The sequence below is a fragment of the Arachis ipaensis genome, chromosome B3, assembly GCF_059453495.1.
Source record: "Arachis ipaensis isolate K30076 ecotype BB chromosome B3, ASM5945349v1, whole genome shotgun sequence".
In the NCBI taxonomy this organism is placed as follows: domain Eukaryota; kingdom Viridiplantae; phylum Streptophyta; class Magnoliopsida; order Fabales; family Fabaceae; genus Arachis; species Arachis ipaensis.
In genome coordinates this window covers 15,768,057-15,912,235 of record NC_142438.1, presented here as the reverse complement: position 1 = coordinate 15,912,235, position 144,179 = coordinate 15,768,057, and the positions used below count along the sequence as shown (strand labels likewise).

Here is a 144,179-nt window from a genome sequence, read left to right as displayed (position 1 = left end):
GCTATCAAGATTATGAATGAATATTTTTTTGATAAACGGTTAAGAATGAATATTTATGATATGCTTGCAATTGGGACAGTCAAAAGAAAAAGCGGAAGAAATCAATGCATAATTTTATAAGAAAAGAACTTGACGAGAGGTATGTTAATAAGTTTAAATTAAATATGCATAAAAAATAAAAATAAAGTCTAAATTAAATTTCTATTTAAACATTTAAGATATATCAAATTATTGAAACAAAATTATATTACAGTATCAACAAAAAATAAATAAAACATTTGAACTTCATTATTTATCCCCTTTTTTTTGGTGACTATTATTTATGCCCTTTAGGATTCTCTTATCCTTTTCTCATTTTGAAGAGTGAAGAAAGAAAAACATAAAAAAAAAAAAAAAAACTATTTTTCATTAAAAAAAAATCAGTGAATGATACATTTCAGATTAAAAAGCTGAAAATCCAATTTTGATGACCTTTTAAAAAGATAAATAAAACAAAATTAACTCACTAGCCGATGAATGCGGTTATTTGCCATCATTAATAAATGTGAGCTTTCATAATCGAATACATCAGATGTATATTTTTCATGATATTGATAGATGAATGAGGATCCAATCTCTGTATATTCAAAATATCATAAAATAAAAATAAAAAAAATAGGGGGCCAAAAACTATATATATAATCAATAAAGAAGATCCTGACTGCTGTTCAAGGAGAAAATAAGTTAACAAAAAAAATTTATTTTCGTAATAACTGTTAGAGAAATTAATTTATAAATATTTTAGTAAAAAATCAATAACAATAGTTTTATTATTCTACTATCACAATATGCATTAGTATTATAAAAATCATATAATTAAGTTTTAGTTTCTTAAAATAAACATCACAATTTTTCTCATTGTTAATATATATATATTGATTCTCTTAATAATATAATGGTGATAACTTTAAGATTCTACATTAGATTGTACAAATATAGATAATAGAATCAAAGTGAAGTTCATGAATTAATTTTATATTATTATTCATGAATTTCTATTATATTAAAATACTCATTAGATCAGATGTGTAACTATAAGTAAATAATATTTGGTGAAAGATAAAATAATAAACATAAAAGGACTGAATTATAACCTAATTATTTTTATGTAGGAGATGTATTAGAGGTAAAATACATATATGTAAACGGTATATATTTCCATAGTCGATAAATGAATAAGTTTAAATGTGATTACACAGGTTGACACATATTGAGAATTATTCTCCTAATCATGATATTCTCCAAGGGTAAATTAGTGAATCCGATAGCATTTTCCTTTTAAAAGTTTTAGGTGAAATCACATTACCTGCCCCCTTGTGGTTTATTAACTAAATAATAATAATAGAGGATAGAATATGCCAAAATTAGCGAGTTTGAGAAAAAGGAAACAAAGCTTCAGGCTTGGATGTTTCAAAAGAGGGTGGAAGCTTTTATTGGGAAAGATATTATCCAAATGATCAAGGAAGATGAATATAGAAGATGCATCATTTATATTTTGAGGTTAGTGATTCTGCGGATATATATAATATCAATCCCGTTACGTTACTACCAGCATATCTGCCAACTTCTGCTAATTCTTATTTATAACTGTGTTTAATAGAAGTGTCTTTATAGATATGTCTAATAAAAATGTATTTTTTATGGTTGTGTTTAATAGAAGTGTCTTTATAGATATATTTTCTGGATATATCTCTTTATATATGTGTTTAAAATATAATAATTAATTATTATTGACAATAAATTAGCAGATAATATGTTGGTAACCTATACTTTTTTATATAATATAATGAGACATTTTTTAGTATCCCAAATGCAAAGTCAATGAAGGTGGTGATCTTAGATAATAATGAATTAATCTTCGCATAGATTTTTTTTTATAACAAAAAATCAAGACTTACTAACATACACACTTCCAACTTGTATAGTTAACTTAAACGATTAGAAGATGCAACTTGATTAGTTTGTTAGAATAATTATTAATTATGTTAACTTACTAATTATGGGAAGTAGTTAGCTTAGAGTTAGTTTAGCAGCTGAGCTCTCTTATTATATAAATAGAACTATGTATATATAGGTGTGATTCCTCACTCCAACTTTTCTAATAGAGTAGTAAGCACTCTTCATATTTCTTTCTCTCTTTTCTTCCCAACAATTCACACTCCCTGCCACCTCTCCACACCTTCAATAAAAACCACATATTCTAAAAATATATGTAATATGATAGGATAAAATGATGCATATAAATAATTATATTTTTATTAAACTAATGTTGAGATTTTTTTTTTCTGCATATATACTGTAATAAGTGTTCTATTCGATCGTTTAAATGTTTAGTCCTCATTTTTGAATTATTTGAATTATACATTATATATAGCTTTGGTTGCTTTCAGGAGTAGGTTTATTTTTCCTAGTGATACAGTGTCTTAGTTCGTTTTGTATGCCTCCTATTTCCTTAATTAATTTAACCAATAATTAATAATATTGCATTCATGTAGGATGGGACTTCATTTTTGGATTAACGAATCTATTATTAGAACGCGCGCATATAGGGAACGAATAATTATAGGGAAAGTTTTCATGGCAAGTTAACTATATGATATTTCTTTATATATATATATATAGGAGTCACTCAGATAAAGATGCTGAAAATGTCTTTTTATAAAGATATTTTTTAATTATTAAAATTTAACATATATAATTGATTAAATCATGTTATTTTTATCAAAATTAGACTAAACAAATTAATTTAACTAAAAAATGGTGAATCAAATTTTAAATTAGTCTAAATTAATATTATTTTTTTATAAAAAATTACTACAATACCCTATTATTTTATTAATACATCAACACACGATTAATTATTTGTATAAAATTCTTACATATCGAGTCATCGATAGTGCATGAAAAATTGATTTATATATGTATATAAGTCCATATGGAGTATAGTTTGTTCACATTTGTTTGCAACAGCAAACTACTGTTGTTTCATTATTTAGGGTTTATATAATGGACCTACACATATATACACCTAACAATTGCATATATATACATGATGAACATACAGATAAGTTGGAAGTCTTTAATTTGAGTCATAAATTTGATTTGAAATGAAGTATATACATATATGACTAGTCCTTTTCGTGAAAAAAACTTCACTTACCATACTATGTTTTCAAATATGAAGCTGAATAATTGAAAATGATGGTTAAGTAGTCATCACAAATTATTGGTATATAGTTGGCCTAGTGTTTAATTACAAGATGTTAACCTCTTCCTCTCTCTATTATTAAATTGTGACCTGCCTTTTTTATGCGTGTGTCTGGTTTCATTTCTTCTTAAAGATTGAACAAGACTATGTATTGAAATTGAGTTTCACTTCGATACATTTATATATATATGATGAAATTAAACTAGTTTATTTCCTTCACCACCTTTTCTCTTGTACCTTTTTATAGTAAAAGAAGCTTATAGCTATAATAGTTGTAGCTAGAAATTATCTTATAAACTTTACTTCATCTTTATATTATACCACTAGTAAAGAAAATGAAGCTGTACTCCATTGACATTTTCACCTTTTTTTAACCACTTGGATATATACTCAAGTGGCAGCAGTATCTAACTTTTTTTTTTACTTCATATTTTGATGTATGGATAATGCTATATTATGCATGCATTAATTAAATTTAATTAACGTGTTAAAATATTCTAAATAATATAATAATTCTAGTCTATTAAAAATAATTAATATAAAATCTACAATAATAAATTAAATTATTGTAATAAGATATGAATGATTAAATTTAAGTAGATACATTTAAATAATTATTCCTTTTGTAATGTTTCCCCAACCTTCGATTTTATGCACTCACAAAACTTGTGGGCTACTTGCAATGTGTAACAACATCCACACACGTCTAAACTCCACCATTATTTTCATCTTTTTGTCGCATAGCACCATGCTATATTATTATATTATTTTTATTATTAAAGTAATTAATTAAGGATCGATGTCAATATTCCTAGCTTTAACTTTGTCGCCTTATTATAAAAGTTCCAAACCACTCTCGTAATCAGAAATTTCTTTGTACTCTCACCGTACAAAATTAAGCACTAACACACGTTTATTTTATCCTCGTTCACATTAGGGTATTGGTTACTCTTAAAAGAAATCACAATTAGGTCAAAAGATTTATAAATTATAGAAATTAAAGATATAATTATTTATTTATTTTTATTTAAATTTTTGAATAAATATTCATAATAATATGATACCAGAATTTATATGACTTAAAAATTTAAAATTTAATTCTTATTAACTTTTCAAAAAAAAATAATTTATACAAAATAAATAAAAAAATTTAATATATATGTAAAAAATTTATGCAAACTCAAAAGAGGTTTTTATGCGTCTTTATTTTTTTTATCTAAAATTAGGAGTAAGATTAAATCGCGATTTTTAGATGAGTATAAAAGACCATGTCATTTGAGGTATAGCCGAATGGTTGATGCGTCTTTATTTTTCATTCCAAAAGCAGCCAAGATTTTATAAGGGTATGATGGTAATTTTAATAAAATATTATTCTCGAAATCTTGGGGCAGGTGGTGTCTCATGCTGCCATTTTCTCTATATATAGACATTGAAGGGGAGCTCTAAGATACAACAAAGTGAGGCTAAGCCTAAGTCACACATTTGAGTAGCATATAGCATATAGCATATCATATCACATCATATGGCAGGAAATGCAAAAGCTGAGGGAGGAATTGGTGAAGCATGGGAAAAGGTGAAGGGGATGCCAAAATCAATTATGGAGAAGGTGATGAACATTTGTGTGATGACAAAGGAAATAGCACAAGATGATCCTAGAAAAGTGATTCATTCACTCAAAGTTGGTCTTTCAATATCTCTCGTCTCTCTTTTCTATTTCTATCAGCCTCTCTATGAGAATTTTGGACTCTCTGCAATGTGGGCTGTTATGACTGTAGTTGTGGTTTTTGAGTTCACTGTTGGTAAGTTTATATAATTAATTATATCTTCATCTTTTAACTTTTAATTAATCCATCATAATAATAACTTTATATAACATGTTTAATAACTTTGATTGATTATTTTGTATGACTAATATAATAGTAACTTTATATATAACTATTTTTATTTTTTTAATAATAGGAGCTACTCTTGGAAAAGGTTTGAATAGGACACTAGCCACTTTGACAGCTGGTGCTCTTGGTGTTGGTGCTCATTACTTGGCTAGCCTTGCCGGAGAGACTGCAGAACCCATTTTGATTGGTTTCTTTGTCTTCCTTCAAGGTAATATTTCTGTTACAAATATAATCATTAGTGTTACATTTTTCTATCAACTTAAACTTTTGGAATGAGTGATTTCATAACATGGTATAAGAACTCTATATCCAAAAAGTCAAAAGTTCTATCCTTAACATGATAAAACTTGTTATATTAACAATTTAGCCTAAACAAAAGAAAATAATAAAAAAATGTAAACTAACATACATCATATTATATAACATGAATCTAATTAAATTTTTTTTTGGGGGGTGCAGCTGCAATAGTATCATTCATAAGGTTCTTCCCAAAAATGAAGGCAAGATATGATTATGGATTGCTGATATTTATTTTGACATTCTCATTGATATCTGTATCCGGGTTCCGTGACGATGAAGTATTGGAAATGGCACATAAGAGGCTTTCAACCATTGTCATTGGAGGCACAGCTTGTGTCATGATCTCCATTTTTGTGTGTCCTGTTTGGGCTGGTGAAGAACTCCATTATTCTATTGCTCTCAACTTGGACAACCTTGCTCATTCCTTACAAGGTTTCATTCAATCTATTTTATCAATAATTCATGCACTTATATGAGTTACTTGTTGTATATATAAATAAATTCTTAAATTAATGGAAAAAAATGGGAATGAAGTAATATTTTCTTTTTAGTTGAGCAAATTCTGACTATTTAGTGACGGTTTTGAGAGCATTTAGCAGCAGTTTTGTTAATTAGACCTATTTTTTTAATATTAAAAATGATAAATTTGTTTTCAGATATTAACAAAAGTATTAATTAATTTTTTTTATGAAATATTTGTGCACACAAGAGAATTATTATATAAAACTTTTCAAATATAAAAGAAAATAAATTTGTCTAGTAAAATAATATATAGTATAAAAAAAATGTGCTTCTATTATTAGTTATTAAGAGATAAGTTTTTTTTTTTCAGAAAAAAATAATTATCTCTCTTTTTGTTATGGCTTAGGACATCACAAAATTAATTTTGTTATTTTTTTTTATAGAATTTATAAATAAGCATTTCAAGGCATCAGAGGAAGGAGATTCTAATAAAGATAACAAGTCTTTTATGGAAGGTTACAAAAGCGTTCTCAATTCCAAAAGTAGCGAAGATTCTCTGGTGAGTAAAACTTGATAGTTGACACTTACTAATACATATAATTAAATAATATTATACCATCAAATGAAGTTTAGTCATCTCTCTATGTCATTAAGGTCAAGGATTATTTAAGCAGAAAAATTAATCATTATACATGCACTAGATTAGAAAATCTATATTAGGATAAAGTTTGTTTTTTGTTTTTAATATTTAATTTTATTTTTAATATTTTTTATTTGGGTCAATTATTACAAAACGTTAATTCCATCTACAACGTCATAGATAAAATTAAATGAATAAAAAATATTAAAAATATTTTTTTTAAAAGTTACAAATATTAAAGATAAAAAATACCATCTACTCTTGATATTATATCCAACTCTGGTTGATACTTTGTATTGAAGTGTACTTTATTAATTTTCTAATATTTTGGAAATTATAATTGTTGTAGGCGAATTTTGCAAGATGGGAACCAGGTCATGGGAAGTTCAAATTTCGTCACCCGTGGGACCAATATCTTAAGATTGGTGCTCTTTCTCGTCAATGTGCTTATCGAATTGAAGCTCTCATAAATGGACACCTCAATACTCCACATATCCAAGTATATACATCATACATAATTTACTAGTCCCTATCGATAAAACATCTTCATTTACTAGGGCCAATAATTCTTTTTGTTCTTCGTCACTACACCAATAATTATTTAACTCAAATATATAGTTACAAGTTTCGCGCTTTTTATCGTCTTTTCTCCTATACAACGTTTTTTAGAGAACTTCTCTTGGGTGCCAAGTAACTATAAATAATTAATATAATCTTGGACATATTTAAAGTGGTTAGTACTATTGAAAATAATAGACCTTACACATATATATTAAGGATATATAATTCACAAGATATATTGACAAATAAACTACAATATAGCTGAATTAATACTTAAATGCATACACTACTCTTCATTAACAATCGATGAGTGTTAGGAGTCAGCAATTTTTGTGTTTTGTAACCATCAATTGGTTATTAATAGTATTTTTAACGGTATCTAATGGTGAAAAATCACTCACTTTTCTTTTGATGGTTAAGTGCTGGCCACAAAACACAAAAATTGCTGGCCCATAGACTTTCTCTTTACAATCATCGTATATCAACATGAAAAAAATGTTATATTTATTTAACCTTATAATATTTATGAAAAATAAAAGAAATAATAACGGTTCAAATTTATTTTATTTAATATTTATTTATTATAGAATTCATTAAATAAAGTTAAAAGTAATAAGTTTTGATATTTTTTTGGCTATTAAATATTTTTTGAAATATATATAGTTATAATTTTTCACAATTTGCAGGGATCATCAACAGCATCATCTGAAATTGTTGGTACGATTGAAGAAGCATGCATAGAAATGAGTGGGGAATCCAGCAAAGCCTTGAAGGAACTTGGATTATCCATAAAGAACATGATGAGCCTTCCATCTTCTAATAACCACATTTCTGAATCAAAAGCTGCAAGCAAGAGGCTCAAGGCATTGCTCCAATCAAGTTTAAAGGAACAAGACACTGATCTTTTATCTCTCATACCGGCTGCCACTGCAGCTTCATTGCTAATTGACATCGTTGATTGCGTCCAGGAAATAGCCGATTCTGTTAACAATCTCGCCGCGCTCGCCGATTTTGAAGAGGGTGATAAATCTCCTAAACCACCATCGTCGCAATCACAGGCCCTACATTGTGAATGTGCTGAACCAGTTCCAAAGATTGATAGCATAGTTTGAATAATCTGCTGCGGATCGAAGTTCTATTAAGGATTTGCCGCGGAGAATTAATTGGTGCATGCACAAGCTAAAACGTTCGTATGCTTATTTATATGAGTATAATATAAAGATGACTTCGATGATGCTCTTTGCTCTCTTCCTGACAGATGAAGAGAAACGGAAAGTGCGGACTAGAAGTCGTAACTTTGATAATTACTAATAAACAAAAATTAATAATATTTTCAATGTGTTTATGTATATATTATTATTCCCGCGTTAAATTAGGTATTCATTGGACTACATGTGGTCTTCACTTCAATTTTGTTATTTTTGTATTTTGAAATTTGAGATGAATATAAATCAAGGTTCAGAAAATTGGACTGGTTATCAAATCGTTCTAGTCTTTGGTTCATTGATTTATTGGTTTAATCGGTCCAATCGGTAGTTCAATCGGATAAACCGTTTTAGAATAGGGATAAATAAATTATAAGGTGCTTTATACAAGTAAGTTTATTAGAAATATGCAAAACTCAAAAGATGAGAAAGTACCGGTTGAAAACTTTCAATTACAATTGTTACCAAATATATATGTCCTTTATATAAGGTTAAATTTGAATGGAAAAGCATCTTATGTGCAATACATCATAGAGGTCACATTCAATAATTTTATTGACTTGAAACTCATTAAAAAAACAAATAAAAATTAAAACTCCTTGATTCTTTGGCAACCAAATAATTGAAAAGATAAGTGAACATAGACCAAATATGCAGGGGTTGAGCACTAACATTTCAGAAATTAGCAATACTCAACATCTAAAACAGAAAGAAAAACAATTGTACAAAAATAGATATTAACAGTTTATAATTTGTAGAAGCATTGACATTTGCTTATGCTATTGCTGTGAAACATGACCATTAATAAACTTCAATACATGGAATTCATGTAAGTTGTTTATGTTACTGGTTATTAACTGTCTATATATTTTGCATAACTCATGATATTTGCTTATGTTTTTTTGTGGAAATTAACTTAATATTCTATAGTTTCTTTCTTTTCCTTTTAGTTTCTTTTTTTCAATGGAAACAAGATTTAACAACAAAAATTCAACAATAAAAATTCCATCATTCATTTTAATCAGTTCAAAACAAAATACAACTTAGCGAAATTTAACTAAAAATTTTAATAAATAAATTCAGTTCAATAAACAGAGAAGACTTAATCATTTAGATAAAAGCTTGCTTTAGTATCATTTTAACAAAGTGATTACATTGAACAAATAAAAGGTCACACCTCACCATAATTTTAACAAAGATTAGTAACATTTTCAGCAGACAGCAGATTGATCAAAATTTTAACATAAATTAACAAAGAATTATCAAAGTTTAAGCATAATTTTTTTCAATACAGCATAAAAAAATAAAAACAGAGTACAGCCCAGCAATAGCAGCAGAGTTAATCATCCAACAATAGCATTAACAGTAGTAAAATCCTAAACCCTTCATTCTCACTTCTGAACAGAGCATAAAAAAAGAAGAACAAGCACTGGCAATGTGCACCGACCTTCGATCTGAGCAGTTGAGCGCAACGGCGAGCAGGACGGCCAACAGACGACAACCACTATTATTCCTTCTTCTCCACTTCACCACTTCCTCAGAAATTAAAAATAGCAGCAGAAGAGTAACAAATCCATTTTTAACAACACAAAATCAACAATTTAATTTCAATCCACATTCAGAAATCAGTAAATCACTAAACAGAACATAAAAGCAAGACCTGAAGAAGTGAAAAGCCTTGTAAACCTGTAAGCAGTGCCACTAACCTCCGACGAAGAGCAGAGCGACGAACAGACGACGGCGACGAACAGACGGCAAGTAGCTCCAACCCTCAACCAGAGACGTGCCGAGCTACAAGAGAGTGGCTGGGTTCGAGACAGGGAGAAAGAGGAGGCCGCGAGGCGCCGAGAACAACGGACGGCGCGGCAGGACCGAGAACCCTAATTTTTGAACTTGCAAGCTTAATTTGCTTTTCAATTTTAAGTTTTACTTAGGGGGTGTTGGGGGAAAGGGGATGGGTGAGAGTAAGCGTTTACGCTTTGGTTTCCTTTTTTTTTAAAAAAAGAAAAAGCTCAAAAGTTGAAGGACAACTCGAAATTTGTCTTTAAACTTTTCAAAAGTTGAGGCTATCAAGGATTTGTTTAATTAGAAGATTAGCAATTTGATCTGTTTCTAGAATATAAACTGCATGGAACTAATGCTTGTTGATCTTGTCTCTGACCAGTTGCTCAGTTTCTATTGAGCTTCTCATGGATTGTAGATTATTTTTAGCTTCAAGTTATACATAATAACTAGATACATACCTTTTAAATTATTGATCTGCTGTCCAATCTGAGTCCGATAAGCCATACAGCCTCATGCCAATGCTTTTGTGCAACATCAAACCATGATGTTTCATGCCTTTAGCGTTTGTTTTGAGGTATTGGGACGAAGACGAAAAAATTGGATTCAATATAATATTTGTTGATCCAGAAATTAATATTAAATTTTCAGTTTTTATTTTTAAAATTTTAGTAATTTCAAAAAGTGGGAACACAAAAAACTGAAATTTTAATAATATTTTATACCTAAAATACTTTCATTTTAATTAATTAATTCTAATTTTATTTTTTGTGCAAATTAAATTAGACCTTCATTTTTATTTCAGTCTCTGTTTCTCATTTTATACCAAACACAATACTAAAACTTATTTCAATCTCTATCTTTCAGTCTCAATTTTTTAGATTTTATCTCTCCTCCAAAAATTACCTTAAAAGTATCTCAACGCTCTTTTAGCAGCTTTCCAATGTACTTTTGCCACTGCAAAAACAAGATCAAGCCTTCAAGTATTGAAGAGATCCAACTATTGTCCTATATAATTTGGGATCTTCAAATTATTCAAACTCTATAGATAACATTGGAGAAAAAAAAACGATAGGTGTAGGCATTGAGCTAGCATTAGCTAGCCGTGCCCAATTTTAAAAACAAATCTGATATATATTTGGTCTGTGACAAGTGTAATTGTCCTTATGCAATTTTATATATCTCTACACCTAAGAAATAATTTAATTCACCTAAGTCTTTTAAGAGAGAAAATAGCATCCATCAATTTCTTAATCATATCATTTACTTGCATAGCATTATCATCAGTGATAATTATATCATCTACATATAGCAATATATAAATAATAGAACCTGGTTGTTTCATGATAAAAAGAGAAATATCAGATTGTGTATTTTGAAAACAAAAAAAAATGTAGAATTGCACTCAGCTTCAAAAACCATTCTCATGGAACTTGTTTCGAGTCATAAAAAGATTTATTAAGCATGCACACATGTATTTTAGCTCTATCTTTAAATTCAATAAATTGAGACATATAAGTCACTTGATACAAATTTTCATTCAAAAAAGCATTGTTAAAATAAAATTTCCTTATCACCCAATTTCTTTAGAGAATCAAACTCAAAATTAATCTAATTATTGTAAGCCTAATAGCAAAATCAAAGACATATTCAAAGTCAAATCCTTCTTCTTATGAAATCCTTGTGCCACTAATCTATATCACATTGTTAATTGAATAATATCACATTCTTATTGTTAATTAATTAATTATATTTTTTATATGAAATTTGCATAAAGTTAGGTTTTTTATTTATTTTATACTGAATTTTTTTTAATTAAAAAATCGAATTATTGACTTTCAAATCAAAGAAATTCTAACACTATGTTGTAATATTATTTAATTTCTACCAAAAATTTAAATAAATAAAAAATATATAAATAATTATATCTCTAATAAATATAAAAAAAAAGTAGATACACGTTTTTGTCCAGTTATCATAATTAGCCACTTGTTTATATTTCAATAAATAACTTATCATCATCGCTCAATCCGCATATATAAGGATATTGCATTGTATATACATAACGCTTTTTTATTTTTGTTTTTTTTCCTTCAAGATTACAGTTTCAAGTTAGGAAAATCATCTTATATATGTATTTGTCAAAAATTACAAGATTACCTACGTTATATTTATTTAAAAGCATGTGTTTTTTAATAGGTTTAATTATTACACTACTTTTCATTTTACTAAATTTTCAATTAGGTTCTTATACGTTTTTTTTTCTTTTCAATTGGATCTTTATTACACTATTTTTAATTTTATAATTAGGCCCTTTTTAGTGTAAAAAATATTAGAATTAACTGAATATTTTTTTGCAAATTAAAAGTATTTAAAATTAAAAATCTAACTAGATATTTGATCGCATATATTTTGGGAGAAATATTCTATTAATTTTAACGTTTTTAATATGAAAAAAAATTAATTATAAAATTAAAAATAATATAAAAACTCAATTAAAGAAAATATATATATATATATAGACTTAATTAAAAATTTAATAAAATTATAAATACCAACAGATTAATTAAATCTTCTTAATATTAACCCAAATTGCTTATGCATATATCGAATTACCCTTTTGTAAGACTGATTATTTAATTCTGCATATACGACACATCTCTCATTTCAATGAGTATGGCACATGTTCTAACATTTTTTAGTGATTAAAGAATGAAATCAAAGTGGATTATTAAATATTAATGCATAACTACTAACCCATTAATGAAATAAAAATGCGATTTACTTTTCTGCCTTTACTTTAGCCACTCTATAGTCATAAGCATTATACACTATTACTACTACATGGTGGTGTCATCAAATCTTCTCTTCTCTTGTCTTGCACTTTTTTTTATATATACTTTTAAGTTTAATTATTGTGTATTGGTAATTATAAAAAAAATAATATTATTTAATTATATGTTGATGGTATCTCTGCTCTCAAGGCCTCATTTCACCGTACCTTTGAGATGAAAGATCTTGGTTCTCTTAGCTATTTTCTTGGTCTCGAGGTCATCTCCACCGATGATGGCATCTATCTCTCTCAGGCTAAGTATGCTTCAGATCTTCTTGCTCGTGCTGGGATTACAGATAGTCGCACTGAGTCTACTCCTCTTGAGCCTAATGTTCGATTTACCTCTATGGATGGCACTATTTTGGATAATCCGACTCTCTATCGACAGTTAGTTGGCGGTCTGGTCTACTTGACTGTCACCCGACCGGACATCGCCTATCCGGTTCATGTACTTAGCCAGTTCTTGTCAGCTCCTCGTACTACTCACCATGCGGCAGTTTTACGCATTCTTCGCTACATCAAAGGCACTCTCTTTCATGGTCTTTATTTTTCTGCCCATTCCTCTTTGTCTCTTCAGGCTTACTCCGATGCTGATTGGGCTGGTGATCCCACTGATCGTCGTTCTACTACTGGTTACTGTTTGTTTCTTGGCGACGCTCTCATTTCTTGGCGTGCTAAGAAGCAAACGTTCACTGCTCGCTCAAGCACAGAAGCTGAGTACCGTGCCCTCGCTGACACCACTGCTGAAGTTGTCTCGGTTCGTTGGCTTCTCGAAGATTTGGGTGCTCCTCAGTCGTCCCCTACTGATGTTTTTTGTGATAACCGCAGTGCTATTCAAATATGTCTTTCATGAACGCACCAAACACATTGAGCTTGATTGTCACTTTGTTCGGCAACGTATCCTTATTGATGCTATTCGTCTCATTGCTGTTGGAACACTAGATCAGACTGCTGATATCTTCACGAAAGCTTATCACCCGACTCGTTTCCGGACTTTGTTATCCAAACTCAAGTTGGTATCCTTGGCTCCCACTTGAGTTTGAGGGGGGATGTTAGAGAATCATTAGCATCAATTAGAATCAATTAGTATCGTCTATATTTATGTATATTAATTATAGGATTCTATGCCTTTATTACTCTGATTCATTTAGCACCTATAAATAGCTCTTGTATATTGTATTTTTCATACAACTCAATAATACACCTTTCAGATTACTCTCTCAGTCTCTTGTTTCTAACAATATGTATATAGTTCAGTTATGATTAATTAGAATTAAATTTAAAAATAAAATTAAAAAGGTACTAATTTTTTTGTAAAAAAATAAGAAGAGAAAAAAAAATCATCACATGAAAAGATGAACTCAAACAAGTTAAAGAAAGAGGGGGTGCCCCAATGATTATTATTTCATGAGTGCACTAACATATATAAGAAAATGGATCGGAACATTATTTTTACTATTTTAACCGTGTTTAATAATAAAAATTCTAAATTTGACATCACACAAAAAAGAGACTTAACTAAAAGTATAAATTTAAAACACCAAAAGAAAATTACAAGAAACAGGAAAATAGCAGCAACAATTTCAAATTGTGGCAAAATGATTTTATTGCGTTTGGTAGACCGTTGACCTTTAACACGCAGGAAAAAATATTCGCAGCATTTTTTACTGTTGGCATAACTGCGGTTATATTAGAACATTGTGTCAATTTACTTTTGCAGTGATTCGAAACTGCCACAATATATAAAATTAAAATTCGTTGCTCTATGTGGCGGTTTTAAACCACCACTATCAAAAGACATAAAACTTTCATTCTTTTGGTTATCTGCCTTTAAAACTGTCACAAAAATCAAATTAAAAATAAATTTTCATTATAATTAGTATTAATTAACTTGGCCCAATTTTTTTATCCAAAATAAAAAGTTTTTTCTTGAGGAGAAAAAAATCCGTATATTCCTCCGAGTAATGTGTGAAGTTTTAGTGATGACAAATTTTTCATTACAAGAATTGTTGTATGCATTATATATCCAAGCTAAAAATTAGATATATAATTATTTATATAAAATATTTTATTAATTATGTACTCTTGTTGATTTTTAGTATATAGATATTTGTTAGAATTTTAACATAACATAAATAAAAAATTTATGCAAAATTTCATTTTTCAAACTAATTTTTTTTATAAAAAAATATATTAAATATATAATTATTTATATATTTTTATCTAATAATTTAAGTTTTCTAAATAAATGATTTTATTGCATAGCCGCATGAAGAGAAATGAAATAAAATATCTAGATACTAGAGTATTCAAAAATATCTGCTTGCAGCAAATAAGAAGTTCGAAACCAACAAAACTGAAAACAAACAATAACAATAATTAGGATGGAGTATATTTTTTATTGTTGAAGTTTGTTAAAAATTTAAAAAATATTTTTAAATTTTATTTTGTTTTAATTTTATTTTAAAAGTTTTTGAATTGTATTAAATATATTTCTGATAGTTAATTTTAAAAAAAAATTAGGATCAATTCAGTAATAATTTTATAAGAATATTTAACATAAGTAAGTAAGACATAATTGACGTATATTATTATTGGATTGATCTTAAACTCTTTTAAAATTTAGTTGTTAGGGATATATTTTATGCAAATAAAAAATTTTAGAGACAAAATTAAAATAAAATAAAATATTTTTCTATTTTTAAAAGTTTGATAAATTTTAAAAATAAAAAATATATTTTATCTTAATAATTATTTAAATTTATATTTTTATAAATGTATTTGATTAAAGGATAAAGTACTGTTTTGGTCTCAAACATTTGGGATGAATTTTATTTTAGTCCCTAACATTTTAATCGTTCTATTTTTATTTCAAAATGTTTAAAATGACATCAATATTATTCCACCACCAAATTATTTATTAACACTTAACGAAATTAATGTACTATTAATAATACTTTTGTTAAAATTAAGTTGGCTTAATCTCCTTCTCTCATATTCACCTTCTCAACAAGTCCAAATTCTATTCTCCTACTTCTTTTTTTTTCTTTCTCAAACTTCTCTTGAAGAGTTAATAGTGTAAAAGAAAAAAAGAAGAGAGTAGATGAATGAAATTTTGTACTTGTTGAAAAAATAAAAGTAAGAGAAGAGTTAAGTAAACATAGCTTTAACAAAAATATTATTATCAGTACATCAATTTCTTTAATTGTTAGTAAAAAATTTGATGATAAAATAATATTGATGTTATTTTAAATTTTTATAAAATATTTTTACAGAATTAATTAACAAAAATATTATTATCAGTACATCAATTTCTTTAATTGTTAGTAAAAAATTTGATGATAAAATAATATTGATGTTATTTTAAATTTTTATAAAATATTTTTACAGAATTAATCGTGCGCATTTTGGGAAATTAAATATCTTGGTTCCTATCGAATATACTCTTATATTATATAGCCACACCTTCTCCGTACATTTTCCTTTCACTATCATCACAGAATGTGAATTCGTATGGCTCCCCTAAAAATGAAATTCATCACTATGTTTTTTTTATTTAAATAATCTCATCATAGCTTTTTGGAATAAAAGAAAAAAAAAGCTAGTCAATTAATAGGGGCTGTAGTTACTAGTTACTTTATAATGAACATTAGACAGCATTACATTATGTTTTGATTAATAATTTAATTTACAAATTATTAATTTTTTAACCCAAAGTGGGGGGTTCAGAATTTACAGCAACAGCCACGGATTTGATCATGCATTATAATAATAATAATAATAAGTGGGAGAAAAGCATAGAAGAAGTGTAAGACAATAAATATAATGGGATTTTGAGTTGGAGTCCACTAGGGCTTATACTTTCTTTAGAAAAATGGAGGAAAACAAATGAACCACTTTAGTTGCAACAAAGAAGCATAGGAAATGATGAGCTTCTTTGATTTGTTATAGCATATATCACTTTGTTCACAAATAATCAACCACACTTATCACATATAATACTATATAATCACTTTGACTTACTTACATGCAACATAGTGCGATAACCAACATACCTTTATAAGTCATTCATTTGATAAATAGTCTAAAGCACCAAATTAATTAGTCCCAAGTGGACAGAGAGAAGAATTTTATTCATTGGATAAGTACCGTGGATTGATGAAGAATTAATTAAATTCTTACAAATTGATGAAACAGAAGAATGCAAACAAAATACTTTCATGATCGATCATGAGGCCTTAATTCCAATCCCAACCTAGACTTTTTCTTCAAAAGTATTTGAAAAAATATATAAATACTATACTTCCGTTTGCAATTAGAAAAATGATAGTAATTGTATTAAGGTTATAGGTAAATAGTATAGTATAAACAAAAAAACATTGAATTCTGTTGTGACTTTAAAAAAATAAGTCTACTCATTCTTGAGCACATGCCTAAGGAGCAACTAGGCGCCGTATATCGCTTTCGAAGGGAAGTACAAAATGAACTAAAACCCTTTTCCAGGAGAAAATGGTTTACCACGTCATCGAATATAATAATAACTAATATTTTTCTTAAAGAAAAGATCAAAAGCTGAAACCACTATTAGAGTTAAAAAAAAGTGGGTGTATAATGATGATGTGATATCAAAGTTTGCATTGACATCTCATTTCTCTTACTAAATAATAATAAAAATGAAAAAAAAATTTATGCACAAGTTTATTTTTCTAAAATAACATACATATATATATATATATATATATATATATATATATATATATATAAACAAGCGAAAAAGACGGTCTTTGCCCGTGGTCGAATGAGGATTCCCATGGATGGAACCTTCGCTTTTATAACAGTCCTCTATTTTCTGTATCGGCCGGCATCTTTTTTCTCAACCAGTCCTATGGTCTATACCCCTATTTCATAGGGGACAAACGGGAGTTATAACACTATAGAGGGTAACCACATTAGGCGGACTACCAACTCCTGATACTCAGCGATGACTTGTCTCACTACTAGTTAGGAGAGAGAAAAACAATATCTGTTCCCACACCACCTTGCGTACTGGAGCCATCGAAATACATTTGACATGGAGTTGTGGTCATATATATATATATAAACAGTTTTGTTATTTTTAAGTTTTTTTTCGTACAAAAAGGATTTTACATACTGTTTATCAATATTTTTTTTTGGTCAGTGAGTTGCTTTAATCTTAGTTATTACATCATCACACATTTATTCATATTATACCATCACACTTTCTTAATTTTAATGAGGCTAGCTTTGGTGTATTCCATGGTTATTGGGGTCTGGCGTGCATTACATGGGTGTGGGGGCTGCGTAGGTGAAATCGGATGGTCCGATTTATATGGGGCATGTAATCGGACAGTCCGATTATTGGCGTGGAGGGTAAATAAATTGGACCGTCCGATTTGCGTACCACTGCCACGCGTCATGCATGCACCAACCAGCCAGTGAACCCCTTCTCACATTCGAGTAAAACCTCAGCCTTTCATCCAGTGTCGCACTTCGTTCTTCTCTCACTCTCAGACCCTTCTATCTCTTTCAAAACCCATTTTCTTTCTTCCATTGAAGCTCTAGCAGTAGCAAAAAAATTCAAGGAGGGAAACCAAGTTAAACAATGTCAAGGAGACGAAGAACAAAAGATGTTAATCGTTCAGAGTTATACATTATTAATTATTTTGATCATCCTAATTATGTAAGTTTATTTTACTAAATTAATTTTTTTTAATTTAAATAATAATAATTAGATTACATATTTAGTTAATGTATGCTGTTAGTTAGTTCAAGTGTTAGAATTGTGTAAGTATAATTAGTGAACTAAGTAACATAAATTTATTTTTCCCTGATCGATTATTATTATTATTATTATTAATTTTTTTTCTAGTGACCGTTAGTTTAGGTTTAGTTTACTAATTTAAACTAGTTTAGATAGTTAATTACTTTAGGAATAATGTGGTTAGTTAATAGAATAGATTATGTATGGTTGTTAATTTAATTTTTATATGTGCCCGTACAGTAATAATAATATGTAATGCTAGGTAGACAAAAAAAAAGTCAGAATTTACTTTATTTAGCATTAATTAATTATCGCAACAATTAATAAATGCTAAATAAGGCAAGTAATGGCTTTTTTGGCTGATTTTCTTTGGTTACCAAACATTTTCGTAATAATATATAACAAAAATGAGGAATCAGTTATATAAATATAAATTAGGTATTATTAATAGTTATTAATATAAACCAAATAGGATTTAGTTTAGATATTAGAATTAGAATATATATTTTTATATTACTGTCGAGTAATAATAATAATTATATTTAATTTTAAATTTATTTGAGTTTAACATTCTATTTATATTAAACGAATGGAAATCGTTATTAAGAAATAAATAGGATCTAGATATTAGAAAATATAGTTTTCATGGAAATAATAGTAATAAATAGATGTTTATTTTAGTTTCATTTAAGGTTTATTAATTATGTTATGTTGCTTATGTGATAATGAGAATGGTAGAATGTTAAATATGGTATGTTAATTAAGTATGGTTATATTTGATTAATATGATATACGGTTATGTTTTGTAGGGTTTACGGATGTTAATATGTGATCATTATTTGCCACCGGATCCATATAATCCAATTGTGGAGGGGCATTTGTGAGAGACTGGATTTTATCACGTTTCGCAGATCGGAGTTGTCCAATGTCAATCGGTATTGGTTAATGCTCTGATCGAAAGATGGCAGCCCGAGACTCGTACTTTCCATTTTCCAATTGGCGAGTGTTCCGTGACGTTGGAGGATGTGGCGGTAATTTTTGGCCTTCCGACAAATGGTATTCCAGTTACAGGACCGACTCTGAGTAGTTATGAGGCATTAGAGGTCGAATGTCTCCATCATTTTGGTGTTGCACCCAGGAAGACAGAATGTAGAGGAAGTTTTGTAAAGTTGACTTGGTTTTGGAGACTAAAAGATCATATAGTCTTAGATAATGATATTCAGATTCAGAGGTATGTAAAGTGCCACATAATGTTATTATTTGGGACGATTATGTTTGGGGACAAGTCTGGGGCAGGAGTGCACTGGAAATTTTTGCCATTGCTCCGTAACTTCGGCGAGATCAGAGAATTTAGTTGGGGTTCGGCATGTTTGGCGCACTTGTATAGAGCATTGTGCAGGGCTACTCGTGTCGACTGCAAGGAGATTGATGGACCGCTGACCCTTCTGCTTTGAATAAGTGCATCATCTTTTAATTGAGAGTTTTATCATAAGTTTTTTATAACGGGCTGTTTGATGTCATATGGCGTAATTGGGACCGTGATGAACGGCCTTATAGATATCATTCTCTGGCTCACTATATGAGGGTATTGGACGATCTGCAGGAAGGACAAGTATGTGATATTCAGTTGTTTTTATATTTTTGATTAGCCGTATTATTATATGGTGTGTAATACTCTGTTACCTTCAATGTGTTCAGTTTGTTTGGGAGGCTTATGCAGTTGATCGCATTGAGGCGGGTGTGATTCCGGCTGACATCCGCCACCACTCGGTTATTTGGAGTGCAACCATGTACACTGAGTTTCCATGTACACTGAAAACATATCTTGCATGCTCGCTTCATCGGTTACATATTTGGTTTGAAACTGAACGAACTCACCAAATACAGATATTGGGTTCCTGTACAAAATGCACGATATTCTCCTACATATTTGAGAATCCATCTTCTCACAAATTACACCTTTTAATTCTTCAAACGACAACGTAAATGGAATAACAATATCCAATGGATTTTCACACACAAATTTTATACCTTCAGCTGTTTGTAATAAAATCTGCCCATGATAATAAATCTTTAACAATACTCTATCATCCATTATGATATACTCACAGGAAACACTCTCAAACTTGGAAAAATAGGATCTTCAAACAATGAACATGAAAGCTGGTGCCAAAACAATGAAGAAGAAGAAGAAAGAACTAAAGGGGTTTTAGAAGAGAGATTTCAAAGACTAACAAATAATGGAGACTTCGGGTAATGTTGAGGTATATATAAAATCATAAATCAGACGGTCCGACCGCATTTCAACAGTTAACTTTTATTACGATCTGAAATCGGACCGTCCGATTTTGATCACATTCAAATTCAAAATTTTTAGCATGCAACAAATCGAACCATCCGATTTAAGTGAACTAATCCAAAAATTTCTCAGCCTCATGTAATCGGACGGTCCGATTACTATGTTCGATTTTTTCACTCACTCACAATTCGGACCGTCCGATTTGTGCACCCCTCTCTCCAACAAAGAAATTGGACGGTCCGATTTCTAGTCCCTATTCAGCTAACTAATGCCGTCATATTACTGTATTATCTCCTCAAACCATCATAACGTTGTTTAACACACGTTACTTTGTCATATGTAAATTAATGAGCCTATACAATCACACACAACACTTTTTAAGGTTTTTATTTAAATAAAAATATCATATTAACCTAAATAAATATAAAAATAAAAATATACCCTTTTTATTCCAATGTAAGTTCTTATAAAGCAATTAGGTCTTCGCCTACAAGAAAATATAAGCTGAATTATATTGTACTAATTTAATCAATAATTCAATATCATTTTTTTCTTATTTTTTTTTATGTTTACAAATTATACTTCTTATTGTAAACATTGTAGAAGAGAGTGAGGTTACATTACTAAGACAATTAAGAAGTAAGTTTTTTTGAAACGAACAATAAAAAAACATGATTTTTATTAAAGACTTCTAGTTGTTATGAATTGTATTTATATAGCGATATTATTGTTAATCAACTGTACTTAACTATCTTAAATGATTTTTTTATCTTAATACATTTTATAACTATTTTGGTTATACGAGATTGATATGGCTAATTTGGTTTGAATTCAACTAATGTAATACTAATTTTTATTGATTATTTTTTTAAAAATGATATTCACATATTTTTGTTAATATTTTCTATTGCTTTTGGAGCATATTAGAGTACATGTAAAAGCACATAGCATTTTTTTTTAATTTGATAAGGATATAGCACGCTCTAAAAGCATGACAATAGATAAAAGCGTGGCAAAAAATAAAGTGTGTCAATAGATTAACAAAAGCATGACGATAGAGCAACCGGCACGCTTGCGGATATGATACTTTTAAAAGTGTGCTGATAGCTCAAAAAGCGTAACGAAAAACTATTGCCATGCTTTTTTGCCTTTTTCGGTACGCTTTAATAGCGTGGCAAAAAACTGATTTTCTTGTAGTGGTGATAGTATTGCAACTAATTGACTACATATTATTTCCTAGCAAATTAGCGACTACTTCCTAACTTTGCTTTTTCATTTAGAATAGCTTTGATTTAGCGACAAAATTCCTACAAATGTGATTAAGATTTTTCAAAGATTGGCTATAGATTTGCTACAAAATGTGATAGATTTGCGATCATATTAGCGGACAACTTGTGACAAGTTAGGTTCGTAAAAATTCCTTGCTAATTAGCGTCAACTAAGCATTCTGATGGTTATCAGTGGCTAAGAGAAGGGGGGTTGAATCTTAGCCCCCTTTTTGCTTGATAATACTTGCTGGCCTTTGAAACCACTTCTGGAAACTTTTTGTCTTTTTATCTTATAACTAGTCACGAGACTTTTCTTTTTGTCTCGTCAGTCAGCACGAGATATTTTCAGTTTTATCTCTTGGACAGCAGAAACAAAAATGGAGTAGAAGAAAGAGAGAATTACACCAAGATATATCCTGGTTCAGCTGCTAAGTGCAAGGCAGCCTACATCCAGTATCCATCACAATAATGATGGAATTTTACTATAATCATCCTTGATTACAAGCACCAATTCTCCCTAGGAACTACCCTTCCTATCTAGAACAAGTCCAGAATCTAAACCCAAACTGAACTTGACTTGGTCGCAGCCAAGCTTTCAACTGTAAAGTGCTAACCCAACTTACAAGGGGATTCCCACATAATCATGAAACACAACACAGATGTACAAAGAAACTCTAAGGACATCTATGGCTTTTTCTTTTAATTTTTCACTCTCTGCCTTTTTCCGCTCTATGGCTTTTTTCATACAAACCTCACTGTTTGCCTTTTCCATGAGACTCAAGACATGACAAAATTAAACAGAAAAATTACAAAATGAGAACATTGAAGGAGAAGAAATTCTGTCAGCTTAGAGAACTACGAGAACCCTGTGCTTTTGCACTCTCACTCCTTAAATCAAACCCTGACTGTTCACCCATACTTATAGGGAGAAGCCTTCAAGGTTGAAACCAAAAAAACCAAGCCAATATTCTTCTTCTTCTTCAAGTTGAACCGGTTCGGCCAGAGAGAGAGAAGAGATAACCCATGCAAAACCCAACATGCAATTACCTCTAATCCTTCCTTGGTCACCACTCTTCATCAATCCGAGCCCTTCATCTCTTCCTTGCTCTCCAAGATGAACTTCTGGCCCTTGATGCTTCATGATGATGATAGCTTCATCTGCTCCAATCTCTGCCTCTTCCATCACGTAGCCACTCTAGCTACTTCCTGTGATAGTTGAGTAGAATCAGAAACAAGCCATCCTCCAAAGATCTTCTCCTCTGTTGGCCGAGATCTTCTCTTCTATTTTTGATATGGAGAAGCCAAGATCTCTTCACAAAATCTTACCACAAGTGAAAGAGGATCTTAGCCACAGCATACTTTTAGTTTGCTTTTTCTTGCCATCATTGTGATGGTCTTTGTTGCTTGTTCTTCCTTTCGGTGTCTAGTCATAGCCTCCATGCTTTCTCTGTAATGATATGACCGAAAGAGAAGAAGTGAAATGAGAGAGAAGAAAGAGAAATAATGAACAACAATTAATGAATTGAAGATAGATAGTAAAAGTGAATTAATTTCCCTTTCTCTTTGCTGAATAGCGTGTAGCTTTAGTGCTTGCAATTAAATCAATAGCTTTATTCTCTCTCATATTTTCAATGTAAGTATTAACTTCACTTTATAAAATTTGAATTCCACCAAAACTTGAGGTGGGATCCGTTGGAAACATAGAGCTTTGCTATCATTGCTTAATAAATTCGGACCAAGCCTTGGTCTATTTGGCAAAGATTATAATTGGGTCTTGTAGCAAAAACAATCCAAACTGGCCCATTCTCATAACAAAATATTCAGCCACAATGATGAAAAATAATTTTATATCAATGCTGAATATTTTTAATCAAATTGGGCTTACTGTATATTTCTTTTATTTTCGGCTCAATTAGCATCATAATTTCAGCCACCATAATCACAACAATTTAATACCAAGGCTGAATATATTTTTGATACAATTGAGCTTGTTATAATTTTCTTTTTTTTTCTTTTCGGCCCAATTGCAAAAATCTGCATAGCAAAATTATTTCAATTAGCACAAATGGATTAAAATTACATTAATAATTTTGCAACTAATTATTTTAATAATGTTTGATCATCATCAATTTAAATTAGAGTTTTCCAAACTCAACAATCTCCCCCTTCATGACAAATATTATTAAAATTGAAATGGAAAGAAATTAAAGATTGAAGTATAGAATACTCCCTTTGAATATTTAGATTTCTCCCCCTTTTTAATTGTCACATGGCTCCCCCTTAATGTATGCTTATTTTACCAAGGAAAGCTTTATACCTGTAACAATTTTTATCAAGCCTAAAGCAACAATGTTATTCAACATATTCATTATGTAATGTTGAATGGCTTGATTTATGAGCAGGGTTGAATGATAATCAAAACTCATTTGTTATCAATAATTTGATTTTCTGCTCAATCATACAAAAAACAAACAACGTGATGTTTCCTGAATATTTTCTAATCAAATCAAGGCAGATTGATCATAGCAAAAGAAAATTTTCTAATCATTCATGATCATCTCAAACCATAGTAAACTTCATATTTCTCATCTTAAAGGAACTGCCAAAAATAAATCCAAAACAGCAATCATTATATCAAGGTAAGACAAATGCATCATAATTATAATCAACCAAGCATTTTACCAAGATAAATATCAGGCATCAACAATCATGTTTACTAAAATAGAACAGATGCATTATCAAATATATTACCACAACAAAATATTGAATCAAGGGTGATCATGAATCCACAAAAGGATTTCATTCCTTGTCTTCAATCCACAAGGATTTCATCCCCTGTTTTCAATTTCAATTTTCAGCCATTTTCTCCCCCTTTTGGTATCAAGGGGCACTGCAAAATAAATGAAAATATCATACCAAACAGCAGAATATTTATTTTTTACCAAAATACAATGGTCCAGAGTATCCAAGTACAATACCAAAACAAGATAGCAAAAACTGTGTACAAGCTCCAAATGATTCCTAAAAGATGAAAATTTCAAGGATTTGGATCCTTTAAGACTGAATCATATTTTCACAAGAAAATATTTTTCAAACACCTTAATAAAATTCCATATCACACATGCATTTGAGAAAATAAATTTATCAATGACAATCAAATCTCAAGTCAAAATTATAAAGTGCTCAAAACAGGGCCAGATCAAAGCAAAACAAAATAGGACAACAAATCAATGAAACGTAACAAAGCAAAACATGGCAATAAATCAATGAAACATAACAAATGTGATTAACACAAAGATGAACTTAAAACAGGTCAGAGTAAGGTCAAAGAGATTTGGTGGGGCCCAAAAGAATTGAAGTCTGCGCAGTCTCCCCCTTGATTACAGCCCTTCCAACACTTTTATTTTTATCTCGTCCATTCCTACGAGACAAAACTTAGCAGAATCAATATTTCACAAGTTATCAATAGAACTTAAATCAAACATTCCCAAACTTTTTCTCAATGTGCAGAATCTGTCTTCACAGAGGGGTTTTGTAAAAATATCAGCAAGTTGGTTTTCACATTTTACAAATTGGATATCAATAGTACCCTTTTCCACATGTTCTCTAATGAAATGATATTTTATCTCAATGTGCTTGGTTCTTGAGTGCAAAATAGGATTTTTTGAAATGTTTATAGCACTCATATTATCACAAAATAAGGGTATACAATTGATCTTTAATTTGTAATCTTCCAACTGTGTTTTTAACCAAATTAATTGAGAACAACATGCAGATGCGAAAATGTATTCAGCTTCAGCTGTGGATAAAGCGACTGTGGCTTGCTTTTTTCTAGACCACATGTTGAGTGAGCTTCCAAGGAAGCAACACATGCCGGATGTACTTCGTCTATCCACTCTATCTCCCGCATAATCTGCATCACAAAACCATACTGCACAAAAGTCATCAGATTTAGGATACAACAAGCCATAATCACTAGTTCCCTTAATGTATCTAATGATGCGCTTAACGGCCGAAAGATGGGATTCTTTTGGGTGAGATTGAAACCTTGAGCATACACCCACACTTTGAACAATGTCCGGTCTAGAGGAAGTAAGGTACATAAGTGAACCTATCATCCCTCTATACCTTGTTTCATCCACATCTTTGCCATCATCATCCTTTTCAAGTTTTGTGTTTGGATGCATTGGTGTTCTCATTGGTTTGGAACTTTCCAAGCCAAACTTTTTGATAAGTTCTTTTGCATACTTTCTTTGGTAAATAAATGTACCACTAGGAGTTTGTTTAATTTGGAGGCCAAGAAAGAATGTAAGCTCTCCCATTAAACTCATCTCAAACTCACTAGTCATGAGTTTTCCAAACTTTTCACACAAGGACTCATTTGCCGATCCAAACACAATGTCATCAACATAAACTTGAACTAGGAGTATATCATCATTAGATGCTTTAATAAATAAAGTAGTATTGGTGGTACCCCTTTGAAATTGATTTTCCAACAAGAAGGCACTAAGCCTTTCATACCAAGCTCTTGGAGCTTGTCTAAGACTATAAAGAGCCTTAGAGAGTTTAAAAACATGATTTGGAAAATCTTTGTGTTCGAAACCGGAGGGTTGTACCACATACACTTCTCTATCAATAAAGCCATTAAGGAAAGTACATTTAACATCCATTTGAAACATTTTGAAACCCTTATGGGTAGCATAGGCAAGAAGCAACCTAATTGCTTCCATTCTAGCTACCGGAGCAAAAGACTCATCAAAATCTATACCCTCTTCTTGATCGTAACCTTAGGCCACTAATCTAGCCTTGTTACGAATAACTTGTCCATCCTCACCAAGTTTATTTTTAAATACCCATTTAGTACCCGTAACTTTCTTACCATCCGGATGAGGTACTAATGTCCAAACCTCATTCTTGTCGAATTGGGCAAGCTCTTCTTGCATTGCTTTGATCCATGAGGGATCTTCAAGAGCTTGCTTGACATTGTTGGGCTCCATTTGTGACAAGAATGCAAAATTACCTGGTTCGGATTGCCTTTTGGTTGAGGATATTGTTGTTACACCTTGAGAGGAATCACCAATTATAAAGTCATGAGGATAACCCCTCATAGACTTCCATTCTCTAGGCTTCCGGAGTGGTGTTGAGCTTTGATGAGTTTCTGGTAGTCTCACTGTTTCAGTTTCTCGTGTCTGCTCAGGAGACAAAATGGAAATGTCTCCTTCAATCTGACGAGACAAAATTGGACTGGCAGATTCTTCATTTTGAGCAGATTTGGGATTTTCTTTACTTGTTCCGGCTTCTTTATAATCTGAATCATTATCTATCATAGTACTGGGAATTAAATTAGAATCACAAAAAGTAACATGTATGGATTCCTCTATGGTTCTATGCTCTTTGAGATAAATTATATAGGCCTTGCTTGTGGTGGAATATCCAACAAACATTCCCTCATAGGATTTTGGATCAAACTTTCCAAGGTTTTCTTTATTGTTAAGTACAAAACATTTGCATCCAAAAATATGAAAGTACTTAAGATTTGGAAGGGTTCCTTTCCATAGCTCATAAGGATTTTTCTTCAACTCTTTTCTAATGATTGTCCTATTCAAAATGTAACAAGCCGTATTCACAGCTTCTGCCCATAAAAATTTAGGAATCTCATTCTCACAAAGCATGGCCCTAATCATCTCTTGAAGGCTTCTATTCCTTCTCTCAACCACCCCATTTTGTTGAGGTGTTCTAGGGCATGAAAAGTTATGAGAAATTCCTAAGTCATCACAGAATTTTTCAAAATCTTGGTTTTCAAATTCTCTTCCGTGATCACTTCTTAAATGGGCAATTTTTAAATCCTTTTCATTTTGAATTTTCTTGCAAAGGGTGGAGAAGGCATGGAAAGCATCATTTTTATGAGCAAGGAAAAGTACCCAACCAAATCTAGAGTAATCATCTACCACCACAAGACCATAGTGTTTACCTCCTAAGCTTTGAGTTCTTGTTGGACCAAAAAGATCAATATGCAACATCTCTAATGGCCTTTTGGTTGAAATTTCATCTTTTGGTTTAAAAGAGGATTTTACTTGTTTGCCCAATTAACAAGCATCACAAGTAAGATCCTTATCGAATTTGATATTTGGAATTCCTCTAACCAGATTTTTCTTAACTAGCTTAGAAATTTAGTACATGCTTGCATGACCCAACTTTCTATGCCATAGCCATTTTTCAGATTCAAGAGATGTAAAACATGTCACATTTTGTTCTTTCAAGTCCTCAAGAGTTAATCCATACACATTATTGCATCTTTTAGCTTCAAATAAAATATCTCCAGTTTTCTCACAAACAACTAAACAAACAAACTTTCTAAAAATAACCTCAAAGCCTAAATCACACAATTGACTAACACTAAGTAAATTATGTTTCAAACCATGTACAAGAAGGACATCATTTATACAAGATGAAAAATTTTTACCAACTTTCCCAACAGCCACTATTTTTCCTTTTGCATCATCACCGAAAGTGACAGGTCCTCCATCATATTCATCAAGCTTTATAAAGAAGGTTGTCTTTCCACTATCCATATACCACATATTTTTCTTTCGTTTGGATGCTAGGCAGACCTACAAAACAAGCTCAAGTGACCTTAGGTATCCAAATTTTCTTGGATCCTTTCACGTTAAACCATCTCTTATGTCCTAAGCCATTATAATAAAAAACAACCTTGTAAACTTTTTCACCTATCATCCTTTCACCAAAAAAAATTGTATGGGAAAGTGTCCATTTCGGTTGCATAGTCTACAAAATCTTGGAGTTGCTGTTTTGTTAAAGCTTCTTGGGTTTTGAAATCTTGTATCATTTAAAGATGAGGCAATATTTTCAAAATTAGATTTTTCAACAGATTTATGAAACCCCAATCCAGCTTTATCATAAAGAGGTTTTTGGCTAGCCAAAATTTGATTCAGATTTTCAGAACTTTGTGTAAACTTGGCTAAGTCTTCTTTAAGCCTTTTGACCTCTTTAAGCAAGTCTTCATTCCTTCTAAAACAATCAACATATGCAACGACCGAATGGTCACTTTCACAGCTCCTAAGTTGGGCTTTTAACTGCTTATTTTCTTCAACAAGATCACAAGCAGTTTCGGCCTCCCTTAGCTTTTCTTTTAAAAAACCATTTTCTGCTTTAAGGATGATAATTTGTTGTTCAAGTTCTTGATTATCCAGCAAAAAGCATCTTATTTTTTCAGAAAGATTATCTATCATAAGATGAAGAGATTCAGTGTCAGGGTTGGGAACAATTACCTGCTCAACAAGGTCAGCCATAAGGCATGGTTGGGACTTTGTTTTAGATTCCTCATCATCATCATTTGAGTCATTTTCCAAATCTTCCCATGAAGCCATCAGTCCCTTCTTCTTCCCTTTCTTTGGTTTTTCTTCCTTTTTCAACTTAGGACAGTCAGATTTGAAGTGCCCCGTTTCTTTACAGTTGTAGCAAGTTACCTTGCTGAAATCTCTCTTCTGTTTTCTTGAGCTGCCTCCTTTGCCTCTCTCCTTGAGCTTTACCATTTTCCTGAATTTTTTTGCAAACAACACAAATTTATTTTCAGATGAGTTATCACTGGATTCATCATCCAGAGGGTTAGTGACAGAAGAAAAAGCTATTCCTTTCTTTTTTGAATCTTTTTTCAAATAGGTGTTTTCAAAAGCAAGTAAATTTCCTCTCAAATCATCATAGGTCATAGAATCAAGACCACTACTTTCAGAAATAATTAACGCTTTCGTTTCCCACTCTTTTGTGAGACATCTCAACACTCTTCTCACTAGCACAGATTCAGGATACTTGATTCCCATAGCATCCAAGCCAACAATGATGGTGTTGAAGCGCTCAAACAGCTCATCAATGGATTCTCCTTCCTTCATTGCAAACATTTCGTACTCTCTGTTTAACGTATCTATCCTAGTCTTTTTTACAATGGTTGTTCCTTCATGAGTAACTAGGAGTTTGTCCCAGATTTCCTTTGCTGTTGTGCAACGTGATACCCGTCGGTAATCCTCAAAGTTGATAGCACAGTTAAGCAGATTGATAGCTTTGGCGTTGAGCTCCACCTTTTTTCTATCTTCATCCGTCCAACTTGCTTCTGGTTTAAGAGAGACAACTCCTTCGGCACTTGTAACAGTTGGATATTGAGGGCCTTCCAAGATGATCTTCCAATGTCTGTAATCCACTGCTTGTACAAATATCTTCATCCTCTCCTTCCAATAGGTATAGTTTTTTCCAATGAAAATAGGAGGTCTGTTGCTTGATTGTCCTTCAGTCAGATTGTAGGACACCACATTTGAGCCACTATTTTCTGCCATGAGGATCTTTAATCCAAGCTACAAAGCTTGATCTCTTTAAGACCAAGCTCTGATACCAATTGATGGTTATCAGTGGCTAAGAGAAGAGGGGTTGAATCTTAGCCCCCTTTTTGCTTGATAATACTTGCTGGCTTTTGAAACCACTTCTGGAAATTTTTTGTCTTTTTATCTCGTAACTAGTCACGAGACTTTTTCTTTTGTCTCGTCCCCAGCCACAAGACTTTTCTTTTTGTCTCGTCAGTCAGCACGAGATATTTTCAGTTTTATCTCCTGGGCAGCAGAAATAGAAATGGAGTAGAAGAAAGAGAGAATTACACCAAGATATATCCTGGTTCAGCTGCTAAGTGCAAGGCAGCCTACATCCAGTCTCCATCACAATAATGATGGAATTTCACTATAATCATCCTTGATTACAAGCACCAATTCTCCCTAGGAACTACCATTCCTATCTGGGACAAGTCCAGAATCTAAACCCAAACTGAACTTGACTTGGTCGCAGCCAAGCTTTCAACTGTAAAGTGCTAACCCAACTTACAAGGGGATTCCCACAGAATCATGAAACACAACACAGATGTACAAAGGAACTCTAAGGACATCTATGGCTTTTTCTTTTAATTTTGCACTCTCTGCCTTTTTTCGCTCTATGGCTTTTTCATACAAACCTCACTGTTTGCCTTTTCTATGAGACTCAAGACATGACAAAATTAAACAGAAAAATTACAAAATGAGAACATTGAAGGAGAAGAAATTCTGTCAGCTTAGAGAGCTATGAGAATCATGTGCTTTTGCACTCTCACTCCTTAAATCAAACCCTGACTGTTCACCCATACTTATAGGGAGAAGCCTTCAAGGTTGAAACTAAATAAACCAAGCCAATCTTCTTCTTCTTCAAGTTGAACCGGTTCGGCCAGAGAGAGAGAAGAGATAACCCATGCAAAACCCAACATGCAATTACCTCTAGTCCTTCCTTGGTCACCACTCTTCATCAATCCGAGCCCTTCATCTCTTCCTTGCTCTCCAAGATGAACTTCTGGCCCTTGATGCTTCATGATGATGATAGCTTCATCTGCTCCAATCTCTGCCTCTTCCATCACGTAGCCACTCTAGTTACTTCCTGTGATAGTTGAGCAGAATCAGAGACAAGCCATCCTCCAAAGATCTTCTCCTCTGTTGGCCGAGATCTTCTCTTCTATTTTTGGTATGGAGAAGCCAAGATCTCTTCACAAAATCTTACCACAAGTGAAAGAGGATCTTAGCCACAGCATACTTTTAGTTTGCTTTTTCTTGCCATCATTGTGATGGTCTTTGTTGCTTGTTCGTCCTTTCGGTATCTAGCCATAGCCTCCATGCTTTCTCTGTAATGATATGACCGAAAGAGAAGAAGTGAAATGAGAGAGAAGAAAGAGAAATAATGAACAACAATTAATGAATTGAAGATAGATAGTAAAAGTGAATTAATTTCCCTTTTCTCTTTGCTGAATAGCGTGTAGCTTTAGTGATTGCAATCAAATCAATAGCTTTATTCTCTCTTATGTTTTCAATGTAAGTATTAACTTCACTTTATGAAATTTGAATTTCACCAAAACTTGAGGTGGGATCCGTTAGAAACATAGAGCTTTGCTATCCTTGCTTAATGAATTCGGACCAAGCCTTGGTCTATTTGGCAAAGATTATAATTGGGTCTTGTAGAAAAAATAATCCAAACTGGCCCATTCTCATAACAAAATATTCAGCCACAATGATGAAAAATAATTTTATATCAATGCTGTATTTTTAATCAAATTGGGCTTGCTATATATTTCTTTTATTTTCGGCCCAATTAGCATCATAATTTCAGCCACCATAATCACAACAATTTAATACCAAGGCTGAATATATTTTTGATACAATTGGGCTTGTTATAATTTTTTTTTCTTTTCGGCCCCATTGAAAAAACCTGCATAGCAAAATTATTTCAATTAGCACAAATGGATTAAAATTACATTAATAATTTTACAACTAATTATTTTAATAATGTTTGATCATCATCAATTTAAATTAGAGTTTTCTAAATTCAACACATTCCATTTTGCCTATGAAGTTAGCTTCGATTTTTAGCAATGAGTCTGCTGCAGTAGAGGTTGTTGCTAATTAGCGACTACCTTTTAGTCCATTTGTTCTATGGAATTAGCCTATGATGATTTAGCAATGGATTTGTGACTATCTATTCGGTCACTAAAAATCTTTCCGATGAATTAGCGACTGCTGTGTTTCTGCAAATTGTAATTAGCGAGGAAAGCATTGATTGCTAGGTAGTAGCTAATCCATCACAAATTATATTTTGCGTCAGATTAACAATGATTTTTTGACTATTTTTGTAGTTGTTAATCGGCCTTATTCTTGTAGTTAAAAAAAATAATAAAATGGTGTATTTTTTTCACTTGGTGTCTGCAAAAATGAGAAAAAATTTCACTCGTTTTTGTGCTCCATTCCAGCAAAAATAAAGAAAAAAAGTTTCTCCCATTTTTTGGCTCGATGACAACAAAAGTAACTGCCTCTCTCTCTTTCGCTACTACTTTCACCATTCACTGTGAAACAAAGGTTCATCTATAGTGAAAAAACTAGAATCAAGTTCTTTAAGTCATAGTTATTAGAATTAGATTAGACGGCCGATTCGACCAAAAAATTGATGAATTGGTATCCTATTTGGTTTAGTTCACTATTAGGATCGGACTTACTTATAATTAACCCGGTCAATGGTGGTTAAAAAATTAGACGATTTTATTACAAATCGAATGTAGTCTAGGGCGTTCTACACGTAGACCAGTAGGATGTGGATCACTGTAGGAGTATCTTTTTGAAGCTCTTTCATAAAGTGACATGCGCGACAAATGAATCTTCATTGTATATATTTCTCCACATATAGACTGGATAAAAACCACATATGCCACTGCCACAAGTGAATCTTCATTGTATGTATTGCTTATATTATATATACCATATTAGAGAAGTGATTGCCACTAGCAGATTTTTTATTATATTTGTTGTTGTTAATGTCTTTGAAAACTATGAATATGTTGTTAATATCTTTGGAGATTATGAACATGATATTTGATATGTTTTTTTGTATTTTTTAATTTTTAAAAAATTTGCAAATATCCGTGGAGTCTCCGACCTCCACGGATACAAAATCTCCGTTACAGAGACATGAAATGAATATGGAGGCGGAGGGTGAGAGCAGGGGCATGTCCCGCCCCTGTGGGTACCCGTTGCCATGCCTAAGAATGGGTCTGGTGAATTCCATGTCGAAATCCTTAGCGTCATCGCTGAGAAAGTCTTCCTTATAATCTGAGCTCAAAGTAGGTCTATTAACTCTGTTTTGGAGCTTGTGGTCTGCAGTAGAGCTTTCAAGGGAAGAAGAAAAAAAGGAAAAAAGCGAAAAAAGAGAAAGAGAGTCAGATATAAGGAGAAAGGGAGAAGTTTGAGAAAGAGAAGATTAGTAAAATCTATAGAAGAAGAGAAAGAAGAGATAGATTTTGTGAAAAGAAAGGGATAAGATATTTTGGGTTTGGAAAGTGTCGAATGTGAAAAGAAATGAAGAAAAATAAGAGGGATATTTACGGAATCATTAATAAAAATTTAATAATTAGTTATTTTTGTCAAATAAAATTTATCTTATATGTGTATAACATTAGTTTCAATTTTTCATTGTGAGTTTTATCAATATTTGAATTTTTTATGATAAAAAATGACTATTTATTCAATATAAAATGAATAAAAATTTTGCTTTCTTTTTATAGGTTTCAAGTGTGAAAATGGACCATTTTATTTTTATTTTTTCAATAATGCTAGGGAACCAAGATGGTTCCAGCAAAAAATCAGTCAAATGTCTCTGGGTGAATTCAAAATCTCTACGTGGATGGTGTTTATGCTAGGTAGGGGTGTAATCGGTTCGGTTTGGTTCGGTTTTGGACCGAAAACCAACCGAACCGACCTGATCGGTCCTCTAATAATACCAACCAATCGGTTGGCTGCGGTTTGATCAACCGAACCGAACCAACTACGGTTTGGTTCGGTTGGTTTTTTCGGTTTTTTTTACACGTATTGATCAGAATTAAAATTATCATAAAATAAAGTTTAAAACCTTCAATAAACTAGAATAACAAGAGTATATCACATCCAAATTCAATACAAATTCAACTTAATTAAACATAAAATAAAGACAACTAAAAATGTCTAGCAAAACAACAAAAATAAACACACTTTAAAGTTTAAACTGAAACAGTCACTTTGTAACAAATAAAAACTAAACAGCCACCATACTTAATCTGAATCCACACCAGACTCATCATCATCTTCTCCGGTTGGTGCAATTTCTACAAAAATAAAACAAAAAAATCAATATAGATTATAAATTATAAACATAAACCATAAAAGGAACTACAAATTTCTTTTTTACATACCTAATTCAAGTTTCTCAAACTCTTCAATAAGCTCCTCAAAATCAGTTGTCATTGGAGAAGCACGAAGCCAATTTTGTGTGCATATCAATGCCTCAACTGTCTTTGGAGTTAAAGAACTCCTATAGTTGTTAAGCACTCTTCCACCAGTGCTAAAAGCGGATTCTGAAGCAATAGTCGAGACCGGCATTGCTAAGACATCTCTAGCTATTTGGGATAAAATAGGATACTTGCTAGAATTTACCTTCCACCAATTCAATATATCAAAAGTATTTTGATCATGAGGCTTCTCTAAACCATCCATCAAATACAAATCCACCTCATTTTTGTTGATGATCTCATGAAAATGCACCTCCTTGAAAAAATCACCAGCCATGTCGCCATCAGGTACTCCCACATCTGATGCACCATCCATTGTTGTTGAAGTAAAAGATCTACCCCCATTATTTGAATTCACATAGCATTCAAACATCTTGGAGAAGGTCTCTTTCACTTTTGCACCCAAAAAATCAGCATCATCCTTATCATATAGCTTTTCAAAGCTAAAGTTCACAAACTTCAACTTGTATCTAGGATCAAGAACCACAGCAATAAAAATCATCTTATTGACCTTTTTTATGTTACCCCAGTACTTGTCATACTTAAGCTTCATCCTCTCAGCCATACTCCCAAGTAATGGATCTCGACTACCACAAGAAGACTTAAACACTCGCAAGATCTTACAAAACTCATGAAAATATTGAGAAGAAGTCACAAGCAAACTACCAGACACACTCTTTATAACATCATGAAAAATTTTCAAGAATTCCATAAAATGTTTTGCATTGTCCCAATCAATATTCATCGGAATCCCACCTTGCATTAGAGCATATTCTGTATCTCTCTCTCCCCTAGCCTCTTGAACACCTTTTGAAACTTCAAACCACTTTCAAGCATGGTGGGGAACATCGAGTTGAACAGTACACTTGTCTTGTATCCTAGCTTCCTTAATGAAATTTTTGAACCTATTCATACGACTAGGGGAAGCACGCACATATCTAATAGCATTTCTTATCTTGCTAATAGATTCATCCATCTCTTTCAATCCATCATTAACAACAAGATTAAGAATATGTGCACAACACCTAACATGCAAATGCTCTCCTTTCAAAGGATGTAAATTCCAATCCTCCATTCTAGTTCTTAGATAAGATATTGCAGTATCATTAGAACTAGCGTTAACAACAGTAATTGTAAACACTCTAGATATCCCCCACCCCAAAAGACATCTCTCAATTTTTCTACCAATTGTTTCTCCCTTGTGGTTTTTAATAAGACAAAAATTGATAATCCTCTTTTGCAATTTCCAATCATGATCAATGTAATGAGTAGTGAGACACATATAATTCAGATTTTGCACAGAAGTCCAACAATCAGTAGTTAAACAAACAGATTGATTCTGTTGTTTGAACACAGTTTTCAACCTATTCTTCTCACTAATGTAAAGGTTCCAACAATCCTTAGCAACAGTAATCCTTCCCGGAAGTGGAAATCTAGGTTGCACAATACTCATATAGAATCTGAATCCCTCCCCCTCAACAAACTTGAACGGTAGCTCATCAACAATTATCATCCTAGCAAGGACTTTTCTACACATTTCAGCATCAAAAGTAACTGCAGTAAATACCCCTTCACCCTCTTTTTTTTGTTGGAAGGTAAGGATTGTTTGACTAGGGTCACCCGAGTCCCTAGGAAATTTTTTACATTGGTTCAACAAATGATAACGCATATTAGTTGTACCATTTCTATGAGAGTCACATGCATATGATGCACCACACCAATTACATTTAGCCCTAGGATATGATGGCTTGGACTTAGGATCCTTTGTAAAGTGTTCCCAAGTCCAAGATCTAGGTCTAGAAGGTTTTCTGTTACCTTCATTAGCTTCATCCTTGCCATCCTCTTCATCAGTTTCCATAGTGCTTGGAGCTGGATTTGTAGGAGTTGCTCCCGGAGTTGCACCCACATTAGTTGAATCAACCTTCCTCTTCTTTGATCTAGGATGGGGCGGGGGTTTGGTAAGCATGCCGCTGTCCGTTGAAGAACGCACCACGGACTCAACAATTTCACCCCCAACTTCAGGCGTCTGCTCATTGAGCACCTCATTGCTTGTTGGCTACATATATATAAACAGAACAAAGAAAAATTAGCATTTTTAACTCATGAATAGCACCAAACATGTAGCCATATTTCAAAGTCTTAAACTAAAATCAAAGGGGCAATTAGTGTAGAACCGGCACAAACATATACACTTATACACTATATTATAAATTGACCTTTGCAAAGTCAATTAAGCAATCCACTTCTATGTATTAGAGCATCAATTTCATAAGTAATCTGCAGAATCTAGCATCATGATCTTAACAAGTTCTCTAATCTGACTGCTCAAAGAATTGCATTTATTATTGGTTGCATATTTCACTGTCAGTGATTTTTGGTATCAATATTAGTGTGGAAATGAGATACAAGAACTTGATTTGATAAACATTCAACCAGAATTCGAGAGAAAATGAGATTAAGCACAATATCACTAAAAATCAAGCACAAATAGAATTTAAATCAAGCACAACATCAACAATTAATTATATATTAACAAAGAAAATAAATTTGGTTGATAACAATACTGAAGTCAAAGTAAGCATGTTCATTAATAAACAAAGATGAAACTAGACTTCTATGAAAAAGGTGCAGACAACCTCTATATAAAATAAACCAATACCTTCCACCAGAACAAGAATTTTCTATCCTAATTCCTGTCCAAGCATACAGTAAACACTGATATATTGAACATTGAATGGCCATCAGTTTGAATTATCATATGCATTTAGTGCAAAGCTTGTAAAGTAAGGCAAAACCAATTTGATTAATGGCTGTTGATGTCTGTACGGAATTAGATTTAATTGGCTTAGTACATGTGCATATTAAATTTCATGGTGTTTTATAGCTTAATTGTCCATATCCTTTCTCTGTGATTGGCTTCTGTTGACTTGTAAAGTTGAAATTCTTTTTATGGGATCCCTAGGAAGTTCAAAGTAGTAAAAAAATGCCCTAACCAGGGGATTGGAAGTATTTTTTATTAAAAAAATTGAGGATTCGAAGTAATTTTTGTGTTGTTCAACAAGGAGTTACTGTTACATAAATTTTTCTAAGGCTTCAGCAATGATCAGTATCACAAGAACAAGAAAGAGCAATCAAAGAGACTCATTAGTAATTAACAAAAACAACACAGCAACATTAACTAAAAAACAAAAGTTGCAAAGTTTTTTTCATATCTAACAACTCCAGAACTTCATTTTTTCTGTTCATTAACTACGTATATTTTAAATAAGTCTTCCAATTCACTTAACATACAATCAGAAACTCACATAACAGTACAAATATCACTGAAAATCCCACTAAATCAAGTATCAATATCACTGAAAATATTGCAGACTAGGATTTTGTTGACAATATATACATTAATTACTTAATTACTATAAAAAAAATTATAACCAAGCACAAAATCTAACATCCGACGAAGACATCGTTCTGTTGCGTTTTGGGTTTTTGCAGGAGAGGGACTGGTTGTTCGGCGGCTCGGCCACTGGAGTCTTGCTCGGCGACTGGATTGCTGCTCGGCGATGGACTGGTTGGACGTTGGAGTGCTGCTCGGCTTTGGCTTTGTTGCGGCGGCGACCCTGCGACGGCAACCCTTCGACGGCGATGAATGAACGATTTCGAGGCTTCGAGCGACGACTGCCGAGTTCTCTGTCTCCCTCAGCCTCTCCTTCTCTCAAGCATGGAGGTCGGAGGTGGAACCTTCTTCGAAGAATGGGAGAGAGGAGTGTGGGTGACTGGCAGACTGGGTACTGGGTAGTAGGTATAGGGTTCGCGGCGTAAAAGGGGAAGAAGAAAGCTAGGTTATGTGGCTGAGTTGCCCTTTTATACCTAGGTTAAAGGGCAACTTAGTAAAATCACACTCCACTGAACCCTCATTCTTCGGTTCGGTTCGGTTCGGTTCGGTTTTAGCAAAGACAACCGAAAACCGAACCGAACCGATCGGTTTAATTCGAAAAAACAAAAAAAACCGATTTTTTCGGTTTTTTTAATCGGTTGTTGTAGAATTCGGTTCGGTTCTGCGATAATTTTCGGTCCGATTCGGTAACTTACACCCCTAATGTTAGGCATTAGGATGTTTCTTTTCTTTGTAAATTGGATGGTTCTGAATCTATTTCTTGATTTATCATGTTTTAGGCATTTGGAGAGGGAAGGAGGGTGAAGAGACGGAAGCTAATTGAATCAGTTTCCGTAATTCATGTTGCAATGATAATGAACGTATCTCCTTCTAATTTGAATGTGATGAAATATTTAATAACCAATATTTTAAATCATAATAAATAAAATTAAGTACTATATTTATAATTAATTAAGTTGTTTTATTCTTGACTGATTTAAAATTAGTTCTATATACTTTTTATTATTTTTTTATTGCAAAAACACAACTAATTAAATGTACAAAATCATATAATTTCGTATCCATAATTATTTGAATAAATAAAAAAATTACTTAAATAATATAAAGAAGTTCGTATCCATTATTTGGTTTCAGTCAAATCTTAAATTCGAATGTGATTTTTCACTTAGACATACAATTAAATTGCCATGTGTCAATGCCTCGAGCAGAGCATCCGTCTAAACAAATATGGGTCAGGCTTCCCAACGTACCTTCAAGCTTTTGTTTTGTTTTTTTTTTTTTTGGAGAAAGAACAAAAACAATAGTTCAGAGTTAGAAGGCTCCCGAACTCTGTAGAGAAAAAGCCCACTTGAATATTATTGAAATTCTTTGTGGTACTTGCATTAAAACTAGGGATGTCAATGGGGCGAGGCGGGGTGGGGCGAGGCAGGGTGGGACGGGGAATGCCTCCCTGCTCCCTGTTCTCGTCCCCAGAATTAATCTCCATTTTTGTTTCGATTCTCGCCATGGGGGATAATTGTCCCCATCCCTGTTTCCCGCGTTTCCCGTATTTTTCGCGGAGCCCCATTCTCCATCTCCCTATGTTTAATATTTATATGAAAATTATAGTAAAAAATATCAAAAAAATCAAAAAATAAACTACAAAATACTATTACAAACACACAAACATATCTTATCCAAGATTATAAGTCCAGAAATACAACATAGCAAATTATAGTCCATAAAATAAAATCTTAAAATATGTGTTCCTTCCTCTTGTGTTCCTTGAACATGTGTTTCAATTGCTTGATCCTCATCATCTTGAGTTGGTTCTGTTGCATTATTATTTTCAATAAAAGTCGAGCTAAAACTATCCGTCCTATACAGTAAGATTACTAAAACACCCCCTATGTTAGTAATAAAGTAAGGGTATTTAAGTAAGTTCCAAAATTCGGGGAATTATCGGGGACGGGGCGGGGATCCCCGCTCGGGTCCCCACGCCTGTCTCGAGAGAATTTCGCTCCCCATCCCCATCCCCACGGAGAAAATTCTCCACCATTGGGGTCCCATTCAGGGCGGTCCCCGCGGAGATCCCTGCCTCTTGAAAATTTTTGACACCCCTAAATAAAACTAGTTATTTGCTTTTTCAATTAAATTTAGTTAGTATGTGTTTTACAATACATATTAAGAGTAAAAATCTAATTTAGTTTTTGTTCATTTTTACAAAAGATAAAATAATTTTTGTATAAAAAGACAAATATCTTAGTCTTTAATTTTTTTATTTTGGAAGAATATGATCATTTTATTAAAAAATTATTAAATAATAATAAAATTAATTTTGTAAAAATTTTATTTGTATTTTATAAGAGTTTAAATTTCACAATTTTTTTTAATAATATAATCAACTATCACTATTACTAATACAATGGGTTGCTGCATGTACAGGATAGGATTCGAAATTCCGACACTTGTTTAAACAGGCTACTGAGCTATAATTACTAGACCAACCCAACTTGATTTTTTCATTCTCATTTTTATCACTTTTAGTTCTATTATTTTTATTATGTAACCATACTTTATCAGCATCCTTATCTCCTTTATCGTCATCATCACTAATATTAATATCATCAACATTATTATTCTCTTCTTTTATTTCTTATTCAATGTTATTTTTTCTCTTTAAAAGACATTCGTATTGTAATTACTATTTTTCTTGTGACATCGTTTTCATCAATGATTTTTCTCTACATAACTATCATTGGTGAAAAAAAAATTTAAAAACAAACTTATTAATAGTTTGTAGGAATTTAAAATCCCACAAAATACAAATAAAATCTCTACAAAACTGTTAGTCAAAAAATATTTTCGATTAAGATGAGCTAATTCGAAGTGGAGGTGGATGTTGAAAAGGAGCACGTGCAGGCATTAGTCAAGAGTTATTCGACACGGATTTGATTTTTGGATGCTTTGTTCAAATCGAACAGGCTTAGTCAAATAGGTATTCGAGTGAAAAATTGAATAGTTGCTCGAAATTGTGAATCGAACGGTTACATAGGTGAAGTTGAGGACTTTCACCACGTGAGGAATTGATGGGTAACGTTTTATCAGCAAAAGAGCGGGAGCGATTACCAGAGAGTGTGCATACGAACAACACTGTGTAATTAGTGATTGGTTACAGAAATAGATTATAAATACTAGAAAGTTTTAGGGAATAAAGGTTGGAATTTGACTTCAGAAAACACTCAAGCACACTCACATCCCCAGCGAATTTTTGAGTCTGCAATCGAGTCTCTTTTCTGTAGGGTTCCTTCCATGTTTTTATCTTTTGAATTTACAATTTCTGCAAAAACTTTACTTTCAATGTTCAATTTATCTTTCAAGCAACTTTAATTTTCTTGTTAAATTTACATTTTAGCATATTTTAATTTCTATGTCGAAAGTCCTTTGATTCACTCGAAGGCATTTTATCACTTTGTTTAATTTTAATGCAATCTTTTCAATTCAAGTCAATTTACTTTTTCGAAAACTTTATTTTTAATTCATTATGTTCTTTTACAAATTTTAATTCAACTTTTATTTCGATACTCGTCTAATTCAAGGCGCTTTGATGCACTTATAGAAAATTGGTACCTGTAAAAGAAGAGTAAGTTTCGCTCCTAGACTATTAGAATCAAACCATCATCGATTTGCTAAAAATCGACAAAACAAAAACTAATTTTTGTTATTATTTAATAGATTTTTTAACAGAAATATTGTATTATTCCAAAATAAAAAAGTTGAAGATTAAAGTGCTTTTTTTTTTATTGAAATAATTTTGTCCTTTATAAAAATGGATAAATATCAAATTGAGTATTTACTTTACATATTAGTTAAAAAAGTTTGCTTGAAAAAAAATTTAGTATCTTATTTTATACGAAATATTTTAAAAGTATAATAATATTTTTTTTTATATTTTGATTTATCTAGTATATTGAAAATATAATATATTTTAAATATTTTTTTAGTAAAATAGATTTTTATAATGTTAACAAAATCTATTATAAAAATTAAATTTTAAAATTTCTGCTAATAATAATTTAACATGTACTGTTATGGTTTATATATACTAAATTCTTTGTGATTACTTTGATAAGTTAAACTTGTAATAAGTAGGGGATCCCTTGAACCCCTTTCATTTACGAATCTGAATGTGTGGCCACCTTGAAAGTTGAATTAGATGATTCTTTCGAACTCGGCATAAGAACATATAGAGGAAATTTTGAGAGAAATTAATAGATTAATATTCTATTAATAATCACATGTAGCTTTTTGTTCAGCATCCACACCAACTTCATGCGGAGACACCATTCATTTGGGTGTGGTTACTCAAGCACACTTGAACAACGCATCGTATGGGCCTCCACGCTATTTCAGTATAAAAAACATAATCCATTGAAAGATTTTAGTCCATTACCTTTGGGCTCTCTAGAGCCTATACTTTCATAAATTTATACGCCCAACATGTACCTTTAGTCCACACAGAAACTAAAAAAAAAAAAGCACAGTTCATGGCAAATATATATATATACACGTATGTATATAATATAATGTATATAATGTAATGTGTTTGAAATTTATAAAAATTAGAATTGATTTAACTTATCTAACTTGAGTTGGTCTAATAATTATCTCACTAATCTACTTAAATAAGTATTAGAAATTCGAATCTTAAACAAGTTCAATTCGTCATTACTGTTGCTTAGAGAAAGTTATAAGAAGCACATAAAAAAAGCGAATAAGAATAATTTGAGTTAAAAAAAAATGTGAAATTTTTTTATTATTAATATACCAAATCATTTCATAACTTAATTGTAAATTTATATTATTGATGGATTTAGATTCTCTAAAGTTTGAATTTCACTTTAGAGAGTAAAGTGTAATCTTTCACCATTTATTTTATAGGTAGGACCAAGAAAAAATATGAGAGGAAAATCATTCAAAAGTGAGAGATCATACTTTACTTTTTAAAGTGAAAATTTAAAATTTAGAGGATCCAAATTCTGATATTGACAAATCAAATCAATTCTTAATTTTTATTTATTCCAAACATATATTTAATTTAGAAATCAAATCAATTCCAATTTTTTAGAATTCCAAAGTCAAAACACATTTTTACTTGATTTCACTCCTCTTTCTTTCTCTTATAAAACCTTTCATAGACTTTGATAGACTCACATGTTGAACAAAAATTGGAAAAAGATGAAACGATACGCACACAACGGTGACACAGTTGGAGAAAGACAAAACGTGTGTATGCAAAATGATAAAAAGATAAATAAAGTAAGAATTGAAATTGAATAAAAAAAATAAATTGTAATTAAAATAAAAAAATAAGTTAAAATTGAATAAAAAAGAAATTATTTTATTTTTTATTTAATTTCTTGACACAATAAGAAAAGAACTCTTCAATCTAACTTGTCAATGCTATAGTTTAGGAATTGAATTAAACGGACTCCTCAATCTTCTATCCAATTTCTTGATACAACAAGAGAGACTTCTCAACTTCAATTGTCCATATTATGGTTTTATCACGAAACCAAAAAAGATTTTCAAAATCTTTAAATCATTCTATATTACTACTCTAGTTTATGAGGTATTTATAACCTTTTATTAGGTTAAAATATAGAAAATTTTGAGCCCACAAATATAAGGCTAATTTAGTAATTAAATTAACAAAATCAAAATACATCAAATTAAATTAAAACATTCTAAAAATATAAACTAATATATTCTAAATAACACTTGAATTTTTCATATCACGAATATTTGAAACACATATCATTCTCCTCATCTTCAAAAAAGATTCGTCCTCGAATTTTGTAGATGAAAAAATAGTATACGAAAAAAATAATAATTACAAAAAAGATAATTTTTTTTCTTTTCCTTTTTGTATATTTTTTTTTATTTTGCACCATATGCTTTTTTTTATTTTTTTTAAATAATAAAATCAACAATAATGATAAAACAATAATAAAACACAAATAAAAATAAGAACACAAGAATTAAAAAAAAAGATGCGATGGACTATTTTTTTTATGATAAAAGAAAAACAAATATAGATTAATAAGAATTAATCTAATACCTGAACCCTGTATCAAATGATAAAAAAAATAAAAGATAAACAAAAAAAATAAAGATTCAAATTGAATAAAAAAATATACATCGAAATTGAATAGAAACAAAAAGGATAGATTGAAATTGAGTACAAAGAGAATCACTATATTTTCTACTTAATTTCTTGACGCAACAAAAAGAAACTTTTCAATCTAACCTGTCAACACCATAGTTTGAAAATTGAATCAAAGAGACTCATCAACCTTCTACCTAATTTTCCGATGTAACAAGAGATGGACTTCTCAACCTTAATTGTCCGCACCATAATTTTATCACGAAACTAAAAAGAGGTTTTTAAACCTCTCAATTATTCTATATTATAACTACCTTAATTTATGAGATATTTATAATTTTTTATTAAATTAAAATATAAAAAATTATAAACTCATAAATATAAGACCCAATCTAATAATTAAATAAATAAAATTAAAATATATCAAATTAAATTAAAATATTTTAAAAATATAAACTTAAACTAATATCTTCTAAATAACATTTGAATTCTTTATATCACCAATATTCAACAAATATCATAAAACACGACCCAGATCGTGGTAGCTGAAAACGTTGAATAACTTCTGTTGTTAAGTAATTCTGGGCTTTTTTACTAAAATGCGCATGGAAAATTCTTTAATTTCCAATATACGCACGGTTTGATCTTCCTCCTCAAATACGCACGGCCATTTTGCTTGGGTCAGCCACGAAATGATTCTAGGCAGCAAGTCAAGAATAGTGAGTACGAAATAGTGCATTGGGTCTGACACGGGCCACATCTTTTGCAACAGACACAAAATGGGAGACCTCGCCTATGACACACAAGAAATGATAGAATTCGTGTATGAAGCACACAAAATGGACCAACTCAATGCAGGCACACACGAAATGGGCAAAGCAGTAAAATACTTTGCTGTACTCATGTTCTCAATTTTTATGTATTATTCAAGGGCTTTTTTACAATGCAAATTGTAATCATGTTTTACATTACCAATAGTTTAATATAGATTCCATTTTCTCTCAGAATTTAAAAGTACCATTCTTTTGATTTTGATCAACATTTATTTTTTTATTAGCTTACATGTTTTTCTTTTCATGATGCACTAGTTGATATTCTACTCTAAAACATGTTTAACTGGTTGTAGGAGCAACTTTGTGAAAAAGAACGTACAATTCATGAATTGAAAAGGAAAATGGAAGAGAAGGAAAGAGAACTGCATACCATTAAAATCTTTGCAGAAGAGAGCGTGATCATTCAGAAGCTGAAAGAGCTCAGCATATGAAACAAATACATGATCTTCAAGAACATATTCAAGAAAAAGACAGGCAGCTTATTGAGTTGCAGGAACAGGTAGGCTGCTTACATTGTGTGCTTTGTTTCTATGATAAAAGTTTATTAAAAAAACTGCTGCTTTACATTTCTCTGTGATTTCCAGCACAGAGTAGCTCAAGAGACCCTAATGTATAAAGATGAACAATTGAGAGAAGTCCCCGCTTGGATAAACCGTGTTCGTGATGGATGTTTTCCAATCAACAACAAACCAGTTATTGCAGGCTGGATTGCGAAAACGTACAGAGCAGTATAACCAGCTCTGCATGGGTTTCCATAGACAGGTTTATCAGCAATCCCATTGTTGCTTAAAATATTTTTGTTTTTGTGTTCCTTATTTCTTTTTTACCGACAAAATGTATTATTTTATATTTTTGTTTATTCAGATTGACATTGATGAGATGCATCACCACTGTCGTGCCCCCAATTCCTGTCTGTTGTCCCTGATTTGGTCTATCTATTTCGCTTCTGCCACGCTTGAAATGGGTTTCCATTTCGTGCCTGCACTAAGTGAAATGGTCCTCTCATTTCGTGCCCACAATCCTAGAAATGGCCTGCGCATTTTGAGAAATATTTTCACATATGCGCATTCTGGGAATTAAAGAATTTTCTATGGGCATTTCAGTAAAAAAGCCAGTAATTCTGACAAAGTAATTAGTTAACTAATTAATAAGGAGGTAAATGCTAAAATATAGAGTATAGTAAGTGGGTGTTATGATTCGAATGAATTGTCTTTATTGACCAGATTGATGTGAAATGACAAGCATAATCATCGCGTGTGATAGTCACTCACTTCAATCTTCATGTTATGTAGTAGAGAAAGTATAAATATAAAAGAGAGCCATGGAGCTTGTTTCTTCTTAGGGAGCAATGCATGCAATTTTTGCCACAAGCACAATGATATTCTTTTCGGTTTCAAATGCCCTTAACTTTTCAAATAAATAATAATAATAATAATAATAATAATAATAATAATAATAATAATAATAATAGCAATGTCCAATTTCGTCATTGAAATTTCTAGCGTACATCAAAATAATTTTATTTTTTATCAAAAATAATTTTGATATAAAAAAAAGTAATTAAGAACGATTTTTATTTCGACCCAAAATTAGAAGGACAAAAGGAGTTCTCCCTTATTTAAACAATTTCTTAATATATCAGAATAAAAAAAAGTAATAAATTAATAAAATTTTGATTCTTTACTCAAATTGAAATTGAAATAATTGCTCTTAATAATTTCAATGAAGAATAATTATATTGTGCCTTAGTAATATTGTAAAACAACTAAATAAATAAATAAGGAAGATATGTGATATATCGAAAACGTTAGCATGGTATATATCGAAATTGAAGAATATGAAGAGGTTGACCAAGAAATGGATTTATTCATTAATGAATTTCTATCCAAAATTGAACCACCTCCCATTAGGCAAGAAATCAAAGTTCTTGAAGACAACACCAAGCTATGTGATAAAAGGGGAAAGGTTGGAATCAAGGAAGCTCGCAAAGAGGTGGAAATACACAAAGAAGAGCACAAGGATTCATTGTCTAAGTGTGGGGAAGTCTCCCTTCCCAAGTTACCATCCAATACAACATTTAAGTGGGTAAAATCTCTATCTCTAAGCTTTAATCTCTCACTTGAATATGGTTTGCTTGAGAATGATGGTCAACTTAGAACTCTTTGTGGAATTAAACGTAAAAACGAGTTGTGTAGTAGTTGGAAAATAAGTGTTAAGCTTATCAAGGCCAAGGCCTCAAGGTATAGGGATGATGTTGGGACAAGAATTGCTTTATATGGATCTAGGAGGAAGCATTGGTGGAGTAAAGAGAATTCTATGTGTCAATTACCTTTATGTCAACCGCTCATCCGACAAAACCATGAAACTCAACTAACGGATGGGTGCGAAGATAAGATATGGGACCCCGGCTTGCTAGATGAAGACCAACTATGGGGACTCATATCTTGGGTTGAACTTTGCCCAAGCTTGGTGAAGACGGTTGGATATTCTGTCAACCAATTGAGAGGCAAAGATCCTTGGAGATTCAAGGATGAGTACAAACATAAGCCACCATGACAATGAGCCCCTCAAAATGTCCAACTTAAGGACTTAAACTAAAAGTGCTAGGTGGGAGACACCCCACCATGGTAACCTCTTTCCATTCTCTTTTGGTTTTGTATAATAAGTGATTTGAGTTGCCATTGTAGGTAGATTTTCATTTCATATTGATTTGTTTGTAAAGATTGGTTGTTAGTATGTTGTATTCATTAGTAGTAGATGAATAAATCCTAAAATCAAATTGCATTTTTGTGAATTGTTTGATATTTGATTGAATAAAGAAGAGTTTTAGACATTATAGGGAGCTATAAAAAAAAAAAAAAAAAAAGGGCCATCGGCGCGCTAGCACGCTGTGCGCGCGCGCGCACATTGCACTTCCGCAACTTCTGGTACAAAAACCAGAGAGTTGTGCGCGCGTTGTGCCAGCATTGTGCTGGGAGCACAAGCTCATCCACGCGTAAGCGCGCTATGTGCGCGCACGCGTGCGCGCGCGCGCGGATCGTTCCTGCTGCATCCGCGCGTAAGCGCGCTGTGCGCGCGCGCGCGGATTTGCTCCCTGCTTTTCTCCTTCCTCCTTTCTCCTTCTTTCCTCTTCTCTTCTTCTTTCTTTCTCATTTTTTTTTCCTTTCTTCTTCCTCTCTTGGAGATTTTTTTTTCTTTTCTCTTTTAATATAAAAAAAAAATTTAATAAAAAAAAATATAATAATAAATAAATAAATAATTAAACAAAATACTAAAAATATAAAAAATATAAAAAAAAAAACATAAAAAATTTTTTTTTCTTTTTTCTCTTCTTCCATTTTCTTTTGTCTATTACATTTGCATACTTTTATTCTTTGCATTTTAATTCTATTTGTTCTCATTTTATTTTCTAAATTTCTCATTTTAATAATGGTGTTGAATCCTCTCACTCAATTGTTTAGAATTTCTTGCATTTGTTTTGGTGCTTCATGACTTGTTACATTAATTGTAATATTTGTCAACACACAAGATTAGTGCTTTAGTCCTTCCTAATTCATTACCCTTTGTTTTTTTCTTGTACCGCTTCATCATTGAGTTAGGATAGAATCAAATGCTTTCATGCGTATCACTAATCTTGTTTGTATCAATTCTTATTTGATCTTGATGCTCAATATACTCTCCGTGCTTTAACTTTACTCTTGCATCAAGTATCAGTTGATATGTCTTTTGCTTATATTGACTTCTCACTCACATGTTGTAGCTACCATGCAGTAGAGAATCATACTCTTATTTGGCATTAGCCCCCGCCTACGTTCTATTTACTTTGATATCTTTGTTGTAGGCTTAATTTTCTTTCTTTTTCTCTCCTTTTAGGCTGGCCACCAAGAAAGGAGGAAACGGAAAAGCTTCTAAATGGGGCAACGAACAAGTCATCCGCACAACCTTTCGAAGAAGCTCATCAATTGTAGCAATCCATCCACCTTGCTCTCCTTTGCATGCACCGAGGACGGTGCATTCTTCAAGTGTGGGGAGGTCATTCGACCGATCTCCATGGGTAACAATTTCCTTTTCAACACCAATTTTTTTTTTATTTTTCTTTGTTAGATTAGCTATTGCATTACATGATAGGTTGCATGTTAGTTAGAATTTGTACATATTTTTACCACTTCTTTGTTATTAGGACTACTTGGTTAGGGTGATGATTTTCTTTCCAAGAAACCGTTTTAGGGTAACCTACCAATTTGAAAATTTTTGTTGAACTTGCTTGAAAGAATTTATTTTGGAACATGGTTTTGAGCTAAGAACACAAGCTTGTGAGATTTGAGCCTAATGGTGTGGTTACATCTTATAACCACTTATTTTCCTTCTTGCGTGTAATTGTTCTCTTTCTATGATTGTAATCTTTGATTTGTTTGAATCTATATGTCCCATTATTCCTTGTATTCATGCATTTATATGATTGAGGCCATTGTTTCATTAACTCACTTACCCAAATAGCCTTACCTCTTATCATCCATTGTTAGCCAATTTGAGCCTATGATTAACCCACTTGTTCTTATTTTAGCACATTACAAGCCTTAAAGCGGAAAACAATGAATGTCCTTTATTTGGATCTTTGATTGGTTTAGGCTAGTGAGTGTGAGTGTCATCCAAGAGTGGGAAAACTTTGGGACATTGGTTGGGATAAAAGGGTGTTTGTGTTTTGTATTTTTATATTGGGGAATTGGTACATACTCATGTATTGATTAAATGTATAGACCTTATGCATTAATGTTCTTGTATATAGTTTGAAAGAAAAAGAAAAAAATGAAAAGAAAAAGAAATAAAAGTGAAAAAGAAAAAAAAAGAAAAGAAAAGAAAAATGTATATAGAAAAAGAAAGAAAAAAAAAGAAGAGCAATAAAGGGGACAAAATGCCCCAAAGTGAAGCTCAATAAGAATCAATGCATAAGTGTTGTGAAATGAAAAGAAAATGCATGAGTATGTGAAAAAGTGAGGAATGGGTAGTTAGATTAGTACTTAATTGTATAGGCCATTATATAGGCTAAATGGGAAAGTTTAAGTTAATCAAAGATTCAAATCCTTAAGTCCACTAGCCATATATGATCCTACCTTGACCCTAACCCCATTACAACCTAAAGAAAAGACCTCATGATACATGTATGCATGCATTGAATAATTGTTGATTGTTAGAAGAAAAACAAATCTTGGAAAGCATGATTAAGGGAGAATTGAGGGAATCAACCCCAAACACCGAGCGACTAGAGTGCAAACACTTCCGGTGAGGGTTTGATGCTCAATTCCTTGATTCCCGGCTTTCATGAGCATTCTTCTCGCAAGTCTACTTGAACTTCATTTCGATATTCGAATTGGTAGGATTCATGAATCGTTATATGATCTTGGCCCTACTTGTGCACGTATGACTTGGAGGATTGATTTATTTTTAACCAAGTAGGTAAAACCATTTTGCATTTAGTTGCATATAGTTCATTTACATGGAATAAATGTTGATACCCTTTGTTTCTCTCTTGGCTTAAGCATGAGGACATGCTTGGTTTAAGTGTGGGGAGGTTGACAAACCCCATTTGTAGGGTTTATCTTGTATTGATTTTTGGGGATTTTATCAACTTTCACCCACATTTATTCAATGAAATAGCATGGTTTTATAACTTCTCCCTTAATTGTGCTTAAGAGTGAAAACATGCTTTTTAGGACTTAAAATAGCTAAATTTAATTCACCTTGATTCTATTAGATGCCTCGATATGTTTGTTAAGTGATTTAAGGTTTAGGAGGCAAAGATTGGATCAAGGGAATGAAGAAAGAAAGCATGAAAAGTTGGAGAACTCATGAAGAAATGAAAGAACCGGAAAGCTGTCAAGCCGACCTCTTTGCACTTAAACGACCATAACTTGAGCTACAGAGGTCCAATTGATGCGGTTCCAGTTGGGTTGGAAAGCTAACATCCGGGGCTTCGAAATGATATAAGATTTGCCATAGTTGCATTGCGCATATGGGCGCGCACGCGCACGGTACGCGGACGCGCCGTTGGTGGCACATGACTCACTTAATGCAACACGTGGCCAGCGATTTTAGAAGCTTTGTGGGCCCAATCCAACTCATTTCTGATGCTATTTAAGCCAAGGATTGAAGAGGAATCAATATATACTTTAATCATTAGTCATAGTTTAGTTTTAGAAGTAGTTAGAGTTAGAGAGAGAAGCTCTCTCTTCTCTCTAGAATTAGGATTAGGAATTAGGGTTAGATTAGGATCTCATAGTTCTAGGTTTAATTCAAGTCTCCTTCTACTTCTACCTTCAATTGATGATTGCTACACTTTGGTTCTTCTCTCTATCCCTATTCTCTTGTTGTAATTTCTCTTATTTTGTTTCTAGGTTTTGTAATTGAAATACTCTTGTTCTCTTTATTTTCTTTCAATAATGCAATTTGAGGTAATTCATGATAATTGTGATTTCCTTGATTGTTGTTGTTAATTCTTTACATTCAATTGTAGTTAGAATTCATTCTTGTTGTGATTGACTATACTTTTCTTTTGTGCCTTCCAAGTGTTTGATTAAATGCTTGGAAGAATGTTAGACTAGAATTTTATGTTCTTGGCTTGAGAAGGTAACTTAGGATTTCTTGAGTCACTAGTGTCCAATTGATTGATAGTTGATAGCCATTAACTCTAGCCTTCATTAATCCAATTAGTGGAAAGCTAGGACTTATGGACTAGGATTGATATAACTCACTTGACTTTCCTTTGTTAATCGATTTAAGGATGACTAAGTGGGATTAATCCTTGCAACTACCATACTTGTGGCTAGTGATAATGATGAAGACCCTTGACAACCAAACCTTGCCAAGACCATTTTGTGAATAAAGTTTTCCTACCATTTACTATTCACATTCCTCATCCAAAACCCCAAAATAAACAAGTCCATAACCAATAACAAGAACACTACCTTGCAAGTCCTTTGAGAGACGACCCGAGGTTTAAATACTTCGGTTTATAGATTTTAGGGGTTTGTACTTGTGACAAACAAATTTTTGCATGAAAGGATTATTGTTGGTTTAGAGACTATACTTCAACGAGATTTCATTTGTGAAATTCTAAACCGTCAAAAATCCATTCGTCAAAATGGCGCCGTTGCCGGGGATTTGCAATGGTGTTATGTTATTGGTTATTGTACATATGTGAATAGTGTAAATAGTTTATCTTTTGCTTGTTTACTAGATTTTGTTAGTTTTATTTTGTTTTTCCATAATGAATTCTCACTTTGGCTATGAGTTTAGCTCTAATTGTGTTGTAGGAAATGTGAACTTCAATGCTAACATGTACCAAGGATGGAACACTCCAAGATGGGAGGAGCCTCAAGGAATTGATCACTCCTATTGGCATCAACCTCCGGACACTTATAGGTATAATTCTCATCCTAATGCATGTCAATTCAATGGCTATGGTGACTCCTTTTATGACAATCAACCACCACCATATGCCTATGAATCTTATCCTCAACATGAACCTCAACCATACTCACAAGCCCCTTTCTACCAAGTACCTTTATGTGACCCTTATCCATCATATAACCAATCACCCATACCACATCCTTGTGATCATTATGAGCAAGAACCTTTAGAACCACCACAGCCTTATCAAGATTACTACCATGAACCACCTCAGCCCTCACCATCTCCATACCTTCACCAAGAAGAACCACCTTCCTACCATGAATCCTCCCTCCAAAATAATGAACCTTCCTATTCACCCCAAGCCCCAATAGACGATCCTCTCACTTTGTTACTCCAAGGACAAGAAGCCATGAAGCGGGATACACTTGAGTTTGTGACCAATTTGACCAAGGTGGTGCACACTTTAGCCCACCAATGCTTGAATACTCAAGGTACTTCCGTAACCACACGTGAAAAGTCAAAAGAAGAGCAAAGCATGAAGGAGAAATTGGATAATTCGGTGAAAAAGGAGGAGTCAAATTTTGTGTTGGAACAATTGGAGAAGCCTATGATCATTGAAGAAAGAGGAGAAGTGGTTGAAGATTTAGGAGATGTTGAAAGTCCATGGGAATGTAGCATCATGGAGAACTCTTCCAAGAAGCTTGATATTGATGTTAAGGAGGGTGCGCAACCCCCAAGGCATATCATCGTTGGAAACTTGGAAGCGGCTTATCAAGAGATGGATTCAATCATGAATGAATTTCTCTCTACAATGGAATCCTCTCCCATTGGACATGAAGTTGAAAGTATAAAAGAGTGTGCACAACCTCCCATACCCTTGGTGAGCAATGAGAAAGAGAGCTACCAAGAGGAAAACGTTAGCATGGTGTATATCGAAATTGAAGAATATGAAGAGGTTGACCAAGAAATGGATTTATTCATTAATGAATTTCTATCCAAAATTGAACCACCTCCCATTAGGCAAGAAATCAAAGTTCTTGAAGACAACACCAAACTATGTGATAAAAGGGGAAAGGTTGGAATCAAGGAAGCTCGCAAAGTGGTGGAAATACACAAAGAAGAGCACAAGGATTCATTGTCTAAGTGTGGGGAAGTCTCCCTTCCCAAGTTACCATCCAATACAACATTTAAGTGGGTAAAATCTCTATCTCTAAGCTTTAATCTCTCACTTGAATATGGTTTGCTTGAGAATGATGGTCAACTTAGAACTCTTTGTGGAATTAAACGTAAAAACGAGTTGTGTAGTGGTTGGAAAATAAGTGTTAAGCTTATCAAGGCCAAGGCCTCAAGGTATAGGGATGATGTTGGGACAAGAATTGCTTTATATGGATCTAGGAGGAAGCATTGGTGGAGTAAAGAGAATTCTATGTGTCAATTACCTTTATGTCAACCGCTCATCCGACAAAACCATGAAACTCAACTAACGGATGGGTGCGAAGATAAGATATGGGACCCCGGCTTGCTAGATGAAGACCAACTATAGGGACTCATATCTTGGGTTGAACTTTGCCCAAGCTTGGTGAAGACGGTTGGATATTCTGTCAACCAATTGAGAGGCAAAGATCCTTGGAGATTCAAGGATGAGTACAAACATAAGCCACCATGACAATGAGCCCCTCAAAATGTCCAACTTAAGGACTTAAACTAAAAGTGCTAGGTGGGAGACACCCCACCATGGTAACCTCTTTCCATTCTCTTTTGGTTTTGTATAATAAGTGATTTGAGTTGCCATTGTAGGTAGATTTTCATTTCATATTGATTTGTTTGTAAAGATTGGTTGTTAGTATGTTGTATTCATTAGTAGTAGATGAATAAATCCTAAAATCAAATTGCATTTTTGTGAATTGTTTGATATTTGATTGAATAAAGAAGAGTTTTAGACATTATAGGGAGCTATAAAAAAAAACAAAAAAAAGGGCCATCGGCGCGCTAGCACGCTGTGCGCGCGCGCGCACATTGCACTTCCGCAACTTCTGGTACAAAAACCAGAGAGTTGTGCGCGCGTTGTGCCAGCATTTTGCTGGGAGCACAAGCTCATCCACGCGTAAGCGCGCTGTGCGCGCGCGCGCGGATCGTCCCTGCTGCATCCACGCGTAAGCGCGCAGTGCGCGCGCGCGCGGATCGTTCCTGCTGCATCCGCGCGTAAGCGCGCTGTGCGCGCGCGCGCGGATTTGCTCCCTGCTTTTCTCCTTCCTCCTTTCTCCTTCTTTCCTCTTCTCTTCTTCTTTCTTTCTCATTTTTTTTTCCTTTCTTCTTCCTCTCTTGGAGATTTTTTTTTCTTTTCTCTTTTAATATAAAAAAAAAATTTAATAAAAAAAAAATATAATAATAAATAAATAAATAATTAAACAAAATACTAAAAATATAAAAAATATAAAAAAAAAAACATAAAAAAAAAATTTTTTTTTCTTTTTTCTCTTCTTCCATTTTCTTTTGTCTATTACATTTGCATACTTTTATTCTTTGCATTTTAATTCTATTTGTTCTCATTTTATTTTCTAAATTTCTCATTTTAATAATGGTGTTGAATCCTCTCACTCAATTGTTGAGAATTTCTTGCATTTGTTTTGGTGCTTCATGACTTGTTACATTAATTGTAATATTTGTCAACACACAAGATTAGTGCTTTAGTCCTTCCTAATTCATTACCCTTTGTTTTTTTCTTGTACCGCTTCATCATTGAGTTAGGATAGAATCAAATGCTTTCATGCGTATCACTAATCTTGTTTGTATCAATTCTTATTTGATCTTGATGCTCAATATACTCTCCGTGCTTTAACTTTACTCTTGCATCAAGTATCAGTTGATATGCCTTTTGCTTATATTGACTTCTCACTCACATGTTGTAGCTACCATGCAGTAGAGAATCATACTCTTATTTGGCATTAGCCCCCGCCTACGTTCTATTTACTTTGATATCTTTGTTGTAGGCTTAATTTTCTTTCTTTTTCTCTCCTTTTAGGCTGGCCACCAAGAAAGGAGGAAACGGAAAAGCTTCTAAATGGGGCAACGAACAAGTCATCCGCACAACCTTTCGAAGAAGCTCATCAATTGTAACAATCCATCCACCTTGCTCTCCTTTGCATGCACCGAGGACGGTGCATTCTTCAAGTGTGGGGAGGTCATTCGACCGATCTCCATGGGTAACAATTTCCTTTTCAACACCAATTTTTTTTTATTTTTCTTTGTTAGATTAGCTATTGCATTACATGATAGGTTGCATGTTAGTTAGAATTTGTACATATTTTTACCACTTCTTTGTTATTAGGACTACTTGGTTAGGGTGATGATTTTCTTTCCAAGAAACCGTTTTAGGGTAACCTACCAATTTGAAAATTTTTGTTGAACTTGCTTGAAAGAATTTATTTTGGAACATGGTTTTGAGCTAAGAACACAAGCTTGTGAGATTTGAGCCTAATGGTGTGGTTACATCTTATAACCACTTATTTTCCTTCTTGCGTGTAATTGTTCTCTTTCTATGATTGTAATCTTTGATTTGTTTGAATCTATATGTCCCATTATTCCTTGTATTCATGCATTTATATGATTGAGGCCATTGTTTCATTAACTCACTTACCCAAATAGCCTTACCTCTTATCATCCATTGTTAGCCAATTTGAGCCTATGATTAACCCACTTGTTCTTATTTTAGCACATTACAAGCCTTAAAGCGGAAAACAATGAATGTCCTTTATTTGGATCTTTGATTGGTTTAGGCTAGTGAGTGTGAGTGTCATCCAAGAGTGGGAAAACTTTGGGACATTGGTTGGGATAAAAGGGTGTTTGTGTTTTGTATTTTTATATTGGGGAATTGGTACATACTCATGTATTGATTAAATGTATAGACCTTATGCATTAATGTTCTTGTATATAGTTTGAAAGAAAAAGAAAAAAATGAAAAGAAAAAGAAATAAAAGTGAAAAAGAAAAAAAAAGAAAAGAAAAGAAAAATGTATATAGAAAAAGAAAGAAAAAAAAGAAGAGCAATAAAGGGGACAAAATGCCCCAAAGTGAAGCTCAATAAGAATCAATGCATAAGTGTTGTGAAATGAAAAGAAAATGCATGAGTATGTGAAAAAGTGAGGAATGGGTAGTTAGATTAGTACTTAATTGTATAGGCCATTATATAGGCTAAATGGGAAAGTTTAAGTTAATCAAAGATTCAAATCCTTAAGTCCACTAGCCATATATGATCCTACCTTGACCCTAACCCCATTACAACCTAAAGAAAAGACCTCATGATACATGTATGCATGCATTGAATAATTGTTGATTGTTAGAAGAAAAACAAATTTTGGAAAGCATGATTAAGGGAGAATTGAGGGAATCAACCCCAAACACCGAGCGACTAGAGTGCAAACACTTCCGGTGAGGGTTTGATGCTCAATTCCTTGATTCCCGGCTTTCATGAGCATTCTTCTCGCAAGTCTACTTGAACTTCATTTCGATATTCGAATTGGTAGGATTCATGAATCGTTATATGATCTTGGCCCTACTTGTGCACGTATGACTTGGAGGATTGGTTTATTTTTAACCAAGTAGGTAAAACCATTTTGCATTTAGTTGCATATAGTTCATTTACATGGAATAAATGTTGATACCCTTTGTTTCTCTCTTGGCTTAAGCATGAGGACATGCTTGGTTTAAGTGTGGGGAGGTTGACAAACCCCATTTGTAGGGTTTATCTTGTATTGATTTTTGGGGATTTTATCAACTTTCACCCACATTTATTCAATGAAATAGCATGGTTTTATAACTTCTCCCTTAATTGTGCTTAAGAGTGAAAACATGCTTTTTAGGACTTAAAATAGCTAAATTTAATTCACCTTGATTCTATTAGATGCCTCGATATGTTTGTTAAGTGATTTAAGGTTTAGGAGGCAAAGATTAGATCAAGGGAATGAAGAAAGAAAGCATGAAAAGTTGGAGAACTCATGAAGAAATGAAAGAACCGGAAAGCTGTCAAGCCGACCTCTTTGCACTTAAACGACCATAACTTGAGCTACAGAGGTCCAATTGATGCAGTTCCAGTTGGGTTGGAAAGCTAACATCCGGGGCTTCAAAATGATATAAGATTTGCCATAGTTGCATTGCGCATATGGGCGCGCACGCGCACGGTACGCGGACGCGCCGTTGGTGGCACATGACTCACTTAATGCAACACGTGGCCAGCGATTTTAGAAGCTTTGTGGGCCCAATCCAACTCATTTCTGATGCTATTTAAGCCAAGAATTGAAGAGGAATCAATATATACTTTAATCATTAGTCATAGTTTAGTTTTAGAAGTAGTTAGAGTTAGAAAGAGAAGCTCTCTCTTCTCTCTAGAATTAGGATTAGGAATTAGGGTTAGATTAGGATCTCATAGTTCTAGGTTTAATTCAAGTATCCTTCTACTTCTACCTTCAATTGATGATTGCTACACTTTGGTTCTTCTCTCTATCCCTATTCTCTTGTTGTAATTTCTCTTATTTTGTTTCTAGGTTTTGTAATTGAAATACTCTTGTTCTCTTTATTTTCTTTCAATAATGCAATTTGAGGTAATTCATGATAATTATGATTTCCTTGATTGTTGTTGTTAATTCTTTACATTCAATTGTAGTTAGAATTCATTCTTGTTGTGATTGACTATACTTTTCTTTTGTGCCTTCCAAGTGTTTGATTAAATGCTTGGAAGAATGTTAGACTAGAATTTTATGTTCTTGGCTTGAGAAGGTAACTTAGGATTTCTTGAGTCACTAGTGTCCAATTGATTGATAGTTGATAGCCATTAACTCTAGCCTTCATTAATCCAATTAGTGGAAAGCTAGGACTTATGGACTAGGATTGATATAACTCACTTGACTTTCCTTTGTTAATCGATTTAAGGATGACTAAGTGGGATTAATCCTTGCAACTACCATACTTGTGGCTAGTGATAATGATGAAGACCCTTGACAACCAAACCTTGCCAAGACCATTTTGTGAATAAAGTTTTCCTACCATTTACTATTCACATTCCTCATCCAAAACCCCAAAATAAACAAGTCCATAACCAATAACAAGAACACTACCCTGCAAGTCCTTTGAGAGACGACCCGAGGTTTAAATACTTCGGTTTATAGATTTTAGGGGTTTGTACTTGTGACAAACAAATTTTTGCATGAAAGGATTATTGTTGGTTTAGAGACTATACTTCAACGAGATTTCATTTGTGAAATTCTAAACCGTCAAAAATCCATTCGTCAGCTCGTCTCAAGACCATCATGAAGATGGCAAGAAAACATACTAAAATAAAAATGAGCTGTGGCTGAGATTTTCACCAAATATAGTTAGATTTGGTGAGGTAATCTTGAGCTCTTCATGCTAAAAAAGGAAGAAGAAGATTCGGCCAGCAAGGAGGAGATTCTTGGAGGCATGGCTTGTCTTTGATTCTGCTCAACCACCACAGGAAGTAGCTAGAGTGGCGAAGTGATGGTAGAGGCAGAGATTGAAGCAGATGAAGTCATCATCATCATGAAGCATCAAGGGCCAGAAATCCATCTTGGAGAGCAAGCCAAGGATGGAGAGCTCGGATTGATGAAGAGTGATGATCAAGAAAGGACTAGAGGTAATTGCATGTTGGATTTTGCATGGTTATCTCTTCTCTCTATGTGGCCGAACCGGTTCTGTTTTCTTGGAGAAGAAGAAGTTAAGCTTGGGTTTTTGGCTTCTAGTGTGGAGGCTTCTCTCTTCTATAAAAAGGGAGAACAGCCACTGTTTGGAGTAAGGAGTTAGAAGTAAGCAGTGAGAGTGCAAGGCACAGGATTCTCAGAGCTACCTAAGCTTACAGATTTTCTTCTCCTTCAATGTATTCTGTTTAGTATTTTTCTGTTTAATTTTGTCATGTCTTGAGTCTCATGGAAAAAGGCAAACAAGTGAGGTTTGTATGAAAAAGCCATAGAGCGGAAAAAGACAGAGAGTGCAAAATTAAAAGAAAAAGCCATAGATGTCCTTAGAGTTTCTTTGTTCATCTATGTTGCGTTTCATGATTCTGTGGGAATCCCCTTGTAAGTTGGGTTAGCACTTTACAGTTTGTAATCAGGTTGATTATAGTGAAATTCCATCATTGTTGTGATGAAGACTGGATGTAGGCTGCACTGCACTTAGCAGCTGAACCAGGATATATCTGGGTGTAATCTTCTTCTCTTCTCTACTCCATTTCTGTTTCTACTGCACAGGAGCAAAAACCAAAAATATCTCGTGCCAAGTGACGAGACAAAAAGAAAAGTCTCGTGGCTAGGGACGAGACAAAAGAAAAGGTCTCGTGTGAAGTGATGAGCTAAAAACAGAAAAGTCTCCTCTAAATCCAGCAAGTGTTAGCAAGCAAAAAGGGGGCTAAGATTCAACCCCCCTTCTCTTAGCCACTGAAACCATCAATTGGTATCAGAGCTTGGTCTCAAAGAGATCAAGCTTTGCAGCTTGGAGAAAAGATCCTTTTGGCAGAAAACAGTGGCGCAAATGTGGTGTCCTATAATCTGACTGAAGGTCAATCGAGCATCAGACCTCCTCTTTTCAATGGAAAAAATTATACCTATTGGAAGAAGAGGATGAAGATATTTGTACAAGCAGTGGATTACAGACTTTGGAAGATTATCCTGGAAAGGCCCCAATTTCCAACTACCACAAATGCTGAAGGAGTAGTCTCCCTCAAACCGGAAGCAAGATGGACCGAAGAAGATAGGAAGAAGGTAGAGTTAAATGCCAAGGCAATAAACCTGCTCAACTGTGCTATCAGCTTTGAAGAGTACCGACGGGTATCACGATGCACAACGGTAAAGGAAATCTGGGACAAGCTACAAATCACTCATGAAGGAACCACCATTGTAAAGAAGACTCGGACAGATATGTTGAACAGAGAATATGAAATGTTTGCAATGAAGGAAGGAGAGTCCATTGATGAACTGTTCGAACGGTTCAACGCCATCATTGTTGGCTTAGATGCTCTGGAAATTACACATTCTGAATCTGTGCTAGTGAGAAGAGTGTTGAGATGTCTTACAAAAGAGTGGGAAACAAAATCTTTAATTATTTCTGAGAGCAGTAGCTTAGATTCCATGACACTTGATGATTTGAGAGGAAATCTTCTTGCTTTTGAAAACACCTATTTGAAAAAAGATTCAAAAAAGAAAGGAATTGCTTTTTCTTCTATGACTAACCCTCTGGATGATGAATCCAGTGATAACTCTTCTGAAAATGAGTTTGTGTTGTTTGCAAAAAAATTCAGGAAAATGGTGAAGCTCAAAGGCAAAGGCAGCAGCTCAAGGAAGATGAAGAAAGACCTTAGCAAAGTAACTTGTTACAATTGCAAGGAAATGGGGCATTTCAAATCTGACTATCCCAAGTTAAAGAAGGAGGAGAAGCCGAAAAAGGGAAAGAAGAAGGGAATGATGGCCTCATGGGAAGATTTGGAAAATGACTCAGATGATGATGATAAAGAATCGGAGACCAAGTCACAACCGTGTCTCATGGCAGATCATGTAAATCAGGTAGTCTCTCATAACCCTAACACTGAAGATCTTCATCTTATGATAGACCACCTTTCTGAAAAAATTAAGATGTTTTCTATTGGAAAATCAAGAACTTGAACAACAAATCACCATTCTTAAAGCTGAAAACAGTTTTCTAAAAGAGAAAGTGAGAGAGGCCGAAACTGCTTGTGATCTTGTTGAAGAAAATAAGCAGTTAAGAGCCCAAATTAGAAGCTGTAAAAGTGACCATTCTGTCCTTGCATATGTAGACTGTTTTAAAAGAAATGAAGAGTTGCTTAAAGAGGTTAAAATGCTTAAGGAAGACTTAGCCAAGTTTACACAAAGTTCTGAAAATCTTAATCAAATTTTGGCTAGTCAAAAACCTCTTTATGATAAAGTTGGGTTGGGATTTTATAAATCTGAAAAGTCTCATTTTGAAAACATTGCTTCATCTTCAAATGATACAAGGTATCAAAACCCAACCTACTTTAACAAAATAGCAACTCCAAGATTTTGTAGGCTATGCAATCGAAATGGACACTTTTCTATTCAATGTTTCTTTGGTGAAAGAATGATTGGTGATAAAGTTTGTAAAGTTGTTTTTGATTATAATGGTTTAGGACATAGAAGATAGTTTAACGTAAAAGGATCCAAAAAGATTTGGATACCTAAAGTCTCTTAAGCTTGTTTTGTAGGTGTGCCTAGCATCCAAAAGGAAGGAGAATATGTGGTATATGGATAGCGGATGTTCTAGGCATATGACCGGAAAGACAACTTTCTTCATAAAGCTTGATGAGTATGATGGAGGACTTGTCACTTTTGGTGATGATGCAAAAGGAAAAATAGTGGCTGTTGGAAAAGTTGGTAAAAATTTTTCATCTTGTATAAATGATGTTCTTCTTGTAAATGGTTTGAAACATAACTTACTTAGTGTTAGTCAATTGTGTGATTTAGGTTTTGATGTTATTTTTAAGAAGTTTGTTTGTTTGGTTGTTTGTGAGAAAACTGGGGATATTTTATTTGAAGCCAAAAGATACAACAATGTGTATGGATTAACTCTTGAGGATTTAAAGGAACAAAATGTAACATGCTTTACATCTTTTGAATCTGAAAAATGGTTTTGGCATAGAAAGTTGGGACATGCTAGCATGTACCAAATTTCTAAGCTAGTTAAAAGGAATTTGGTTAGAGGAATTCCAAACATCAAATTTGATAAGGATCTTACTTGTGATGCTTGTCAATTGGGCAAACAAGTAAAATCCTCTTTTAAATCAAAAGATGGAATCTCAACCAAAAGGCCATTGGAGATGTTACATATTGATCTTTTTGGTCCTACTAGAACTCAAAGTTTAGGAGGTAAACACTATGGCTTTGTGGTGGTAGATGATTACTCTAGATTTGGTTAGGTACTTTTTCTTGCTCATAAGAATGATGCTTTTCATGCCTTTTCCACTCTTTGCAAGAAAATTCAAAACAAAAAGGATTTAAAAATTGCCTATTTGAGAAGTGATCATGGAAGAGAATTTAAAAATCAAGATTTTGAAAAATTCTGTGATGACTTAGGAATTTCTCATAATTTTTCATGTCCTAGAACCCCCCAACAAAATGGGGTGGTTGAAAGAAGGAATAGAAGCCTTCAAGAGATGACTAGGGCTATGCTATGTGAGAATGAGATTCCTAAATTTTTGTGGGCTGAAGCTGTGAACACAGCATGTTATATTTTGAATAGAACAATCATTAGAAAAGGGTTAAAGGAAACCCCTTATGAGCTATGGAAAGAAACCCCTCCAAATCTTAAGTACTTTCATATTTTTGGATGCAAATATTTTGTGCTTAATAATAAAGAAAATCTTGGAAAGTTTGATCCAAAATCCTATGAAGGAATATTTGTTGGATATTCCACCACAAGCAAGGCCTATAGAATTTATCTCAAGGAGCATAGGACTATAGAGGAATCCATACATGTTACTTTTTGTAATTCTAACTTAATTCCCAGTACTGTGATAGATAATGATTCAGATGATGAAGAAGCTGGAACAAGCAAAGAAAATCCCAAATCTGTTCAGAATGAAGAATCTGCCAGTCCAGTTTTGTCTCATCAGATTGGAAGAGACATTTCCATTTTGTCTCCTGAGCAGGCACGAGCAACTGAAACAGTAAGACCACCAGAAGTTCATCAAAGCTCTACACCTGTCCGAAAGCCTAGAGAATGGAAGTCCATGAGGGGTTATCCTCATGACTTCATCATTGGTGATCCCTCTCAAGGAGTAACAACAAAATCATCCACCAAAAGGCAAACTGAACCTAGCAATCTTGCTCTCTTGTCACAAATAGAGCCCAACAATGTCAAACAAGCTCTTGAGGACCCATCATGGGTTAAAGCAATGCAAGAAGAGCTTGCTCAATTCGACAAGAATGAGGTTTGGACACTAGTACCCCATCCGAATGGTAAGAAAGTTACCGGTACTAAGTGGGTATTTAAAAATAAACTTGGTGAGGATGGACAAGTTGTTTGTAACAAGGCTAGATTAGTGGCCCAAGGTTATGATCAAGAAGAGGGTATAGATTTTGATGAGTCTTTTGCTCCGGTAGCTAGATTGGAAGCAATTAGGTTGCTTCTTGCCTATGCCACCCATAAAGGTTTCAAAATGTTTCAAATGGATGTTAAGTGTGCTTTCCTTAATGGTTTTATTGATAGAGAAGTGTATGTGGCACAACCCCCCGATTTTGAGCATAAAGAGTTTCCAAATCATGTTTTCAAACTAACTAAGGCCCTTTATGGTCTTAGACAAGCTCCAAGAGCTTGGTATGAAAGGCTAAGTGCCTTCTTGTTGGAAAATCAATTTCAAAGGGGTACCACCGACACTACTTTATTCATTAAAGCGTCTAATGATGATATGCTCCTTGTTCAAGTTTATGTTGATGACATTGTATTTGGATCGGCCAACATTTTCTTGTGTGAAGAGTTTGGAAAACTCATGACTAGTGAGTTTGAGATGAGTTTAATGGGAGAGCTTACTTTCTTTCTTGGCCTCCAAATTAAACAAACTCCTAGTGGCACTTTTATTTACCAAGGAAAGTATGCTAAAGAGCTTATCAAAAAGTTTGGCCTAGAAAATTCCAAATCAATGGGAACCCCAATGCATCCTAATACAAAACTTGAAAAGGATGATGATGGCCAAGATGTGGATGAAACAAGGTATAGAGGAATGATAGGTTCACTTATGTATCTTACCTCCTCTAGACCGGACATTGTCCAAAGTGTGGGTGTATGTTCAAGGTTTCAATCTCACCCAAAAGAATCCCATCTTACAGCCGTTAAACGCATTATTAGATACATCAAGGGAACTTGTAATTATGGGCTATGGTATCCTAAATCTGATGACTTTTGTGCAGTAGGGTTTTGTGATGCAGATTATGCGGGAGATAGAGTGGATAGAAGGAGCACCTCCGGCATGTGTTGCTTCCTTGGAAGCTCACTCAACATGTGGTCAAGCAAGAAATAAGCCACAGTGGCTCTATCCACAGCTGAAGCTGAATATATTTCCGCATCTGCATGTTGTTCACAATTAATTTGGTTAAAAACACAATTGAAAGATTACAAATTAAAAATCAATAGTATACCCTTATTTTGTGATAATATGAGTGCTATAAACATTTCAAAAAATCCGGTTCTGCACTCAAGAACCAAGCACATTGAGATAAAATATCATTTTATTAGGAAACATGTGCAAAAGGGTACTATTGATATTCAATTTGTAAAATCTGAAGACCAAATTGCTGATATTTTTACAAAACCCCTCTGTGAAGACAGATTCTGTGCCCTGAGAAAAAGTTTGGGAATGTTTGATTTAAGTTTCATTGATAAATTGTGAAAAGTTGATTCTGTTCAGTTTTGTCTCGTAGGTTTGGACGAGATAAAATTAGAAGCGTTGGAAGGGCTGTGATCAAGGGGGAGACAGTGTCTAAAGTGAATTCTCATGGCCCCACCAAATTTTCTTGACCCCACTTTGCCGTTATGTTAGTTATCTCTCTATGCAAATAAGAATCCTCTTCCTTGTGTCATCATATCTTTTTGGAAGTGGTTATTGTCAAATCAAATCACTCTCTCCATCTAATCCCTTGATTTAAGGCAACAACTTTTCAGTTTTTGATTTTAAAAATAAAAAGGGAATCATTTTGGGTAATAACTACACCATAATGGTCATTAACCGTCCACTAATGGTCATTACCTCCACCAAAGTCTCTCTCTCCAATCCATATTTAATGTGTCATTCACCTTGCTTCTCCCTCACTCAATTCGGTTACTTCATCAACCTTTCATATTTCATTCTTCCATCACCATGAAAAAGAAAATCACGCCAAGAAAGAGTGAAAGAATCCTTCTCTCTCAAAAACCATCAACCCCTCAAACCCACACTCACATCCACATACATTCTACTTCTTCATCTTCTCCCTCACCCCAACCAAGCACACCGAAGCCATGAGGAAGAAAGTAATAGCACAGAAGAGTTCCGGAAGAAGAAGAAGAAGCGGGAAAAATAAGGAGCCCCGCATTGAGGAAGAGGAAGAATCTCATACCTCGCCCATTCGTTCACCACCACCTTCATCACCGAAGAGAACTACCCCCGGAAAAAGCTCACAGAAGACCAAGGGGTTTGCACTAAACGACACCACCGAACCTTCAAATTTGGAATCCCTGGAATTCAAAAACAAGTACAGCAAGACTCACTCTCATTATGATCCGAGCATATTCAACTCTTGTGCCTCATTTGAGTTTCACAATGAATTTATGGAAAAACGTCATTTGTGTGCAACCTACCTTGTCAACCTCGACACTCTCACTAACAAAGGCATCAACATCTCCTCTCTGTTTGAACTCCTCAACTGGAAGCCACTTCTTCTCATTCAGAAACCAGTCTATCCTGGCCTAGTTCGGGAGTTTTACGCCAATATGCGACTCATTGACGGCTCTCTTCATTCCTATGTCAAAAGGGTTCAAATAGCCCTTGATTCTGAGACCATTGGAGCGGCCCTGGGCTTCAAGGATGAAGGACCACGAGCGTACATGGCAGAAAAATGGGATACACAAGTCGGCGTTTCATACAAAACGGTTCTTCAGCACATTTGCAAGAATCTCTCTGGCTTACATGGAACGACTCCAACCCACAAAGCTCTAGGACCAGTCAACTCTCTGATTCACCGAATCATCACCCACGTTCTGACTCTCCAAAGCGGCTCACACAACCGAGTAACATTTTCTGACTGTCTCATATTATTTGCTTTGGTTTCCTCTACACCGATATCCTTTGGTTATATTATGATTAGGCATATGTGGGATTCTGTTAGAAGCACCAAAAAGGCTAACCTGCCTTATGGTATGTTTTTAACTAGAATTTTTGAATACTTTAAAGTTGATCTGTTGAATGAGGCTGTAGAAAACAAGGTGTCCTCAATCAAAGGAGGAGGAGTGACTAAGGGAACCAAAGGGCACAAATCTGTTGCATCCGATAGTGACTATGAGTACAGGCCAGAATCTTCCAAAACAGCCGAATTCATCAAACAGATTTTGGGTGAATTCTCAAACATGGCAGAAATGATGGTTCAATCTCACAAAGAGACCCGTAAGCTAGCTTATGAGAGCGAGAAAGCTTGGAAAAGATGCAAAGATAGGGTCGGGCTGATGCTAGAAAGTCTTAAGGAGGATCTGAGAGATGATAGTGAAGAAGGCACTGAGGAATCTGATCTTAATCTATCAGATGATTGATGACTGTTGTTTTATGTTATTTGATATTGGCATGATTAGGCTCAATCTTTCTTTTGTAAAAGCATGACTTGATACTCACTACTCCTTGACACTTTGACATATTTGGCATTTTATGAATATTTTGTTGTATTGCCAATGCTTTCTTGCTGCAGGTACATAATGCCCCTTGATGCCAAAAGGGGGAGGAAATTGATCCAAAATTGAAACTGAAAAACAGGGGATGAAATTCTCTTTGAGAGTTCATGATCACCCTTGTTGATGATGGATAATGCATTGTGAAAATGCATTAGGATTATGTTTGAGGATGTTTTGTTAATATAGCATTCGGTTCTACTTTAATTACTGCCATTACTTGATGATTATCTTGGTAAAATATGTGTTTGTAAGAAATTTGAATTACCTTGATAGAATGATTGATGATTGGATTTATTTTTGGCAGTTCCTTTAGTTTGAAATGATGAAAGTTGCTGTGTTTGGAAAGATTATATCATGTTGATGAAAAATATTTTTCCTACCATAACCATGATTGCTCTGATTTATTGAAAAAAATATTTGAACAGCAAAATCTTCCTTCAAAATAAATTGATTATGTAGTTTGAGCAGAAAATCAGTTTATGATATCAAATGAGTTTTGATTATCAATTTAAAATTGCTCATAAATCAAGCATTTAGCATCATATAATATGCTAAATAACATTGTTCATGAAGCTTATTAAAATGTTACAAGTTAGTGCTTCCCTTGGTAAAATAAGCATACATCAAGGGGGAGCCATGTGACATTTAGAAAGGGGGAGAAATTCAATCTTCAAAGGGAGTACTCATACTCAATTTTTTAAATTTCTTTCCATTTCAATTTTAATAATGTTTGTCATCAAGGGGGAGATTGATGAGTTTGGAAAACTCTAAATTAAATTGATGATGATCAAACATTATTAACAGCAAAATTATTAATCTAATTTTGATTGATATATTAATTAAATTAATTTTGCTGTGCAGGTTTTTAATTGGGCCGAAAATAAAATATAAATGATTACAAGCCCAAATGTGAATTTTTGCTTAGCATTGGTTCAAATATTAATCAATGAAGTTTGGCTGAATTATTGTTCTTGTGTTGGGCCAAACTTAATGCTTGTGGTTACAAGCCCAATTATAAATCTTTGCTAAGTGATCCAATACTTAGCCTGAATCAAAATATTATTAGGCCAAAATCAATATTGTTACTACCAAGCCCAATTTTGATTTTGATGAATGTTTCCATTGCTTGATCCGAAACAAAATTCATCAGGAAAACAAATGTTACCATTGCCTCACACCTTCAACGGATTTCATTTCTCTCTTTGATGGATTTCAAATTTAATTTAAGAATTGGGAACATAAGTAAGTGAGAGAAGATTGATTTGATTGCTATGATAGCTATGCACGCCTCTGATGGATTTCAAATTTAATTTAAGCATTGGGAACATAAGTAAGTGAGAGAAGATTGATTTGATTGCTATGATAGCTATGCACGCCTCTCAGCAAAGGGAAGTAAAAGCAACCTTTACTTGTGTAATGTATTGAATTGCTTTTTTCAAGTTGTTTATTCTCTCTCATCTCTTTCCTCTCTTCGGACATTAACCAGGAAATAATGGAAGCCATGGAAGCTACACCTACTCACCGAAAAGAAGATAGAGCTCGTCTCAAGACCATCATGAAGATGGCAAGAAAACATACTAAAATAAAAATGAGTTGTGGCTGAGATTTTCACCAAATATAGTTAGATTTGGTGAGGTAATATTGAGCTCTTCATGCTCAAAAAGGAAGAAGAAGATTCGGCCAGCAAGGAGGAGATTCTTGGAGGCATGGCTTGTCTTTGATTCTGCTCAACCACCACAGGAAGTAGCTAGAGTGGCGAAGTGATGGTAGAGGCAGAGATTGAAGCAGATGAAGTCATCATCATCATGAAGCATCAAGGGCCAGAAATCCATCTTGAAGAGCAAGCCAAGGATGGAGAGCTCGGATTGATAAAGAGTGATGATCAAGAAAGGACTAGAGGTAATTGCATGTTGGGTTTTGCATGGTTATCTCTTCTCTCTCTATGTGGCCGAACCGGTTCTGTTTTCTTGGAGAAGAAGAAGTTAAGCTTGGGTTTTTGGTTTCAAGTGTGGAGGCTTCTCTCTTCTATAAAAAGGGAGAACAGCCACTGTTTGGAGTAAGGAGTTAGAAGTAAGCAGTGAGAGTGCAAGACACAGGATTCTCAGAGCTACCTAAGCTTACAGATTTTCTTCTCCTTCAATGTATTCTGTTTAGTATTTTTCTGTTTAATTTTGTCATGTCTTGAGTCTCATGGAAAAAGGCAAACAAGTGAGGTTTGTATGAAAAAGCCATAGAGCGGAAAAAGGCAGAGAGTGCAAAATTAAAAGAAAAAGCCATAGATGTCCTTAGAGTTTCTTTGTTCATCTATGTTGCGTTTCATGATTCTGTGGGAATCCCCTTGTAAGTTGGGTTAGCACTTTACAGTTTGTAATCAGGTTGATTATAGTGAAATTCCATCATTGTTGTGATGGAGACTGGATGTAGGCTGCATTGCACTTAGCAGCTGAACCAGGATATATCTGGGTGTAATCTTCTTTTCTTCTCTACTCCATTTCTATTTCTACTGCACAGGAACAAAAACAAAAAATATCTCGTGCCAAGTGACGAGACAAAAAGAAAAGTCTCGTGGCTAGGGACGAGACAAAAGAAAAGGTCTCGTGTGAAGTGATAGCTAAAAACAGAAAAGTCTCCTCTAAGTCCAGCAAGTGTTAGCAAGCAAAAAGGGAGCTAAGATTCAACCCCCTCTTCTCTTAGCCACTAAAACCATCAAAAAGAGAATGATATTCTATTGCTTCTGTGTGTAATCAACGAAAACTTAACCTTCTATTTATATATGTACAAAGAGTTATTTTTTAAACTCTTATTAAATATATTCTTTCTTAAAAATGTTAAACCGCCCAACATAAATAAATATCCATCTTGTCATCCTTATCACAACAAGTAAATATACAAGGCCTGATGTCCTCTTATATGGCGCAAAAACAACTCTTTCATAACTCCATCTTAATTAATTATGTCTCTGTAGAACGTTTCCATTTTCTACTAGCAATTGCTGATCTATATATAATATATTCGGAGGATCAGAACCATTCACATTTTATTTAAAATTAAAACAAGCTTTTAAATAATAAATTGCAACAAGGCTCTGCATTAGTACTCTTGCATGAACATATGATGATTTATGCCATTAAATAAATAACATGCCACACTTATCACTTAATTAATTAGATTTTGACACACTGATGAAAGTTGGTACCTCTCCTCGATCAGGAAGATCTCGAATCGATCTGTATCGGATCTATATTCTATGGGTCCGTTTAAAAAACTTTAGAAGTAACATTTTTTAATTTTTAACTTATGAAAAGTAATAGTATTAATGTTCGATGTAATTTTTAAAATTAAATTGTAACTTTTTAAAAAGCTATTTAGGAGCTTATAGAGAAGTTAAAAAAAAATGAATTCTCTCATAATACTTCTACTTTTCATCACATTTCTATAAAATAAGTACTTCTAGAGTTAAAAATCCAAACACAAAATAACTTATTTATAAGTTACTTTTAATAGAATTATTTATTGTTTAAATTATTTTATCAAAAGAAGCTTAATTAAGTTGGTTACCCAAACTGGACCTATATCCTATAGACACATAAATGTCTACTAAAAAGAATTAAATATTAAAAATATATTATATTCATCATCATGAGCTGAGAATACATATTGCCAATGGAAATTAAAAAATTCATTCACCAATTAAATGGGTAACTTCCATGACCAAATTACTTTAATTTCATGTGACGGTGGATGGCACGCCCGTGCATGTATGAATTTATATACTGTCGAATTTAATGAAAATAAAAAGTGTCATGCATTATTACATTAACAATTTAGTTTAAAAATAATTTTACAAACAACAACAAAATCTTATTCTATTAGATGGAATCGACTACATAAATCAAACCATATTATTGCGTCCTATCATATATTATATCTACAATAAAAATATTTAAATATAAATCTCTTTTAATCATCATGTATGATCTTAAAAAAAAAAAATTCTACTATTTATCTCCTATTTATCTTTCATTTTATCCACCTTCAACCAAATATTTTGTCAATCTTCTTTCCACATGTTTATACCACTTGAGACAAAATTCTATCATCTCTCTACAATAAACGTGCTTTCAATTTTTTCTTTTATATTTTCGTTTCTTATTTTATCTATTCATATATAACTATTCATTCATCTGAGTATTTTCATCTCTATTCCCCGTAACTTATGTTCATGCTTATCTTATGTCGTCCAACAGTCTGTTCTGTATAACATAGCTTGTCTAATGGTAGTACGATAAATTTTTTTTTTTTTAATTTTAAAGATAATTTTTATTGATTGGATATAAGATCAGATATACTCTATCACTTTAACCAGTCTAATTGTATCGATTTTTTTTTACATTCTTCTCGATCTATCCATTATCTTATATAACATATTTAAAATGCTTAAAACACTTTACTTGTAATAAGATAATTTTTCTAATTTCACTTCTGTAATATTATTTCTGTTCGCCGAAAGAACTTATATTTTATATATGTGCAAAACATATTCTCTAAAACTTTTTTTCACAACTTTAGATTCTGATTTAAATCTTTCTTTGTTTCTCACATAAAGACAATATTATGGACAAAAAATATATACCATAGTATTGGTTGTGGATATTTTCAACAAGTACTTCTATTCAAAATTAATGTAAAAAAATATACTTAGAAATAATTCTTAATGTAATTTTATACTATAATTTTAACTAATAAAAACTCAATTTGATTTTAAGGTACAAAGTGAGCAATTTTTTCAAATAATTAAGTAAGTTTTATTTTTATTTTTTAGTGAGTATCAAATTTGAAAAAAATGATTAATATAGAACATAAATCCTCATTCATTTGTGATAATTTGTATTAGTTTATCTGTTAATTACTTAGCCATATCATTTGTAGTATAATGACGAAAGAATTAAATTGAATTACGATATCAAATTTTAAAAACTGAATTAAATTAATGGAATATTGAAGGATATGCATGTTTGTGTTAATTTCAACTTTTTTATTTATAAACAGAATCTTTGGTAATTATTTTTTTTCTCTTATGTTCTTCCTTCAACTTGTTCTCCAAAATTCGTATCACATTTTTCACTTTCAATCTAACAGTCAAGTAAATATCTTAGTGTTTAAGTCATTTTTTTTTTTATATTGTCTATCTTTGACTTCAACTCTCCTTGAACTTTACGCCTCTTACGGTCGACTTAGTTCGCAGTCGGGACTTATTAAGGAATCTATTTTTAGTATCCTTCAAGTAAATCAAATAAATGATTTATCATTCTAAACCTATAAAAACGTAAATCGAAGCTACCTGATTTAATTTACATGGAGGAAATACTTCTAACTACTTGTTTTGATATTTTGACATCATACTAAATTGAATCTTCTCAATATAGTTTACTTTGATTTGCTCTCTATCCTAATAAATCAAATGTAACTATTTCGATTTACATTTATTTTTGATAAAGTAAATTTAATTAATTCGATTTATATATAATTATTCAAAATAGAACGTATAACCATTTTTAGTTTAAGATATTTGTGTAATATTTATCTCTATTTATTTTAGCTATGTAAATTGTCCAATAAATAATGATAATCTTTTATATATAGGTAATTTTTTATTAAAATCTACAAAATCGAAAGCTAGAAAATTGTGAACACAATACAAATTTGAATTTAACAGGATAATTTCTGTAAAATATATAAATAAAAATGATTAATTTAAATTTATTTTAATTGGTAATATAAATATATTTGGGGTAAAATATATTTTTGTTTCACTCTTACCGTTTCCTAAAATTTTCGAATTTACTTCCCAATATTTATCATTTTATTTAAAATTAATATTTTAATGGTTTTAAAGGTTTTCAATTTTATCATTTATTTAAAATTTATATTTATTATAAATAACACAAAATTTTAAAATGTTATAGTCTTAAAACCTTATTGATATTCTTGTACAGCTGGCACACAAAATTTCATTTTTTGATCCAAGAATGAAAGACTACAATTATATTGGCACACAATAGCCACTCCCACGTAATGTTTAAGAATGACTTGGCTTAAAGCATAGCTCAGACAGAAATGTTCATTATTATTATTATTATTATTATTATTATTATTATTATTATTATTATTATTATTATTATTATCTAATGTCTAGTATTTATTTTCCTTTTCCAACTAAGGAAAACCGAAGACTCCAGTGATCATCTGGCCCAATACGTGTCATTGATATATTTTTTTTCTCAAAGTAGGAAAAAAAGACTGATATTATTATTTTTCTTTTTTTTTATACGTATTCTTCTCGATATAGATTAAGGTATATTATTATATAATATAATTATAATTTTATAATATAAATAATAAAATTCTATAAATACCAACAAGTTATATTTCAAATGACATAATTTTTTCGTACTTACATAAAAATTACAAATGTAAATCTCACTCTTAATTAAAAAAAAAAAAAAAAAACTGCAGACGAGCATATGCCTAAATATATAAAGGTGGATCCCACGTCTTTTTTATTTTCAATAAAAGACGATATAATTTAATAATTTTCATTATGTTTCCACTTCCATCCCCTTCCTCCCCTATCTTCTATTTTTGGCATTTTTCATCCAACCAAACAAAACTTGTGTTAGAACTTAGGAGATAGAACCTAAATGTTGGTGTTACAACATAATAAAAAAAATAAAAAAATAAAAAATAAATTATATGGGCCCTGAGAAAATGAAAGAGGCAGAAAGTTATTTAAGTATTAGCAGACTAGCAGTGATCGATAGTGAGAGACAATCATGTGAAAATGGACTCTCTGAAACAAAGAAGCTCTACCTTAATGCATTTTACGCGTTCTTCACTTCCTTATTCTCAATTTTACATTATTATCATCTATCATTACCATTATTATTTCTCGTTTTTTCTTTTATTTTTTGTGGTATTAATAAAATAACATGAATTAATATGTTTATTAACTCGCTCATTTTTTATTTCTATCATAGTTTAAAAATAATTAACCTCTATACTATACATAATGAAAATATAACAAGAATTAATGTCCAATTTTTTTCTAAAATATCTTTCATTTATATAATTTATAAAAAATATATATTTTTTAATTATTTTCAATATTTAAACTCAAGACCTCTTAAATTATAAATTACTTGTTATTTTAACTAATTTTATTTTTTTTAACTTTATACACAACAAATTAAAAAGTAAATTAATAGACACTTTAGTGAACGTATCTATTAATACAATAGTATATAATAAAGAAAATTTAATACTTGGAATTATTGGTCTTTTTTTTCTTTTCATGTTTTTTTCTCATACTTTAATCTCTCTTATTTAGCTTTTACTAAAAGAATTTGTTTTATTTCTAAGATTTAAACTAAAAATAATTAATTATAAAATTAAAAAAAAATTATCTTAATTAATTTCATATTGATTATTATTACATATATTTACTGTTTACGAAAAATGTACAATTTTTTTGGTGTCTAAAGAAATTTATTAATTGTCAAGATAAAATTGAATAAAAGAAAAAGATACATATATATCAGGTAAATTGTAATTAAATGTAAATATCTGTAATGTATCAATTATCAAATACGCAAAAAACTCGGCAAATTGCATTTATTTCTTAGCCATTGACTCTTCAATTCCCTCTCTGCATTATGCCTTCAATATTTTTTTATTTTTCATAATAAAAATTTCCCATTTTTTATGCACATTTCTCGGTAAATGCAAGACACACAAACTCAAACACACTGCTTTGTTTTTGTTGTTACTTCACCTCTTCCTTCTTTTTCTCTCTCTCTCTCTCACTCTCTGAACTTTTTTGTTTCGGTCTCAATTTCAGTCACAGGAGTCAGAATTTGATCTTTTCCCATTCATGGGGTTGTGAATTTACTCAAAAAGTGTCAAACTTTGATCACCGTTTCTCTCTAAAACCATGGTTGGTGTTCATCTTCATCAGATCAAAGCTTGCAACTTTCTCTCCTTCTTCTGCATGATGATGATGATCACAGTTTGTTACGGTGCTACAGACCCAAATGATCTCAAAATTCTGAATGATTTCAGAAAAGGATTGCAAAATCCCGAGCTTCTCAAATGGCCAGAGAATGGAGTAGGTGACCCATGTGGCAATCCTCCATGGCCTTATGTGTATTGCAATGGTGACAGGGTGACACAGATTCAGTCAAAGAATCTTGGTCTCAAAGGTTCACTCCCTCAGAATTTGAACCAGCTCACAGAACTCCAGAATTTGGGTCTCCAAAGGAACAACCTCAGTGGGGTTTTACCAAGTTTCAATGGATTGTCCAAATTGGAATATGCTTTCTTGGATTACAATGAATTTGACACAATCCCTTTTGATTTCTTCAAAGGACTCACAAACATAAGGATCTTGTCTTTGGAAATGAATCCTTCTTTGAATGCAACCACAGGGTGGTCTTTTCCTTTGGACTTGAAAGAATCATTGCAATTAACCAATCTCTCTTTTGTGCACTGTAATTTGGTTGGACCATTGCCTGAATTTCTAGGCACATTGCCTTCGCTTTTGAATCTGAGGCTCTCATACAACAGAATCTCTGGTGGAATCCCAAACAGTTTTGGCCAATCTTCAATTCAGGTTTTGTGGCTTAACAATCAAGAAGGTGGTGGCATGAGTGGTTCTATTGATGTTATTGCCTCAATGACTTTTCTTACACAGCTTTGGCTTAATGGAAACAAGTTCAATGGGGAAATTCCAAACAACATTGGGAATTTAACTTCCTTGAAGGAGATCAACCTCAATGGAAACCAACTTGTTGGTTTGATTCCGGAATCAATGGCAAACATGGACCTTGATCAAGTTGATTTAAGCAATAACATGTTAATGGGGCCAATACCAAAGTTTAAGGCTGCTACACAAGTATCTTATGGTTCAAATTTCTTTTGTCAGAGTAAGCCTGGGATTCAATGTGCACCTCAAGTTAATGCACTCATTGATTTTCTCCATGGTCTGAATTACCCTTCAATTCTGAGTTCTCAATGGTCTGGTAATGATCCTTGTGGAGGGAACTGGATTGGATTGAGCTGCAATCAGAACTCTGAGGTATCTCTTATCAATTTGCCTAGGAGAAATCTTAGTGGTACATTGAGTCCTTCAATTGCTAAGTTGAATTCACTTGTTAAGATTATGCTTGCACAAAATAACATAAGTGGCAAAGTCCCTAGTAATTTTACTGAATTGAAATCACTGAGTTTGTTGGATTTGAGTTATAATAATTTTGAGCCTCCATTGCCAAAGTTCAATGATGGTATGAAGGTTGTTATTGATGGCAACCCTCTTTTTGCTGATCAACACGGAAAGAGTCCCTCACCTATTAGTAGTCCACAACCTTCACCCCCGAATCCGGCATCACCACGGCCTCTGCTCTCTCTGCCACCAAAACCAAAACCAACACCCTCGCATATGCCGCCTTCCCATGCTCCGGTTCAAAGATCAAATGGCTCGAAAAGATCGAAATTGGTAGTATTACTTGTTGGTGTTGGAATCTTTACATTTGTGGCTGTTTTGCTTGTTTCTCTATTTGTATGTTGTTTGAAGAAGAAAAAGGCTCCTAGCAGTCTTAATCCTCACACTCATGATACATATAACCCAGAAACAATGTTGAAATTCGCAGTTTCGAGCTGTGATGCTGATACCAAGTCAACAAAGACAAGGTTAAGTTCTGTGAGTAACCTGAGTGGTGAAACAGAAAACACTCATATGAGTGATTCTCGAAACCTTGTGATATCAGTACAAGTTCTACGCGAGGTGACGAAGGATTTCGCAGCCGAAAATGAGCTAGGGCGAGGCGGGTTTGGAACGGTTTACAAGGGAGAGCTAGGAGATGGAACGAAGATAGCAGTGAAGAGAATGGAAAATGGAGCTATTAGGAGCAAGGGAGTGGACGAATTCCAGGCGGAAATAGGGGTTCTTTCGAAGGTGCGGCACCGGCATTTGGTGTCGCTTCTAGGCCACGCAATAGAAGGAAATGAAAAACTATTGGTTTATGAGTATATGCCTTTAGGTGCTCTAAGCAAGCATCTATTTGAATGGGAGAGATTGAAATTGGAGCCTCTGTGTTGGTCTCAGAGGCTTGTGATAGCACTTGATGTTGCAAGAGGAATGGAGTACCTTCATGGTTTTGCTCGCCATACCTTCATCCATCGTGATCTCAAGTCTTCCAACATTCTACTTGCTCATGATTTTCGGGCAAAGGTTTCTGATTTTGGTCTTGTCAAACTTGCCCCCGATGGGAACAAGTCTGTGGCTACCAAGCTTGCCGGAACCTTCGGATACCTCGCCCCTGAGTACGCGGGTATGCATTTTTTTTTTTTTCATTTTTAGTATTTTCTGTTTTTTAGATTTCCTAATAATCTTGTGCTTCTGCTGCGATTTACAGTGATGGGTAAAATCACGACGAAAGTGGACGTGTTCAGTTACGGTGTGGTGTTAATGGAACTTCTAACCGGACTAATGGCTCTGGACGAGAACCGGCCAGAGGAGAACCGGTACTTAGCCGAATGGTTCTGGCAAATCAAATCAAGCAAAGAAAAGCTTCTTGCCGCCATAGATCCTGCTCTCAAAGCCACCCAAGACATTTTCGACAGCATCTACATTGTGGCGGAGCTGGCCGGACACTGCACCGCCAGGGAAGCAAACCACCGGCCGGACATGAGCCATGCAGTGAACGTGCTGTCGGCATTGGTGGAGAAATGGCAACCGGTTGACGAAGAAGTCAACGGTGGGTCTGGCGACATTGACTACGGTCAACCGCTTTCGCAGATGTTGAAGGTTTGGAAGGAAGCGGAAGGGAAAGAATTGGGTTACACTAGTCTTGAAGATAGTAAGGGAAGTATTCCAGCTAAGCCTACTGGTTTTGCTGACTCCTTCACTTCTGCTGATGCTAGATGAAACATATCCATGCAATTTTATGCTTTTCTTGCTTTCTTTTTTTTATATCTGTAAATTTGACTTATTATAGATAGTTATACTTTGGTAAAGAGATTGTTTTTGTTTCAATTTCTTTAGTGCCTATATAGAAAAATTAAAATCTGGTTCAAAGTAATGATTCTGGGACTACAAGGTTAAGTCAAAATTCTATATTATTTACTTATTTTAGGATGGAAATTTAATCATTTTTATATGAAATTAATAGTTAAAAACAGTTAAATAATTTAATATATTTAATTAAATTATTATTTAATATATTTATATTACGATAATTGTATTATTAAAGTAATGCTTTTTTGTTATTAAATAATATTTTTAAAAGTATTATTCAAAATAATTACTAAAATATAAAAAAAATATAATTTTAATTTTAACAATATTTACATAATCATTATAACCACCTTACCATAATAATACTAAAACCTACTTATATATTACATGATATGGGATGGTTTAGCATTACATAGCTATCAAATTACAAATGTTAAAGAGAATTAAGAAATAATATATTCTAGCCAAAGGCCCATGGTTTTATGAAAACTTCTGTGCTACATTTATTTGACAAAATATGACCGTGATAGTTAGTTGAATGACTTTATGAGAGTCAACAAGCTAAGTAATTTGGCATTTTCCTTTATTTTTTATATTTAATTCGTCAAAATATAAAACAAGTAAACTAATACGGCGGAATGGAGTTATAACTTGTAACAGTAAAATCTTAAATTCGCCCTTGAAAAAATGTCACAGAACATTGAACATTCATTTGACTTTGGAAAGAGTTTGGGAATCAAATTGATACAAGAACTGTTTCAAGGGTCAACTCTTCCGAAGATTAGTGGAAAGTCAAACCTCAACATTTAAATGGCAGCAAAAATTGGCAGTTGAGAATAAAAAAGTGCAAAGCAATAAGAGAGCATGAATATTTCACATGCACACAGAGCCTTTTTAGTGCCAAATCTGTGAAGTGTGAAGTGTGCTCATCTTCTAAGTTCTAACGCTTTCCTTTACCTTCCATTGGACCACAATCTTTAACTTTAATTGCTTGGAAACTAGAAAGTACCCTCTGGTCAATTGTTTAGCATGAATAATTGAATGTAGATCTCTAAAGCATAGTAATTAAAACCGACTTGTCAATACACTCGGTCAATATATTAGATTAATAATTTAATCGGTGAATTATCAGTTAAATCGGTTAATTTAAAAGTTTTTAATTTAATTTATAATAAAATTAGGTAATCGAATTTTTTTTAATCAAGTTCCATCAAATATCACTTATTATATGCGTATTTTATGGTCGTAGTTTTTTTTTTTCTTTTTAGTCGTTATAATGTCTTATTTTAATTTTTTTACTCATTCTTTTATCTTCTTATTCTCTTTTATCATTGATATCATTGTTTTTTCTATATTTTTATATATGTTTAAAAAATTAGCACACAAAAATTTTAATTCACAATATAAAAAATTTGGTGCACAGTATAAAAATTTTAATATATAATACAAATTTATTTCAAAAATTATATGTCCAAAATATTGATACCAAACTAACAAAATATATACATCACATAAATTTTAATGTGTAACCATAAATTTTTAAAGAATCATATATCTAAAACATTGACTCACTCATGATCCAACCAATAGCAGTTAAAACTTATGTGTTATGTACAAAATTTTTTATACTATATCAATAAGTTTAAACTATATACAAAAAATTATATGCTATATTAATAAATTTGTGTATTTTTTAATAATTTTTTTATTGATTTATACCAATTTAATTAGACTTGATTACAATAACGTTTACACATATAATATCATTATTTAATTTAATATAAAAATATAATTTAATTACATCGATGTAATATAATTTATAAAAAAAACAATATACTTAGCAAAAAAATAAAACAGGCTTCTTGTTCCATTCCTTATAAGATTCCTTGATTACCCTATTCTAAATTTTCATAAGCCAATTTTTTCATAAATTTTGTAAGAATAAACACTTAAATTTGTTTCTAAAAATTTTTAAATTAATTGTTTTATATATTTGGTTTTTCATTAATAGTCTTTATAAATTTATAAAAATTATTTCATCAAACAGATATATATATTTTTTCGTTATTTTAAAGAGAATTAATTTGTCTAAAATAGCTAGTAATATTTTTTATTTAATTGTCTTGTAATAAAATTTGTTCGAAATTTATTGTTCAATACATGTATAAAAAATTTAATTAAAAATGACAGACGACATCACTCTTAAAAATTTATAATAAATTAAGTATCTAATCTATCTAAATTTTTTTAAAAAACACATGCTGACATCATCAAACTCATGCCTAGAGGATAACTAGAACTTGTTTGGCTTGTTATACGGATTTTCTATAATACTCTTTTAAAGTAAAATAATTTTTTTTTTTACTAAAGATAGAAAATTCGAAACCACAACCTCTTAATTGAGTATGAGGAGACTATGCCATTTGAACTATAATTTATTGGTAATGTAAAATAATTTTAAAATTGAAAAAACAAACTGTGTTATTGGAATCTACATATAGTACAAAAAATATTAAATTTAAATTATTTTATTATTTTTAATAAAATTTAAAAATAACTATTCTGATCTCTTATTTTAGTATTTTATAATTATTTTCATTTTTGAAGATTCAAATTGTCGGTGAAACTCTAGCAAATGGGGACCATTTGGATAGCATTGAAATTCATTTTCATCACCAAACTTTCAGGATCTTATTTAAGGTTGCTCCATCAATTAAAGGGACTTAGATCATTGAACCTATGTAGTAGTGGGGACCTATATGGAAGTTAGCTAAGAAATAAAACACCTCAACTTATAGGTATTCTCTTTTGGTGCAAACGATCTTCAACTCTCTCTCTCTCTCTCTCTCTCTCAAGTCATTTTCTATACTAAATACAAGGGTTTGAGATTGAATGTATTCACCAAAGGGAACAATAAAGTTCATACCTTATCACTAAGTACTCATGTAGAAACTCAATGAACTTGGAGACTTTCTAACTTATAAACTCAATCAAAGGTAAAGCCCTAATAATAGTAATGGTTATAAGACTTTGTGAATAGGATTGTTATTTTCACATAACTTAATTCATATTTCAGGCTAATATACCACCTTACATATGCTATTTGAGTCATAACCTAACTACGGAAGTAAATTATTTTGGTATTTGCAAATTAAATGAGTATGAACCAAGTTGATCTCTTAATAATGTGAATCTAATTGCTCCTTAAAAGAAAATTTCACATGGATAAAAGTGAATAGAATAAAGTATTCTTTTGGTTCTAATATTTGGGTCAAGAATTAATTTAGTCTCTAATATTTTAAACATCTTATTATAGTTTTGAAAAGTTTTAAATGTCTTATTTCAGTCCAAAAAAATTGTAAACAGATTTAATATTATTCCGTCATTAAATTTGATACGAACAATTAGCATATTAATCAATAACGTTTAATTTTAGTATGTAAATAAAATTAATTTATCAATAATCACCAACTTAAAAATTTTTCTTTGATTCTGGATTGTTGATAATTGATTGATAGAATTTTAGAATTTTTTTTATTAGATCGAGAAAAAAAAGTGTTACAAGAAGTTTTAGTTATATTTCTTTAACACAAGGAAGAAAATATAACTTAACAATAATATTGTTAATATCTATGTCATTTATTTGATTAATTATTTGTGTCAAATTTAACAGTAGAATAATATTAAATTCTAAAACAAAAATAAAATATTTAAAACATGAATAACTAAATTAAAATTTGATGTCAATGAGTTATAGTTCAAATAGCATAGTTTTTCCATATTCACCTAAGAAGTCGCGAATTCGAGTCTCCCTATTTTCGGTAAAAAAAAAATTAAGATTTGACAATAGTACTTTATCCAAGTGAATATTAATCTGAGATTTTTTTTTCTCTTGCTTTTGGTCAACTCATGCAAAATTTATCAAATTGGGTAGTGAATGTGAACTCTAAATACGACACATATGTTGACCCAAAAAAGAATGACGACACTGTTGACTTTTTCTTGGGCTCGAAAATTTTGGTTTGGTTAAACTTTCGGGCTTTCTAGTAATGTGTTTTCATTAAGCAGCATATGTAGGGTTACGTTTTTTTTTTTTGCCATTGGTGACATATGTTTGTCCTCTATCTGTTAAGAAATATAACAACCTGTACCTTTCGTTAACTTCTATAGCCCAATTTTCAAACTATCATACTAAATGCTAAATATAAATTTCTGGAACTGCAGAGATTTTCATGACTCCAATAGGAAACTCTTCTCTCAATAGGAGAGTACTCTAAGAATACTGGTTCTTTTTTAATAGAGAGTTTTTTTCAACTTATTTAACTTCACAAATCGTATGTTCACACTATTTTTTTTCATTTAATCTACCAAAATTACTGTGAAACTTGAAATATACAAAGACCAAAAGATTAACAACCAACAATATGAATAACATAGAAGAAAAAATCATTAAACTCAACAAGTCTGGAGAGTTGAGGTACAAGAAGGATTGCTTGAATGCGGTGGAAAAGATAATAAGTGATAAAGAGATGAGTTTTAAAACATGCAGAAATGCATAATTGGAAATGTGGGAAAAACCCACAAGGAGTTAAAGTTACTGACATTGGGCTGAAGAAGATGTTATTCAGCTTTAAAGATAGGAAGAGAGGGCTTCAGATTATTTAGAATGGTCCTTGGAATGTCAGAAAAAATCTGGTCAATCTCAGATTATGGATGGAGGATGAATTAGTTTTTGAGGTTGATCATGACTTCATGGAGTTATAGATTCAAGTTCATGGCATTCCACTTGATCACATGAATAAGGAGACCGGAATTCTTATAGGAGGAATGCTGGGAGTTTTGGCAGAGGTTGAAGACCCAAAAGTGGATAGCGTTCTTAAGAGATCCTTTTTAAGAATTAGAATTAGCATCAATATACCAAAACTCTGCCTACAGGTTTCTGGATAGAAAGAGAGGAGATGCCATCACTATGGATTTTCTTTAAGTATGAGAGGCTGCCAAACAGCTATTGCTTTAACTGTGAAATATTGGGACATGAGAAGAAAACATGCAAGAATCTAACAGCCATGGAATATTAGAATCCAACCAAGAAGAAGTACTCACCAGGGCTAGAAGTAAGCCAAGTTCGTCCAGTTTCAGCCATAGGAGGAGGAGGGTCAAAGCAACATGGATGGAGAGAAGAAGAGAAAGAGCAGGCGCTGACAACAAAACCTTGGAAGAGAGAGTGGGGAGGAACAAAGAACTGAAGAAAGTAGAATTAGGGCTGAACAAAATTTACAGTAGGAAATCAAGGAGAAAAGTGTATGAAAAACCAAACAAGAAGAGAGGATGTGATGGCTAAAGTGGGAGAGCAGTTGGGAGAAGTACAAGAAATTCTTGATTTTCAGGGGAATGAGAATATGTAGCTTGACCCTAAAGGGGATAAGAGAGAGGAACAATAAATGGGCTTACATCAAACAAGCCCAAAAGAGAGAAAACAGCAAAGATGTACAGTAAGTGAGTATATACGGGCCAAATAAGAATGTTGGACCTAATATTCTGGTAGATCAATTACAAGCTGGGATTGGAAGGGAGGATAAATACAAGATAGGTGAAAGGCCTGGAAAAAATACAAATTAGGAGATGGGCTGAATCTGTACACAATAGAAGAAGGAAAGGTGAACAACAACAAAAAAGAGGACTGGAAGGCTACCAAAGGAGATAAAGTAGAGCAGAAAACTATTGGCCAGGAACTAAAAAGGCTCATGACAGCTAAGAGGAAGGAAGATTACAAAATTGTTGAAAGAGGAACGATAAATGAGCATCAAGGAATGGTGAATAGAGGAATGGAAGAAAAATTCAGGAAGCTATCCATGGATGTACAGGGCAGAGAAAATGCATTAGGGAAGCAAAAGAAAGACTCAGGTGAGAACGTTTACTATGTAGAATTATTAAGCGAAGAAGATGAAGATGAAGAGGTGAGAAGGAAAGAGCCCGCTGAATGGGAAGCACAACTAGCAAAGAAGATAGAATTGGAGCTAAACTTGAAAAGAAAAAGAGAAAACAAACAGGTGCTAATGCTGACTAATGAGGAATAGAAGGGGGAACAAGAGGACAGGGTGCCTAAGAAATTAAAGGACAGCAATTTTGCTCTAGATACAGGAGAATATGACTTAACTCTGTATGCTTCTAATCAGTATAAAGGAATACTAATGGTTGAAGAGGCGGGCCATAACATGCCCCACCCTCAGCCATAAGTACAATTAGCTGGAATTGTCGGGGAATAGCGGCTGCCTCGACAATATCCGAGTTGTTTGATCTATGTAAAAAAGTAAAGCCGCTCATAGTATTTTTGATGGAAACTAAGGCTAAACAAGAAAAGATGTTTAGGATAAAAAGAAGGCTCCATTTTGATAATATGTTTTTTAGAATCCCGGAGCTTGTCCGATGGGCTATGTTTGTTATGGAAAGCTAATGCTAATATTAATGTTTATGAGTGGTGTGATAACTATATTAAGGCTAGTATTAATATTAATAATGGACTGAAATGGAAAAGTATTTTTGTGTATGAAAATCCGGTTTTTCAAAAGAGAAAGAAACTATGGCAGGAGCTAACAGTAAGTAATAAGAATAAGGAAGAACCTCAAGCTTATTTGGGTGACTTCAATGATATCTTAAGTTAAGAGAAAAAGGTTGGCATTCATCCACAGTCAAGGATTTATTTAGAAACTTTTAGAAGGTTTGTAGATGAGAATAGTTTAATGGATGTTGATCTCAAAGGTAACAAGTTTACGTGGTTCAGTAATCCAAGAAATAACTTTATCACTAAGAAAAAATTGGATAGGATGTTATCAAGATAAGAAGAAGGCTTAGGAGGAAGTAGAATTCCGAAGAAAGACTGTTGGCAGCAGGCGGAAGATCATTCATACATAGCATAGTCCAAGCGGACTGGTTGTGGGAAAGACTTTTTCAATTGCCATTCCCGATCGAAAAACTCTCGGGAATCCTGACTTGAGCTTTAAAAGAGCTATAAGACGAATCGATAGGATTCTATTCTGGCATAACCTGGGAAAAAAACCCAGAGCCTTACAGCTAGTAGAATCGGATACGGATCTTTTTCAGTCTCTTTCGCTGGGGCAAAGTTAAGCCAATAAGGTTGCACCTCTGTCCACCCTCTTTTTTTACTATGCATACGGATAAACTGCAAATGGATGCAAATTCCAAAACACTATTTTAAAAGCTTTTCCAGCTGTAAGTTTGGATCACTGCGCTTTAATTCTTGAAACACAGCCGCTGATTCGGACAAGAAAGGATTTTAGGTTTGAGACTTTTTGGGAGGAACATGAAGAATGCAAAGAGGTGATCAAGCAGAGTTGACTTTTGGATAACGGGAATGGAAATTGTTGGAATCAGTTCATAAGGAAGAGAAATAGATGCAAGATGGAGTTGATAGAGTGGAGTAGAAGGAAGTTTAAGAGAGCAGATAAAGAAATTGAAAGAAAAGAAATAGAGTTACAACACATTCAGAAATCTGATATGTCAGAAAGAGATCAAAGGAGAGAGTATGAACTGAAAAGACAAATCTCAAAACTATGGAAGCAAGAAGAGAAGTATTGGAAATAAAGATCAAGGCTAAAATGGCTAAAATGGGGAGATAAAAATACAGCTTTTTTTCATACAACAACAATTCAGAGAAGGAATAAGAATAGAATAGAAAAATTAAGAAATGAGTCAGGACAGTGGATACAATCAAAGAGAGGAAAATGTGATGAGGTTAGTGAAAAAATATTTTACCAAGTTGTTTACCTCTACTGGGGTCAGAAATTTGGAGGACTATGTAAGAGAAATACCCAAGAGAGTCACTAGAGAGATGAATGAGGAGCTTATGGCAAGATCAATGAGGAAGAAATTAAGAAAGCGACCTTTAGTATGGGCGGCTTAAAGGCTCTGGGTCCAGATAGATTAAATGGGTTATTTTTTCAGAAACACTAGGATATTTTGAGTAAGAAAGTGTATGAAATTGTTAAACAGTTTTTTAAAGAAGGCATCGTACTAGAAGATTTAGGTGAGACAACTGTTGTTTTGATTCCCAAAATTAGTCAACCGAAAAGCTTAAATCATCTTAGACCCATAAGCTGTTGTAATTTTGTGTACAAGATTATAACGAGAGTTTTGGTGGGGAGGTTAAAGAGAGTGCTAGATGCTATCATATCTCCGGTTCAAAGTGCTTTTGTAAAAGGAAGACTCATATAGGATAATATAGTAATAGTACAAGAAGTCTTTCACAAATTAAACAAAAAAGGAAGTCTTAGAAGCAATGACATAGCCATTAAATTATACATGAATAAAGCGTATGATAGACTGAAATGGAATTTTTTGGAAAGGGTTCTAGAAGAGTTCGGTTTTAGTAATGAGTGGGTGAAGTTGATGATGAGTTGTGTGAAAAGTGCTAGTTATAGGTTCAAAATAAATGGAAAGTTATCCAGCAAGATCAGTCCCCAAAGAGGACTTAGACAGGGAGATCCTCTATCACCCTATCTCTTTAGTTTGGCTGCTGAGAGCTTTACTATTCTCTTGAAAAAGGCGGCAAGGAATAATCTAATTTCGGGAATTAGATTAGCTCCCACAGTCCCAGTTATTACTCATTTATTATTTGCTGATGATTGTATTATTTTTGCAGGGGCGCAAGAATAGGAGGTTTATCAGCTCATTCAGATAATTAACAAATATACAGAGGCATCAAGTCAAAGAATCAACACTGAAAAATCCGGGCTGATTTTTGGAAGTCAAGTATCTATCCAGAGTAGGGTGAATATAGAAGAGATCACTGACATGGCAATGTGGGAGGATCTCGAAAGTTATCTAGGGTTGCCAGCGAGTTGGGGAAGATAAAAAAAAAAGAGCATTGGAGTGGATAGAGGAGAAAATACTTGACAAAATGAAAGGATGGAAGAAAAAAATTATTAAATCAAGCTGGAAAGGAGATATTGATAAAGGCAGTCATACAGGCGATTCCATTCTATGCTATGAATGTTATCAAATTTTCAAAATCTTTCTGCAAAAGAATCGAAGCAGCGATTGCCAGATTTTGGTGGTCAAATAATGGGAAGGAAAGAAGCATTCAGCAGAAGAGCTTGGCAAAAATGATAAGGAGTAAGAAGAGTGGAGGCTTGGGTTTTAAAGACCTAGAATGTCAAAATTTAGCACACTTTGCTAAACAAGCTTGGAGGCTACTAAAAGAGGAAGATGCTATATGGGTGTGAATTTTGAAGGCCATTTATTATTCTAATTGCAGCCTATGGGAGGCAACAAAAGGAAGAAACACATCATGGATATGGAAGAGTATGTTGGAGGGAAGAGACTTCGTCAAAAGGAAAGGCAGCTGGAGTGTAGGGAATGGAGTGGAGATAGAAATTTGAGAGGATAATTGGGTGGCGGAAAAAGGAAAACCAGAAAGGTGTAGAGATTGTAGATTTAGAAAGGTGAGCGATTTGATAAGAGATGGGGAGGGTTGGGATGCGGATAAAATTCATGATATATTTTCTGGTGACATAGCTGAATTAATACTCAAAACACTAATAAGTTTGATCAATAAAAGGAATCATTTTGGTTGGCCATATAGGAGTGATGGACAGTACTCAGTGAGAACGGGTTATCACTTTGCGAAAGAGGAGAAGGATGCCAGGGAGGAGAGAAATCTCAGCAAAGCCTCAACAAATCAGAACTTGAGGAAGGTTTGGAAAATGCTATGGAAGCTACCGGTGCCACAAAAGGTAAAATTGCTTCTATGGAAAGCAATGCAAGAAATTTTACTATTGAATGCAAACTTATATCAAAGGATGATAGCAAAAACACCCTCATGCAGCATATGCCAACAAGCGGATGAAACTATCGAACATGCTTTATTGTTGTGTTTGTGGACTAGAGCGATGTGATTCGGATCTAACCTACAAATTTTGCCTACGGTCTATAATGTGAGTTCTTTTGGGAGATGGATGATGGATACAACAGAAAAGATCAAGAGGGAGATCGGGACGGATCAATCAATAATTTTGTGTAAATTGGGATGTGTGTGCTGGTGCATATGGAAAGAAAAGAATCAACACATATTTTAGCAATCAAACATCAAACCACAAAAAGTAATAGTCAATTCAGAGCACCTAACAGCAGATTTCTATAATGCAACAGAAGGTGGTTCTAATGATAACAGATTAGAAGTAAGTAGGAGCGGTAAGAGAAAGAGAGTTACCTGGAGGCTTCCGCCCAAGGAGTGGTTGAAGGCGAATACAGATGCGGCTTTCCAAAAGGAAACAGGCACGGCAGCTGCAACAGTGGTAGTCAGAAATTGGCAAGAAAAAATTGTCACTGGGTCAACAATAATATTCAAGACAGTGTCAGCCTTAGCAGTAGAAGCTCAAGCATACAGAGAGGCTCTCATTCTTATTAAAAATCTTCAACTAATGAAATGCATAATTGAATTAGATTGCTTACCTTTAATTCAAGCAATTAAGGCAAAGGTACCAGTGGCAGAAGCAGATGCAATTATTAGAGACATTCTCCAATTGCCGGATGAGGCTCTGGATGTGGGAGCTACCTGGACTCCAAGAGACGACAACAATTTAGCTCACTAACTGGCAGCGATGGCAGCGGAGAATGGACTACAGAGGCAGTGGACAGTTAATCCGTCGGTTCAAATTATGAAAACAATCAGAATAGAAGCAGGATTCGCATCAATTTAGCAAAATCATAATATACAGAATCATAACAATTTAGGTTCAATTTCAACCAGCCAACCAAGACATCAAATAGAAGAGAATTTACTGGTAAGAGGGAAAGCGAAAACAGGGAATAGAGATGAAACTAAAGTTGAGACACAGGGTCATCCATTAGCAACGTAAGGGAGTATAATTGGGAATGATGAGGAGCCAAAAGAGGAAGGGAGGAGGGGCCATGGAGGCGGTCACCGAGAGCTTCAACGCATGCCAGAAAGCACCGCGAGAGGAGAGGATCGGGGCCGTCACAACACTCGAGTAGGATCTTCTTCAATGCACTAGCAAATGCGGTCCAAGAAGAATACAACCACATGCAAATGGGTGACAGGTCAGATTCAATTTGAGAAATCACAAGGGACATCCATTGAGAACGAAAAACAAGCTATTTAAATCGGGGGAGGACGGCAGCTGCGATCGGCAGCAACGGGAGACTTATATAGGCTATTTCATCAAACTCGGGTTTAGGCCATCGGCGAGAGTGAAGGAACTGGGTTTTAGCTCCATGCAACAATCTTCTTGAATCATGAGGATAAGCTTCGGTAGCATTGGTTTCTTTAGCGACTGAGCGTGGAAGAGAAGAATTGGGATCAAGGTAGGTTGGCGGGTTAATTTGAGAGTACAGATACAAGTTGGGTTCGATTTTGGTTGTGTGGGCTGGGTAGGCCAAGTCCAAAAAAAAAATCTTAGAACTGCACCGGGTTCAAATCCTCATGGAGGAATATAGAACCATGCTAATAGAATACTAGTAGAGATGGGTGTGTGAGTTGGTATGTGTTTTATAAGACAAAAAAAAAATTTCTTGACCAAAAACCTCAACTGCTAAATATAAATCATTCAACACGAAAAAAAAAGATATAAATTGATTTCATCACCAAAATTTAACAAATAGAACACCAAATTTTTTCCAATTATGCTATATTTTTTTTTCAAAGTCAGATAATTTTATTCATGAATTAAAAGAAACATATAGGTGTCAATATATGGGACAAATAAAAGAAATGGGAGACTTCCAACGTTCTACTATAGATGTAACATCATATAATAATCTAATAAGAGAAATAAAAAGCAAAGTGCTCATCAATTAGGAAGTGGAAATTTGTTGAAGCTCTTTCTGCAGCTTCAAAGTCGACGCCATTATCTCTTCCACATTAGTTGATACATTATCAAAGATAAACATGTTCCTAACCTTCCATAAGGACCAGCTCAAAATCACCATCATCATTCTCTGAGAGGAGCTATTGGGTTAGTTACGCAAGAACTCCCATTCTCAAGTTCCACCAAACATAGAAATCAGAGTCTTCAGTGCCTCTTCTAGTAGCTGGTAAGCCCATTTTGACTAAATTTTCTTTGATTTTACACAATGGAAGATGCAATGATTGATTGTTTCTGGAAATTGTAGGCATCTTCGGCAGGTAAGTTGAATCGATGGGATGCGATGATAAAACTTTTGCAGCACTAGAAGCTTTTCATGGAAGCCCCTCCAAAGAAAAATCTTAATCTTCGTTGGGATTTTCAGCTTCCACAGTTCTCGCCACAAATTTTATTGTCTCATAATCTCTGGACAAAATTCAATGGGAGGATGCGAGAACCCATAAGCCACACGGTACCCAGTACTCACTTCATACAAACCACTTTTATTAAGGGCCCAATAAATTTTATCTTCTCCACCCCCAATTATTGTTGCTAGCACACGCTGACTAGTGCCCGAAAAAATACTTCTAATTAGAGTTTGATTCTACTGACTATTAGAAAGTATTAAGTCTTTGACCATCAATAGTGGTTGATTTTGTAGATTGGAAGTTTCAGATGAAGAAACAACATAAGGATGTGGAGGTGCAAGCCAATGATCGCTGAAGATTCGGATATTGGACCCATCACCAACTCGCCAAACCAGCCCCTTTTCAACAACTTTACGCCCTTCCAATATGCTACGCCACCCCCCACGAAGGTATTGTTCCGATATCTGCATTCATTATAGAACTGTATCGAAAATATTTACCTTTGAGGGGTCTAGATAGGAGTGATTATGGCTGAGAGGCAATTTTCCAACATTATTTTTCTAATAGCACCAAATTCTGAGCCCCTAGATCTTAAAACCTAGTCCACCTTCTAGTTTCGGTCTTGTGATAGTATTCCAACTAACCCATGCTATTTTTCGCTCTGTACCTTTTTTACCCCACCAAAATTAGGAGAGTATGTTGTGAATCTCCCTAATTAAAGTGTTAGGAAGGCGAAAACATAATAATGAACAAATTGGGATAGCCTCTCCAATAGTTTTGATTAGAACATGCCTACCTGCAGAGGAGAGAAGTTTTCTTTTCCACCCTTGAACTCGCTTCCTCACCTTGTCCTTGATTTCTCCGAAGGTGGCGTTTTTTTATTTTTGAATTGTAGATGGAAGACCCAAATATTTATCTTGTGCACCAATATGAACAATTTTCAATTTCTGAGCCAATAGTGATCGAGCAGCGGGAGGAGTATTATTACTAAAGAATAGAGCTGATTTATGCAAATTAACTTTTTGGCCACTGAACCCCTCGTATGACTGGAGAAGATTGAGAATATTTTCAAAATTATTTTCTGACGCTTTGCAAAAAGGGATTGAGTCATTCGCAAACAATAAATGATTAACAATAGGACATCTTTGGTTGATCTGAATACCTTCAATAAGACTTTTTGCTCTACCTTGTTTAGCAAAAAGGATAATCCTTCTGCACAGAAAAAAAAGATAGGGAGATAGAGGGTCTCCTTGACGGATACCTCTATTTGGTTTAAAAAAAACCAAAAGGTTGACATTCAACAACGATAGAGTAAAAAATTGTAGTCACCACCTCCTGTATCCAACCAATCCACCTAGTTTCAAATCCCAGCTTCTCCAAAATGAACTAAAGAAAATGCCACTCAACACAATCATAGGATTTGCTCATATCCAATTTAATAGCCATTTCACTCGATAGGCTCCTCTTCTTTGTCTTTAGATAGTGCATAGATTCATGAGCGATTAGGACATTGTCTGAAATCAATCTACCCTTAATGAAGGCACTTTGACTAGGGGTGATCAGTGAAGTCATAAATTTCTGTAGCCGATAGACTAGTACTTTAGAAATAATCTTATACACAACTGAGGAAAGGCTAATGGGTCTAACCTGTGTCATATCCTTTGTATCAGGAATCTTAGGAATGAGACAGATTTGTGTATGGTTGAAACTCTTTAGTAGTCTACCACTGACAAAGAAACTGCGGACAATCTTAAAAACATCATCTCCTATTAAACTTCAATAGAATTGAAATAATTTAGCCGTAAATCCATCATCACCAGGGGCGCTCTGGAGGTGAACATTAAAGACCGCTCGTTTTACCTCATCAAAACTGATTAGTCTAGTTAATTTTCTGTTCATGGTTGCTGGAACTTTGGTTTCAAAATCTTCGAATGCATGTGCCGGATTAGCTTGGTTAATCGATGTGAAGATATCCTTGAAGTATGTTTCAGCTACTTGTGCAATTTTCTCACGGGTGGTAACATACGTACCATCATTCTTTTCCAGTTTCCAAATTTTATTTCTCCGGATTCTGGATTGAAATGATTGGTGAAAGAAACTTGTATTTTTGTCCCCTTCTTTTAACCACTTTACACGAGATTTCTCCCTCCAATAGCTTTCCTCCCGAATGTAAGCATGCTCAAGTTTATTTTCCAAGGCTTCAACCTGTTCTCCCCCTGTAATACCCTCCTCTCTGAGAATTTCAAGTTGAGATGTGAGTTCACCAATGTCCTTCTTCGAATTAGATTTGTTCTGTTGCTGTCATTGAACAATACGGTGCCTACAATGCTTCAATTTTTGAGCCAAAACAAACATTCCTGAGCCATCCACCCATTCCTTCCAAGTTTCAATATAATTATCTGAATTTCTTCAATACCATACTATCTCTCCTGAAACTTAAACCTCTGATTAGATTTTTTCATGACCGAATTTGTATCAAGGAGGATAGGCGCATGATCTGAACCATTTTCTGCGAGTCGAGACAGCGAGGCTGATGGAAAATAATCCATTCATTTACCGTTTGCAAGTGCACGGTCAAGCCGCTCCCTGATCTAGTCCTGCCCTCGTCGCCTATTAGTCCAGATGAACCTTCTCTCAATCATACCAAAATCCTTTAGTCCATCACAATCAATCAAATTCAAAAATTTAGAAATAGATGAAGCTGATTTTAACCCCCTCCTTTCTTTTCATCAAGGCTCACTATAGCATTAAAATCACCCATAATTACAACTTTTCCAAAGAAACGTTGTACAAAAGAGAAATGTTCTGTGTACTGGATAGACCGAATCCCATCCAAGCTATTTAAATGTACTCCAATTAGCCCCCTATAACAGTTCAAAGCATAATCAGTTACCTTGACAGCTATGAAAAACTCTTTTTCAGCAAGAATCTCAACCGTTGTGCCCTCCTTCCATGCTAAAGCCAATTCACCAACTGTACCCGTCGTCGAACTAACAATCCTCCAATCCGTAAAATGACAAGATCTCAACTTACTTTTTACCAGACGAGATTGATTTTTTGTTTCACATAGAAGCACAATCTCGAGAGAGTGGGATTGACACATTCCTTTTAAGGTTATGAACTGTCATGAGTCTTCTCAAACTGTGATAATTCTATGAAAGTCTCATGACAAATTAAAAGAAATAAATAAAAAAGAAAATAAAGAAAGGATTAAAGAAAGAAATAGATAAAAATTAAATATTGACCTAGATAGCACAAAAAATTTTATTTTAAAAAAAATCTTAACAGAGCAAGATGAAAGAGTACGTACTCGTAAAAAATTCTAGACGACACATATTTTTTGGAACTATCTAAAATGCATTCCAATTATGCTATATGAATATAAAGAAATAACTACCAATTATTTATGGTATAAAAGTAAATATTTAGTATTCATAAAAAGTTTACTACGTTATTACAAAAATTTGATTATTTTATTATGATAATTTAATTATCTTATATTTTTGAATAAAAAATATTTAATAAAAGAAAAAATCACTCTTGACCTTGACAATAGTATATATTGTATATGATGACAATCTTAAATGTAAAATATATATATATATTTATATTGTATGCTCTCACTCATGAAATATGAGTAACAGTGGCGGATGATATACATAGAACCCAATCATAGATAAGTTTAGGTACCAATCCTATAGAAAATATAAACTTTGGCAACTAATTATTTTGTTAAAATATAACATGTAAAATAATATATATATATATAATAACAGTATCAATGAGGCAATGATTAACCAAACTCATTAAAAGATCAGAGATACACATCTTTTAGACTTGAACAGTTGAACAAGATTCTCTTTTGTGGAGGAGGCCATGTTTATAGTCTTTATACTAAAATAAAAAGATAGAAAGTCAAACAAAAATTTCCAAATACAAAAAGGTGAAAATTATTATCCTTGGTGTATATTTGGCAAATTGGGTGGCCATGGATATTTTTCATTTCTCCAGCTTTACATTTCTTTGTCCCTATTTTCTCTAACGAGAAAAGTATTAAATATAGTGAGTTGTTGAAATCAATCCCAACATTTTCTTGATATCTTTGCTTAGTGATACCTCCCTCATTGTTTATTTTATTTTACTTTATTTATTTATTCTAAAAGATGGTTAACTTTTCAATTACCATTATTATGCTTGATATTAGATGGGAAAAAATGATTGAAAAAAAAAAAAGAATAAAAGTGATAAATTCTCTCCGGTCTTTGTTTATTTTCATTTATTATAAAAAATAATTATACATCAATTTTATATCATAAATAGTAAATAGAGATTAAAAATAATCTTTTTTTTTTCAATAAGAGAAACTAATTTTAGTTTTTATTGTGGTTTTACTTATTTAATTAATAAAAATAAAAATAAATTAATATAATTATTAAATTATTTTTATAATAATATTATTAAAATTTATAAATTAAAAACATATGAAAGAAATTTAATAACTTAATAAATAATAACAATAAAAAAAAACAAACATATTAGTAAATTTTTGCATGAGAAATTTGAAAAATATTAAAAAAATTGTGATAATAAAAATGCGTGTAATTAGTATTTATAAAATAAAAAATATTACTATTTTTTTTCCAATGTTCATTATTTAGTTTTTATTTATATTAATTTTTTTTAAATTTAATGAGATGAGGCCATTCTTTTATTTTTGATATTGAATTAACAACGGTGTCTTTTTTGAATTGTGAACTGTTGTGGTATTTTTTTAAATGTGAAACGAATTAATTTATAGAGTAAAAATTGAACCGTCTGATTTTTGAGAAGTACAAAAATTAGACCGTCCAATTTTTGGATACAGAAATCAAATCTTCTTATTTTTGTATTTAGATTTTTCGATTTGTGTTTAAAACAATTTTTTAGATATACAAATCAAAAAGTTTTATTTGTGTACCTCAAAATTTTTTAATATTTTTTAAATACAAATAGAAAGGTCTAATTTGTACATTTCTCACAATTTTAAAAAATACTATAAATTAAAATATTTAAGTATATCACGCATTCCACTCCTACCAACAAAAATTAGCTACACGAGGCAAGTATACATTGGTTATCCCTAGTCCGTACTCTGCTTCCTCGACTGAAATCAACTTTACCAATGGTAAAAAATGTCATAAAGAACCATACATGATGGAAAAAGGACTCTTAAATAGGCCCATTGGAAGTGCTTTAAGAATTCATTTAAAAAAAAAAAGTTAACTACTTAGCTGCTAATAACCCTAAAGCAAGGTAAATTAATCAAGAATAGCTCACAAGATTTCGTATGTAAGATTGAAGAAGGTTCTACCATATATAAATAAGATGCTTAATGGGAAAGAGAAATGTTATTTGTACACTAAAATCAGCCACTAAAATTATCTACTAATGTATTTGTATATAAATACATGTATGATTTAATTTATTTTCAATATGTATTTGTATTCCAGCATGTATTTTATACTGATGGTTGACTTTGGTAGCTGATTTTGGTGTATAGGTAGCATAATCCAATGGGAAAATGAGATGAAAAAACATATGTAAATAGATTTTTTAACAAAATCATAATAACATGAACATGTTTTGTTATCCAGATTTTGGATCCAATATTCAAAGTAACAACACTATACAACATCAAAATTATGAAAGAACAAGAAACACTACATGCACATTGGTATTAAGTGAATAATACAAATTAAAACACAAATATATAAACAAATGCATGACCCAACAACAACAACATGAAAAAATTCAAATTTTGAACAACAATAATAATAATATAATTATTAGGCTGCAAGTCCTAATTCCTTTCTTTTTTTACCAACAAACAAGTCCCCTGATTTGATCATGCCAGGGAACCTTCCAAGAATTGTCATGAATGGAAACTGAGCAACCCCATGTTTCCTTCCAAGTGAAACTATTGACATTGGTGCTTGTGCCTTGTATGTTCCCAATTTAGGTTCTTTGCCACTTCCTTCTATCAACACCTTCAAGTTCTTGGCAACTAATACACCATGAGCACTTGCAAACATCCCTTGTTTGATTTCCTGCAATTTCACATCAACACCACATTTCCATTCATTTGATTTTCTTACTCAAACAAACAAGTTGACAATGTAAAAGAGTTTATATTTGGCATCTCATTATATATTCTTGAGCAAAAAGTATAAACACAATATGACAAATACAAAGAGACAAAGATATATGCTTTCTGTTCCTAGTTTTAGAAAGTATAAAATGATGACTTACTTTGATATCTGTAATATCTCCAATTGCAAAAATGTTGGTCTTTCCCTTAACTCTCAAGTATTCATCAACTTTGATCCTTCCTTCATCATCCAAATGATCCTTCAATATAGTTTCTCTAAGCCATGCAGAACCAACAGGTTTCCCTATACACACAAAATGGGAATCTGCATCTATTGTCTCACCACCTGAAGTTTGATATGTCTTATTTCCTTCTGCAGAGTTGTTATCATTATCCAATTCCACAGATTGTTCCAATTTCACATCAACTTTCTTTGATTTGAGCCACTTCAGTGTCTTCCTTGAAGCTTTTGTACCAATGTATTCTAGCAACCTTGACCCTTTGTGGACTATGGTCACCTTCTTCTCTGGGAAATCGACGGCGATCTCGGCCGCCAGCTCCACCCCTGTTGGACCTCCACCAACAATCAAGATTGAGTTTGAGGACTTTATCTTTTCATTTCCTGCCAGTGGAGAAACAGCTTTAATCAATAAAATCAAATAGACATATACCTTGAAATAGCACTAGAGCAAGTTATTATATGCTTGAATTTTGATTAGAAATGAACACACCAATAAATAATAGTATTTGAAGTCTAATAAAATGAGAGGTAAGTTGTGTCTCAAAGTGTTACCTGCTTTGTATTGGTCAAGTCTTTGAGCCCTGGTTTTGGGGAGAGGTTCTGAGTGGCCAGTGGCAATAACAAGGTAGTCATAGGCAACATGGGTGCCATCTTGTGTGACAACTTGTGTTTCAGAAATTGAGGCAGCAGAGGACACAACAAGCTCACCTTTCTTGAAGTAATCTCTGTGGTTGATCAATATCCTCTCTGCAAATGATGGTTCCACCAATGCCCTCAACCCAGCCCATGGAATCTCAAAATACTCCTTTCTGTGTTAAAGTCAATGCAACCATTACATCAATTTAAATCTCTCCTTTCTTTCATTCTTTCACAACATACTCTTTTAGAGAATAACAAACAAATGTAAAAATAAAAACAAAAACACAATTTTTCTATTTAAGAATAAACACTCGAGTTGACGTTAAGAAAAATTTTAGATAAGATATTTTAGTACCCAACAAAATTTTATTCTTCAAAAGTCTTCGAAAATTACTTCCGTCAGATTGATCATTTTATCATTTTAAAAGGGATTAATTTGTCTTAGACGGTATTTTTTACTTAATTGTCTTATAATAAAATTAAGGAGAATTGTAGAGAGTTATAAGAATTTATTAGTTTTGGCCATCAGTAACTATCAATGTTTAAAAATATGGAATAAAGTATGTTGTTAGATTACTAAACTAAAAGAATTGCAAATAGTTAAGTGATGATAAAAAATAATAAATTTTAATGATCTACTAGCATTTTTCTAAAATTTATTAAGAGCTTATTTCTCCAACACGCATATTAAAAATTTGATTAAAAGTGATAAAAAAACTAATCTATCTGACAAAAATAATTTTAAAAAACTTGTAGAGAATAAAAAATTGTTAAGAAATTAAATGAGATCAATTTATGTGATTACTCTCTGATTTCTGTCAGCATCAACTTCCCAAACACTTTGTTCCTCCCAAGAGAAAGAGTAGAAACAGTAGGACAAGAGAGATCCATTCACAGTTCATGTTTCTAAATAACAAGACATCATTATTGATAAACAACAAAACAAAAAAAACACTTGATTAAACTACAAAGACAAGATGGATTTTGCAAGAACATATAAAAAGACAGAACTCACGGATCAATAAGAGTGACACTAGCTTGATGCTGAAGAGTATATGCAAGAATAGCACCAGCAACACCACCACCTACTATCACAACTTTCTTCTCAGCCATTTTTGTTTCAAAAGTTCAAAACTTTGTAATGATTGTTGTGTTCTTCTCTCAAAAGAGGATAAAGGGAACTAAATATATAGATGTCATGCGTCACTGCATCAATCATCAAAGTAAATTAAAAAGGGTGTCATGTTGAATTTGGACGTAAACAACTACCAAAGACAAAACAAATAAAACCATAGGGTCAACTTCCCACAACCTTATTGAGGTGTCTCCACTGAATGTTCTTAGAAGAAAAATAGCCCAATAATATAATATTCAAAAATCATGTTTCATGATCAAGATATATTTTCCTGTGGGAGAATTAAAAAAAAAAAAATAAATTAAGAGAAAATAGTCTATTTTGCCAGCCTGCATTGTAGCTTGTTATATAAGAATTCTTATACGAAAAAATATTATAATCAAATCATATTACATATGATATTTTTTCTCTCTTAAATTATTTGAATAGTAACTATTAACATGATAAGTTGATTAAAAATATTTTCTTTAAAGATGTATATTTTATACATAAAGATATTATTTTATTATATTAATTAAATTGTTAAACCTCAAAAGAAAATTTAAATCTCTAAGCCTCTGGTTTTTCCTAAACCAATTGGCTGGTTTAATTTTCAAACATTAAGTTTTTTTCTTTCTAATGGGACCTAAAATGTGGCATGATCCGATGTGAAAAGATAAACTAACATGCCTTTGAAACTATTCAATACGTGTTCTCTTATAATCATTCGTTTTCAATTATTAATAATATTAAGATAATAATTATATATATATAATTGTGATCGCATGCTGGCGTCAAGATTCTAGGATCATCTTAGTAGAACAGAAAACTTCTTTGGAAAGAAAAAGAAAAGGAATATCTCCATAAGTAAGCATGAAAGAAATAATTCATTTCCCACTTGTTAATATCCTATTTCAAACTCAGAATTATTTTATTTGGTTTGGTCTATATCCAATTTATTTAGGATAAGATTATAATCCATCACTTTCATTAGCATTTGACTACTAATAATAACGTGGAAAATTGACTTTTCTCCTCCATGAGGCCATTACAATTTTCAACTAGATAGGTTGTAATTGGTTTTATTATGAATCTTATCCCTTTGTCACTTTTATTATTGTTATTATTTTTTACCTCTATCCTCCAAATCATGTAGTAAAATTCTCTCTCTTTTTGCGGTATAAATATTCATTTGTGAACTAGTAACTACAGGATCAAAGCTAGTTTGTTTATTCTAAGTCTTTGTTCTGTTATTGATTATCTTAGTTTCTTAGCTGTAATCAAAGGAATATATGTTTAAATGTTTATTCTAATTCTTTGTTTGTTGATAATCTAAGTTTCTTAGCTGTAACCAAATGTAAAACGTTGAAGGGTCATCATGAAAATGTTAGCTGTAACCAAATGTCCGGCATAATATTAGTGACAAAGAGCTTTATGAAATCTTTTGTTCCTAAGAGCTTTCCAGATTCTTCTAGAACCAGACAGCAGGTCTGTTTAGTTTCATCTCCAATATTCTTTATTTTCTGAATTTTATATTATAAAAAATGAAATCAAGAAAATAAAAGAAAAAATATATATAGGGCAAGCTTGAACCGATAGTTGATAAAAGTGAGAGGTAAAAACTATAAATACCTGAAGTCCATAACCTTAAAAATACAAACGAATAAAAAATTCTCAACGTTTTTCCCTCTAACTAATGTATCATATGTTATTATAATCAATAGATTCCCTTTTCTTTCTTTTTTCTAAATATCTCTAATTCAAATATTCAATATAGCAGATTGAATCCTCCACGCCAAGTTAGAATTCATCAATCAAATTGATAAACAAATGGAACATGGAACATAGAAAATCCATTAAAAAAAAAAAGGGTACACATCCCACTATTAATATGAAGTTTGGTTAGGTTTGTGACATAAGCAAGTAAGATGAGACAAACATGACTGAATTCCCACCCAAATTATGCAGAAAAGAAATTGAGATATGTAAGAAGAGCATATAAGATATAAATATTTTGAACACAAAATCAACTAATACAAACAAAAAACAAATTAACTCCTTTACCAGTTAGGTGGGAGAGATACATCAAATAATAATCATGCAATCAATTCTATTCAAACATATAGTTTTGTCAATGATACAACAATTAAATAGTAAAATCCATATCCTGCTTCCAACTTACATAATTATACATCTCATGAAAGTTAAACATTGTTTGTATAAATATTTGGTACAATATGGTACAAATAAATTCTTATTTTCTATTGAGGAAATTACAAACTGAAAATATGTATATTGATTTTGTACACACAGCATGTTCATATAACATGAAGAACCATTATTTTAAGGATTGAGTCCCATCTGTTTTCTTGTTTTACCTACAAATAAGTCTCCAGACTTGATAATGCCAGGGATTCTTCCACTCATTGTCATGAAGGGAAGTTGTGCCACCGCTTCTTTCCGCCCAAGTGAGACGATTGCCAATGCCGAATGCGGCTTGTAAGTGTCCATCCTATTCATACATTCTGTTCCTGCCTCCATTGTTAGCTTCAAGTTCTTTGCTACCATTTCGGCCTGCTTATGTGCCAAAAACCCCTGCTTGATTTCCTGTTGTAAGATGGACATTAATGAACTTCCTATCAGATTGACTTGTAGTGAAATAAAAAATGCCGCATATCTTCAGCAACAGAAGTAATTTACTTGGGACAAAATCAAAGAGACTCTTACCTAAAGTAACACAAGTGCACAATCACATAAATCTATAGGTATGCAAAGATGTCCCTTTTCAAAATTCAATGTAAACAGTATGCTTGGTGTACATCAATACATTAATTTTAGTTACTAGTAGAAGAACTTCAAGTCTTCAACACTAGAGAAAATTCTGGCAATAAAGTATGATATCTCATCCTAACTTAAAGATGAATACAGAACATGAAAAGGAAAAGGAAAAGAAAGAGTAAGAATAAGTAAATTGTTGTGTTTGTTATCTTAGCGTGTGATTTAGAATATATGTAAAACTTTGGTAAGGTAAGCGCTTACCGGAACATCTGTAATATCCCCGATTGCAAAAATGTTGTCCTGACCCTTCACTCTCAGATGTTCATCTACCTTAATCCTTCCTTGATGATCCAAGTCATTTTTCAACACAGTTTCCCTAAGCCATGCTGTAGCAAGCGGTTTCCCTATGCATAAGAAATGACAATCTGCCTCAATGGTCTCTCCGAGAGAAGTTTGATAAATCCTGTGTTGTCCTCCATCCACAGCAGAGTTCAGATCAACTGATTGCTCAAGTTTTACCTCGACATTCTTCGATTTCAACCATTTGAGAGCCTTATCAGAAGCTTTTGCCCCTATAAATTCCATTAGCCTTGTTCCCTTATGCACTAGCGTAAGCTTCTTATCCGGAAAATCAACTGCTATCTCCCCTGCAAGTTCCACACCAGTGGGACCTCCTCCAACAATCAGAATGGAGCGAGCAGATTTTATCTTCTCATTTTCTGCCAGAGTAAAGGAACTTCATAAATCAACCACTAGCTACACCAAATCAATGAATCATCACATGGTTAAAACCCATTCTACAAGAACATTCACACAAGGCAAAATGACCTATAATCCTGTAACAGAGTTCCACCATGTTCCTTTTGTTCATTTGTTTATCATTTATTCATATCACACAATAAACCCCTTGTAGTTAATCCAAAGACAGTAGCCTAGAAACATGATGTTTGTCGTAGATGTAGACTCAGTTTTAAGTGCATAACTTCTTGATAAAGATATATAGTTCAAAAATTTACCTTTTGTGTACTCGTTAAGTCTTTCAGTCCTCGACTTAGGGACAGGATCTGAATGGCCAGTGGCAATAACAAGATAGTCATAGACAATCTGGTGGCCATCGGCAGTAAACACTTTCGTGTCAGTCACATTGACAGCACTGGATACAATAATTTTGGCATTGGTGAGGTACTCTGCATGGTTGATCAACGTCCTCTCCGCAAAGGGTGGCTCAACTATTGCCCTCAAGCATGCCCATGGAATCTCAAAATACTCCTTCCTGGATTCAATTCAATTGCACTCAATTCATGACAAAATAACAGCAACAAAAACTACAATGTCACAATGCGCATGTAAAGCCCAATTCAACCATATTGCAACAACAATAACAACACCCTAATTAGTATCATCTATCAACATCAAACTTGAAACTTTACAATCCGGGAAGTTCTTCTAGGAATGAATTACAAAGACATTGGAAGAAGATACATTTTTTTCCTATATTCTGTCCATACAAAATTGAAACCAAAGGGAACAATTCCTTTCCCCATGTCTTGTGTCTCATCATCACTGCATTTTGTGTCATAAGAAGAACACTTAGTTCGATGATAACACGTGACATCAATGAGGACCAACTTGATTCACTGATTTGAAATTTCTGATCTTTCGATACTAAACCAAACTTGACCTAAAAGGACAAAAAATGAAAAAGAAAAAGCACACATTGTAAAACCGCTAAACCCCGGTCTCTCTTGCATAAACCTAAAAAACCTTAAGAATCAAATGCGATTAAAGGAAGGAACTAGTGCAGCACTTAGCTAAAATCTGAAGAAACATAATTAAAGGGAGAGAAAAAAACAAGTAAGAAAAGGAATCAGAAAAAGTTGGAAGCAAGAATGTACGGATCAATGAGAGTGACATAGGCATGGAATTGGATGGATTTAGCGAGGAGGGAACCAGCAACGCCACCTCCGATGATGACCACTCTCTTTCCCGTTTCCATTTCGCTTCCGAGTTCAATCGATCAATCACAGCTCTAATTTATCTGCTACACCTCCCATGCCAATTTGCCAATTGTCCTCCCCAAACGCCAACTCATATATCATCATAATAATAAGAATTTAATTTTAAGTTTTTAACACATAACAAAACTGTTTTTTGTGCATTTAATTATGTAATATTATATTATTAAAAATAATTATTATTATAATAAATAAATAGTTAAATTAATTTTTAAAAAATTATTTATTTGTTAAATTGATTTTCAAGTCGTTATTTTAAATTAATTATAGAGTAAAGTATTATTTATGTCTCTAACGTTTGGGGTAAGTTTGAAATTTGTCCTTAACGTTTTAAACGTCTTATTTGTATTCCAAACGTTTCTAAATCGGATCAATGTTGTCCTACAGTCCAAATGACTAACATTTAGTTAACAGCGTTGCATACGTGGACGTTAAGTAAGTAAGCCCAAAGGTTAAGATATACATGTTTGCTTTTTCGCGCCCAATATACCGTTCACCGTAACAAATACAAAACGTTGAAGAATCAGAACAGCTCTACCCAATGTTTTCCATTCCAGTTCTCCTTACCACACACGTTTTACTCTTCTTCGAGGCTGATCGCAGGGAGGGGCTGCAAGGTAGTTGGCGGATCGTTGTTGGGTGTTTTGCATGAAAGCTTACACCTTTGTTCTGGTGACAGAGTGGTTTCGTTCGACAAAGTATGTACCAGAAAAAAATTTGTTTTTTGAGGTTTTGTTGAGTAGTTCCACGAAAAACGATGGCCATATATGAGATTGGGTGCATTTTTAAGGTTTAGTTGATTTTTATATTCCCAGAAAAATGTTTGTTGCTTATGTTAGTTAAGGAATGAATTTTACTTCTTTTGGTGATTGAATGTGTGCCTGCGGTTGATGTTGTTTCACTGTGTTTACTTGATGTAACATGATTTGTTGTTTAGGATGAGTTATTTTAGTGTCAAAGTTTATCACCAAGGTAGCTTCGAACTTCAAGGAGGGCCTTTGAAGTATTTGGGTGGGGAGACAACTGTCATAGACTACTGCAATGAAGATGAGTGGGGTCTGATTGAGGTTTATGACATAGTGAGCAGACAAGGATATTTGAAGAAAGATATTGCCGCAATGTGGTACAAATCACAGGATCAGAATACAGAAGAAGGCTTAAGGATGCTGCGAACTGACAAAGATGCAATGGATATGGCTAACATTGGGGTTAGGGAGGATATGGTGGAGCTGTATGTAGTTCACAAAACTAGTGATATCCATGAAGAGGTTGAGGATGTACACATGTTAGGGAGTACTGAAACTACCATGCAAGTGAAGGTTGGTGGATCTGATGGGCAAGGGCCAATGGTTACATTTAAGGCCCATGCAGTTGGATAGGTGAAGATAAATTCTGGCCAAATGTGGAGGAAGAAATTGTGGGTAAGAAAGATGGATCAGATGAACCAGATGAGGAAGAAGAGGGTAGTGATGGCAGTGAGGACGAGAACTATGAACCCAAGGGTGGTGAAGATGATAGTTGTGATTCATGGAGTTCTGATTCCATAAATGGTGATAGTTCAGAAGATAGTGCTACCGAAGTTGTGTTTGGTGATAGTGACGATGACAAGGAAGGGGCAGAGGGCTTAGTAGATGTCAACATCAGGGTAGGGGATAGATTCGAGGCTGCACCAACTGAAACCCAAACAGATGCAGCAAAAGATAGTAGGAGTGACAAAGGTAAGGAGAAGATCGTTGTAGGTTTAGGTGATGAGGAAGAAGGATATGAATCTGAAGATTTTCTGGATATGCCTATTATTGATGATGATGAGGATGATAATAGTGCTGCGAAGAAGTATCCGTTGCACAAGCAACTAAAGGACATGAGTGAGTATAAGTGGGAGGTTGGAACTCTTTATGTCTCAAGAGAGGAGTTTAAGGATTGTGCCACTGCCTATGCTGTACATACTAGGAGGGATTTGAGGTTTGATAAGGTTGACCTTCGGAGAGTGAAGGTTACTTGCGTGGAGGGCCGCAACTGGTTTACATACTGTGGGAAGATGAAGAATGAGCAAACATGGCAATTAACCAGCTGCCACAACAAGCATAGCTATTCTAGAGAGTTGAAAATTGGGATTATGCATGCAAAATGGTTGAGCAAGGTGTTTCTAAAAAAGATCGCTGAGAATCCAAAGATAAAGCTCTCCACACTAATGAAGAAAGCATACAGCAAGTGGAATGTAGAGCTTACTAAGTCTAAAGCTTCCCGGGTTAAACAGTTTGCACTTGATGAGTTACAAGGAACATATATAGAGCAGTATCAGAGACTCTATGACTATTGTCATGAATTGCTGAGGTCTAACCCAAGTTCTACAGTTAAGTTGCAAGTGGAGAGACCACTTGAGTTTGCTTCTGAGAGACCAAAATCGGATGTGAATTTAAGGCCAAAGTTTCAAAGACTCTATGTGTGCCTTGATGCATACAAGAAGAGTTTTGTAGTTTGCAGACCAATAATTTGTCTTGACGGGTGCTTCATTAGACACCATATGGAGGTAAACTTCTCACGACTATTGGCTAGGACCCGAACGACCAGATATTGCCAATAGCCTACGCAGTGGTTGAAGCAGAGACTAAGGACACATGGACTTGGTTTCTCACCAATCTATGTGATGACTTTGGGAGTGATAAGATAAGGAGATGTACCTTTATGTCTGACCAACAAAAGGTACTTATTTCTATACTCATTTAAACTGATAGCTACTTTATTGATCCTAGTATTAGTGTTAGACTTGCTGCCCTGGTGATCCTAATATTTGAATTGTATGAGTAGAGGTTTGAATTGTGCATGTCCAATAGAGTTACTTATTTAATTGTGCCTATCAAATATCATACTGATTTAATTACTGCTTCAACTGTGTATGATGGGTTTAGGGTTTAGTTTCAACCTTCGATGAGCTCATTTTCGAAGTGGATCATAGATTTTGTGTTAGACATCTTTACAGCAACTTCAGGAAGAGATTCCCAAGGCTGCAACTAAAACTGATGATGTGAAATGCTGCAAAAGCTACTTATTTACAAGAGTGGGAGAGAAGGATGGCTGAAATCCAAAAGGTTGATAATGGAGCCTACAACCACCTTATAGAGATATCGACCAGATATTGGTGCCGGCATAAGTTTGGGACTTGGTCTAAGTGTGATACCTTGGTAAATAACATGTGTGAAGTATTTAACTCTGTGATTGTGGATGCCAGAGAGAAAACTATAGTCAGCATGCTTGAAGACATCAGAGTATACATAATGAGGCGTTGGGTTGATAATAGGGATCGGATAATTGATTACCCAAGAGAGGTGTTGCCCTGTATCAGGATTGAGGTTGAAAAACAAGCTGATGCAAGTGGTAAGTGGGTGAGCACCTATGCTGGTCGTGACAAATATGAGGTAACTAGCATTCATGGAGGCAAAGAGAAGTTAGTGGTTGATTTGAAGACTCACGAGTGTTCGTGCAGGAAGTTTTAGTTGTCCGGAATTCCCTGTGCTCATGCAATGACCTGCATTAGGAAGATGTGCTTCAATGTGGACAACTTTGTTGCAAACTGTTACAAGAAAGCAACTTACTCTGAGTGCTACCAACATGTGGTATATCCTGTGAATGGCCCCAACCTGTGGGAGAAGACACAGTTTGATGACGTTTTTCCACCAATCTACAGAAAACCCATTGGAAGGCCTAAACTGAAACGAAATAAAGCTGCAGATAAGAACCCAACTAGGGGAGGAGTATCTCGTGAAGGGCAGAATCAAAAGTGCTCCTATTGTTTTTCTAGAGGCCACAACAAACGGACCTGTCCAAAGAAGCGCAAAGTAGCTGCCACTAGTTCAGTAAGTACTCTGCTTTTTTTTTTTCTGGTTCGGGCTTCATTTTTATTGATTGCATTCAAAGATTATAATGTCGTATTGTGGCTGTTAACTAGGCAAACAAAGTTGCTGGATCTACAAGAAGAGCTTCAAGAATCATCTCTAGCACTATCTCAAGCACTGTATCTAGTACTATCTCTAGTCAGGCTTCTAAGCAATCACAAGCTGCTTCAAAGAAGACCACGACGTCAAGGCCAAAGAGAAAATTCTCTGTCAATGATGTGAGTTTCCAATAATCTCAGGCTACGTCAAAGAAGGCTAAGTTGACCCGTCCAACAATAATTCTGGACAATAACTCAAGGGTGCTGCCAAGCACAACAATCTCAGGGTGCTGCCAAGCCATCCAAGCACGTCAGCATATCCCAACTCAAGTTCATGGCTAGGACACCTCTCAAAGCATGGAAAAAGATGTGATGATTATCATGTGTGCAGTTTTATGTTTTCTGGAAATTTTATTTTTTAGTAAAAGATTTCTCTTTAGTATCATTATAACGTGTGAAAACTAGTTTAAAGACTACAGTTTGTTATCTCAGACCGTTATTGTGGAGCAAAATGTGTAGCTCTTGTTTTGTTATTTTGCTGTGAATCTGTTGTGGTTGTAGCCAATGACAATGTTTATGGTTAATGATTAAGTAATATGTTAGAGTTCAGATTGTTGTTATGCTCATGACTTGCTTGATTTAAACAGGATGCAAAATATAACACTTTATTTCATTCAATTTATTTTCACAATTCAGATGAGTGCAATAAAACAACATTGCAGCTGCACAATCTATAATTGCATTTAATTACACATGCACAATATAGCCTTTCATCAAACTTAAATCAACAAAACATCGTTTCATTACAATTTCATTGAGTTCAACAAAACACCAACCATTTTAACATCACTGCTATTTCTAAGCCAAAATACAGAGCACAAGTTAGGGATCTAATAATTTTCTCCTAAATCTCATCATCTACAGCAACATCATTGTAGTAAAAGTCTCCCAAATTTGGTGGTGGTTGTTTTCTCACAAATCAATATTAGGACAACTGTCCATCCAACTAAAGCAACTCCCACTGCAACCATGAACCTGAACTCAACCTTATCCAATTTGCCCTTCAAATTTCTGACCTTCATTCTTAACCTTGAAACTTGTGGGGACTCTTCCTCTGATTCTTCCCATACAAAATAACAGCATTCTTCTCCAATCTAGACCAAATATGAAACAACCGAGTCACACCCACAAATTGTCAAAACATATAACTCAATAACAAAAAAACACATGGCTAAACCTCACCCCAAAGTTAACGCAACCCCAGAATCTCCGCCCGAAATTTTCTACCGTCGATGAGGTGGCGAGCACAGACCGTTCCCCACAGTAGCAAGTTGTCCTCCTTTGACGTGCGTGGTTTCTATTTCGTGTCTCCTGCTTGCTGCTGTGCGTCGCTTCAGATTGACATGCTTCATACTCCATCCTTTTTCAAGCAGAGGAAGTCGATCTTCAGAGAAGGTGCAGCATCAAGGAGGAGATAAGATTTTGCAATTAGGGTTTGGAAGATGACTATTCTTTGCTGTTTATCTATTTATTTTTTCTTTTATTTTTAATTCAATAATGGTCACACAAAAATGCCCTGCCACCGTGTACACTAACGTCCACGTATGCAACGCCGTTAACCAAATGTTAGTCATTTGGACGGTAGAACAACATTGAGTCGATTTAGAAACGTTTGGAATACAAATAGGACTTTTAAAACGTTAGAGACATATTTGAGACTTACCCCAAACGTTGGGGATATAAATGATACTTTACTCTTAATTATATTAGTCATTCTACCACTTTCATTGCTAATAGCGTTAGAATTTGTTGATACAGTACGTTAAGTAACATCACACCACATACTTAGTAGTCCTAATTAACTATTAACATAATTAGTTTATAAAATTATATCAAATTAATCTCAAATTGAGGAATTCCAATACCTTAAGTTTTCCTTTCAATTAAATTTTTATTTGTTCTAATTTCATAAACTTATTATATAAATAGTCAATTAAGACTTTCAGGTGTGTGTTGTGATGTCACTTAACGTGTCACATTCGTAAATTTTGACACCATCAACAAAAAAAGTGACGGAAAGACTAACATGATTAACTTAAAATTTTTAAACAACGAATTTGATTAAAAAATTCTTTCAATGACTAATTTGAAAAATGAGTAATCTTTTAGAGACAAATTTAACTATTTATTCTATTTTAATTGATAGTGTGAATAGTCATTAAAAAGACGAATATAATTACACAATTTTTTTACTAACAACGGAGCTTTAAAGCCCAAAGAAAAATACAATTGTAAACATTTTACATGAATAATATATTGATATATATGAATTTAATTTTAATACAATGTCAGTATAAAATAATTTTATATATGTATTTAATTATGTAATGACATTAAAATAACTACTAAAACCACAAATTTGGTATACAACTTTTGTTAATATATATTAATTTTAATATACTAATGGTATAAAACTGTTTTACATATATATTTAATTAAGTAATGTTATATTAACAAAAATAATTATTATTTATATTAACGGTATAAATATATATCCAAAATAATAAATATAATTCGACAAATATGTGAGATATATTCATATATATTTGTCATTTTAATTTATTAAATATACGTTATTATTAAACGAATTTAAAGAATAAAATAATATATGTATAAAATTAAAATAGAATAAATTATTAGTCCAACTCTCTCTAAAACTTTTGGTTGTTAATAGAATGGTTCTTAAGGAAAAAAAATGACATTATAATTTTTGAAAATTAATTTTATTTAAAAAATATATTGAATATAAAGATATATATTCTCTTAAAAAGGTTCTTTTTTCTATGAACGATGGCCAAAAATTGGGAAGGGGAATGGAAAAAAGTCAAGATTTTGAATTTTGTCTTAGTATGCCTGGATGTCATTAACTAATAAAAAAAAAAGGATCTTTTTGACAATCTTGTCACCTGAAATTGAATTTTTTAAAGGACAAAATAATAATTTAATATATAAAATATTTGTATACTTATGTATGAAAATTAAAATCCTAAACTATTTTCATATAAATCTCAGGAAAGATATTAGACTAAACTATGATCAAGCCATATAAATAGCTTTTTACCCTTGATATGATGAGATTTGCGTTGCATTTCATTTTCAGTTTAGAATTCTTTTCTAAATACCTTAGCTTTTAGAAACTAAATGGGATAATTATTTTTAGAGTAATTACTTAAATTAATTTCTAAGAATTTTAAAAGTATATATTTTAGTCTTTATAAAAAATTAATATATAAAAACATCTTTAAAATTTCACTCCACAGACAAATCAATCTCCAGTTTATTTTTCAATGAAGTAATTATCTAAATCAGCTCCCAAAATTTTAAAAGAAAATATTTTAGTTTTCAAGTAAAATTAATACACATATCAATTTTTAACGTTTTTTTTTTTGTCAGACATTATAATAGTCCCTCGTCCATTTTTCAACATAACTTACTAACAGAAAATATAAATTTAACACACTTTTTATTATTAATATAATTTTTACACACATCATAAATAAAAAAATAATATGTATGTGCCACATGGATATGTATGTATATTAAGTTAGTTTAATTATGAAGTAAAAATTCAATTAACTTTTTGAGTTAATTGATAATTTAGTGATCAAGTTGAGATTCAAGAAGTGAAAATAGAAAAATAACTTTGATTATACTTAATTCCTAGCTATCATGCCAAACTAAGTTATATTAAATATAAAAGATAGAGTAAAGTATCATTTTTATTCCCAATGTTTGGAGTAAGTCTTATTTGTGTCCCTAACGTTTAAATCGTTCTATTTGTATCCTTAACGTTTATAAAAGTGATTCAATGTTATCTTACTATCAATTATACTAACAAATCAGATTATATTTTTCAATTATTCTCACTTAGATGTATTCATTCTCAATTAAGTCTCACTTGGATGTGTTCGATTTTAATATTATATCCACTATTTGTGTTTAGATTCAATTATGTCCCTAGAAAAGTAAATTATGTAAATGTTGTAGGAATTAGTTTCAATATTTGATAAGCTATTTTTCGGAGTAGATCATCGATTCTATCACAGACATTTGTATTCTAACTTCAAGAAGAGATTTTTAAAACTCAAACTAAAGCGCTCATGATGTGTAATTGACGACAGGATAACATTGAATCACTTTTACAAACGTTAGGGATACAAATAGGACGATTTAAACGTTAGGGACACAAATAGGACGATTTAAACGTTAGGGACACAAATAGGATTTACCCCAAACGTTGGGGACAAAAACGATACTTTACTCAATATAAAAATATCAAATGATTTCAATCTTGAGTTTTTTTAAATTAATTTCTAATAATTTTATTTTTATTATTATTATTATTATTATTATTATTATTATTATTATTATTAACAACTACAACAATAATAATAATAACGTTGTTCAATAAAATTATTAAAAATTATTTAAAAAAAATTCAAGGTTGAAACTATTTAATATTTTTGTATTTAATTAATATAACTTAGCTTGGTATAATAATTAGGAATTAAGTATAATCAAAGTTATTCTTCTATTTTCACTTGAATCTCAACTTGATCACTAAATTATCAATTAACTCAAAAAATTAAATTTCTACTTCATAATTAGACTAATTACTTAACACATACATTTAGGTGGTACAGACATATTATTTTTCTTTGATTTATAATGTTTGCAAAAACCATGTTAACAAAAAAAAGTATTTTAAATTTGTATTTTTCATTAGTGAGTTACGTCGAAAAATAGATCGGGGACTGTTATATCTAACAGAGAAAAACGTTAAAGATTGATCTGTGTATTAATTTTTTTGGAGACTAAAATATTCACTTTAAAATATTTGGAGACTGATTTAGGTAATTATTCTTCTGAAAAATAGACTAAAGACTAATTTATCTGCCAAAATAAAACCTTAAAAATGTTTTTGTAGTGCATTAATTTTTTTAACACTAAAATATTCACTTTTAAAATTTTTAAAGACGGATTTAGATAATTATTTTTATTTTTAATCGTTCAAATTAATAACATAATATATGTAGTGTTGAATTTTGTAATCGCGTTATGATTTGGTAAATACTGTTTTTTTTAATGTGTAACTTTATTATCCCTCAATCGAAAAGTAACACAAATTTTATGCAAAGAGACTAAGTATTTTCTTTATTTCATTTTAATATAATAGTTGATATTGATATAATTAATTTTAAAACTAGACGGATGATGAGTGATGACAGATACTTAGTGGCTAAGATAAAAGAAATTTATTTGCCAAAATCATAATTTGGTTTTTGAAACAACATTGTCTAATTAAAGCAGATAACTTGGACATGCACACATGCATATATACTTAGAATAGCTGGCAGGACAAGAAAGTATAATAAAAAAACGATAACTTTTTAAATTTTTCCAACACACGCACCATATAAAAATAGAAAATTTTATGCTACACCTCCTCGTGGCTATTATTTTATTTTATTTTTTAGCAAACATTGATATTTCATTACAATAATAAATTAGTACAAAGAATTTCTCATTTGCTTTACTTCGACGTGCAAAAATGCCTAAAGGCAAAACAAGGTGGTACAATTGGAGAAGGATAGAAATATTCTGTCTCTATATTTTGTGTATGTTAGAACTTTTTTATTCGGTATATAGAAATATTCTGATACCACGGTGAAGACACAAATATTTATTATTATATATTATTAATAGTTATATTTTATATTTTGAGATATTTAATTTATCAAATAGAGTGTTTGAGAACTCTTCTAATAAGGCTAGATATATTAGTAGAAAAAATGTCACCAAGGTTTACATTTGTGTTCTCAGATATCTTGTCTTTCTTGAGAATCAGATTTTCTAGAGATAAAAAGACACTTGTTGAAGCTTCTAAAAGATCAATTTTGTATTGATAAATTAAAAATTTTAAACTTTAATGCATCTATTGATGAATAAAAAATTGTTAGTTTTATTTCCTTTGAAAATCCTACTAACCTAACCAATAAGAAAAATATCAAGGTAGATGTATGGAGGGGAAAAAAAAGTGAAAAATTGAGAAAAAAAATTGTAATAAATAATATATATACACTAAAATCAGTTATTAATATAAAATATATATATTAAAATATAAAATATATATTAAAAATAAATTAAATAATATATATTTATACATAAATATATAATAACTGATATTAATAATTAATTTTGATATATAAATAATAATGACGGATGAATGAAATTAAAAAACTTAAGTATAACATGTTGTAGAGTTTATGTATAATTGAGGGAGCTTAAAATAAAGGTGTTGTAAAATAACTAAATAAATAAGAAAAATATAAATATAAAATAGAAAAATATAAATATAGAATTTTAGTAGTAATATTTACCACAATTATTATCTTAATATTATCGAGATGATTATTATATTACTAATATATATAAACTTAAGATTTTCGGAGAGATAGAGAAAAGAGAGAATTATTATAATATATATGAAGAAAAAAAAGAGTGTTTTTATTATTATTGTGTATGTTTATTTATATGGATGCATCCTCTATTTATACACACAAAAATTTTTTGTTTTCAAACTCTCATTTAATTCATTCACTATTGAGAATGTTGGACCGCCCATCGTAAATGGGTATCTACCTTGTCATCCTTATCACAACACTCCCCTTGGATGACCATTTAGGATTATTGCCTCGTTAAAACCTTACTAAAGAAAAATCCAATGGGAAAAAACCTTAGTGAAGAAAAAAAAAAGTACAATATCCTTTAGTGATGGGACTGCCTCATTAAAAACTTTGTCAAAAAAAATCCAATAGAAAAAAACCTGACCAAGGAAAAAAGAGTACAGCCTCCCTCTTTCGTCGACATCATTTAATGTCTCGAAATCGGCGCATCCCAATCTCATGTACCAATCTTTCAAAGGAGGATTTTGGGAGTGACTTTGTAAATAAATCTGCCAGATTATCACTTGAGCGGATCTATTGGATATTAATTGTCCCTTGATTTTGAAGATCATGAGTGAAGAAAAATTTTGGAGAAATATGCTTTGTTCTATCACCTTTGATGTATCCGCCTTTAAATTGAGCAATGCATGCTGTATTATCTTCAAATAGGATAGTTGGAACTATCTTATGATCAATCAGTCCACATGATGATAGAATATATTGGATCAGACTCCTGAGCCAAAAACACTCGCGACTTGCTTCATGAATCGCTAGTATTTCGGCATGATTAGAGGATGTTGCAGTAATCGTCTGTTTCGTGGACCTCCATGATATAGCTGTTCCGCCATATGTAAACAGGTATTCTGTTTGAGATCTCCCTTTATGTGGATCAGACAAGTGGCCAGCATCTGCATAGCCAACTAGTTGTGACTTGGATCCATAAGGATAAAACAATCTCATATCAATCGTTCCATGAAGATATCGAAGATTTGCTTGATTCCACTCCAATGTCTTCTGGTTGGAGAGGAACTATACATTGCTAGTAAATTTACAGCAAATGATATATCGGGTCGTGTATTATTAGCAAGATACATTAGCGCTCCAATGGCACTAAGATATGGTACTTCAGAACCAAGGATATCTTCATTCTCTTCTTTAGGACGAAATTGATTCTTTTCCACATCTAAAGATCTTATGATCATTGGGGTACTCAAGGGATGTGACTTATCCATATAAAATCTTTTCAAGATCTTTTCTGTGTATGTTGTTTGATGAATAAAGATCCCATCTTTTATATGCTCGATCTGCAGGTCGAGACAAAATTTAGTCTTTCCAAGATCTTTCATCTCAAACTCTTCTTTTAGAGTTTTTATAATTGTTGGAATCTCTTCAGGAGTTCCAATGATATTTAAATCATCAACGTACACAGCAATTATAATGAACCTAGATGCAGATTTCTTTATGAAAATACATGGGTAGATATCATCATTCTTGAATCCATTTTTGGCCAGATACTCAGTAAGACGATTATACCACATTCGTCCAGATTGCTTCAGACCATATAAAGAGCTTTGCAATTTAACTGAGTATAATCCCTGTGAATATTCATTGGATGGTTTAGATATATTTAGTCCTTCAGGGACTTTCATATAGATATCACAATCTAATGAGCCGTATAAGTAGGCTGTTACCACATCCATTAAATGAATATGTAGTTTATGATATGCAGATAAATTGACCAAATAACGCAATGTTATCGCATCCACTACAGGGGAATACGTTTCTTCATAATCTATACCGGGACTTTGTGAAAAACCTTGTGCCACAAGTCGGGCTTTATAGCGCACAACTTCATTGTTCTCATTTCATTTTCTCACAAATACCCACCGGTATCCAACAGGTTTTACATCTTCTGGTGTACGGACTACAGGTCCAAAAACTTCACGTTTTGCAAGTGAGTCTAACTCAGCCTTCATGGCTTCTTTCCATTTTGGCCAATCATTCCTTTGTCGACATTCTTCGACTGATCTTGGCTCAAGATCCTTACTTTCATGCATGATATTTAATGCCACATTTTATGCAAATATTTCATTCACAATTGTCTTATTTCGGTCCCATTTCTCTCCTGTAAAGACATAATTTATCGAGATCTCGTCATTTTCACAAATTTCAGGTACCTGAACGTCTTCTGGCGTTAAAATTATATCAGAATTTTAGACAACTGCAAGTGTCTCTACTATGTCTTTTTCAACAGGAATCATATTTACCTCTTCTTTTTCGAGGATTTTTGTCTTTGGAACCGACAGGTCTGCCACGCTTCTGGTGTGTATTTGCTTCGGTGGCAATTTGTCCAACTGGGACATCAATTCGAATTGGGACATTTTCCACTGGTATATAAGACTTAGTTATCCTCTTTGTATCGAAAAATGCATCAGACAATTCATTTGCTATTCTTTGTAAATGTATAATCTTTTGAACTTCTAGTTCACATTGCTCTGATCGAGGATCTAAATGCATCAAGGATGATGCATTCCAATTAATTTCCTTTTCAGGAAGCTTATTCTCTCCCCCTAATGTTGGAAATTTTGATTCATTAAAATGACAATCCGCAAATCGGGCTTTAAATACATCCCTAGTTTGTATCTCAAGATACCTTATTATAGAGGGAGAATCATATACAACATATATCCCCAATTTTCTTTGGGGTCCCATTTTGATGCAATTAGGTGGTGCAATGGGAACATATATTGCACACCCGAATATTTTTAAATGGAAAACATTTGGCTGATGGCCAAAAGCTAATTGCATAGGAGAGAATTGATGGTAACTCGTTGGCCTCAAACGAATAAGTGCTGCGGCATGTAAAACAGCATGCCCCAAATCGAGGTTGGGAGATTTGTTCTCATAAGTAAGGGTCTAGCAATTAATTGGAGGCGTTTAATGAGTGATTCTGCTAACCCATTTTGTGTGTGAACATAAGCTACTGGATGTTCAACACTTATTCCATTAGCCATACAATAAGCATCAAAAGCTTGGGAAGTAAATTCACCAGCATTATCAAGACGAATTGCTTTGATTGGATTTTTTGGAAATTGTGCTTTTAATCGAATAATTTGAGCCAGAAATCTCGCAAACGCCAGGTTGCGAGAAGATAATAAGCACACATGTGACTATCTCGAAGATGCGTCTATTAGGACCATAAAATATCTAAAAGATCCACATGGTGGATGAATATATCCACATATATCACCTTGAATCCTTTCTAGGAATTCAGGGGACTCAAATCCAATCTTTACTGGTGATGACTTTAAAATTAACTTTCCTGAGAACATGCAGCACAACAAAATTCACCAGTTTTAAGAATCTTCTGGTTCTTTAGTGAATGTCCATGAGAGTTTTCAATAATTCTCCTCATCATGGTTGTTCCCGGATGACCCAATCTATCATGCCAAGTTATGAATTTATTTGGGCTAGTAAACTTCTGGTTTACAATGGCATGTGATTCAATTGCACTAATCTTGGTATAATACAACCCAGATGAAAGTGAGGGTAATTTTTCTAATATAACCTTTTTATTTAAATTATGAGTTGTGATACATAAATACTCATGATTTCCCTCATTCATTGTTTCAATATGATATCTATTTCGGCGAATATCTTTGAAACTCAATAAATTCCTCAGAGACTTGGTAGATAATAGTGCATTATTTATTATAAATTTTGTTCCTCCAGGAAACAAAATTATAGCTCTTTCGGAGCCTTCTATCACATTGCCTGAGCCAATAATAGTATTAACACATTCTTCTTTTGGCACAATATGGGTAAAATATATATCACTTTTGAGAATGGTGTGCGAACTTGCACTATCCGCAAGGCATACATCTTCATTATATATCCTTGTCATTTTCTTCAAAGATAAATAATAATAAAATGAGTAATAATACATGCACAGTCAAATTAAATTCTTGATTGGAATTATTTTTCTAAGAAACACTGCACATAATGTCATATATTAAAATTTTATCATTATCACTATTATTATTAAAACTTGACATATTTAATAATTTTAAAGCATAAACATTAATATTTCATTATTTATATACATCATATTTAAAACTTAAATACATAGAAAATAAAACTTAACAATAAGTTTCATACATGATTTATTTACATGAATACTTAACAATCTCATATATTAAACTATTCCATCATTGATCAAATGACCAATATTTTCTTCAGGATCCTCAAAGAAATCAGATACATCATAATGAATGGTAGAATTCTCAGCATCATTTGAAACAAAATTTGTTTCCTTTCCTTTGTCATCCTTTCTCAAAGATGCCTGGTAAAGATCGACTAGGTGCCTTGGGGTCCGACAAGTACGTGACCAATGGCCCTTTCAACCACAACAGACTTATCCTCTGTTAATTTATTTTGCCAAATATTTCTTTCTTTATCCCACTTCTGGTGAGATCCTCTCTTGTGAACATAATTCCTTTTCCTTCCATAATTTTTCTTGTTATTAAAAGCTTGCCATTTACCTCTTCTGAAGTAATTTGCCGCATTTACTTCAGGAAATGGGGCAGCGCCAGCTGGGCGCGCTTCATGATTCTTTAAAAGCAACTCGTTGTTGCGTTCAGCAACAAGAAAGCAAAAAATTAACTCAGAATATTTTTTAAATCCTTTTTCTCGATACTGCTGCTGCCGGAGCACATTCGAAGCATGGAAGGTTGAGAAAGTTTTCTCTAACATATCATTGTTAGTTATCTTTTTTCCACATAATTTCATTCGTGAGGTGATTCGAAACATTGCAGAATTATATTCATTTATGGATTTAAAATCTTGCAGACGCAAATGCGTCCATTCATATCAGGCTTGAGGAAGTATCACCGTTTTTTTATGATTGTACCTTTCTTCAAGGTCTTTCCAAAGATCTGCAGGATCTTTTAATGTAAGATATTCATTTTTCAATCCTTCGTCAAGATGACGACAAAGAAAAATCATGGCTTTGGATTTATTCTTCTGAGATGCATTATTTTCAGCCTTAATGGTATCTCCAAAATCCATTGAATCAAGATGGATTTCAGCATCTAATATCCATGATAAATAATTATTTCCAGATATATTAAGAGCATTGAATTCAAGATGAAAGAGTTTTGACATAATGAAAATTTGTTACCTGAGTCTTCCTAAAAAATTGATTAGAGTCTCGTGCTAATAACGTGTTGTAAAACAACTAAATAAAGAAAGAAAATGTAAATACAAAATAGGAAAATATAAATATAGAACTTTAGTAGTAATATTCACCATAATTATTATCTTAATATAATCGAGATAATTATTATATTACTAATATATATAAATTTAAGAGCTTTGAATAGATAGAGAAAAGAGAGAATTATTATAATATATGAAGAAAAGAAAGAGTATTTTTATTATTATTGTGTGTGTTTATTAAGATGGATGTATTTTTTATTTATACACACAAAAATTTTTTGTTTTTAAACTCTTATTTAATTCATTCACTATTAAAAATGTTAGACCTTCTATCATAAATAAACATTCACCTTGTCATCTTTATCACAACAGTTTAGTCACTTATTAATACATGAAAGGGCGGTAAATAAATAATTGCTGTTAACATCAACAGTGTTCCAACATCCAAGAGAAGCTAAACATAAATGTCACTTGGATGGGGTAATCAGTGTTAGCTTACTACTATAGTCTACAAGTCTACAAGATAAGACTATATAACCATTAACCAATGCATTTTTAACTTTTGCTGCCAAATTTAATACTTAATAGTAGCTATAATTAATGGTGTTTGTTACTACTTACTATACATATTGCAAGCCTAAAGAGAGAGAGAGAGAAATCAGAAAAGTTAATATGCGGGTTTTTTTTTCAATAAATATTCTCTATATTTTATGTGTTTTTCATAAGTAATATTTGTATATGATAATTAGGTTCTGTTCGAAAAATTTTAAACGTAATTTTTTAAAATTTTTGACTTATAAAAAGTAGTAGTATTAATATTTAGTGCAATTTTAAAAATTAAATTGTAACTTTTTAAGAAGCTATTTAAGAACTTATAAAGAAATTAAAAAAATGACTTTTCTCATAATACTACTATTTTTTATCATATTTCTATAAAATAAATACTTTTAGAGCTAAAAACTCAAACACAAAATAACTTATATATAAATTAAATTATTTTTAATATAGTCATTTATTATTTAACCTATCTTGTTAGAAAGAATTTAATTAAACTATTTAATTTACCCAAACTATTTATAAGTAGTAATAATAATAAGAGTTTAGTTAATATATGTCTTGAAATAATAAGTTAAAATTGTTAGTAATAGAAATTTTAAATAATTTATTTTAATAAATACAAAACAAATATATTAAGAATTTAAACTTTACATTTTTTTATAAAAATTTTTTTAATTGATAATTTTATCATGTGCTTTTGGCTAAACCCTAACAACAATAATAAAAATAAAAAATATATGTTTAGATGCCATCCGATCAGAAATTATTTTATATATTGCTTTCACTTTGGTGATGTACAGCTGTGTGGGCGAGACAGGGGTTGGATTCATTGGTGGTGACGAAGACTTTTCAGACATGGCGAGATACTGACAGCTCTTTCTCGGTGATGGCGAGATGCTGGGGTGGTGACACGCGTCCAAGGCCTGTGTAAGATTCAGAATTTTTGAAAAAATATTATTATGAGTTAATTTTAATTTATTTATTCATTAAAGATTTTATTTTTAAAAATTATTTTATTAAAAAAAATTAAATCAAGTTTTGATAATTAAATTAAAAATTTTACTTAATTTTATAATTACTGAATAATTTTTTATATTTAAATTATAAATCTTAATAGTTTTAAAAGAATAAGAATTTTATACGATTTAGTTTAAATAATTGAGATTTTAGAATTTAATACTTTATTTTTATAAACAAATAAAATAAATTATATTATCTCTAATTTTAAATTAGAATACTTGATTAAAAACTAATTAACAAATTAATAATTAAATAATATTTTTCAAATAAATTTAAGAGATTAAATTAGATTTTTAATTAATACTCTATACCTCTAATTTTGTTAAAATTGTCTAAACTACCCAAACCCTAACCCCTCACCGTCACTCACACTCACCGCCTCACCCACCGACATCCCACCCCTTTTTCCCTCTCAGTCGCAACTTACATACACAAAATAAACAAAAAAAGAGAGTGAGATCTGAGAGACATAAGAGGAGAAGAAGATCGAGCCGAGGAAGGAGAGGGAGTCGCCGTCACACCGCCACCGTCGCTGGTGCGCTGCGCTGCCAAGGTCGTCGCGTCGCCGATGAAGGGGGAGAGAGAGAGAGAGAGAGAGAGAGAGAGAGAGAGAGAGAGAGAGAGAGAGAGAGAGAGAGAGAGAGAGAGAGAGAGAGAGAGAGAGAGAACGCGAGGAGCGTTCCTTGTCGCCTCGCTGTTTCGCCGTCGCCCTCACCGAGAATTGCCGCCGTCGAGCTGCGTCCTGCGCCGCTGTGCTTCGTCGCCGAAGATCCGCCGCAAAACTGTCGCCATCATCGATCCCGAGACGAAGACAAGAGAGCGCTCATCGATGAGTGGGAAGGGATGGAGGCTGGATTTTGTCGTTGTTCTACCCCATTGCTACCTCTGGCCTGCCCTATCGAAGCTTCTGGAGCCGCTGCCGTCATTACTGGGGTTGGCTGGAGTTCGTCGCGAAAAAAGATAGACTAGTGTCGGCATCGTTTTTCCTGGTAAGAACCCATAACTGCTGCTGCTCTTGCTTTGTGCTGCTTTATTCTGCCCTCTGCTTCGTGGCTGTTCCTGGTGCCTTTCTGTCCGCCAGAGCTGCTGTCGTCGAAGTCTGAGCCAACCTCTTCCTGCTCGCAATCCGTTCTTCCTAACACCCACTGCCACTGTTTCACTTTGTCGTTGAGTTCAATTCCTACTAATTACGTCAAAAGTGAGGAAAGAGATTTATTTTAAAAATTACTGTTTCTAATATATGAATGTTTGAAATAAAAGTGCATAAGAGTTGGTTTTGGCTGAGGTTTTGCGGCGTTATTTGCCATAGGATTGAGTATCGGTACTTGCATGTCGTGTTTGAGGTCACTGTTGTTGCCTCAGAAATGGTTTGAAGCTGTGGTTGTGGTGGGCCGCGAGGAAAAAGGGGCTTTGACGCGTTTGGTTATGGGTTCGACTATCCGAGGTAGGGGCGTTTTCTTAAATTCATTTTACTCAGGAGTTGTTACAAGTTGATACTAATGCGAAAAGTATAGTTTTGTGATTTCGTAAGTCTTATGGATTAAATTGAGTTGTTTTGAATGAATGAAATTGTTTGATTGATTGATTGATCGACTGAAAAAGTTGAATGTTTTGAAATGGTTGGCTGATGTTGTTGAATCGATTTTCCTTGAATTATTGGAAGAGATTTAATGTTGGAATTTAGTTTAATTTTGGAAATGATTTGATTTTAGAAAAGATTCAAAATTGAAATTGATTAGGCTTGAAAAAAATTTAATATTAAAAATTGGGTTGACATCAAACGTGACTTGATATCGAAATTGGTTTAAAAATTAGAAAGGATTTGATATTTGATAATTGTTTGATATTGAAGCTGGTTGAGAACGGGTTAGAAAATGTGATTTTGATGAGATCCGTAAGAAAGGCATAGTTCGAATTTTAGAGGAGATGCTGCTCAAATTTTTATAAAAATTTGGAGATTTCTTTTAAAGTGGTTATTTAGAAAGATTGAGATTTAATGATTATATGACTTATTTTTGAGTTATTAAGAAAAAAATTATGTTTTGAGTTTGAATTCTTAATAAACGGAATGGAAAGAATGATGAGGATTGAATTTGAATGAAGAATGATGAGATTTGATTTTAAAAGTATGATTTTTGAATGAATTTAATGATAATGAGAAATAGATTTGAAAATGAAATTGAATTTGATTAAGAGTTGAGACCCCGGGTAAGAGGCAGTGGCGCTGTCCACTTGCTCCGGAAAAGAGATGAGGAAGAAGAATGAAGAAAGCTGAGTTAGTTTGATTATAAAATTGAATGAATATGATAAATGAGACATGGTGTTGAGGATGATTAATGACAAGTATGTCTGTATTTTCTCTCTAGTTGTAAGGATGACAGGACACCTATTCCTTCTAATAGTGACATGACACATAATCTCTCTAATGGTGACAGCGAACATAATCCCTCTAATGGTGATAAGGTACGTATTCCCTCTACTGGTATTAATGCGCAACAGAGAGATAGTGTCCAGGTTAGCTACCGGACATGTCGGGTTTAACTATATAACTGACAATTGAGCTCATTAATCATAGGGCAACATGCATTATATGTATTTGCATGCTTTGTTTGAGTTTGAATTTGTTTTAATTTGTCTAATTGTTTAACTGGTATTAACTGCTATCTGAGTTACTTGCTGTAACTGCTATCTATACCTGTATTTTTTTGTCTGTTTTGTCTGTGTTTGTTTCGATGTGGTACTTTTGAGATTGAGTGTTGGGTGTTGAATTAATGATAAATGCTGATTGATTGCGTGAATGGGCATGAGGCTGTGATTGATTTTTGATTGAGGGTTAGTTAAGTATGAAAAATCAAGTTGGTTTAGCATAGACTTGATGAACCTATGCTTAGAACAGATTAGTCATTCATACAGTTTAAGAAACTTTTAAAGATTTTTCTTATACGAAAAGGAAAATTTTGGATTTGAATAATTAACTGATTTCTTTTAAAAAAAAGTTTTGAATTTTTAGATGGTTAAACCGTCGATTTTTAAAAGATTCATAAGACAACGATAATCACTGAGCTTGAAAACCGTTTCCTTATTAAATATCTTCTTATGACAACTCTAAAACTCCGTGGTGAGATTGTGTGGTTAGGTTTTCACCCCCTATAGTTTTATCTTTTCAGGAGACGGACGAAGAGGCTTATGAAGAGTTTAATTTCGTTTTGTTTATATGATTTTGTTATATTAGTTTAATTGTTATTTATTTTTCTCTCATCATCACTATTGTATTTTGCAAGAGTGATAGGAATTGTATGTTGTGTATGCATATTATATTCATAAGTTACTTATGTAAGAAATTTCATATATATGCTTGTTTGTTTTTAAGATAAAGTATTTTTTCGATTTTTCAAAAAAAACAGCGATACAGTTTCGAAGTAAAAGCTCTTATTTTATTATTAAGTATATGAAATTTTTGTAATACTTCTTGCTATCAGAATAGCACAGCAAAAAACGTGACATTCTGATAGTGAAAGTGTTACTGCCTGGTTTCAACGTTGCTCTCCTACAACTTTGCCTCTCGTAGACAGCGAGAAAGAGAGAGCATGGCACGCGTCCTCCATGCATGGAATGTAGCTATCCACCACCTGGTCATCCTCTATAAAATTCATTCCTTCTCTTTTTCATGGTCTTCGAAAACACTGAAGATAGAATAGTGATAAAGCACTGAAAATAGAGTAGATAGTGGTTTATAGTAGTTGTAGTAGTGGAGTGAGATCAAAATTAGAGTCATTATAAGTGAAAACTGAACAAAAAGAGTGAGTGTCCATAAATTATTTAAAAAAATGGTACGAAATTTAACTCTTCAAAAAAATATATTGTTGCACATCTAAATTATCTTTAATATGTAATTTATTATTTTTTAATTTATTTATATGAATATATTTATTTTATTGTTAGTGTTGTCTTTTTTAAGTTATTAATATTCTTATCAGTTTAAATGTTAATGTTAAGACAATTTAATTGGTAATATTAATTAAGATAATGTCTAAATGTTAATATTAGAATGTAAAATACAAAAAATATATATTAGTCATGTAAAAATTATTTTTTTAGTAGGTAAATATTTTTTAATATTTTTTATTGTTAACTGTTATCTTTAGTAATATAAATATGTGTAATAATTTGAGAATTGCATATTATTATTGAATTTAAAAAAATTTAACATATCTTATGTAATAATCTAAAAATTATAGAGATTATTATTAGTTTAAAAAATATGATATTAATATTAAGTTAACGAATGTTGAATGTTAGTATATATTTTAAATCAATATTATATAGATATTTATATTCATATTTATATTTTTAATTGTACCTAATCACTATTATCGAATATAAAAATTATTGTTTGTAGGATATTATTGTATTAATGCTAAATATTATATATTAATGCTAAGCATATGTTGTTAAAGAAAATATGTAGGGTACATAAATAAATATATTATTAATAAATATAATATTATAATATAATAAGCTTAATACACTACAAGAAAATAGAGTTATTTTAACACTTTATTTTTTAACACCATAATTAAATGTCAAAATTAATATATATTTTTGACAAATATCACAAATGTCAAATTTTCTATGTTTTTTTTATGAATAATTGACCGTAGAAAATTACTCCTCAATTTTGATACTCATTTGTTTTCAATTTACTCCACTATTTTTCTTTTTCTTTGGGCTCTGTTAATTTTGACATCACACTGCTCTCAGTTTAGGATTATACTACTCATTCTTTATCTTCAAAATCTCAATTTATTCTTTAGTTTCAAGATCTCATTTCATTCTTTGTTAAAAATTTTTGTTGAAAATATTTTATAGTCAATAAGTGTCAAAATAAATAGTATTTTTTACAATTAATAAGTATCACAGAAAATATATTCTCAAAATTTTCTAACAAATTATTTTTGACAGCCAATATTTATCAAACAAAATTTAAATTTTTTTCACAATCACTTATATGTTAAAAATACTATTTTTGACAAAATTTTTATTAACATATTTTTATAGTTAAAATAGTGTTAAAATTTGTTTTTTTGACAAATTTTAATTTTTTTTACACATTATAACCCTAAAAAATAATCTATATTGTTGTAGTAACATTAATAATATATAATTAATATTACGAATAGAAGTTCTGTAAATTTCGTTACATGTTAATCTAATTATTTTTATCTTTATTTAATTCGTTCAGACGGTGAGAGTTTTAAAATTGAAAAAGTTAGTCTTACTAAAATGATATAAGATGTGTTTGATAAATACGTTAAGAAAGACAAAAATGCGTTTGAGTCTTTTGAATATTTCATTTATATGTTTGACAAATTTTTTTATCATCTTAATACAGAAATAATTTTACTCTTTAAATTCTGTTTATCAAAAACTACAAACTTTTGCTTTTGTATTTACTTTTTTACGTTAGACTGAAAAAATTTTTTATGTATCAATTGTATCCTTCATTATTCATATATTTATTATTTATTTTATAATATTTTTTTTCAATACTCTCCATGCATATTATTATTTTTTATAAAATTTTTATTATTTTTTTTTATATAAATTTTTTAACTGTTATTTTTTTGTATGAAATATTTTTTTTATTTTGTATTATGATTCTATTAATCCTATTAGAGTAAAAAATACTGAGAATACTAAAAAAATATTAAATTTTATTTAAATATCTAAAATAAAATTATAAAATAACGTAAAATAATTATTTAAATTCATATCTTTTTTTGTAATTTTTCATCTAAAATTGATTTTAAATAATGTAATCTAAATAATATTTAGTTTACTATAATCCGTTTTGAATGAAAATTACCAAACATAAACCATTAATACCAACTCACTTTTAATCAAAATCAATTTTACAAACTTAATTTTATACAAATCTCCGTTTATAAACGGTAATTCAAACACACACATAATCACTTGGTAACCGATGCATTACGAAAAATTGGACATATATTTCATCTTTTAATAAGTGAATGCACAATCACATTAAAAAATATGGTACACATCTATGGTCTCATGAGCGATGGTCATGCCGTAAGTGGCACAATATTCTAGTTTTTATCTTGACACACGACAATCAAAAGAGCTCCCTTGTATCGTTCATACAAATATGTGTCATCAATCTACACAAGTGGTTTACAGTGTTGAAACGTCTTAATGCATGGATGGAAGTTCCAAAACACTCGGCGCATTATCTTGACACCTTCCTCCACTTCAGATTCACGATATGCTGGTATAGTATAAGCCTGAACCACATAATCTGGGTTCTGCACACACATTGCCACATACCAGGCCGGCAAGTACTCGTAGGAGGCTTTTCAATCTCTAAAAATTTTTGCAATCGACTTTTGCTTTACCAACTATGCTTTACGATTGGTCGATAGCTTATCGTATAGTTGAATTTCGATTGAATATCTGCAATCACGACTGACCCTTGGTAAATGGTCGGCTTCATCAACTAGTGGCCTTATAGCATCTACAATTGTATTAGAATCCAGTTTCAAATGGTCTTGAGAAATTGTATCTATAGTACAAGTATGACTTCCATTGTATCGTCTAATTTTTCAACATCATTTTCTCTAAATCAAACTTGCCCGAATCAGTCAATTACAACCTCTATCATATTGCAGGCATTTTGCATAAAATGTCAAAGGCTCATATGCAAATATCTTGTAATAAACCCCCTTATAAATGGTGTAATTCCTAATTGTTGTGATTACAGCTTTCCTGAAACTGAATTCCATTCCAATAGCAAACTCACCATCTTGCACAGAAGGAAGTCAGAGAACACCTGTGTATGAAGAATATCAATTTTTAAGTTCTATAAAAATATATTTAGTTGTATTTAACTGGTACCTTAACTAAATTCATAAAAGATGTACTTTCAACAAATACATTTTAAATATATTTTAACATCTAAAATTAGAAGTAAAATTGTCATGACAAAAAATAAAACAATGACATACCTGAGTTTGCCAATTCAAAAAATTCTGTGCGTTCATAACTTCGAGATCCAAAGTACGCATAAAAGATGGCACACCAAAAGGATGTTGGCTTGCTACCGTATTTATTACAGTGTGAACTTCTGTGTCCATGCTCTCGTTTCTTTCATTGTTTCCTTTCAACATGTCATTATTGGTTAAGAATTCCTTTTCACTATTGTTTTCTTTTTTCCAGTATGTGTTGTCCTTTTCATTTACGAAGGATTCGTCCACTTTATGACTAATAACCAACTTTTTGAATTCAATATACAATTCGATCATCGACACATGAGTTTGATTATATTGATAGATCATTAATATCTCTAGCATGATAGCTTCATCGATCACATTCATAATTTGAAATTGTATTACACCACTGAAAATTAATATGGGCTGTCAATATAAAATACTACTGAATCTGTTTGGAAAATCACCGTGTATATATTAATATAATACACTTTGTAATTCTACAAATCGTGCAAGAAATAATAAAAAATGATGGACTCATACAAATAAATTTTTCATCCTGATTTATACATGGTATAATATTACCATAAAAATATACTAACAAACACACATTAACTTCCATTACTTCTAAAAAAACTTTACATCTCTAATATAATCACATTCTAAAACCTTAAGAAAAATTAGAAATAAGAGCACAAGTAAAAAATACAAGCAAAAATAGAGAGGATGGAAGAAAGAATGAATATTCTCAAACTCAAAGAGAATTCACAAAAATATAGAAGTAAAAAAAAGAGTGAATGAGTGTGAAACTCACTTCTGAGAGGCTAACTTATTTATACTGAAATAAAAATTAATTTTTTATTTTTTCACAAAATAGTAAGATTTTATTTGAAATAATATTAAATTATTAATATTTTACACTAAACTTGAGACTAAGTAAATTTAATCTGATAAAAATAACTTCTCACAATATACGAAGGACTAAAATGTCTAATATTGAATTTAGAAAAAATAAAAACCTTCTCGCTATTCACAAAATTGTTTTTAAAATTAAAAAAAAAATTCTAAAATGCTTCTCTAATGAGAATTCTTTTCCAAATTTTTTAAAAAACAAAAAATATTCTCGCATAATGCAAGATGCTTTTTAACATTAAAAAAAAAAAAATTCAATATCTCATAGTATACGAGAAGAGTAAGCAGTAATTAAGTCTACCACCTTTCGGTCCAACATTCCATGTTCTCATCTTTGAAAATAACACCAAAAATAAATTCATAATCAAATTTTTTGGCCCCATTTGATTGTAAAAGAAAAATTTTTTTAATACAAAAATGTTTTTATAAAAAGGTTTAGTATGTTTGATAAATTTTTTAAATAAAAATAAATGTACTAAAAAATATTTTTAAAATATTTTTAAATATCTTTTAAAAAATTATAATTTTTATATTTTTAAAAATGATCTTCTTTATTTTAAAAAAATTAACATAAAAAATAAAAAATTATTTTTATATTAATATACTCAAACATAATTGATAAATAAAAAATATTTTTATATAGAATATTCAAATATCAAATTATTTTTGCTTTCCCAAAAAATATTTAAAAAAAATTAAGTGACCTTTTTAAAAAAAATTTACTCAAACAAATTTTTAATTTTTATTTTATTTCTTTGTTTATCTTAATATTAATAATATATTATGATAAATTTGTAAAATAATGAGTATAAGGAAAAAGGAAAAAATTATATTTATTACTTTATAAAATATTTAGACCGCATAATAAATTTTTTAATTTATAATATGAATTTAATTTTAATATTTTACGATATATTTTAATATGACAGACTAAAAATTAATCTACTGTAAATTATAATTTTATTTAAAAATTTATCACTAGTTAATGAGTTGTTATTTAATATAAAATAATTTTTTAATAAAAATAATTTATTTTTAAAACTAAACTCTTTAAAAAAAACTGAAATTATCTTTTTTTTTTTCGGGCCAATGGCTCAAGAAAAGAAAAACTACACTCTAATGGTTCTTTTGGGCCAAAAGACCCTAACAGCATCACCTAGCAAATAATGACCAAGACTCATAGGTGGAGAGTTCCAGTATTTGATAGTATAGTCCTGTTCAAAACTATAATTTGCTAACCAGTCTACACAAGAGTTAGCCTCATAGAAGGTGTGATTGATAAGGACTCGCCAATTTCTAGACAGAAAATTTTGTATTCTGCTATACAAGACTGAGCCTGATTTTGTGCTATCTTCCCCTTTTTTATGCTATCTGTAACTGATTTGGAGTCACACTCCAAGTATACATTTTTGAACCCCAAGATCCAAGCAGTTTTTAGTTCGATGCATAATCTCCAGAAGTCTGCCATAAACACAGAGCATTCACCCAAATTCTTGGTGAACCCTATAATCCACTGACCTTGACTATTTCTCAGCAGTCCCCACACCTTGTCTTTCTACAGTTCTTTTTAGTAGCACCATCAGTATTAATTTTAATCCAGTCCTCTGGTGGTGGGTACCATTTTATGTTTATTTTGTCAGCCATTGTGAAGACTCTGTTTTTGTTTTTGGTAGCAAAAATTTTTTGAATGAATTTGGCGCAATCATGAATGATTCTATCTGCTGTGGGAGGTCTTTGAAAAGCAGGTTGAAAGATTTCCAAGTTCCTCCATTGTCACAATTTCCAACACGTTACTGCAAAGATGTATCTCCATTGAGTCTACCCAGGTCTCCCCAAGTTCAACTCTAGACAAGTGTATATCCAATCTTTGACAGGTTGGTTGTAAAACAGATTCATTGCATTCGGCTTAACCAGCTTATCCCATATCGATTTCGGCCCTCGGCAATTCCGGAGGACATGAATAGTATTCTCAGTGTGGTTTTGACAGTGTTGGCACATAGGTGAGACCCCATACCATCTGTGTCTCTTATCATTTGTGAGCAGTCTATCATATGTGGCTTGCCATATGAAAAATTTTATTTTTTTCGGATCTTTCCAAGACCAGATTTTCTGCCAAACCTTCTCGTGACCGGCATGGTGTTGAGAGAGATTTTGATAAGTTGACTTTATAGAAAATCAACCATCCGGAGAATGCTTCCAAGCTATACTATCGGGAGGATCCGTTCTCCTAGGAGCAGGCATAGCAACAATTTGAAGAAAACTTTCTTCTGTTACTAAATTTTTAAGCTCGTCATATCTCCATTCACCTGTATCATCCACAAGATCACTCACCAGGGCATTGATTCCATCAATATTAGTGTTTGGATCCTTGTAATCAAGAAGGCAACCATCCATATGGAGCCAGGAATCAGTCCAAAACTTTGTGTTTTGGCCATTTCCTATTCTATGGATTACTCCTTTCTGTATTTGAGGCCAAAGTTTTTGCAAGGCTTTCCAGAGGTTTGAACTACCACCTGAAATACTTTCTCTCATATTTTCATATTTTTTCCAAAGAATCTTGGCCCATAGAGAATTTGGATTATTAATCAGGCCCCAACACAGCTTCATCAGAAATGCCGAGTTCATCAAATCCAGTCTTTTGAAGCCTAAGTCTTCAGCTTTTTTTGGTAAACAAATAGTACTCCAACTGACAAGGTGAACCTTTTTTTTGTTGCTCATTCGATCCCCAGATAAAGCATCACTGAAATTTTTCTATTTTATTGCAAATATCCTTTGAAATTCTGCTATGTTGCATCGTGAAATATGGTATAGGAGTAATGGCAGATTGTGCAAGTACTACTCGCCCAGCCATTGAAAGACATTTTTGCTTCCATCCCTTCAATTTGTTCTGAACTTTTTCTAGGATATGCCCATACTTCCTCTTGCTATCTCGACCTTCCATTATATATGCCCCAAGGTATCTTCCTATTTCCTTTGTTTCCGCAAACCCTGCAAGCTGAATTATCTCTTTCCAGGTGCTTTCAGGAACTTTTCTGGAGAAATATACCTGAATTTTTTGAGAATTGACAATATGCCCAGAGGCTTCACAGAAGGTATTCAAACAATTTTTTATGATGTTCATTTGTTCATAGCTTGCTTCTGCAAACAACATAAGATCATCAGCGTACATCAAGTGAGAAATAGTTGGCCCACCCTTTCCTAGAGAAAAGGGCTTCCACTTGCCATTCATAACCATATCTTCTATAAGATGAGTGATGATTAGATTTTTGTGTGGTTTAGAATTCACAATAAATTCTCGTTGTAAAGTATAGTTTCTAAACCAACAATAGTCCTTTCATACAAAAATTTTGTTTGTCACAACTAACAAACGCCTAAATTTATAAACCGAAGTATTGAACCTCGGGTCAATCTCCCTAGGAATTACAATGAAGTGTCCTTGTTATTGGTTATGAGTTGTATTTTGGGGTTTTTGAGTGAAGGGACAAGAAATGTAAATGGTAATGAAAATAAACTAACAACTAGAAAAGCTCTTGGTAAGGTTATGAGAATTAGAAGTCCTATCCTAGTTATCCTCCTCAATTGTAACCACAATTATCCATTGCTACCACTTAGTTAACCTCCAACCATGGAGAAAAGTCAAGTAGATGAATCAACTTGATTCCACAAGTCCTAGCCAACTCCCAAGGGAAAGACTAGCGTTAGTGGTATCCAAATCAATTAGCAACTTCTAATTGTCAATCAACAAAAGAATTAGATAACTCAAGCGTCACTAATTACTCCACCTAAGCCAAGAGGATAAAATTCTATACTAAAACCCAACCAAGCATTTCATCAAACACTTAGAAGGCACAAAAGAGAAACATATTAAATTGATAACAAAAATAGAATCTAACAACAATTGAATGTAAGAAATCAACAACAACAATCTAAGAAAACAAGATCTACATGAATTACCTCAAATTGCATTAAAAGAAAATAGAATGAACAAAAGTAGATCTACAAACAAAGTAGAAGAAAGTATAACAAACAATAGAAGAATCATAAATGCAACAACAAAGAATTGAGAAGAAGAAGTAGAAGAGAGCATGAATTAAAATCTAGATCTAAGAACTAAACCTAATCCTAATCCTAATCCTAGAGAGAAGTGAGAGCTTCTCTCTCTAAAACTAACTAAAACCTAGCCTCAAGTGTGTATGTGAATCTATCATATGCCTTCCCCTTCATTCCTTAGTCTTTTTAGCCTTTTTCCGCCAAAAACTCAGCTCCAAATGGGGTTAGAAACCCTCCAAAATCGTTAGGCACGTGTTTGACTAAAGGAATCACGTGCAGCCTTCGGCACGTACGCGCACAATGCGCGTGCACACCCCTGGGGCATTTCGCAATCTGCGCGGATGCGCACAGTGCACGCGCGCGCCCATGGGCTTTTTCAAATCTTTGGCTTTTCATGATTTCTCCACTTTGTATGCTTTCCTTTCACTCCTTTGATCCCTTCGTAGCCCTTTTCAACCTGAAATCACTAGCAAACACATCAAGGCATCTAGTGGAAATCAAAGGTGAATCCGAATTATCAAATTAAAGGTCTAAAAAGCATGTTTTCACATCTAGGCACAAGTACGGAGACAATCACAAAATCATGCTATTTCATTGAATAAATGTGAGGAAAGGTTATCAAAATGCCCTAAATTCAACACAAGATAGACCCTACAAAGGGGGTTTATCAATGAGAAAGTCTGTCTAAACATATCACAAAAATATAGGGCGAAAGCGGGTCTCCCTGTCTAATGCCACAGGAAGGAAAGAACTTTTCTGTTACTTCTCCGTTCCACAACACCTGAAAACTAGTGGTACAGACACATCGCATGACAATTTTAATTATTTTCGGGGGAAGGGAGAAGTCTGTTAAGCATTGCTCAATAAAGGCCCAGCTCAGGTAATCATAGGCTTTTTCAAGATCGATCTTGATGGCTATGTAGCCCTTTTTACCGAATTTTTTCCTCATAGAGTGGGTGATTTCCTGTGCAACAATAATATTATCTTGGATCCTCCTCCCAGGAATAAAGCTGGATTGAGCCAGTGAAATTCTGTTGTCAATGATGGGTTTGATTCGGCTGGCTATGATTTTTGTAATTGTTTTGTATGACACATTGCATAAAGCAATGGGTCTGAGTTAGTTAACAAATTCAGGTTGGTTTATTTTTGACAAAGAGCAAGGAGGGTGTTGTTCACATCAGCTATAGCTTTAGGGACCTGCCAACTATGCATGACAAACTCTTTCAGGCTATTTGCAACAATGACCCAGTTTTCTTTGTAGAAATTCGCAGGGAGTCCATCATTCCCCGGAGCTTTTAGTGATCCCATTGCAAAGACCGCTTGTTCAATTTTCTCAGGCGTGACATAAGCTCTCAGTTTGGAAATGCTGTCTTCTTTTAGAGGGGGGTAAAAATTGTTAGTATCAATAGCACAGTTTCTATTGCGATTAGGTTCCTGGAAGCGGCTTTGAAAATGAAGGATAACGTGAGTCTTGAGGTCCTCCTGATTATCAATCCACTCCCCGCTAGGTCTACGAAGTTTGATGATCTTGTTGCGGCGCCTCCTAATGATAGTTTTTGTATGATAATACTTGGTATTACGGTCACCTTCCACCATCCAAGTTTCTCTAAATTTTTGGAGTCAGAAAACTTGCTCCTTATCCAGAATAGCCTCTAATTCTTTGTTGAGTTCTTCTTTAAGGTTGTCCAAAAATTCACTTCTTTCATATCTTGGAGAATTTTGTAAGTCTTTCAATCTACTAAGCATCAACCATTTTTGATGAAAAATATGGTCAAAGGTCTGATGATTTCAGTCCTTTATCTTGTCTACAAAATTTTGGATTGATTGAGCTAAAGGCTGATCCTTGTGCCAATTTTCATTCAAGAAGGAAGAAAAATCTTTGTGTTGCATCCACATATATTCAAAACGAAAAAGCTTGTTCCTAATGGATTGGTGGTTACCTTTGCACTTGATGAGTATTGGATGATGATATGAGCGGATTCGAGGGAATCTTCTAGAGTTATATATCATGACCATGTGTGACAAGCTGGACTAGGTAACCAGACTCCAATATTATCTTATCTCCAAAGCTTGGGGCACTGCCCAAGATCCCATTGGCACATTCGGTCTCGAAATTAAAGCTCCACCCATTTATTTTTGGGTCAAAAATAAATAATGGAGCGAAAAGCCCAAGGACCATTCTGTGATAACTGCAGAAGACTTGGCTCATTTATGCGTTAAAACACAAAATTTAATAATATAATAATTTTTCTAAAAAATTTATATATTTAATATATGAATTTAATTTTGATGCTAAAAAATCACTTTACACATGCATTCATTCACATCATGTCACATTAGCAAAAATAATTTCATTTTATATTAACCACTTAAATGGTCATTCAAAAAAACAGTAATAATTAGATGATTGTATAAAATATTTTATATTATTAGTATATCAAAATTAAACTCTTTAATATATTACCAATATAAAAAAATGATATCTTTAATAAATTTTAATAAAATTATTTTTATATTATTTTCAAAATGTATTTTTAGGTAGCATTTATTTTCAGAGACTAAGACTAAGACTAGGGGACTGAGAATGAATATTGTGCTTGGTGGTAAGAGACTAGAACTAAAATTTTAATCTTAAAATTCATTCAATACCTCCATAAAGTAGAGACACAGAAACTTAAAATTTTTTTAGATGAAAACTGAAATGTTATAAATATTTTTTTTTTAAAAATATCCTCATTTAACTCCTTAAATTCCAAAACTAGTATTCAATCTTCATATTTATTTTAAATTAAATATAATAATAAGACATAACTTAATCCAATATATTTTATACTAAATATAATATAAAAATTTAATTTAATTTTTATCTTTCCGTCTTTATCTCTTAGTTTCAATTTCTCAATTTTCATCAGTTTTTCTAAACGCAGTATTATTTTAATTCTTTTAAATAGCAAAAACACGCATCTGAATAAATGAGAAATGAAGAAAAGTATGTTATAAGTTATAACATTTTGAAAAATAGTAACTATGAGACCACCTAAGACAAATGCTTGTTGTATTTTGTATGTAATTAGTTTTATGGCCAAACCCTACCCACTCTAACATAGATGTCTAATGATTAATGCCTACTTACCTAAATAGCACATTTTATGAAATACTTAGACTAAAATAAAGAAAACATTTGTGAAGTACAACTACAAAACATAAGCTATATTAAAAACTAAAACATAAAAATTGGTATTGATGATACCCTTACTAAAAATATGGTATCAAAGTACTTTCTTATTTTTATATATGCATGTAAAATTATAAAAGTTTTATGTATTTCTTTTAAAATAAATAAAATATCTTGTTATTGTGAGACGAATATAGAAAAAAAATCATAGCATTTTTTTTTTGAAAAAAGAAAAAGTGCAAGCAACTTGAAATCATTACTAGGATTTAGATTTTTTTTTTTTTTATAGTGAAAGGGGTCTAAACGGCCCAAAAACAAAAAAAGTGAAAAACACTACTCTCTTGGAACTCTAACAAACACCATTTTTTCTATCTGCTTCTAGCAACGACGACAAGAAAGGGGGATGATCTGAAAAGAGATGAAGACCCGCCGGGAGCAAGATGATTATTTATTATTTAATCAAAAGCAAAAGATTGCTCCTAAATTTTAGCACAGGCTGACTCTTGCATACCATAACCATGCCATTATAGGCTAAAGCTAATTAAATCTCAGTTTTCAATGTTATTAAATTTTATTTACTCTACTAACTACTAGTACATGAAAAAGTAGATTAAAAACTTAACTTGGTGGGGATGCAGTTTGGGATTATGAGTCAACTAAGGCACCAAGCAGTGATGAATATAATATGAATTTCATTAAAAAGTGTTGGGAGGATGTTGGTGAGGAGTTCATTGCAGTCGTGATTGGATTTTTTCAGTCAATTGTTTTATCTAGGGATGCAAATGTTACTTGGGTGGCTTTGGCGCCAAAGTTTATCGGAGCTAAAGAAATCAAGGACCTTAGGCCAATTAGGCCAATTAGTATGGTAGATTGTGTTTATAAGGTTATATCAAAGATCCTGATTCGGAGGATGTGGAAGATAATGTCAGGGTTGGTAGAAGAAGCACAGGGTGCGTTTGTGTAGGGTAGGAAGATACATGATGGGACTTTGATTGCATGTGAAACTGTACAATAGCTGAAGTTGACAAAAAAGAGCTCGGCAATTATTAAACTAGACTTCCAAAAGGCTTATGATCGAGTCAAGTAGAGTTTTGTGGATATTGTTTTACAGAAAATGGGGCCGTAGATGGAGGGAGTGGATAAAGGAGTGTGTGTGTTCTGCGTCTATGTCGCTCCTAATAAATGGCTCTCCCTCTAAGCCCTTCAAAATGGAAAGGAGTCTACGACAAGGGGATCCTCTTTCTCTCTTTCTATTTGTGCTTGTTGGGGATGTTCTACATAGGATGATTAGAGAGCCGGTGTGGAATGGACGCATTACTCCGTTGTTGGTTGGAAGGGATAACATTGAGTTGTCACATCTGTAATTTGCGGATGATACTATACTTTTTTTCCCTTCTGAAGAAGAGATGATCAGAAACTATAAGCGGTTGCTGCGCTACTTTGAGATGATGTCAGGGCTGAGTATCAATTTTAACAAATCCAGCTTGATCCCAGTTAATTGTGAGCAGAGTTGTGCATGACAGATGTGTCTAATGTTGGGGTGTAAAGAGGCGTATTTACCTGTAAGATATCTTGCCATTTCTCTGGTGGCGAATCTGAGGCTAGTCAAGACATGAAAATCAGTGATTGATAAGGTAGAGGAAAAGCTAAGTCTATGAAAAGTAAAATCTCTGAATAAAGCGGGTAAGCTGGTTCTCATTAAATCTGTTCTTAATAGCCTGCCTATTTACTATCTCAGCTTGTACAAAATGCCGAAGGCAGTAGCAGAAAAAATAATATCCTTACATAAATGCTTTTTGTGGAGTAAGGAGGACGGGAAGAATGGGATGCCTCTAGTGAAATGGGAAGTTGTACAGTCCCCCAAAAAGGCAGGAGGCTTGGGAGTTGGTGACGCGGTAATTCGGAATACAGTGCTCATGTTCAAGTGGTGGTGGAGATTTTCGAAAGAGGATTGTCCACTTTGGAAGAAAATGTATGTTCCTGTAATAATATGAATCCTTCTGAGATAATTTGTGATCAGCTTGTACCTACAAGAGGGGATCCTTGGAAGGATATTTGTCAACTACAAATCAGAGAGTCACAAGTGAGAGAGAAGATGATCAGAGGCTTGGCTATGGAACTAGGGGATGACAGGATAATTCACTTCTGGGAGGATAATTGGTTATCTTGTAGTGTTCTGAAAGTTACTTTTCCAAGACTTTTCTTGGTCTCAAATCTTCAAGGATCTGTCATAGGGGATTGTGGGTTCTGGGATGGGTTAGAGTAGATTTGGAATTTCCAGTGGCAACGAGAGTTATTTCAATAGGAGTTGGAACTAGTAAACCAGTTTCATACGGTTCTACAATCAGTGAAACTGAGAACTGAGAGAGAGGACAGAGTGATCTAGAAATTTGATAAAAATATGTGTTTATTCTACTAACTCCTTTGTGCAGGTATTGCAGGCAAAGGTACTTCCGACAAATATCATAAGCTATAGCTTCACTAGTACTATTTGACGAAGATTCGTCCCACCAAGGGTTGAGTTGTTTACTTGGTTTGCACTGGTTGATAGGGTGAATACAAGGGAAAGACTGTGTAGATTAGGTGTTATTAGCCAGAATGATAACATGTGTGTTTTATGTCATAAATCTGTTGAAACTACTTTTCACTTGTTCATTGGTTGTGAGCTCACTTGACAGGTGTGGTGTGATTGGTTGTTCGCTCTTGGAAGGATATGGACTATTCCAAGTACGCTCAAGCAACACTATGAAAGTTGGATGGATATATCAGCGAGAGAGATGGAATGGAAGCGGTGGTTGGTTGGTTTTTTTTTTTTTTTTTGCGATCATCTGGACGATTCAGCTAGAAAGAAATGATAGAATCTTCAAAAATCAAGGTTCAAGTGTGGTGGATATTATTAACAGATCTTTTACAAGTTACGATGAGGGGATTGGCGGTGAACCCTGTGGTTGTTGATGACAACGCCGGAGATGGCTAGGGGTTGTTATTTTTAGCGTTATGAGTTTTTGTTTCTTTTATTTTACTCCATCTTGTTGTGTTGAGCTTTTTTACTTCAAAAAAAAAACTTAACTTGGTGCTATTCATTTTTATAAAAGATAATGTAATTTTTTATCTAAAAATAAGTTATTTTGGTTTCTATTTTTTTAATATATGATACCGTCAATTCATAATGAAAAATACCTAGTTATTAAGTTAAGTGATGAGTTAACCGTTATTTAAATTGGTTAGAGATAAATTGCTTTTTGACTAATTTAAATAATGGTCAATTCATTATCTTAATGTCACAACTAATTAAATACTTTTTATTACTAGTTGACAGGGATAACAATGGAAAGACTGCATTGTCTCACAAAAAAAATAAATCAGAGATCAACATGATCTATTTTTTTTTATAAAAAATTATATTGTTCTTTGCAAAAATAGATAGGAACCAAATTGAGTTTTTATTCAAAAAAGTAAAATTAAAACTAAGTTAGACCAACTCGGTATTTAGTTTGAGTTTGATTCGTTAATATATTAGTAAGTCAAATTTATGAGTTTGTGAACCAAATTTAAACTTAAATTTGAGTTTATATATTAAATAAATTAGGTTTGAGTGTAGATAATATTTTGATACACATACATATATAATTTATGATGAACTTATATATTATTATAATAATATATAATTTACAAATGAACATACTAAGCCTTTGATACAAAATTTAATGTGATTATATATATATATATATAATTTTGATAATTAAAAATGAGCAAACTCTTAATTCGTTTCTTAATAATTTTTTTAAATTCTCACTTTGTCTCTTATCCATTGGAAAATGATATTGCGGTCTCTCACAATTAATTTTGTCAGACATTAAGCTCTTTTTGTTAGTGTTTTCGTCTAGAATTAACAGATTTTAGTTATATGTATTGACTCAATACGTGTCAAGCAATCATTTAGAGGGACAAATCGCTCCCTGGTGAGTTAGCAGAACGCTACCATTTTGCATATCTCAAAATGCTTTACTTCTTTTTCTTTATTTCGTTATTCACCCCACCACAATCACACCTCCTCACTCCACCCTAGTTGCCATTACCTCATTTTCTCTCCTCCATCGTCATCTAACCTTTGTCATTGTACCTCACTATCACCTTTTAATATCACCACAAATTTATTCTCTCATCCTCCATCATATACATCATCTTTTTTTACTATAGCTTTCTCACTCCACCTTCACTATGTTTAACTCTGCCTTTTACCCCTCATTCTTGTCCACAATATCACCATTTCTCAACTCTAACAACAACAAAATCATCAGCTGCAATATCATTTTTTTCCTTTTAAAATAAACTAAAACATAAATCCAAAATTAATGAAATTTAAAAATTATTAGAAACAAGAGGGACGAATGGGATAGAGAGAAAGAAAGAAAGAAAGGAGACGGCAAAAGCTAAGTGGAGTGAGATATGGATCTAATGGGTATATTGTATTATTGTAAGGATGAGTGAGACCGGAGAATAGGCCGGGAACAAAGTTGAGAAGTAGAGACAGAGGTGGACATGGTGAAGGTGGGATAAGTGGTGACAGTAAAGTGAGGAGGTGTGGTTCGGAGAGATGAAGATGATAGAGTAGTGGCGTTGATAGTGGTGGGAACGTTGGAGCTAGTAGTAAAGTACAGTGGAAGAAGAAGAAGAAAGAAATAAGAAGAAGTAAAATAACAGCGTTCTGAATTAACAGTACACGTAGGCAAGATCTGTTAGTTTTGAACGGAGACATTAACAAAAGGGGAATAATGTCTGATGAAGTTAATCGTGAGGGGTCGCAATATCATGTTTCAATCGATGAGAAGTTAATCCTCAGAGGACATGATCAATCAGCAGGGGCATCCGACAGGGGTCGGGACCAGTCAGCATATCTATATTCCTTTTGATCCACAGTTCAGCCCGTCAAATGTTGGGGACGATCAAGACTATCAACCCATTTTGCACACACAGGACTTGGAGGACGTGACTCGGGGTTGGCCGGCATGGGTGAGCACTTTCATCAACACCGGTGATCTTGGGGGACACCAGACCCAGCCTTTTTCATAAATGCACACATCTCCACCACAGTCAGTCTATCAGCCACGACACATGGACGACCCATCTAGTGGCTCATCGTCGACTGCCTCACGTGGGATAGCTAGGGGTGAGATGAGTGCGTTCGCATCTGATGGAGCAACAACTAATCTACCTATTGCTGATCCACCTTTCGGGAGAGGACAATGCAAGGTCAAACCTCCACCTTATGGGACAGGTGGATGTCTAAAGGTAGCGTTTCTTAGGTGACGACCGGGACCATGTTGTGGTAGGCGTTGATGAGGACAGTAGTGTAGTTTATTTTATTATATGCTTACGATAGACAAAATGTTTACTCTATTACGTTTACTTTATTATGTTGAATTTATTGTAGGTTAATGTTATTATGCTTTATCATGGACAACATTTAGTTAAATCTATATAGTAAAGTTCAAACTTATTTTTCAAACTCAAATGACCAAACATAATGAAATACATTGAATGACATTGAACACAGATACAAGTAAACTATGTTTAGAATATGAAATACATTGAAAGGAAATCAGAACTATATCTAATGCCAACTCGAGGTGGTTGCACCACCATCAAGTATAGTACAAGTCCTCTGCGTGTGGATGACCTGACGACACAATCCACACCTCTTCTTTCCACCATGTTCAACATTGTCTATATTGTTACGGATCCTGGTACTGACGAGCAGACCTCTCTTTATTCTCATTAACCTAGGATTGGGCCTGATACGGATCCCATCATATGATGGCCAGTCATTGTCGTGACCTATTGGTCTGAACTCTGCTCTGTAAACATTGAAGATTGTCTCCATGCGATACATGGGATGGACAAATCGCTTCCAATCAAGTCGTGCATGAGATATGACGGCATGAAATATAAAGAGTCTGAAAGTACCCACAATCACACTTACCCTCATCAAGAAGTACTTGATAATTCTAGTGCCTGGACCTGGGCACTGCTACTAATTCCTCAACCATGAAGGTGGAACTCGACCGATCAAAATGATAAATATTCATTGTATTCATGTGCTTTAAGTTGAACTCGATGGCTTTCGTCAACATCTGTGAGAATTCAACACCCACTTGAAGCTGTGCCTGAGCCTCTAAACCCTTCCTCGCAAAAAGTTTACCTAAACAAAAATAGGTCAATTTGACAAGAACGGTGATTGGCAAATTACGAGTAGCCTTTATAACAGTGTTGATGCACTTAGAGATGTTTGTTGTCATGTGTCCAAACCAACGACCCTCATCTATATACTGCATCCCCTGTGAACGTGGCATTTCTTCAAGCCAATTTGTGATTGCAACATTCTCGTCCATTAGACGACCAAAATAATGGGCGAACTCCATGTGCAACTTTGAATATGCTGCTTTAACAAGCACCTTCTTCAAGTCCATGTTCTTGAACTGTGTCATGAAGTTGGCAGTAATATGTCTTGTACAAAACACTTGGAAGGTATGCGGCAGTTTCTATCCACTTTCATCAGCGTTCAGCGCAACATCAATCGATTTGTGCCTGTTTGAAATCACCAACACGCTTGGTTGGGATGTCACCTGCTGCCTCAGATACGAAAGAAAAAATGACCAAGCCTCTTTTGTCTCACACTCTACTACGGTAAATGCAATAGACAATATGTTTAAATTATCATATTGAGCAATATCCATGAGCAAAATGCCTCCGTATTTACCATACAGGTGGGTGCCATCAATGAAAATAAGTGATTTGCAGTGCTTGAAGCCTCAACACACGAAGAAAACGTTCATAACACCCAATGAAACATAACACTATCGACTAAAGTAGGCCAAGGCTGTGTTACAAGTTTGACCCAAGTACCTAAATAACTTCAGATGTTATGACATATAAGTGGTGACTTAATTAAGCATATAAAACTAGGGGCAATGTAATGAATCTTACCAGGTAAGTACATCTATCTGCATTGCGAATAAGCAATGAGGAAGCTCGTTATATAATTCCTTCCAATCTCCATATATCCTAGCAAAGTTTCTCTGCTTTGCAAGCGAAACCTTTCTATAGGACGTATTGTAACCGAAGTGATTCTCCACACCTCCTTGCAGAACCCTTATGTTGATGGTTGGATCTGCTTTGACCATTGTGAATATGTGCTGAACAATCACCTTCGAGTCCAACCTTCCATGGTCTTGGCCAATTGATATTTGCATACAAGTATGAGGCCTATTGTATCTCCTCACCTCCCATTTTTTTTGCTTTTGGTGATAAGTTATGCGTATGTTCCATTGACAACCAGATTCAAATTGGGTACACTATACAACATACTTCAATCGGTCACTGTCTAGTGTCTTACACTTCACAACCCTCCTAATGTCATACGTCTTAACTGCTATAATAACTTCCTCCTTGTTTTCATAATGTTGTCCAATCTCAAACCCATTGGTGAGATCATCCTCAGGGCCTCCTTAACTAAATAAACAATCTAAAGTCATTGCCTCAAGATTCAATATGGAAAAGTGATTCGGTTGATCATATTATCGAGAAATGGCAGGTTGTGTCAGTGCAATTTGTGTGTCACTGTAGTAATTCATCTCTTCCTCCTCTTCATCCGAAATTTCCATTGATTCAGCCTCAGCATCTTTATTGTCATCAGGGTTAACTTGATAAGGATCCTTTGTCGGGTCTCTAATAGCAGAATCCTCATGACTTTCAACATTAACTTCCATCATATCATCATTAGAATTTTTGACATTTGACCCCTCTTGACTACCTTCAGGTGGCATATTTAGGTCAACTATCGTCCTTCTAATATTTCTTCTAACTGCCCCACTTAAAGGGGTATTATCAGCAGTATCCACAGATGATCTTTGATGCGTGAGCATCTTTTCTATCTTTTCCTAGTGAATTTGCATTCAAATTATTGAGTTTAATCAAGAATTAAATATCTTTTAACCACTATGGATGCTACTTTGAGTCGTGTGCAATTCTGTTTATTTCAGGTATCATTCGGATGGATTTGATGGAGTTTTTGTAAAAAAAGAGAAGAAAGTAAATGATGCTATCAACCCTGACCTCCCTGCACTCTAACATGAATAACTTAAGCTACAGAGTTTCAATTGACGTGATTCTAGTGGCACTGGAA

The 144,179-nt window shown here is 32.8% G+C and overlaps 8 protein-coding genes and 2 pseudogenes across 8 annotated transcripts; 7 read left to right on the top strand and 3 right to left on the bottom strand.

The window, feature by feature from the left end:
* Positions 1–4,696: 4,696 nt before the first annotated feature.
* On the top strand, positions 4,697–8,336 carry LOC107634216 (aluminum-activated malate transporter 2). The gene is made up of 6 exons (XM_016337783.3): positions 4,697–5,046; positions 5,207–5,347; positions 5,599–5,871; positions 6,345–6,460; positions 6,891–7,040; positions 7,789–8,336. Exons 1-6 carry the CDS (start codon positions 4,770–4,772, stop codon positions 8,212–8,214), a joined length of 1,383 nt encoding a protein of 460 aa, XP_016193269.1. The 5' UTR covers positions 4,697–4,769; the 3' UTR covers positions 8,215–8,336.
* A 26,582-nt stretch (positions 8,337–34,918) lies between these two features.
* On the bottom strand, positions 34,919–40,115 carry LOC110269390 (uncharacterized). The gene is made up of 5 exons (XM_088506719.1): positions 39,877–40,115; positions 38,604–39,021; positions 36,285–37,210; positions 35,059–35,207; positions 34,919–34,971 (listed from the first exon to the last, which is right to left on the bottom strand). Exons 1-5 carry the CDS (start codon positions 40,113–40,115, stop codon positions 34,919–34,921), a joined length of 1,785 nt encoding a protein of 594 aa, XP_088362845.1.
* Positions 40,116–45,953: 5,838 nt separating this feature from the next.
* LOC110269577 (uncharacterized) lies at positions 45,954–62,125 on the top strand. Its single transcript, XM_088506718.1, has 4 exons — positions 45,954–46,025; positions 46,111–46,244; positions 60,401–61,499; positions 62,102–62,125. The coding sequence occupies exons 1-4, from the start codon at positions 45,954–45,956 to the stop codon at positions 62,123–62,125; spliced, it is 1,329 nt and encodes a 442-aa protein (XP_088362844.1).
* A 2,496-nt stretch (positions 62,126–64,621) lies between these two features.
* On the top strand, positions 64,622–65,356 carry LOC148569910 (secreted RxLR effector protein 161 pseudogene; annotated as a pseudogene).
* A 9,734-nt stretch (positions 65,357–75,090) lies between these two features.
* On the top strand, positions 75,091–78,472 carry LOC107629782 (receptor protein kinase TMK1-like). The gene is made up of 2 exons (XM_016332669.3): positions 75,091–77,768; positions 77,853–78,472. Exons 1-2 carry the CDS (start codon positions 75,374–75,376, stop codon positions 78,362–78,364), a joined length of 2,907 nt encoding a protein of 968 aa, XP_016188155.1. The 5' UTR covers positions 75,091–75,373; the 3' UTR covers positions 78,365–78,472.
* Positions 78,473–96,270: 17,798 nt separating this feature from the next.
* LOC107629781 (uncharacterized) lies at positions 96,271–99,164 on the bottom strand. The gene is made up of 5 exons (XM_016332668.3): positions 99,024–99,164; positions 98,727–98,917; positions 97,625–97,881; positions 96,993–97,453; positions 96,271–96,790 (listed from the first exon to the last, which is right to left on the bottom strand). Exons 2-5 carry the CDS (start codon positions 98,822–98,824, stop codon positions 96,530–96,532), a joined length of 1,077 nt encoding a protein of 358 aa, XP_016188154.1. The 5' UTR covers positions 98,825–98,917; positions 99,024–99,164; the 3' UTR covers positions 96,271–96,529.
* Positions 99,165–100,910: 1,746 nt separating this feature from the next.
* LOC107629780 (uncharacterized) lies at positions 100,911–103,736 on the bottom strand. Its single transcript, XM_016332667.3, has 4 exons — positions 103,499–103,736; positions 102,620–102,876; positions 101,865–102,322; positions 100,911–101,432 (listed from the first exon to the last, which is right to left on the bottom strand). Exons 1-4 carry the CDS (start codon positions 103,597–103,599, stop codon positions 101,169–101,171), a joined length of 1,080 nt encoding a protein of 359 aa, XP_016188153.1. The 5' UTR covers positions 103,600–103,736; the 3' UTR covers positions 100,911–101,168.
* An 820-nt stretch (positions 103,737–104,556) lies between these two features.
* LOC148569909 (uncharacterized) lies at positions 104,557–106,345 on the top strand (annotated as a pseudogene).
* A 344-nt stretch (positions 106,346–106,689) lies between these two features.
* Positions 106,690–107,744, top strand: LOC148569908 (uncharacterized). The gene is made up of 3 exons (XM_088506717.1): positions 106,690–107,063; positions 107,154–107,472; positions 107,565–107,744. Exons 1-3 carry the CDS (start codon positions 106,690–106,692, stop codon positions 107,742–107,744), a joined length of 873 nt encoding a protein of 290 aa, XP_088362843.1.
* A 28,935-nt stretch (positions 107,745–136,679) lies between these two features.
* Positions 136,680–138,971, top strand: LOC148569907 (uncharacterized). The gene is made up of 7 exons (XM_088506716.1): positions 136,680–136,924; positions 137,106–137,354; positions 137,733–137,889; positions 138,015–138,250; positions 138,427–138,441; positions 138,673–138,788; positions 138,898–138,971. Exons 1-7 carry the CDS (start codon positions 136,680–136,682, stop codon positions 138,969–138,971), a joined length of 1,092 nt encoding a protein of 363 aa, XP_088362842.1.
* The last annotated feature ends 5,208 nt before the right edge of the window (positions 138,972–144,179 follow it).

Excerpts from the sequence above, each read along its gene's own strand:
- LOC107634216 (XM_016337783.3), top strand. The coding sequence starts at position 4,770 with ATGGCAGGAAATGCAAAAGCTGAGGGAGGAATTGGTGAAGCATGGGAA. Across the intron at positions 5,047-5,206 it reads GGTTTTTGAGTTCACTGTTG|GAGCTACTCTTGGAAAAGGT; the intron begins GTAAGTTTATAT and ends TTTTAATAATAG. Across the intron at positions 5,872-6,344 it reads CCTTGCTCATTCCTTACAAG|AATTTATAAATAAGCATTTC; the intron begins GTTTCATTCAAT and ends TTTTTTTTATAG.
- LOC110269390 (XM_088506719.1), bottom strand. The coding sequence starts at position 40,115 with ATGGGGCTCCGCGAAAAATACGGGAAACGCGGGAAACAGGGATGGGGA. Across the intron at positions 35,208-36,284 it reads ATATCTAGAGTGTTTACAAT|CACTGGTGGAAGAGTGCTTA; the intron begins TACTGTTGTTAA and ends ATCCGCTTTTAG. Across the intron at positions 34,972-35,058 it reads GTTTGAGAAACTTGAATTAG|AAATTGCACCAACCGGAGAA; the intron begins GTATGTAAAAAA and ends TTATTTTTGTAG.
- LOC110269577 (XM_088506718.1), top strand. The coding sequence starts at position 45,954 with ATGAAACAAATACATGATCTTCAAGAACATATTCAAGAAAAAGACAGG. Across the intron at positions 46,026-46,110 it reads TTATTGAGTTGCAGGAACAG|CACAGAGTAGCTCAAGAGAC; the intron begins GTAGGCTGCTTA and ends TGTGATTTCCAG. Across the intron at positions 46,245-60,400 it reads GCAGGCTGGATTGCGAAAAC|AGCTTGGTCTCAAAGAGATC; the intron begins GTACAGAGCAGT and ends AATTGGTATCAG.
- LOC107629782 (XM_016332669.3), top strand. The coding sequence starts at position 75,374 with ATGGTTGGTGTTCATCTTCATCAGATCAAAGCTTGCAACTTTCTCTCC. Across the intron at positions 77,769-77,852 it reads CCTCGCCCCTGAGTACGCGG|TGATGGGTAAAATCACGACG; the intron begins GTATGCATTTTT and ends TGCGATTTACAG.
- LOC107629781 (XM_016332668.3), bottom strand. The coding sequence starts at position 98,824 with ATGGCTGAGAAGAAAGTTGTGATAGTAGGTGGTGGTGTTGCTGGTGCT. Across the intron at positions 97,454-97,624 it reads ACTTGACCAATACAAAGCAG|GAAATGAAAAGATAAAGTCC; the intron begins GTAACACTTTGA and ends CTCCACTGGCAG. Across the intron at positions 96,791-96,992 it reads GAGATATTACAGATATCAAA|GAAATCAAACAAGGGATGTT; the intron begins GTAAGTCATCAT and ends GTGAAATTGCAG.
- LOC107629780 (XM_016332667.3), bottom strand. The coding sequence starts at position 103,599 with ATGGAAACGGGAAAGAGAGTGGTCATCATCGGAGGTGGCGTTGCTGGT. Across the intron at positions 102,323-102,619 it reads ACTTAACGAGTACACAAAAG|AAAATGAGAAGATAAAATCT; the intron begins GTAAATTTTTGA and ends TTACTCTGGCAG. Across the intron at positions 101,433-101,864 it reads GGGATATTACAGATGTTCCG|GAAATCAAGCAGGGGTTTTT; the intron begins GTAAGCGCTTAC and ends ATCTTACAACAG.
- LOC148569908 (XM_088506717.1), top strand. The coding sequence starts at position 106,690 with ATGGCTGAAATCCAAAAGGTTGATAATGGAGCCTACAACCACCTTATA. Across the intron at positions 107,064-107,153 it reads ATTCATGGAGGCAAAGAGAA|GAAGATGTGCTTCAATGTGG; the intron begins GTTAGTGGTTGA and ends GACCTGCATTAG. Across the intron at positions 107,473-107,564 it reads AAGTAGCTGCCACTAGTTCA|GCAAACAAAGTTGCTGGATC; the intron begins GTAAGTACTCTG and ends GCTGTTAACTAG.
- LOC148569907 (XM_088506716.1), top strand. The coding sequence starts at position 136,680 with ATGAATTTCATTAAAAAGTGTTGGGAGGATGTTGGTGAGGAGTTCATT. Across the intron at positions 137,355-137,732 it reads AACATTGAGTTGTCACATCT|CTTGTACAAAATGCCGAAGG; the intron begins GTAATTTGCGGA and ends TTACTATCTCAG. Across the intron at positions 137,890-138,014 it reads GCTTGGGAGTTGGTGACGCG|CTTGTACCTACAAGAGGGGA; the intron begins GTAATTCGGAAT and ends ATTTGTGATCAG.